Here is a 135,098-nt window from a genome sequence, read left to right as displayed (position 1 = left end):
ATATATATATATATATTCCAGAGGTTGAAACAATTCTTGAAACGTTTATACAGAATTTTAAACCACTTATAATTAAGTTCAATTTTAATATACACAACCTATCAGAAGCGCATCTCTTATCCAAATATATAAATGAAATTTTGATGAAATATCGATAACGATTAAACAATCACAATGAATTAACTTTACAAGTAAACTGATAGGTATAATAGAGCATGCGAGCGGTTCAAAGAATTCCTTTTATGATATTGGCGTGTCCAAATGACTTTGGACGTGCATCGAATAAGAAATAATCGTTTAAATAAACGATCGAATGCTAAATAACGATCGAATCACAAAAGTAACCGCTCTTATGATGTGCTTATCGTATATGGACTGCATGTGTGATGTAGCCATTATAAGAAAGGTAGTGTTTACGACTGCAATGGAATTCGACGGAACAATAGACATTACCATCGGTTTTAGCGAGGTTTCGGGACTCGTTATTGTTAATGCTTATGTTCCTTTACATATCAATACAGCACGTTGCTAAAGAATATGTTCTGTTCGCGATAATGATAATCATAATAACCTCAGAAAATGTGACAAACAGTTTTCGTTATGCCAACAAACATACTGGTAATTAAGCATAGTGAAATTAATGATTTAATATCCTGCTACTGAAATTGCACTGATAAAACGGTTCGTATCTACATACGTTTTTCAGTTTCATCCATTTAAAATACTTGCAATTACGAGATATCAAGAACGTGTATATTGATAATTAAAACATTTATTCGGTTATATCTTAAATTCTCGCAAATTCGATTATAGAAACAATAAACTTATTGGGACATAAATTTGAATTAAATCGTCCATTAATCTCTATCATTTTCGTACAATATATGCATCGACCATATCAACCGCATATATTCCATAATGTTCACATTGAATAATAATATCGTAACTACATATATCAACAATGATATAGTAACATACAGTGTAACAAGTACAGTGTGTCAATGCGCAGTTTCTGTAATTACATTGCAAGTATGAAAGTACATGCTTTATTGAATGCTGTAAAAAATAATTTGAAGAATTGAACGTTAAGATGTTCAAAAATATTTATAAAACTTGATTCTATAATAACAATTAGAAAGACGCGAAACAGATTGAAAATCTGTTTTGCAGCCAGAAGGCTCTTCCTAGTTAAAAACGTTGAACGCAGTTAAAGGTTACTTAAAATTAATAACGAAAGTGAATTGGTATCACCAAAATAAGATTGTTCAGCTAACAAGAAAAGGATCGTACGGTCGTTCCAAAAAATTGGAATAATTTTTAGGAAAGAGACACGAAAAAAGTGGAAGTAGTAATTTTAGTACAAAATATATTCCTCCATTTGTAATTGATATGTTGTTCTTTTTTAGTACGTAAAAGGTTCACTCTTATACTAAATTCATTTTAAGCAACTTTCAACTTTAGGGAATCGAGGAAAGTACCGATTGTGAAAGTGCACGAATATGTTGGATCTTGGGAAAGTATCGACAAGAAACTTAGGAACAGGTGTATTTATTTTAATCGTTAATCATTCTTCAAGCGTTAAGATTAATACGTAGATTTTGAAAAGTTGTATAATATTGAATAAAATAGGAAGGAAACGTCGAGAAAGTTGTGTAACTTTTAGGTCTGTATCTACGGCACCCATTTTGTTAGGAAAACGTTCGTCAAATCTTGAATGCGTTAACGACGAATTTTTGTGACGATACGCATGTACGTAGGTGCCTACGCACAAGAAACAGGTCTTGTGGTTCATCTCAGGTAAGTGGATCTCCCAAGAGCCAATCAACCAACTTAATTACCAAGGGCACTCTCAGCTTGCTCACAAATCACACACCTTCATAACTCTCGAGTTTGCTGCCTGTCGATAGCTCGGCGACATGATCGGCTTACGAAACTAATGTAAATATCAAGTCTTTACAAAGATTACGATAATTTGCGGTGGAGAAATCTTCCTTTTAAAATAATCGAGTTTTACCACGTACATTGGCATAGGATTACATTTATATACACACGTATACGTAAACATATTTACTTAATAACTAACTCATTATCGAAAGTAATATTTTAAACGAATGAAAGTGCTAAAGTGTAACGATCCGTAGCTTTAGAAATTGTATTTGTATGACATACTTTCATTTTTTTAACTTTTAAATACACACATGTAAGATCATATCTGCTTTAGATTTCGAGTTAAGGATTCTGAGACACCCTGTGTGGATTACATTAAATGTGTAATTTCTTTGAAACAAAGAGTAGAAAGATTAGTCGTGATCTTGTAACCTATTTTCTCTACAGTTTCATTACTTTTTTATCTACAGTTCACAATGTACCCAATTGTTGATACATTGTTCTTCATAATTACCTTCCTCGTGTAAAATCGTACGTATTCGATTAATGCTATCTGTTCCCATGATGTCGCTCTCTTAAGATTTTGTATTATCGAAGACCAAGAAAAGAATTCTTGATACGCTGATTGGCCGCGTGGAATCGCGTACAGCCCTTTGCTATAGCGTTAATTTAAACTGGCGCGAAATCAAGTTGGTTCCCCTTTTCTACGAATGTTTGCGGTTTAATGTACCTTAGGGAGAAATGAAGTCGGTTCGTTCGGTACGGGCCCCCGTATCTTCGCATGTTATTGCGTGAAATGTTTTCATCAGCTTCGCCGGCTAGTCTCTCGCGAAATGAAGAGTTACGACCTGGTAGCGTTAAGGAAATGGTGTACCTTCTTCGTTCACGCACAATCAAGGGCTACGATTTTCCATGTGTAGCACTGCGCCGTTTCATTGACATTTTTAGTACTGCAATGTACACTTATACGAATATCATATTTCTACGTCTCTTTAAAAATAACAGAATTAATATTTATAAAAGGTGGTTCGTTCGTATGTTTCGTAAATACGCGGCGTGCAGATACAATGGCACTACGATCAGGAAAGAAAAATAGCTCTACGGAAAACGAAAAATGGAAAACATGAAATAAAAGTTGTTCATAGAGAAGAAATTGCCTTAAATATGATTGATGCTTTTTGCTATGCTTCGCTCTATTTCATGTCCAGCTATAGATAAATTGTACTTTTAACGAATTACAAACATCGAACATATCGCTGTTTTGCTTTGATAGTGGCACAACTTAAAGTATTTCAAATTCTTTTTTACCGAATAGAAGGTATATATTATGTTTTTACTTTTATCATGCAAAGCGGTATGTATATGTATAATTCCATCAGCTATACGTCAGTAGGCGAAATTATTTACTTGTGCTGCTATCAACATGGCCTTAGTTTTGCAACTACAGTCGTGTTTGCAACTACGTGTTCATCTTCAGTCGTTTTCTAACGCTACAACTGAAGCGTTGTGTTGTTTTCGCGAGTAGTAGCGTATCTTGTGTTAAGTCAGCCTTATAATGTTGCTGAACCGACAGACGTTACTTCGTAAAGTTTAAAACGCCTCTCCTCCGAAGTTTCGAGTTGTGTCAATATCGAAGCAAAGCGGCGGTATCATAAGCGTTTATAGGAATCGTTGTCAATTCTAAAATCAAAGTTGTATATTAAACGGTATAGAAAATGTTCTCATTCGTTTCTAATCTGGAACAAAGTTTATCATGCCTGAATGTGTCCCATTTTGTGCTTCGTATTATCCAACGTAATAAACATAAACGTAGATAGAGAGTACATTAATCTACAGCAAGATGCTTTAAGCCGAGACGTAATTAAGTAATTAAGACGTAATATTTCGAATCAGTTTTACTCGAAAATGGAATATTATAGAAGAAAATCATATTCTACATTTTGGTTTTACATTTTCACGTAAAACCATGTACAACCTTCACTTCAACAACCAACATCGAATTACAAATATTTATGTTCGGTATTTCGATACTTATAAGAATGTATATTATATGAATATATATGCAAAGGTATAAGAATGAAATTAAAAGCAATTCACGACCGAATTTAATGATATTCTTAACATTTGTTAAGCTATTTGCAAATTAAATATGTATAGAAAAGTTACTTACTATGTATAGATATATAGCATAACAAAGAGTGTGGCTATGTTCTACGATATCAGTTTCGAAGATTTATCTAGAAAAATCATATTTCTATGTGCTAAATAGTCTAATAGAATAATATCTTCAAGTATATAAATATATAATAGGATTGTATAGTAAGAGTCATATAAACATACATATATCATGGGGACATAAAAGTATCGTAAAGTATTTTACTGCTGTTGACGAACATGCAATATCGATTGCTATTATCATATGCCAGACGTGAATACTAACTTCTATACGAAATGGTTATTTCTCGATGTTTCCAATGGACGACAGTGAAGTCCGCAAAACTAGCAAGGGAAGACCGGTAATCTACAAATTTAAAAAGTTATGAAACTTTGGAGATAGAGTAGAGGATATATAGGTATATATTATGCAATTTCTTTTGTTTTTTGCTGCACAAATTCACTCTAAGGGTGAAATTGACACCTGAAGATCCGGCTATTTTCTGCTTTTGCGTTATAACTCTTGATAAATTGTTTATCAGCTCCTAATCCAATATCTGCTAATCCGTGATCTAAAATTCAGAAGAAGTAGCTTTTGCCTGAAAACCTGTTTTCTATCTTTTACAGTTCTCGAGTTATATCGCAAAAGCGGAAAGTGGCTGGATTCTCAGGGGTCAATCTTACTCCCTTAGAGTAAATTTGGATAGTAAAAAAAAAGAAGAAGAAAAAATGCATAATACATACCTATATATTCTTTACATATACTCTAAGTTTCATAACTTTCGGAATTTGCGGGTTGGGAATCTACTGTTGTAACATTTCTTGCTATAAGCAATTTCTCGTATTCGGTTGAACTAGAAGTTAATAACTCGTAAAATCGTATTAGCTACTTACCCGAGTTTATCTATATTCTTTATTCGCGTTGTTCGATAGAACAAAGTAACACGGTTTATTTGCAATCTTTTTCGATATCTTAAAAAGCCATGAGATTAGTTTCATGGCGCCATAAATCACCTTGTCAACTATGATATCGTATCTTTTCTTTCTTTCGTTTTCTTTGCAACGCAACGTTCATGGTTGCCGGAACGATGGTATTTCATGTTCCTTGTTTGACGCAAATTTCAAGATTGATAGACACATAAAAGCGTACTATAATTTTCTATTATTCTGAGTCAACATAAGCCGAACGTTATATTTCCGTTATACATATTTCCAGATATTTTTTTATCGGACATTGCCATTTTTTATATTCTTGTGTAGAGAACGTAACATTATTTATGTTAACGAACGATGTTTCTTCGCTCGTATCAAATTGATTAAGATTTCCAAATTTTTCTAACTATAAAATCATGCGATTCGTCGAAGAACGGTATCGAATTTATATCGTATACTCCGATTTTGTTTTATGGCACATATCACGTCGTAAAAATTTATTGTACCTACGTATAATACTTGAACATGAATCGTCGAAGACACGAATCGTTGCGTTCGTAACGTCGTATTTCTGGTACTTTGCAGTTTATTTTATGTGCTTTATACGGCTGGCACAGTTAATCGTAGTAAAACAGAGCAGGATGTGATTCTACATGTAGAAAATAAAAAAAAGATTTGGTACAATATTTTGTCATTTGACAAGTATACTTAAATTTAGCTAATTTCGGATTGAACAAATGTAAATATAATCGACAAGGGTTTATTTTGGAAAACAAAGAGTTATATACTGAGATATTTTTGGGGCTGTTTTATCGTCAACTTGAAGTATGTACATACAGCCAACTGTTTCGAGATTACGCAATTCTCGCCATCTCCTTGTTAGTAAATATCTATTTCCTTTATATCTGTTCTAAATTCTGAAACTACACTCTCGCCGACTATGCATTTATCAATATGCCAATCACAAATATTTAAATGAAGCAAATAAAATATTTGAATCGTAAATTGAATTGGTTGTCAATACTTTTGTATTCACGATTCATGCATAACTAAAAAGATTCTGCACATTTACATATTTTTGAGTTATTGCCAAAACATGTGACTTGTATAATTATTAGTTACGTAATATCTTAATATTTAAGTTTCAAATAGTTGAAAAATGTTTGATATTCGTAATGTAGAATTTATCGCGTAATTTCTAATAACCTGCCGTATCTGTACTCAACATATACTTAAAATTAAAAGTGGAAATTTGAAATAATAATTTTAAATTACGAAGTGGATAGTTAGGAACCTTCACTGTATTTCAGATGTTCGTAGTAGAACATTATATTGTACTCGAAAATGTGTCATTTCAAATATCGTTTTATTTACGTCACTCTCTCATTTAGAATGTAATCAAAATAGTATAAATTTGAAAAAAAGAAAGAAAATTTCGGGAGGTTATTACAACTGACGTCACATAGAATTGTATTCAAACCTCTAGTGTATCATAATTTGTGCCTTTTTTTGTAACGGTTGTGTTGATAGCGCAGAACGTTTCAAAAGTTGAGTCAGTTGATCGTGAAATGAATATAAATTTAATCGCGACGCCATGCCGTCTCGGAATTTCCGGCATTGCTGCTGCACTACCATCTTGCAATTTATATTCCATCTTCGTTGCTCTTTCGACAATTTAACGAGGTCGTCGTATAACAAAAACTTCTGTGTGCAAATTGATATCAACGAAAGGTAGCCTAGAAGCTCTATAACGCTTTATTTTGGTTAATTAATACTTTATGCGTTTGATCTTACTTATATAGACCTACATACATACCATAGAAAATTTGTATGTGCATATTGTGCGTGTCGTATAAAACATTTTAATATTTTATTAGCATAATAGTAATATAACGAGACGCGACTGCCAGTCGTACATTGCCAAAATTTGAATCTAATCTGAAAATATATTTAGAAGTTGCAAAGTATTTACTGCAATCTTATATCCAGTAAAACAGTAGTATACAGTATTAATAGTCACCATAGTCAGCGTGTAGAGAGTGTTAAAGATGGTCTCACTGGATACCGAGACTTATTGCTTGTTTAAATACTCTTATCATCTCTGTAAAATATATTTCACTTATAATATAAAAATATTTTCGAGATCGTTAAAAATTTTACCAATATAACCGTGATAGTTAGATGTGGTTTCGATGCCAATGGAATTTTAAAATATATCGTATTCACAAAACATATCCACAAGTATACGAATACTTTCACCAGCCGTTGCAACTAATATAACGTGAATACATGACATATGTAATGACAGCATTTCTGAAGAAAAATTATTTCTTCGGACGTTTATAGAAATTCTATCAAATTCCGATTTGACTTCTAATACCTTCCAATTTTTTTGAGAATTATTAGACCAACGTAGGTTTGTCATTTGATCGTTGAAGCAGATACGAAGTACTTTTAAGCTCTCATTTATGCCATTTCCAGCTTCGCCGTCGTTCTGAAGTTTGATCGGAAGTGGAAGACATAATCACCCGTTATTTTCGTTGCGTTTTAAGTAAATTTCTGATATAATTTACTTATATGATTTACTTATATCATACTTTTATTATGGTTTTCATCTATGAGAATTACTTGTAGCCACTGGATTAAAATGGAAAATCTCGTACAAACTGCTCAAGCAGTTTCAGTTTTTATACTCAATTAACGTTTCAATTGTTCTTGTAAAAAACTGTGCTCAAAAAATAAATGCTTAGAAGGAAAGAGATATTTCGGAATAATGGTCCATTTCTTGACTCTGTCGTAACCTTTGAAACGTTATGTAACTCCGTCGTGTCTCCATACGTTGTATCGGAAACATTTTAAGAATCACGATTAAGAAGTCGTGAAAACAAGGAAGCACGTTGACACGTTTTTATTTTATTGCAACATAAAAGAGTTTTACTTTATTTGGTAGATGTTTTTTTTTTTTATACTAGCGTATAAAAATATAGTGGAATAGAAGCGTATGGAAATTAAGTTTCAAAGACGCATGAAAGCAACACAGGAAGCATATTCAAAAAGTATTCGTACGCTCCTTTTTTCTTTTTCTTTTTTAGATAGAATAACTTTTTAAAAATTGGACCAAACCACTTGAGTTTCTTCGAGAAGTTGGAAGAATTAATTTACGATGATAACTTGTAAAAGACGACGATGGATGACGTGTAAAAAGAGTTTCAAAGAAATTGCAATCGGTCGCAAAAGCGACGAAAATAGTAAAAGTCACTTTTTACGACTTTCTTATCTGAGTCTATGGAATGTAAATGAAAATTTAAAAAGTAAGTTTTGTCGTTTTATGTTGGTTATATGTATCTGCATACAGAAAATTTTATCGAAATCGGTTAACATTGCTATGAGCTATAAACGGTTAAAAATGGTGAAAGCCGCAGCTTTTCACGACTTTCAATCTACTAAATCTACACCTTACGATGCCTTTCGCTTGTTTCTACATCAATCGATTTCGATCTTTTCAGCGTGTTATAAGTGAAATATATCTACAGAACGTGCTATTTAAATTTTTTATTACAGGTTTAGATAAAAAAAAAATCTGTAAAAAGTGACCTTTACTATTTTCTCCGTAATTCCGATCGATTGCAACTTTTAACAATTTTTTTTACTCGTTGTCTAGCAAACTAATTCTTCTAGCTTCTATAAAAGAACCCTAAAGTCGTTTGATCTAATTTTAGAAAAGTTATTGCGTTTTAAGGAGTGTACGAATATTTTTTACATCCACTGTACATAATCTTGTTTTACGACAAAATGCCTATCCATGTTCATGGAAGTTTGCAACTTGCAAACTTTTAATCGTAAAAAGAACGGCATGAAAATCCTATTAAATTTTAGAAGTTTTGTCGAATTTTATCGGAAATTTTATCGACTTTCATTTATGATCTAAGTAACGTAAAATCAGATGATGAAAGGAAATACTTGTTTGTTATAAGGCATACTCTAAGGGTACTAATTGATATCTCATTAATTGCTGGAAATTAAAATACTTTATATCTATTTCTAAATATTTTTCAGGGGAAAGATGACGAATTATGTGATTTTAGTAGTTATTATAAAATCTATTCCAAGTATCTCTTATTTCTAAGATATAATAATCAACATCTCTTACGGTAAATTAAGATCGAAGTTCCTTTTTCGTTGCGTTTTGTACTTACGTTCTAAACAGCATTTAATTGCGTCGGAATCAACACGATATGACGTTACATGGTAGAAATGTAAAGAACTGAGTGACGTGATATGTTACTTGAGAGAAGAATTCTCGTATATTTTTTATTTACGAATTGGTTTCTAAGGAGGTTGTTCATTTATGATTGGTTGATTCTGTTCCAATAAAAAGTGTAATTCGCGAATAAGCTAAATAAGTCAATGTCTTATTGTTCTTTAAAAATGACTGTAGAGTAAGTCTTCAGAATCTCAATGGGAAGTTTTAGAAAGTGACCACGATGTTGTCTATAACGATGCACGATGAGTTGCATAACCTATTACAAGTGAATATCTCTTAAATAGAATAAGTTATCGACATCCTGCTTATTAGAACACCTATAATTACAAAGGATACAATATTCATAGTGCGTGAGATTTGTTCAAACTTTGTTGTCGAGACCAGTTTCTCACATCAAAATCACATAGAACATGAAAAGAAGGAGACATTTGCTTCTATGTAATTTTGAAATAACTTTGACAGATGAGATGTGTGGTGTATTCTGCATATGGATATTAACTTCGATTTAACGATCTATTTAAAAATATTTGGAAGTTCAAGACTACCTATGAGTCCTGTTACGTCGCGCGGGACATCTGCACTCGCTACCTGGCAGCCAACAGCCAACCTACAGTCTTCCCGATTCTCAATAGACCCACGGACCCACCATAAGACGTTAACTTTCAGCTTCATTGTTTCCACACATGTTCGCCAGTCAAATTGCATGTCTGGAGAATTCTCTAATTCTAGAAATATTTTCAGCTTATGGCTGGATCTTGGAAAAGTCCTTGAGTTTATTAGGCGCTCTTAAGAATCACGGAGAAAGCGGACAGTCACCAGATGGGAAAAGCTAACACATGTCCATCGGAAAAGGCTGTTTTTTCGTCAGGAGCAAAATCCACCACCGCTCTACGTTGGTGGGAGACTTCTGCATATCCTGTTCATCAGAATGGGTCATAACCAATCGGCATCGCGGATCGTTACCCTCACTTTCTGGACGAAAAGTGTGAACAACGAATCCGCGTTCTTCGGTCAAAGGGCACACCCACACCAAGCTTTCCTCCGAGACACCTTAAGGGCAGTCCAGCACTCTCGAGCAAGTGCTCAAGCAGTCATCAACAGTTCTACACTTATTCTTCACCGTTAGAATAGTCAACACGTCATAACCGAGTTTCATACCTTAAATCAGTCAGTTACTTCACTTATACATATGCATCAGTGTAACTATTTTTCTATATAAAGTTGTTGGAATAAACATTATTTTATACCTGTTAATTCAGTGTAAATTCAGTTGAACCACCCCTATTGTAAGAGAAATCAGGGGATCGATCATTTCGTGGCGTCGATTATTTAATCGTAACGGGAATTTACGACTCCCGTTGACGTGCCTTCTCGCGATCGCGTCTCTCCGCGAATGGTCGACGAAACAAGTCCTTTAAACTCCGTATCGTGACATTTTGACACCGCGAAACTAATTAGTTGGCGAGTAGTGATAACAGTTACTACGTATTATTGAATTAATTCCACCATTAGGAAGTAAATTTCGTCTGTCAAGATTTCTTAAACAGATCATTGTACTCAGCAGGTCGTGTGTGGAATTTTATTTAAAACGACTAATATTTAAGTCTGATAATTCGAAATTTATTGTGTATGAAAGAAACTCACAAACGTATACTGCGAACAATGTATCCTTTGTAAATATGTGTAAATATACCAACATATCTCAACGTTTCGTTTCTCATAAAATATATTCATTTGTGGTATGATAGTTTGCGTGGTGCACCCTGTTGCAAATCGTCCCAAGGATTTGTGGACGCTAATTGTCAGCATTAAAAAGATTTCAATCTGGTACTTACTAACTTACCTTTCTCCTTCCCTCTCTCTCTCTCTCTCCCTCCTTCTCTCTTTCTCTCTCTCTCTCTCTCTCTCTCTCTGTCTTTTCCCCCTTCTCTTTCTTATTCTATGAGTGCATACGTTCATGTTCGTAGATGTTTATATTTTGACAGAATTTTTTATCATATGCATTTGCACGTAGCAACACAGGCATTTATCATGCATAATCTTTAACATAATTCATCACGTATTTTTGTAAAATATTCATAAGTTTACATTTATTCATATTAAAATTTCGAAACTTTATCTCTCTGTTGTATCAATTAATACTTACACATGTAGAGCAACACGTTAAAGCAGAGAGGTCTATGTAACTTTAATTAATGAGTTATTGCAGTATAATGTGAAATTATAAATAATGTATTTGCCGAGAGAAAATTCTTGTAGCGCAAACTTCCAAATCGCGAGGCTTCAAGACAATCTTTTTGTACATATAAAAATGTTTTATCTTTTATTTACTCTTTGTTTATAGTACAATGTAATTGATAATTTACTATAAGCAGTGATTGTTTCACCTAAATTGTTTTCCGGATGGAATTTACACCAGAACGTTATATTATTATTTATATTATTATTTCTCACAATCCATTTTTTACACATTTAAATTTAATTTAACACGTTTTTTTTATCTCTTTATGTACTCGAAACTTTTTTTGGTACCTTTTTCTTGTATTTGCTCTTCGACTTTGGTTTAAGTTTTTTGGAACAATTCAATTACCTGCCGATTTTTTCTTTTTATTCTGTTTCTTTTTCTCTCTCCATTTATGGAAAACCTATTTGTCGCGAAATAAAGTGGCAATATCGAGTTCCGAGAGTCCTTTCAATACATCAAATTACGACGAATTTTCCCCAATTTCATCTTCAATACATACGTTAGTTTTGGTCGTCCATTTCGTGTTTAGATTACGACACATTATTTTGTCGTCTTGTATTCTTGAATTGGTGAAATTACTATTTTCCTTATGAAGGATAATTTACTTGATATATTTACATATAATGATCCTTACAAGCGTATGAAATAAAAATTGCACTACAACGAATACAAATAAAATGAAAATTTGATCGAAGATTTTTATTTGAAACCTATTTAGTATTTATTTTACATTGGATTTTTATATCGGCAATCTTCTATTCTACTTTTTCATATGCACTGTATTTTTCAACGTTTTCTTCGGTAACCTATCTACCGTATGAAAACAGAATTGCATCGTTGAATGTATGGAAACAAAATCTGAGAACCTAACCCCAACCTAACAATTTCGATACGCCATACGAAAGCTTATATTTTAATTTCATTTCTTTTTATTTCATTCATTTTGTTCACGCGTACGCATTCAACCTGCATTATTTGCCAAGAGGATGTGTCTTTCATCGATTTCTGGCAATGTTTTCCAACGAAGAAATCGCCGATAAAATAATCTGCTTTCAAAGTTTAGTTTGTTTTTTAGTTTAAGAATCGAAACGCGAAAAAGAATACGTAACGATGATAGTTGGTTTGTCAAGTAGGCCTGCACTTGCGGAGCATCGAAGAACCGAGGATGACGGCGGAGACGGCAGCTCCTTGTGTGCAGGGGATGCAAGGGGTGCAAACTGCTATGGCTGGTCAGGGTACGTTGCAACAGGTGCAAGATGGAAAGTCCGCCGGTGGTTACTATTCTTCGACTTCCGCCGTCTATGACCCGGAATATGCCCGCATGGAGGCTTGGCTCGACGAACATCCCGACTTCGTCAACGACTATTTTCTCAGGTTGTTATCAAAGTGATCATATAGTTTGAGATACGTTATTACGATATTGAATTCGGGTTGATGATCATTGCGTCTATGAAAGGTCTTTATTAAAAGATAAAGGTGACTTATTTTTATTAATATGTTTGCTAGTACAGCAGGTACATGGAGCACCATAACGTCCACCGAAGGATACGTTTTATTCCTTGTACTTTTGTACAATATACTTTTGTTATAAACAGTAACAGTACATTCCTTTTTGTTAATCAAAAAGCACCAATTGCAATGTTTATTTATTCCGCAGTATAAGTAGAATTAAATCTAAATTAATTTTGGAACACCAGGTATATCGGGTTGTAACATAAATGAGGACTTCTTGTAGGCAACCGTGTAAGTGGCAGACATCGAATTTTGTAGAACAGTGAAGTATCTTCTTTGACTTCAAATCATTCTCGAAATTTAATTTGTTCTGATGATAGTGCGGTCTTAAATGTACAACAATCCAAATTCGTCATAAAATTTTCTATTCTTTGGACTAATATAGTAGAAATTCGTCAGAAAAAGAAATGCATTTGTAGAAAAGTCTGTATGTGTTATTTATTAGTTGCAGAGAAAACCAAATGTGTCATTCATTTAAATTTTCTGACACGGTAAGTACCGATCTTCTTTCTCTCTAGATAACTTGTATAAAAACAAAAAATATATTTTTTCAAGATTTATTACAAAATCTTTATTACAAAAGTATATTTTATAATATTCCGAGTAAGAATTATAAAATTGATAGTATTTAGTATTCGATCATGTTCATCACTTAATGGCATTTATATTGTTTGGTATAGAGGCGATGTTGCTCGTATTTGTGGCATCACCATTTTTTAACACTATTAGAAATTTTTACTTTTTTAAAATTTAACATTATTATTACAAGTAGAAATTGCTCTTAAATTCTGTACCACAGTGTTCCCATTGATATGTAGGACGTTATACGATAAAAAACAATACGTTTTAATTTCTGCATTTATAGCGTTGCCTACAAGAAATCTTCAAGTAAGTTCGATCAAATAAAGAAAAGTCTTAAGTTTAACGGAACTTACTTATGTTACGACCCAATATAACGCTGGTAGCGAATGTACCAAGAATGAATGAAGAATTGTATTTGATTGTCTTCTTGCTACTGTAGTCAATTTGTCTGTACAATCTCGTTGGTATTTAATTAGACTTTGCATTTGAATAAAATAACGGGAAAAAGAACGGGTAATAAAATTAAGTATGAAAACAAATGCAAACAAATGTTGGTACGGTATTAAATACATAAATATAATAACAATAAAAATATTCAATCCTCGAATTAATAGCGACGGAAATAATTTTATTGAATATCGGGCTAATAGCAAAATTAACGAACAACATGTTTGCTCGAATCGAAGGTAAAGCTTATCATGAAGGAAGTCGCAGCGTTAGAAAATCGTGATAAAATGACGGTTACGTAGTTGTATTTAATAATTACCAGGGCGATAAATAATAATGATAAATTTTGTTAAATAATAGTAATAAGCAATGGTACCAAGTTGTTTCCGATATTTGCATATCTAATTCGTCTCGGTAATTACTGAATAGCATTTCAGTTTCGAATACTGCATGGCAAAACAACCAACGATATATCATTTTTCTTTCTATCACTTTTTTAACAATCTTCACAGCTAATACATATACTTTTTATATATCCCGTATACTATGAATTTTTCATTAGATGCAAATACATTTTCTCGCAATAAATCTACATATTTTGCTGCTATACATTTTCCTTCGATACTTGGTAACTGTCCAACTTATTTATTACTCAAGTAGCTCCATGCGATATTATCAATTCATCATCGTGTCTTACACTGACAGCTATGTATTCCAAGTAACTTTCGTTTTACCTTTTAGTTCGATATTAATCTAAATTTGGATTCGTTAGCATTGATCATAGATTTATAGAAAGTGACAGTAGTTTGTTATAATATAATCTTTAGCGAAATTTGTACGCTCGCGATCATTTGCTTTCAAGCCGTATTTTTCTAGTTGCTTATATAAGTGTAATACGTAAAATTTGTTGCTTTATCTAAATTCGAGAAGAAATGTTGCGGCATCTTATGTCAAGAACCGAAGGTGGCCGTCAGATTCCGATAGAAAAGCAAAGTAACAATAACTCGATTACAATTATCCGAATTACCTGCTTTAATCTTTTGAGAATTTACTATATTCATTATATTTTATTTTTTTCAATATAAGTTTTCATGACCATTTGTTGAGTAAAATATATGATATTATCTTAAAGCCTTAAAACACCAAATGCATAAGCCTACATAATTATTTATAACAATTTTTTTTGTAACATTAGTTCCATCTACATATTAGATACAATAGACGATACTTTGTGTTTACGAATTTTTTCCTTTTTTGTCTAACTTTAGTGTAAAATTTCTATGGAATTATTGCTCTTAATAAATATAAATAATATATAACTATATTCCTATAAAAATGTAGAATGGATGCAATTTATTTTCGGATACGTACTTAATTGTATTAATTAAATTGTCATTTTATCTGAACCTCCTGTGAAGCTAAATTGCGTATTATAAATTGCGTTTTCCGTTACCCGTATAACGTATGGACTAAATACTCAACGCATAATTACCGTCCTATTTTTTTATTTTAAGAACAGCCTTATTATTCCTAAATACTCTCTTTATCAACCAATTAAGAATAATTCGTGTAATTATATTCCAAATATGTTACTTTTAATGGAGCGATACAAATTACAGGCATCTATTATTCATTTGTTGCTTCTTAATGTTCATTGGCTGCTTTCGTAGAGATATAATTTTCACTAATCTTCTCCTAATATCTGATTCTTGTTGTACTCATTTAAAGAGCTATTAAGAATACCAGTGACAATAATTTACACGTATCTAAAGCATTCTGACCAAAAATGAAACCATAACGTATAAGTTTCGCCGCAAAGTAATGCGTTAATTTGCAAAAAAGGGAGGATAAATGTTGTCAACAACTGACGATACGATGTTTTCAAGTAGTATGAGTCTTGCAGGCCGTACGATCAGTTACCCATGTGTATAAATCTACATTTACAAGTAGCAGTTACCGACAAAAAACATCTTATCTAGATTTCAGTGTTAAGAAATAGTTTATCATTTGGAACTGGAAAGGATTACACGATAAACAGAATTTATAAAGTGAAATTGATAAAGAGAAAAAATAATATAATAATTGGTTTATACAATATTTCGCAGAAACTGTAAACATCCTAACGTTATCCTGCCGCGGGTCGATTGATACGATAAACGCGAATTTTTTTAGACTAACTAAATCGCACGATATTTTAATAATAAAATAAACAAGTAAAGGATTTAGGATTGTAACGAGAACTGTTGAACAGGAAAGTGACGAGACAGGCGCAAAATCTAAGAGTAACTGTCACACGATATTATAATGATAAAATAAACAAAGCATTTTAAGACTGCAAACATTGTAAGTGCCAAAATTGACAAATTTGACTCTTTATTGGAAAGTGTTCTATATATCAGTGAGAATACTCTACTATAGAATTCAAGTGCAATTTCCATCTCTAAATAGTTATTAATAATGCTAGAATATGGTGTTACAACGTTCACTTTTCTGCTTCTGAAAAACTCGTTTCTTGGCACTTACAATGTATTTTCTGTAAGCACTGTTCGTTTAAGATTGTAACGTGGATCGTTCGACAGGAAAGTGACGAGACAGACGGTAGATATGTGGCTGGTCTCGCACGCGACACCAACATCATCGTCGAGCAGCTGCATGGAGCTATCCAGTCCCACCCATGCAGGTGGCACGTCATCTTCCGGCCGGGGTGGTTCTGGCGGATCAGGTGCCACAACGCCTGTTCGAAAAATCTCAGCTCACGAGTTCGAACGCGGTGGTTTGCTAAAGCCGATCGTGAACACGATCGACGGGACGCCCACCTTTCTGAGTGTTTCGCCCGGAGATTCGGGCCAACCAGGAGGTCAGCAGGTTAGCTCGGGAAACGCGGGCAGACCTCAGAGACGGTCCAGACATGAATTGAGGCATCTCGATGAGAAGGATCTCATCTTTGAATTGGTACGTGCTCCAATTGCTTTCGTTGATTTTCTCTTCTTACTCGTCTTCGTTTAATGGTCTGAAACACCTTTTCCTCGCGGAACACCGACAACCTTTCAGCTTCTAAACAGTTATAATTTTATATATGTATAACGTAACGTTTTACAGTTATACAATTTTTAGCTTTTCGAATTGAAAGATTCTGTTCCCTTAATCATTAATTGCTGTCGCACGAAAAATTATTGAAACGTTATTAAGCTTCAGATCTCATACGTACGCAGTATAACTTTTTTATTTCAACCAATTAAAGCAACGTACAGTGCAAGTAAAATTAGACCAAATGATTCGTTGATAATATTCTTCTGTATTATAAGTAAAAATCCCGATAGGATTTAATTTTTTCTTCTTTCACAGTATCGCCGAAGATACCTGTTAACGGTAAATTGGAGTATAAAAATGTTGTATGTAGAATAATCCACAGAAGTGAGCCAAGCTATGATCTTGAAACAGTAGAAGATAAAAAGTGAAATGGTTTCGAACGGTGCATTACGTGATGAATATGTCTTTAACAGAGGTGCAGATCTTTTTAAGGAATTAGAGATCGTCGATATATTTGCGAAATGGAAGTATATTGTTTGTTACGTCGATCGTGTGTTTTGTTCTTTATAAAAATATATCAGTGCACCTGTGTCTGGAAATAATTAAAAGACTGGACAAGGTATCAAAGTAGTAATATGCTAAAATTCGGCAATTAAAAATTTACACTTTTGTATTAAACATTTTTATAGGAAAGGAGGACATGAGAAAATGTACCAAACGTAGTATAGAATTTAAAAGTAGCTCCTTTAAAACTAGATTTTTTGTCTTTTACAAAAGATCTTCGCTTTTAGGTACATGTGCACTATGTGATACATCATTCGAAATCATTGCTTAATGAAATTTTCGTCTACCTTTTGCCGCTTTAAAGCTGTGATTTTGACCCATTTGCAAGGACTACATTTTTCTTCGTGACTCGATACTACAAGTTTGCTTATTGATTCTTTATATTATTGACGATATGCTTAAATATTCTTAAATAAACTTCATTTTGTGTATTCTGTCTTTATTTTACTTACGTACACTACAGTTCTAATCGTCTAATTTCTAGTAAACACTGAAATGTCTACAAATAACAGCAAATTAATGATTATAATAATTGTTAGCTTTCTACGAAGTTAAAGGATAACAGATTTAAATTATTTGCTAAAAGACTTTCCAGGGGTGTATATTTTTTAATTAAATGTACGATTTGCCGATACATTAAATATCAGTCACAGAGCATTTACAAGTAATTGCCAAAGCAATTTATAAAATTAACACACGAACAAACGTTAATTTTTCATGTTGGTCTTTAAAATCAATTTTATCAAATACTCTACCCTATCTACGCAACGATAGCGGTAAAGAGTAAACTCATCGCAGACCTTTTCGTCTGTAATTCTCACTCCTGTTGCTTGAGTTTCGTACTGTTGGAAATAATCAACTGGTTGGATACTTTTAAACGAACGGTACAGTGTACAGACGTAATTACACGGCACTTCAACGATGCTTTTCTTTATCTTCGACTCATCGACAGCTTCTTCTAAAACTTGCAATTTGCTTACTGAGCAACGTTAGAAAGTTTGGTAATTGAGTTTTCCAGTAGTAGGAATTAATTGACGCCTTTGATACAAGGCTACCAAGGCGTAACTAATAGAAGGGACAGAATTCTATTTGCTTTGAAAAATTTATACGCAACAGTACGTTGGGTACAACAGTATCGTTGCAGAGAAAATGGTGTTTCGGCGTGATTTTCCTCGATGCTTGACTTCCATCGAACAATATTCTATGACAACGAATTTGCTTGTAGGTGAAGGATATCTGTAACGAGTTGGACGTGAGATCGTTGTGTCACAAGATCTTGCAGAATGTCAGCACCTTGCTACATGCCGATCGTGGTTCTCTGTTCCTTGTACAAGGCGAAAGAGGCGGCGGTTGCATGCCTTCGCAAAATTACGATTCCTCGTCGAATCATTCGACTGATAATGCAAATCCAGGGAAAACGGGAAACGCAAGCTCCGAGCAACGTGGAACAGGATACTCCAGAAGCAGATGTCTAGTGTCCAAGTTGTTTGACGTATGTTCGAGATCGACGCTGCTCGAAATGGAGAAAAAGGACGAGATCAAAATTCCGTGGGGCACGGGAATTGTCGGTTACGTCGCCGAAAGCGGAGAACCTGTTAACATACCAGACGCTTACAAGGCAAGGGGATTTACTATTTACTTTGCAAAAACCAGTATAAGTTTGTATGACGATATAAAATAGGCATTAGATAACGTAATATATTAGACTGACTATATATGATGTGTTTTTGAAAGTATTTCACAATCGGGGAAACGAAAAAATTTACTATTTACAGAAATAAAAGACAACGATAAGGGATTACAAGATTCCGTTTGAAAATTTAGTCGCAGCCTTCCTGTGCCTTTTACTAAAATTCTACAAGTATCGCCTAGAACATTTTTCTGGATCTCTCTGATATTTTTAACTGTATACAGTCAATAATAACATGATCCGTAGTTTTATTTATATAATATCATCTCTAAATTATACACTATAATTTTATTTGTCTGTTAACTACGTATAAAAGAAACAAAGAGAGGACGTATTTTATTAAATATCAATGTTCTGGAAGAAATATATTATCAGAGAATAATTTAAGCGAAACTGTGTTTCTAATTGTTATTTAAGGACGGATTACCTAATCTTTGCTTTTTTAGGTACAATGTAGGAAAACTGAGCAAACGCCAATAAATTTTGCGCAGGTTAAAGTTGCGTTGGTAGCCGACTAAATTGTGCGTTACGTCTGACGTATCCCCAATATTTTCATCAGTTGTGGCGTAATGCGGTTTTATTGTATAACGAAGCGTTCGTAATATTTTGGCAAATCCAAAACTCTGTGTTTGTAAATCCAAATGCAAACATACGATAAACGCTCGGGTTCTACTTTAGAGTCAAAATTTTTAGTCCGCCACGTAATGTTTGTCCAGTTTTTAATTTCTCACTCTTTTTTTTTGTATTTTCGATAGACGATGCGAAACATATTAATAACTACGGCAAACATATTTACGATTAGTAACATTCTTGCTTTCTAAGGTAAGGAGAAGAGAGGCATTGATTGTTCCAGTTTTGTATATTTTAGAACTTTAGAAGTTTTATTCGACATTTTCATTTCCAACACCTTGAAATATGTCGGTTTCAAATCCTATTTAGATTACATAATCGCTAGACCAATTTACCGAATATCCATATCTGGACAAATTGTAAACTCGAGGATAGAAAAAAATCAATTTAGATTTTTTAGTGTAATAAATCTATGCTCCGTAATATAATCGTGATGCAGTAATTTGAATGAAAAAGATGAAAATTATACGGAACACGTTAATACATTAAATATTTTAGATCAGCATCATTACAATATTAATACATAAAATGTCAAACTAGTGAAAATTGAAAACTAATTAGAATTCACAGAGAGCATTCGTTGTAAGGACTTCAGTCTTGAAAATTTAAAATGTTTTTATTTTTTTTTAAGTATTGTATGCTTATCAAATATTCTTTCGTCTTATATTTCGTGTACCATGAGCGTAAGACGTATACTAACATAATTAATCTATAATTAATTAGTGTAATATTACCAATACCTCAAAAATAATTGAAATAGAAGGATCAAAGATTATATGTAAATCAAGTAACCCAATATGTGTAAATATTACAAATTAATCTTTTTTTAAATATTAAATAACATAAAATACGACAGAATAATAATGTTCGTTAAAATTACATTTCGTTTATTTCCAATTGTGAATTTTATTTCATTTTATTACCTTTCTGAAGTTACGTAGTTCTATTTCTTATTCCAATGAAAACTGGTAACAGCTAAAGCACATTATTAAAGTTCTTGAAATCTTATTTCGTTACAGTTCTCCAACTTCAAACTATCGACGTTTCCATTAAATTTTTTAATAATCAATTACTCATAACGTTTTAAGACATCGTATTTCTGAAGTATCTAAGTTTAATTAAATACTTAACTTATTTTAGTTTTAATTACCGCGAAACTAATAACTATCAAGAATTACATTTGAGTTTCGTACTTATATATCAATATTTAAAAGATCTTATTTTATTTATTTATCGTTGTCCCATTGTACTTTCTTTGTATAACATTACCAACGATAAGTGATTTTACTACGGCAATTATTAGTCCCTAGACATCAGATCTACGTATTATCAGTTATAATTTATTTCTCTATGAAGAGTTGAAGATTTGTTACAGAGAATTGATTCGTCGATTTCACGTGTATTGCAAAATAAAATTTGACTGCTAGATCGATACAAAATATTAAAATTTTGGCTCTGTATCAAGCTGAGTAACAAATATTTTAATTGATATTTACATATTTAAAAGCTATTGTACGGTTTCTTAATTTTGTTCCTCTATCATCTCTAATATAATATAGTTCTAAAATTTCAAATCTGTTTATAGTTTATTATTGCGTCGATGCGATAAATTACTATACATCTAAACATGTGTTAGTGGTGACAATTGTACGAACGATATCAATAGTCGATGTACATTGTTCGAATAATTGAAATCTATGACACGTACAATTTCTAACTAATGACACAATGAAGACAGTGTTCATTGTTCCAATAAAAAATCGTATGCGTCAACAATAGCAAAGCACTCTTACGTAACTTTTATAGTAGAAGCAAAGAGAAGTATAAAAGACGTGTGTCGTTCGAATAATTCAAGTGGAGCTGTGTATATATACGTTTGCACAAGGACTGGATTTGAAAATTAGTGCTACTCCTCGCATCAAATAACTATCCAAAACATTATTTATTGTGTCCTGTAATTATTCCTTATATGTTAATAAATATAATATGTTCTTAGGACGCGAGGTTCAATCGTGAAATTGATGCATTAACGGGATACAGAACCAGAGCCCTTTTATGTATGCCAATAAAGGATTGCAACGGAGATGTTATTGGAGTTGCACAAGTTATCAACAAACTCGGTGGTGAAAGTCAATTTACTACGCAAGACGAAAAAATTTTCGCTGGATACCTGCAATTCTGTGGAATTGGATTAAGGAATGCGCAGCTGTATGAAAAAAGTCAATTAGAAGTGAAAAGAAATCAGGTCAGTTGATGAAGAAACGGAATATTCTGTAACTGGTGAAATTACACGCGTGTAACAAGTAACAAATAATGAAACGATATAAGGAATAATGCATAAATTATTCATAATCTCGTGTTTATGGTCTTTCCATCTTCTTTTGTGCCTTTGATACAAGCTGGTGATTTTAAACCCGTGTTTTATTCGCTACTGTAGGTTCTGTTGGACCTGGCTAGGATGATTTTCGAAGAGCAGAGCACGATAGAACATATGGTTTTAAGGATTCTAACGCACACGCAATCCTTGATACAGTGTCAACGAGTACAGGTAAACGCGTTCTCCTTCTCGGGTATATACGTGCTTTGTATCGTATACAGAGAAGAGAACATTTTTAATGTAAAATCCAATATTCTGTGCAGGTTCTTCTCGTGCATAAGGCATCAAAGGGCAGTTTCTCACGAGTGTTTGATTTCGAGGCGAACGACCTCACCGGCGAGGATTCAGATTCTCGCACTAGGTGAATGAAGTTTGTAATTACGTTCTCATTTCTCTTCACTCAATTACCAGCAATAATTCAATTTCCTCGGAAACCTTATATGTATTCGGTTTTGTTCACGCAGTCCATTCGAGGGCAGATTCCCTATAAATGTCGGCATCACTTGTTATGTCGCTACTACCGGCGAGGTAAATGCACTGGTTAACAGAGCAATGTATTATCATAATAGTTTGTCCGATTTCACAATTTATAACCGAAAATATTTTATTGCGTTTCCTTAGACCGTGAATATACCGAACGCCTACGAAGATCCAAGGTTCGATCCTTCAGTAGATGATGGTTCTGGTTTTAGACATCGTACTATTCTCTGCATGCCCATCAAGAACTCGTCGGGTCAGATTATCGGCGTCATTCAACTCATCAACAAGTTCGACGATCTTCTCTTTACGAAGAATGACGAGAACTTCGTCGAGGCATTTGCTATTTTCTGTGGCATGGGAATTCACAATACGCACATGTAAATATGCAAGAAATAAACTGTTGAAATCGTTTGATAGTTAATCGATTGGAACGAATGAATTCCCTAGGATTGATTTTGTTTAATCATTTCTTTAGGTATGAGAAAGCTGTAATAGCGATGGCCAAACAGAGTGTCACGTTAGAAGTGCTCAGTTACCATGCTTCCGCATCATTGGAAGATGCACAAAGATTAAGGGTAAGTCTAGCTTTATAAGCTGGATATATTAAAGATCAAACGTATTTGACTTTTCTTTTACTTCTTCTCTAAAGAATTCGAAAATTACTGTTCAATGACGTTCACGTACTTTATATAGCACAAAATAAATCTGATTCCCAATTCTAGGGTTTAAGAGTGCCTTCTGCAGCGTATTTTAAATTGCACGATTTTAAATTCGATGACATTTATATGGAAGACGATCAAACTCTAACAGCGTGTCTTCGAATGTTTTTGGATCTTGACTTCGTAGAACGTTTTCATATCGACTACGATGTTCTTTGTCGTTGGCTTCTTAGTGTAAAAAAGAATTACCGAAACGTCACATATCACAATTGGCGTCACGCGTTCAATGTGGCGCAAATGATGTTTGCCATTCTAACTGTGAGTAAACGTAATGCCATTAAGTTTAAATTGAATGGAATTATGTCAAAAATAAATTTGTATTATTTTTTAGGCCACACAATGGTGGAAAATTTTTGGAGAAATTGAATGTCTCGCGTTAATTATTGCTTGTTTGTGTCACGATCTGGACCACCGGGGTACGAATAATTCTTTCCAAATCAAGTAAGTACAAACGTTCCGAGGAGAAAACATATTTTTGCTTCAGTAAAAAATTAAGGTAATACAAACGGGGAAAATCTTTGACTAACAGAGCCTCTTCGCCATTGGCGCAGCTTTACTCAACATCAACGATGGAACATCATCACTTTGATCAGTGTCTTATGATATTAAGTAGTCAAGGAAATCAAATTTTATCAAATTTATCTCCCGAAGAATATTCTCGTGTGGTAAAAGTTCTCGAAGAAGCAATCCTCTCTACCGATTTAGCGGTTTACTTCCGAAGAAGAGGGGCTTTCCTTACCTTAGCTCAAGGTGAAAGTTACAATTGGGCTTACAGTGATCAGCGAGAACTTTTAAGAGGGATGTTGATGACCGTATGTGATTTGGCAGCCATAACTAAGCCTTGGGATGTTGAAAAGAGAGTGGCAGAATTAGTTAGCAGCGAATTTTTTGAACAAGGAGATATCGAAAGGCGGACTCTCAATATCACTCCTATTGTATGTATCGCTAAATTAAGCTTTAGTATTTAATTATAACGTAGTTATAAGTAACAGGAAACAATGTAGACATTAACCTAGTTATAAAAGACAGTAATTAAAATAACAGCATTAGATGTATTATGTATCTTTCTAAGTGAAGTTTTTGTAGAGAAATGAATTTCTCTATCGCGCATTATTAAATATAATATAATATTAAAGTACTAGAAAATCAGACCTAATGATACGTAACATTTAAAATTGAAAAGATTAATTCTTTGATTTTTGAGTAATTGTATACAAAAACAGTAAGAACAACATGTTACGGTAAACCAATAATTCTTGTTCTTACTAGTAAAAATCTGTGGTATCAACTAAAGGTATATTTAACAGAAGTCATTATTGAATTTTTATAGATAAACCATTTGCTACTTAATATATCTTGTTTTATTGTAATCCAGCATGATATAATATATTATTTTATAACTAATAATTTTCTAATTATTACTACTACTAACAGTTATAATTTATTTCTGCTTACAATATTGTACATATTACAATTACATAGTTAATTATTCATGATTCAAAAATAGCACCGTTACTCATATGATATTGCAGGACATTATGAACCGGGAAAAGGAGGACCAACTGCCAATGATGCAAGTTGGCTTCATCGATTCGATATGCCTCCCTATTTACGAGGTAACTAGCTTTCTACGCTACCGACAATAGCAAAATACCATCTAAAAAGCAATCATATTTGTTACAATTTTTAACTTATCGTTAAATCACATTATCGATCATTTATGTTAATACACTAGTAAAAGAAATATAATAATAGGGTAATCTAGACAATTGCTTCAACTTATAACTCTGTTACCGGTACAGTTGCAGAAATATATTAAAAGAAAAAGGTTATGTTTTTTTCTTTTAGAACTTAAATGGTACATGTGCAATCAACAGTTACGTTACTTTTTTAAATGGAAATGCATACATTTTTTCACGTAGATACATTCCGTTTGTCATTCTACGTAAAAAAGGCAATACTTCAGTAAGTACAGTTGTAAAGAAACTATTAATAATCGTGATATTTAAAAAAAAGTATCTTTATCGAAGGAGATTCTCAAACGCTTCATGACGATTCATCGCTTCAAATCCCATAAATTCTTCAGCGGATGCAACGCAACGGATAATATTGCAGTGTGCTGCAATAACCGGAGATCACCTTAACTCAGTTATAGAAACAATTGGAAAGTGTTGTCTGAAATGTTTACAGTGCAATGGAGAAGCATTTGAGCATCTTCTTCAATAAAGACATTTTTTAAAAATATCTCGGTAACTAATTTTTTCACCATTGTACGCCAATAGCTTTCTACGTAGAACAAATAAGAGGACTCTGTCTATGTAAAAGGATATAAATTTCCATTTAGAAAAAGAATACAGTTGTTGATTGCACATTCACCGTTGCAGTTCTAAAAGAAGAAAGAAGACATGGTCCCACGAATGTGTAGTACTCTTTTCACCTCTCCATTCGTCTCTCTCTTTTAACACTTTTCTGTAACTTCATTGGTAAGGAAGTTATAACTCGAATCAATCGTGTGGATCACCCTGTATATTAACATTAATGTAGCGTTCATAAAATCAGAAATGTTGTAAAAAATTATACTGTCTTTTCAAATAAACTAATATGTTTTAGCATTATATCCATCTGCAATATTATATACAGTTTTGTTGCTTTCACGTTACGTTATTTCACTACATTAAATATGGGGGAGAAGGTTCACGAATTTAATATTTATCTATTATAGTAAATACACAACGTTACTTAATAATGATTCGCAAAATGATATAATAATTTCACTAGAATCGAAATTGACTTGCCACTTTTCTATGATTTCTTTATCATCTCGTTTCATTAATATACGATAGTCTTCTATTTATTTCCTTTATGTTAGTTTATCGCAATGCTTTCTACTTTTCGTAATAATCTCATCTTGCCTGAATTAATTACACGCTGTTAGTTTCGATAGATTAGTATTTGGATCTTTGTTATTTCAACACGTTACAAATATTTCCTGCTATTGTTAAACCGAACGTCCTTAAATATAAAGTGACTTTTTGTAAATAGGCATTCGCTTTGTTATCGGATAAATTGGAACCGTTGGTCGAAGGTGTTAGAAAGAACAAACAACATTGGCTCGAGATCGCGGAATCCAAATGTAAAACAGACAACTGTACGAATCATGATAGGACGCTGTCAGTGTCCGATACTGAAGAAACTAGGGAACAGGCGGACCAGTAGTCATTATTTCAATGGACGCGGAAACATGAAATGGAGACAAATGTACACGGATAGTTTCTACCTGTTTTTTTAGAACGAAGAATAAACAGAACACGATGTCAAAGGGAGCAGCAGATGATGATCACTGTCATACGTTTGAAGAGCTTCACACCTTCGTCTCGATACTAGGTATTACAAACATCGTGAGTTAATTTATTCATTTATATTAATCATCGCGGCACGTTCTTTGTATCTATGGTTCATAGTATTACAAGTATAAAGAAAAAGTTCTTCAAAGCCATATGTAAAACTTCGTTTGTTTCGATGGATCGTTAATCGTATGTGTTGAGTGTTTGCCAGTTTTATTTATTTGCATGCGATTCCAAGTCGAAAATTAATGCAAATAATTCATCCTAAAAGAATAAAAATTATTTCTAGCCAGATTATCGTGTACGCTTTATACGTTGGTCGATGAAATCAGAGAAATCAAGGAGGCTGAAGGTGATTAGTTTAAGACGATCGAGAAGCTTCGTCCTCTCTAAAAACAGATCAACCCCGAGATGCTACTCTTGTACCTGATCGTATTGTACGTATACTTACTATGGCAGATCTTTGATGTCCAGAGAGGACGAAGAAGAAGAACGATAAAATATGAGAAATCCAATAGGATAGTAGAAGCTTCTTTTCTCTTCGTGTGCGAATTCTATTGCGAATTGAAGACCTGTGACTTGTGACATATTTTATGCTTTTACGTATAAATATAATATCGACGATAAATTATGGCAATGTATTTTTCAGCAGATATATATAAAATTGCGCAATTCACTAGAATTTCGTGCGAGGGATGAAATAACGGTGCTATCGAAGTAGATAAAATAGTACTGTTCGCTCATTAAACGCTTTTTTTCTTCCTTCTTTTTTCGTTCGTAGAACTGATAAAATGACAATGACATTGTTTTGTTCAAAAATCTAAACAAAACCTTTCGCGAAACGAGATGGAACGAGTAAAAGCGCGAAATTGAATTTTGAATACGTATTGAAATTAAAATGCGTATTATCAAAGTATGTATTGCTTGATCAAAGAGTGGCTTGTTGAAAATTTACTTCCATTTTTCTCATTATACGTGTAATTATAATATGTTGTAGATATGTCCGTTTGCAGTATTTTAAGCGATAAGAAAATGACGTTATTTTTATTTTTGTTAACAGGGAACATTGATAGTTATACAAATTTTATACGAGTATGGCTTATTAAATTCTTAGTAAATAAGAAATGAAACTGTAAATACAACAAAGTATGTAGAAAAATGTTTATAAGATGTTAAGCATGTGTGTATATGAATCTCGTTCTTTGACAAAATTACAGGTCTTCAATTATAGCGAGACAGATGATTCCACGATAATTACGTAAATGTGGGTAAAGAATACACAGGTCTGTCTTGAGATCGCGTTTACAGGGAACTTGTCTCCGATTTATGGACTCGTCCGACCAAGATCGAGTCTTTCGTGTAATTATATAATGTATTCATAAACCAAAGTGTACGTTTATACATAAAGATCAATCGTGATTTTTATTACTCAATACCGCAACGATTTTAAATGCTGTTGCGCGTGCTAATTATTACGATTAGTGATTAGATGTAACGGGAATTAATTTTCTCGTTGCTTATCTTGCTTATCTTGAATGTTTTGTGACATCGTTTAGATTCGAGTAATCGTTTTCCTCTTCGCGCAAAGCTATCGTTTCAGAGTATAACAATTAAAATCTAGGAAATATTTGTAAGAAACGCCACGTCTGTATAATATGTGTCTCTATAATTTCGGATAGACAAGTTCTTGTTATATCCTAAAGGCATATTAACGATTATCATAAATTATGGATCAAAAGAATGAACATATCATTGCGATTTTATTAATGTTGTTAAAAATTCTGACTTGTGTGTTATATCAGTGATCCGTACACTGGCACACACACATCGATATATCGAGGCTTGGAACTAAATAAATGACGTTAAAAGGCGAAGTTTAAACACGTTTGGCTAGGCGGTGCGTCGCAAGCATGATACTTTGGTAAATTTTTTGTTTACTAAATATCCATTTGTATCATCGAAGGATACTCATTTTTTGGGAGGCTTCTCTCGATTTCGCAGTGTTGCATATTGTCAGAGTTACATATCCAACCTCAAGGTAGAAACGTAGCTTTGCGAAGACGAAAACACTTCAGGATTCGTTCGCGTGTGATCATTACTTATATTGGTAGTCTGTATTTTATATATGTTCCTTTCATCGTTCTGATGTTCTTTTTTTCTTTTTCTAATCGTTAATGAATTGTCAATTTTAACGATTCCATAATTGGAGTAGGAATGTGTAAGAAGTGTGATAAAAATTATTCCGCGTGTCTGTTACAGTGCGAGTGAATGTTATGCCGACAGAAGCGATATAATGTACAGTTTTCGTGTAAATTATTGATACGTCAAAATGAAGTTGTTTAGCGTGTATGTTGTTTACGTTATGATTTAACATATAGTATGAGAGTCATATATTATACCGAACATTTAATATATTAAAACAAGACTAAATTATGTGATATATCTATAACTTATCTTTAGTCATTTTATTTTCCCGTTTTTCAAATCATATCCTATAGATTGAATGCACCAGTAAATATTACTATTAATACATACATACATACATATATGTACGTTTAAACCTAGTCTTATAGAAGATTATTTTCGAAAATTTACCTCTGCAATATCGATGCGATATTTTCACGCTTAAAATTTATGTAGATTCTTCAATTAATATTTACTTTATTCTACCATGTGTTTCTATTATTAAAAAATCACTGATACATTTACTTCTGAGTTTGTTCGTTAACACGTAAATTTTAATACGTGACAATAATTTACACGCTTGCGTTTCTTTTTTTTTTTTTTCTTTTCGTTATTTTGACAATCAGAAAGCGTTCTTTCTCCGTTATTTCTTTTAAACTTTCGAAGGAAATATTCGTATTGCATGGAATTACAGTATTCTTAATATATTAATGTATCATTGAGTTTCGCGAAAGTGTCTATGTTAAATAAAGAAACCATATAAATATTTTATTCAACTTGATACACGAATTGATTCAGTTTATTCCTACGGTTTACCGTATCTAATACTCTAGATAATCTAGACAGTATACCGTCGAAAATATGTTTGTTACCATATACTGTCTGGAACTAACTTGTTATATTAAAGAAAGAAAAGAAAAAAATTATCCAGATAGTAATATATAAAATTTTCGAACTACAAGTTCACCGCAAAGTTCATTGCCCCGATTTACGTATATCCCGCTTCAACTAAAAATACGGAGTCCATCACCTGTTGCCTTTCTCTTGACAAAAGGAAGATATATGTATGTATATACGATTTTACTAAATTATGACGATCTAATTATACAATGAAGATAAAAAGTCAAATGAAAGGTACAATTGTGCTAGATGTAAATATTAAAATTTATACGTATATGTATAGTCATCATTTTTCAATCTCTACATTTTAATCTTTTCAATCCGCAATATTCCGCTTGTTCTACATATTTCAACTGTCAGAAGCATTCTCGATGTCATGTAACTGGATAATATACGGCGTATATGGATTATCAATTATAAATTTGATGTTAAATAGTAAAGATATAAAAATAAAATATGCAATTGGTACCTTTTGGTATTAATTCTTCTTAAGCGCAATACAATACAAAGTCTTGATCCGTCATTTGAATAGAACGACTAATTGTACTTTAAAACGTCACCTTAACGGACTGATGACTCATAGCCAGAGAAGGTATGTACGATCATAGAGGAGGCCGGATCAATAGTTGACAAATTGTATTTTGCAATGTGGGTCAATCGGTGACACGTAACGACAACATGATGTTGCAAGCTTGTCTCGATGGACCTTGATTACCGATGCCAGAACCATCATGAAAAATAGCCAACAAATAATATTTTTGTTACAGTTTCAAATTAAAGGTAACATCGATTAATAAAATCGAAAATAAAACATTCGGTTACTCTTGAGTAGGTTGACGATTTATTTTTTCTTCGAAATTCTTTTGGAATTACCAGTTAACACCGTGGTATGGTAAAATGTATATGTCTATACAAGGTATATACAATGATAAGAATACATCGAACGAGCATTATTACCAATATACTTTAATAACAACAAAAGTTTGTAAATCGTAAAAATTGGATTTTAATATCGATCAAGGAATACCGATACGATTGTATCCTCTGGCTAACTAATATTGCGTACAACTGATTGTCAATAATAAAACGTTTATCCTCGTCGTATTGTTTACAAAAATAGAATGATTATCGGTATCTCGCAGCGAGATGCGTGTCAATGAACATTTTCGTTAAACGGCTCGTTTGAATTTCAGATTTCGCACGACCGACAACATGATTTCATTTCCGGAATTGACAAGGCGTTCACGAACTTCGCAGTGCCTCAAACGCTGTATAGCTTCGCCATTCACTTTAGTCACTATGTCGCCAGCTTTTAACCCAGCTTGATCAGCCAATCCCCCGAGAGATACCTTTTAATTAAAAGAAGACGTTTTATTTGATTAAATTTCAATGACTATTCGAACATTGCATACTTTTACTAAAACGTTACTACAGTCACATATTTTTACATGCGTTGTAGATACCGTCACAGCAACTGCTACAACTTGCAAGATTGTAATCGAATAAAAAAGCTTCAGAGAAAATGAATTATCGAAGTGATTATAGCGAAGTCGAATTTTGTTATTAGAGATCTCGCCGTGGAAACTCGAGGTAACAGCGAAATGCAAGCCAAGGACGAAACTACCGCCGACGAAAATTTGTTGAGATTCACAAATATCCAGCAGTTTCTCATCTACGATTCGATTAATGATTTCCTCTTTTCTCCGAACGATGTTCCACTGGGCCGGCCGTAGGATTCAGGCCGAAGGAAAACGAGGTCACGCGATCCGATACGAATGCAATGTCGATAAAAATCTCTAAAGCAGAAAACGTGAATATTTTCCGCGACTGTTTTTCCAAATATACGATATTATCGAGTCGTGGCGCGATCCACGCTTCCAATCGAAAAACACGATGTATTTAACACGTATGAGAATTATTAACAGGCTTACTATCGCGATTATTGTACGATTGCAATGAATATTAGTAGATTAGAGTAGAGTACATGCTATACATTACTCTGACAACAGTCATCGGAAAACTAAAGTCAGCCCCTCCGGACAATCGAAAGCCCCAAGCTTGATTGCTGCTTCTAGAGAGTTTTATATCAACGTCCATAGTAATTGAAAGATGATCGCCTGTAACAAAGACACGAGATTTAATAATATAATTGAAAACAGTTGCAAATTAATGTACAGTAATAGGAATCGTTAAAGTACAGTAACCTTTCTTCTTTGAAACTGTTGTAAAAAATAAATTACGTAAAAAGAATTTTGAAAATTTACCGTAAAGTGAAATTAGGATAAAGATAAACTGTATATTGAGAAATGTTTTTTATCACCGATAGATAATTAATTCGTTTCAGTTTTTTTTTCTATTTTAATATCGATCGTTTGGATATTACGTATCGATCTTTTTTTCACTGTGAATATCTTAGGTCTTAGAAATTTAAGCTGGAATATCTCCCTTGAGTATTTCCTCTCAGTAAAAGTAACGTTTAACTGTGTTATCAGAGAATGTTACTATACGCGCTATTGGAAAGTTTTCAAGGCACAAGGATGAAAAAGTTAACAAGAATCTTGCAATTAATCGACCGATCGTTTAACGATTTATCGGAAGTGGAGTTTGTAGGAAAGTTTCTTAGTCGATTTATGAGATACGATGTAGGAAGAAAGTCAGTCAAACATTTCCACAAATTGGACGATCGAGGCAGTACCTTCCAACGTTTTATGTGGCGTTGACGAAATTAAAAATAGAAATGTATATGTACTAGCAGTTTCAATTTATAACGAACATAAAATTGGTGACGGAGGTTCTACCCTTTAGCCTAATCGAATCCTCGTTTAATTAGAAACTTCCCTAATCACGAAAGTGAATGTTCACAAAGGCAACTCAATTTCAAATAGATCGATTTTAATTCTTCTAAACGTAAATATCACGTAACTTATTTGTGGTAGAAATAACACCGTACGTAAAAAGATACGGGATTATTAGAAGATTACGGGAAGAAATTATTATATTTGAAAAACTAAGGATCCGAGTCATCAGTTAACTCGATTAACAGATAGCAATAGATGATTATAAACAAAGTTGAACGCGTTAATTTGATATACTTAAACCCGTGACTCGTTAAGTGTCTCTTGTGAGTGCAAAATTGTGTATAATATTTTTTCGAATATCCATACGTCGTGTCAAACGCTTGTTCGATTTATCGATACTGAAAACCAATTATTAACACACCATGTCTCGTTGTTTATGATTTTTTAATCACACGTGATCTTTACTCCATTTTTTTATCGCGCTTAGCGAAGTTTGTTTATTTGAAAATCGATTTATTTGTACGTAAATGCTCGCAATTCAAGCGTTACACAGTGGCAGACAGATGGAAGAAAAGAAATCAATTTCTTTCACTCACCTCAAGTAATACGACAATACGAAAAAATCCTTCGAATTTCGATAAAAGGATACGAACTCTGAAGAAGCTCGATCAAAGAGCGAAATGTCGCGGAGACAGATATCCGTCGATAGCATGTACGATGTGTCACGAGTATGCGCACATAAATAAACGATGGCCAATGCCCGAAAGCTGATCATGACTTAATTCGCTATATCACCATTCGCACTATTCTAGAGCAAGTGCAGCGAATACAATGCCGTGGCCAGCTTCGAATTTCGTACTATAGACACATTATACCCTACATACTATTTCAGATGCAACAAGCGTTGCGAGACCGTGCTAGACATGCGGCTGAAACCAAACACACTCCACCCCTTTCTAATTGCATTTATCGGTTCTATCTATACGGGTTGTAGTTCATCGTTTAATAAATTGAATTTTTAGATGTATCGAATATCGTCAATTTAACGTAATGGAACGGTTTCGTCCTTTCAATTAATAAACTTATAATGTCAACGCGTTTGTTGGAAAAGCCGCGAAAGTCGATACAACGCGTTAAACACGCAGAGACATGAAATGAATCTCAAGTATGCCACTGGTCATAAAATTGAACAACTAAAAAAGTTCTATTTCATTCGTCGAACGCCGTGAACACACAAAGTAAACATGTCTGTTTTATCATCAAAATCGATTACACAATGTTAATTTCATGACATTAATTGGATGAATATCTTGTGATGTTAACCCGGTCGATTCATAATTATCTCGGCATAAGTGTGCAATGTTTCGAACAAAAATTAATTGCGTTTCATTAGTTTAATGTACCGTGTATGAAAGAATCGCCGCGGTGTACGGATATCTATTTTAGAAAAGCGATGCAAGATATTATTTTTATGTATATAATGTATTTATGTTAGTATATTTTGTAAAGTTTGCTTCACACGTAAGATCGGTAAAAAGGTACTGTATTACCATAATTACTAGGCCCTTATATTTCTCCGAGATAACGAAAAGCATCATTAAGTATTTCCTTCACTTCTTAAGAACAGCTTCTCATTGAAATGCTGAAGTACCGCTACGAGTACTGGGTACTTGTTTCTAAGAACGAGTCACACAGTGCAATATTGGCCGTTTCAACGGTCTAGTCGATTCAAAGGCGCACCTATTTTAAGGTTTAATTGGCCGAAATAAAATTGTTTGGTACAATAAATTTACTGCCGATTTACGTTCAACTTCGGCTTTTACTATACTATTGTATGTTTCGGAAAATGGCATTCGTTTTAAAGCGAAGGAAGCGTGATAATTCTATTCTCATGTAGACTAAAAAATAGACCTTTTTAGAAAGAAATTAAAATATTTTGAGATAGTGCAGAAATAGAACTGTATAAATTTTATATACAGGTCTATTTATTATTCGCATAAATTCTAGGTATCTTAGAATTTTGTACTGTACTTTTAACAAAAACGGAGCCAATATAGACATAAATATTGATGAATCAGTAAAAACCAATTGTAGAATTTCATTTTCTACCAAGCCATTTATAGAGGCACCTAATTTCATTCGTTAAATAACTAATTTTTCGATACAACGGAATACTGACGTACTTTGGTAGAGAAATGTCAATAATTTTTTGAACCGTGAGTATTTATTTATATATATATATTTATATAAAGTTTTCATATATCTTGCAAGTTATTCAATTTACTGCGCAATTAACTGTGCAATTAGAATTTTATAAATTCTACAAGAATCCTCCGACTATCAAGGACCAATCCAGATATAGTTAAACATTAAATTAGTGTTCAATCTGCAAGGATATCATTCGTTTATAAAATATGTATATATATCATAGTTTATAGTATAAATATACGAATAAATTACTTTCATTATTCATAACTTATTTTATCATCCATGGTTATTAGATACTACATCTATTAATTTCTTATTTATCAGATCGCACCGAAGAGGAAGTTTAGAGAGAAGACAAAAGATTTCTTATATAATTAGAATAAAAAATTATGTACGATATGAGAAATAAGAGAAAGATGATAATCGTCATCATCACACGTACCAACTTTATAGTTCCACAAAGGGATTAGTAATGTTTAATTTGCATCCTACTATAGATTTCTTTATCAACTTGAAATAGCTATAAGTAGTTTTTTATGTTAAAAAAAGAAAAAGAAAAAACAATGAAACTATGACTGTTAAAAAGAGAAGAAGAAAGAAGAATGAAACTATGAATCAAGATTAAAAGATTGGATTAAAGATAAGGTTCAAAACATCAGTTATTGGTTAAAAAATGAACTTATCAAACTTTGAACGTGCTTTGTATAAAATCATAATCTATTTTCGAACATTGTCCTTTTTCAATTTCAATTGATCAAATTTTGTCAGCGGTGCTGGTTATATAATGCGATCCTCATTATTTCTAATTAGTTTTCATATATCTTGTAAACTATTTAACTGTGCAATTAGAATTCTATAAATCCTACAAGAATCTTTCGACTGTCAAGGACCAATCTAGACATAGTTAAACATTAAATCAGCGTTCAATCTGCAAGAATATCACGCGTTTATAAAATTAGGAGTGGAGTAATTAATTATACGATACCAGTGTAAGATAAGAGTGTAGCGTAAACTTATAACTTAAGATATATCAATTAGTGGATAAGCCGTACTAGTTTGCATAAAATGGAATGTAAATATTTTAGCGTGAGAAATATCGAGAAATTACAAAATAATCATCAGTTCTGTTGTATATAAACAAATTTTAATTCATACCATACATATAAACTCAACTAAACCAGAATAGACTAGAACGAAACTGAAAGCTGTTCTTTTAATTCAAGCGTAAAACCATTAACGAATAGTTTTTCGAAATGACTATCTATAAACAAGGACGTTTATTTCGAATAATAAAAACGAACACAGAATCGATCTCCATATAGAAGAAACGAAAAAATTCTGCAATTCACCATTGTATCGAGGGGCAACGTTTTATCATAGAACGATAGAGCTTTTCAAATCGTTTCAACGTTTTCATCTAATTGCAATCAAACAAGAAATGTGCTAGTTGCTCCAAACCACCCTATAGAGAGGCGATGGGCCACGTAGCTAGGAGATCCGTGGTTATGGGCGGCGTGGCGAGGCGAAGAGAAGCGACGCAGCCCGTACCCGTGGTGAATTTCCTCGAGTGGAGGCAAAGTTTGATTTTGCGGAGGGCGCACGCCCCGCTTCCAGCTGCACAACCGACTGGCCTTTAAGCAGTCACGAACGAACCCTCGTTCGTTGCAGCCGTAGAAAACCTCTTTGTTTCTGCGCGACTTCCTCCTTTTTCTTCACTCTCGTCAGTGAAAACGAATCGCCCCGAATCTCAAGATCGCTATCCATAAATATCAGTTACGTGTGTGATATTCTCGATATTAACAGTGTGACTGTGATCCATTTTCTGTTTGGGTTTCTCTAACGTTCTGTCGCTGCAAGAGATGCTGCTGGAAATAGAGGGCAAGGGCTACTTCTCGTAAGTCTATTCCTATGCTACGACGCTCGTCGAAAGATGATAAGCTTAGCTAGTTTAGACGGATCTTGCTTCGATTCGATCCTCGCCGCGATTAATCCATTAAGAATTTCGTTAGTAGTGAAATTTGTCGTCGCTGGATGCAGACGAGCTTATTGAATTAGCTCGGTAGGACGGAGATTGGGATACCAGGATCGTGAATTAGGATGCGAATACACGGAATACTCTGACAGATAGACGTTGTAAATCAGTGTTTGAGAAATCCTCGCTAATTCGGACCGTTTGCTCGAACGATATTTACCTACTCGCTCCTTTTCTTCTTCTTTTTTTTTTTTAAGACTTTACGGATTTCTACCTTTCAATATTCGCGTGAGGGGAATAACTTTAGATCTAGTGATACGTACATTTATCGTGCATGTATATTTGTAATTTTGATGTACTTGTAATTGCTAGAAATTTGTATTTGCTTAGAACATTCTACTTGTACCGTCCTTCCGTACGACACTCGAGATTTTGTCAAGATCAAAAATTCTTTGCGTTGAAAGGAAGAAAAGGCTTTTATGTGGTTGAATGGACGAACATATTTCGTAAGCGAGAAGCAACATTTATCGACATTTAACGATAAACGAGCGATTATGTCAGCTATTAATCGTGTTGCTAAGCGCGTATCTTATTGTCGATGCAACATGTTTTCTGCTTTAAATTGCATATTGATCATTATAAAATATCCGCGTACACGCGTCGCACAAGATCATTACTTTCTGATTCTGCGTGATGTGATTGAATACCAAAAATAGGTGAATACATATTTTCTAATTATAGCGATAATTAAGAAAATCTCAACGACAACACGTAAAACATGAAATGATATTATTACAGATTATGCTAAATGAAACGTTTGTCTCTGGCAGTGTATCGTTTTCATGTATATAGAATAATATTACATTTGAAAAATCCTCAAACCATAACAATTTTATGTATTTTAGGGTGAAACAGAGAAATTCTGTTAATTCCTGTAATTAAAATTGAATATGTTCATTCTTATTCATTGAACGCATTATTATTTCAACGCTTAATTTTAATATTTAAGTAACATTTATACGCCAAGAAACCATGTTACACAGAGAAAGCTGTATTAGAGAAATTTACTATATTTCCAGCAATACAAACAAATAATTTCTAAGCTTAGAAATAAACATATTTAATAACTTTGTTTCATAATATTTTATGGTTTTATGAAATATTAAATATCACTTTTTGACATTCAATTTGCTGTTATTTACTTGAAGATAGATTTTATCTGTTCGAACATTGGCTTGATTTTAATTGGCTTGAAATCGTTTCTGTTATATTATTATAAGGTCATGGCTATTGTCATTATATAAATAAACATGATACCTACAACCCTCAGATACAATGATACGCAAACGATACATTATAGTCTTAATAAGTTTTAACGTTAGCATGCAAACAAGAACGTAAGCCGTCTAAATAAAAACATTCGCAGTGATTAGGTTCCTTTGTTTTTATACGAATTGAATTAATTCTTCATAAAGATTTATGCAAATATAATTTTCATCCCGTCTGTTGGAAATCTCTGCCTCGAACGTGAATTACAATTAATTTTTTCATAAGAAATATATGAAGATATTATACTGAAAAGATATCTGACAAAGTAGATTTTCAAATGCATTGTACATAAAATACATAGAGTGAAAATTTGATAAGGATCTTATGAATTTGCGTTGAATGTGTATATGCTTGATGTTTAAATAGCATGTGCCATAAATATCTTCTCAAACGAGATTCTTATTAAGAAGATATAATATCGTTTACACAGTTCAGTGAATATGTTAAAATTTTGTGTTAATTATCATATGTAAAACCAAACCATTGCTCACTTACCTTCAAACGTTAATTTGTTTCTTTTCTCATATATTTCTAATTTGTAAAAATTATCGCATATTGCCAGTGGTTTGTACAAATTATTTCGTACATGAAAGTATGTACTGTTGGATATTGTCAAAATCCTCTAACTGAAACAAAAAGATCAAAATCTCTAAATTAGAAATTTGAAACTAAATAAAATATTTTAAATTACTTACACGATGTTTAAGCCTAGAATCTTATAAGAACGACCACTGGTAACAGTGACTTGCATTATCAAAAATCTATTAATCACAATTAAAATACGTCCAATGAAATAAATGCTTTTTGGACAAAAATACTAGTAACTTTTTGTCAGGCGCTCTGCTTGATTGATCTACTATGATTTTCAAATATTCGGCCTAATTGATGGTTTGTTCACAAGTGGTTTTTTATATGTTTTCCTGTTATACGTATACTTCTCATTAATAATATTTAAAATAGATATATATTTCAAATGAAGATATTAGTCGTCGATATTTATGTGACATTCGTAAACTGTAGCTACCTTTAGATGTAAGTATAATATTTATAATTTATAACGTATTGTCACACATGCAACAATTAATTATAATCGATTACTGTTTAATATAAAATGACATCATCCGAAGGCTTGCAAGTTTTCTGCAAATTTGTGAATTCCGTATATTTCAAATAAATCATTTTAATAATCCATTAAATTAAAATTATTCTGTATAATTTTGTAAACGAAGGTAAACTGGATTTTGCATAATTCGAGGTTCAGTTGATGTTGCAAAACATAATTAAACAAATACGCGTAAAATGTAAAAAATTTGGACAAATAAAAGTAGATATTCCACAGTTTACTGTTATTATTATGAACGTTCACAGTCTCGAAAAATGTGGCAGCTTTAAATACGAAGCGTATACCTACGTACGTATGTACAATTATTAACATGAAGATGAATATACAATTATTATAAATAAAATATACCTGTATATGTCTTATTTCTCGCGTGTTACATAAAAAAAAATAATATCACCAATTAGAAACAAATTTTATTAACGATTGTCTCAATGACATTGATATTGTTTATCTTAAAATTATCGTATCTGTATTTTTTGTTAGAAACCCTACAGTAACATTGTGATAACGCATTATAATAATACGAAGAATGCGTTACACAGAGCCTAACTAAGCGTAGATAGAGCTAGCTAGTGGCAACTATCTACGTGTCAAGTCTAGGAATCGTTATTAATAAATTATCATTGGATCTGCTAAAACAAGAGTGAACAGCTGCTATCGCAGTTGCGGATTTTAAATGTCTGTTTGTATAAAAAGAAATTCGAAGTTTATTCAGAAGTTATTTAGAAGAGCGAGAAATTACCGTGTAAGAAGTTTAAAAACCAACCAATTCCAACTGAACTTCATTTACCTAAGGATTAAGTTCGGCTTTAATGCAACAAAGAGACTAATCCGTGTAATTGTAGAACGACTAGACGACGAAAAAGCTCGATGAAATACTGTTTAGTAGTTCAGTGCTTTTAAATATCACATATTTGCTCATCGCAGGTTCTACTTTTGACGTTGGCGATTCTTGAATTTCTGGTTCAATAAAACGTCTAAAATGTATGTTTCTTTGACGTAATAAATACATATAAAACATTGCTGCAGTTACGTTATAAAAATTTTAATCATCAAACTAATGCAATAAACATTTTAATTAGAAACTTAAGCCAACGATATACATAAAAAGATCTTCATTTTCCTTAGCTTTGTAATTATTTAACGTCTTGTGCAACGTTTATGTACATAGAGGGGAAATGATAGTCTGAAAGTTAAATCTTTACTTTTAAATCTAAAAACAAATTAAAATATACTTTATCGATCCGAATTTAATTTAATAGGAATATTAATAATTTAATTTAAAGGGAATATTTCGCCGAAAGGTAATTAAAGATTTTATTTTTTATTTCAATGATTTTAATCGCTTCGGTTACGATGTTTATCCATCTTTATCCTCCTACATTGTAAGATTTCGGTAACACTGTTTAAGTAAAACGAGATTTTCATTGCATAAAGCCTCAACTGCTTTATTGTTTTCTGGTAGCAGAGCTATTTCCAGCTTTCCCCCTTTTGTTGCTTTATTGGCTGCCAGCCACGAGCAGTTTTTGACACTTCACAGCAGGCTGATCTTGCCCGTTATACAAAAGGAATTTAAAGAAATTAGAATGAAACACCATAAAGATCAATCGTGTATAAGAAGATTATACATGACATGATTGATGTCAAATTACCAATGATATTTCGATCAATAAACGTCGGTATCTTTTAACGTGTCGTTCTAACAAATTATTTTAAGCGAATCTTAGCTCGCACGAAATCGAATGAATGTTTAACATTTCAATGAGCTGAACTGAAATCTAATTGTACACATTATTGTAATTTCATATTTTGCCGATTGTCGAGCCAATCAAACAAATATCTAACTGAATGGTTTAGAAAACTGACAGGTATCGCGAGAGACATTGCACGTTACGGTTATTCCATGCTAATCTCTAATTAAGGAAATTGGAAAACATTTGTATGATTTTTTAATAGTCTGGAACATTGCTGAGACTAAAATTGCTTGTTTCAAATGAAATAAACCTCGATTACGTTCGATTTTCGGAAGACGAAGATTGAAAAGATAGGAATTTCTAAAACAAAAACGAAAAAAGACGGTTTTTGTATTATACTTTTCTATCTGTTACCATTAAACCGCGAATTTCTACGCAAATTCTTCTGTTTTTTTTCTCGCGAATATAATTAGAGAAGCATAAGTTCGATAGAAAATTGTTTCAAATATTACAGGAAGCACTATACTTTATATATTTCATACATTTTGTTCATACTATCTGCATCCTGTGCATTTTAGAGTTTCCTATAAACGCGTAAAAATCCACCATGATCATCATGGTCTGATTATCTTACATGCGAAATGCAGTTTTAGTCTCGAAGTACGTGGTGCATAACTGAGAAAGCGTGTTTAATAAAATTACAGGTGTATAATGTTCAACAAAAAAAGAGTGTACTATCATACAGAAGATGTAAGACAATATTGGAACAATAAGAGTCCTCTGCACTTTTTTTCTTTTCCTTGCTCCTTCCGCAGCGTAACCTTAGGGGAAGATGATGAAGGGAATTAAAAAAAGGCTTACTCGCTTCTTCTATGCAGCCCTTGATTCTAAACAGGCCGATATCCATCGAGGGTCGTTCTATCCGGTCTATCGATTTTTCCTGAAATCCGTTGTTGACCTTAATAGCTGTCTGTCGTTGCTATCTCAATCCAGCTTGCCTTCGAACGACCAAGATCTCTTTAAACATATCAGCCACGAAAATTGTTCGTAAGTATAAAGTAGCCCCATTCATCGTCCTCTAAGAGATACTAAACATATTCAAACAGTATACATACAATATACATGTGAGTGTTTCGAAGCGTGTAAATATTGAATAGAATTTTTTCTTTTTCTTTTAATTTCTTTCTCTGTTGCATCCACCGATCAATTTCAGTCATTGGAAATCATGTGGATCGACGTAAGATCACAGTTAAATATAAATATCACGTTAGATTAAAAGAAAAATTCGAAGGTGTTTCGAGAATTTCAATACACTTGAGCACGAATTCGCAATTCGAATCAATTCTTTAGGACTTTCGTTGATTATTACTGATGGTACATCCTACGTTGATATTCCGGGCAAGATACAACCACGCGTTCAATCGAGTTTATTTCGTTTCATTTGTTACGCAATGGCTGGTCGTCGTTTTTAAGTAGGTAAGCATGCGTACAATTTTTAGATGATCCGCAATCTTGTTAATGCTACCAGATGTTTTCTGTCAAACGACAATGGACTGGTTTCGTAAATATCGTTTCTCATACGGTGGAAATCTGTACGTATGTTGTACGTGAAACTTTCCAAGCTTGTCCCAATGTTCTATGTATAAATCAATTTGTCTGCTCTTTAAGAGAACCTGCAGCATTGCGCGATAATATTTCTAAGTTTAGAACAGGATAGTCGGAAATAAATAAAAGACCTACCTCTTTAAACATCTCCAAGTGTCGAAGCGCTACGGCCGTTTTCGGTGCTTCCTCAAGTTTCTAAGATTCCCCCACATTTGGTTAAGCATTGGGTGGAAAATGATCTGAAGAAGTTAAGTATTTTTTTCTACGTCAGCTATCCCGAGGGTAGAGGATATAAATACATTTTTAAAGGGCTCGTACTCAAGATAAGCTTATGCCAAAGTAAAAGGCAAGTTCGTTGAGCCAGCTCGAATCAAAAGACGCAGTTTTCACGTTCCACGCTGTAAGATTTTTATATCCTTTGGTAAATCCCTTGAATGATTCAACTTGAAACAAACAATTCACATGTACCGTAAATGGTTGCAGAGATATGCGACTACATTGTTATCTTGCTATTTTTGTATTAAAGGAAGAATACAATTCTCCAAAAATATATCTGTATATTATATACACATACATACATATATATGTAATATGCAACGTCTCACGATTACATTCTTATCGAGTTTAAACGAATTTGGTAATGTCGAATCGTTTCAGATTTGTTCAAATTCTATCCGGATAATTACGACAGATACATCACGAAGTTTCACGTGTAAGATGACACACATAATATGTATATTCTTACAAGTTTTTTATAGCAAGTGCTCAAATACTTTGATAAATCATTCGACAATAAGACTCACAGATATTTATAAATATTAACGCAGAATTATTAGTATTCAATAGCGTCGAAGCGTTCAAATCTGAATATTTAGAAGCATATAAGAGCATATTCAAATATTTATTTTCAGCTTAATTTTGTATACCAGTTCATATCGTGTAAATTACGAAACTAACTGCTGTAAATAGTATTCATAGAATTTACGCAGAAATCATTTTATTATCCCGTGCTTGTAGAGAGACGGCTTAATCACGTTGGGGATAGAAGGTTTAAACTGAAACAGTAGTTAAAAGCCAGACATCCGTCTCGCGTATACGATGCTAGATAAAGCTTCTCATAATTCATTGGTATGATGAGTACCGGTACTTATCTAGAATAGGCAGTGTAACGCAAAAACATCTGACTCAGTAAGTCATGTCCAAAGCTTCAGTTTCTGCTGATTCCCCCAAAACCATAAAATCCTCTGGGCAAGGCCCCTGAGTTGGTCTGCGATTAGATTTCAGAATATCTCTCGAAACGTCTCACTGTGTGAATTGTTCTTTTTTTATTCTTCGTCGATCTGAGACTGCGTATCAACGAACTCAGAATTCATAATAAAGTGCCATAGCCACTTAAAGATAGGCGTCTTTATTATTACTTGTCGCAGGCAAATCGCTCGAAATACCTGGTCGTAGATGAAAAGCGGAACTCGTACGATTATTTCGAAAGGAGACGATGCCGGACTGAGAAACTACGTTCTTCGAAACGACGTGCAAAAGCGTGGCCCATGCACCCTCACAAGGTTCTTCTCTGTGTTTAATGGTAGCACCAGGGAATTTTGTATTTTTCGTTACGACCGAGAAATGAAACCTTTGCTTCAGATGTATATCGTACTCAGAAAAATTAAAGGAAGCCGTACCAGTGAAACGTTATTATGTCCCACGGCCATCGTGCTGCTTGAGGGTTTCCGACATTCACAATAAAAAGAAATATCGTTTTGCCAAAAGAATAAGTTTTATTGAACTAGGAAGTTATCATCAACGCTGCGAATATAGCCCGGGGAACTAAAAAGCCTTTTTGTGCCCGATGTCAAGGTGCCTTTTCTGTCCATTCTTATCTTCAATGGCTAACCCAATGTTAGTTGTCGAAAGTACTATGGCATCGTATGATAATCTCGTTTTCACATAAAACCATCCATTGCTTTAGTTTTCATATAACACCTTCCAATTGAATCGTAAAAAGAAAAATAATTTCTTAACGCGAAAACGTTAGATCACACGTGACGTAAAATTTATCTTACCGTATTGTCAGATTCACTATGTTTCTGAAACGTTGACACGTACAATTGCTATCTTACACGTTATATTATTTTTTAGCAAGAAGGAACATTGGAAATGTCAATATCTACTATCAGTGGCGTGAAAAGCGATATCGCGAAATATTCTAATAAGAAAATCAAGGATGGTATTGTCACGAAAATGGAAATAATTTGGAAAGGGACAATGATTACGTTTTATTAACAATTTCAACTCAAAAATAATAATATCTGGAAACTTGAAACGTGACTATGATAATAATAATGGTGTAATAACGTCATAGAATTTCCATCTGGAGTACCGAAATTATAAACTACGCGTAATTAAACAACAGTTTTGTGCCTCTAACATTTTTTATTAAGAAAATTCTAACTATAACAATGTAAATTGTGACATTCCTTACTTTAAGGAATTTATCTCTTTAAACTTTGAAGTTTAATACCGATAAATATGCCAAAAATATATTCTTTCGTATGAGAAAAGATTACTTATTACATACATTTTGATCCACAATGTTGATTCTACAAATTATAATAAAAATTGTTCACAAGAAAAAATTGCAGATAGTTTCTTCGCGATAAATGGTAAATAAAGAAAAGATAAAAGCAATTTCAAATTGTACAATTGTCACTATTATTAAGAATAAACATTTTTTCCTGAATTTATACAACACGCATCCATTAATTGATTATGTGTATCTTAATTAATAACATATATATCTATCAAGTGATAAGAGAAGTGACACTAATGTGCTTATTTGATATTATCAGTTAAGAAGACGAAGTAACGCGTGATTCCAAAATTTCGAATGGTATTATACAATTACTACACATATAAAATATGTAGATTAGTTTACAAGCTTTTCGAATTTACTTTCTACGTTAGTTAATCACTTTCGAATTCTCCACTAAAGACCTAAAACAAACTGGCAATTTTAATTAAAGCAATATATAGGCAAGAGATATATGCCTGTATACATATATACGAATATTATTTCTGAGAAAATATTACTCCTATTCATCTTTTCTTCCTCGTGAAACACTGTTACTCATATTTTTATATCAGGCGCAATTAAAAGCTGTTCTTTGATTTCAGTTGATTATTAATTAATTAATCCATCTTCTTTCGTGATAAATTTTTGCCGTTTATTTGTGGTAGATAGAATCGTATCATCTTGATGGATATAGTTATCCCAATCGCATTTTGAAATTAATGCCACCGTGCTATCATTTCAATCATCTATAAATTCTCGGATCAATTGCCTCTGTCACGAAAATAATAGAGAATGAGAGAAATGAAATAACAATTACTATTAATTTAGATTAAATCAATTTACTCGTATTATATGACAATTATCGTCACACTCGTTTCGAGTTATTAAGAATTATTTTCTTCCTCGCGTTAACATCCTCGTAGGCTAGTTTATGATATTAAAAAAGAAAGAGAGACTATTTTTGAATCAGAATATCAGTTAAACTTGACTATCGCTATATTAAGCCCGGATATCATTTCTGCTATTATATACAGCCTGTCTGGAAATTTAACGGGATTGTCAATATACGTATTGCTGTCGATATATTATCACAAACATTCATCGTGTCTTTAAAAAGCGTTCATATTTTATTCAAAATATGTTTGCCCAGCATCGATACAGTGTTGGACGTATAAACGTTAAACGAACGAATAGATAAGTTTTTGACGATCTGTTTTTAAAATTGTCCGGGATATTCCTGTCGCGGCTACTGCGCTCGTAATGTTTTCCTAACGAGTCTTTTATTGCAATCACCTTTTTCATTTGGTTTTTAACGTCGCATTAACTTCCCAGTTGTTAGCGACGAAGTTCGTTCTGTTTTTGAATTCCTGGGAGTAGCAAGTAGTTATAGAGCGTGAAATCGGCTGAATATGTATCAGATGAATATGAAATGAGCAAGTCATTTGCTTTGTAGCCGAGAATTCACGTAGTGTTCAACCAAGTACACCGCGCTACGATGAACAGGTTGCATTATCATCGAAACGAAGCCAGATTTACTAAGCAAGACGCTATGACTGGTATGGTATGAGCTTTACATCATGTGCGTTCGAAGCACATTAAATATTAATACTTGAATACTGAACTGAAAACATAAGTTTCAAGGCGACGATGACGATTGGTAGGTAGTATTCACAGAGCAACTTGAAGAAAACCAAGTGCGTTATTTTTCAGACAGATTGCATGGGCTTATCCAAATTGGGCTTCGCATCTTCAAATCGAAATAAAACACAAATTATTTGATATTACAGCTTTTACATCATACAGCTTTTAGCATTTCGTACGTGACATTATGTTACGCGATTAGCTTTTTAAATTAGGCTGTAAATGTCATGTTCCAGCGAATCTGCTGCTTCGTGTTTGAACATGCACGTGGATATTCTAACAAATAAGAAAATCTGTATTGGCACTTACAGTCATTTTAAGGAATATACGTAACAAACCTAAATTCTCTCTTAGAATATAAAATTCTTTTTATTATTAATTATCAGGTATTTGAAATATTCAAATAATAGATATATAAATATATATAATAATAACAAGTGTTAAAATAAGAATACATTATAATAAGAATATTTTAATAAAGTTATATAAAATAGTATGGTATGTTTAATGAATACATTTTGTATAATAAATAACATTTTAGTAAACAAAACATTGTTTTCTACAGAACTTACAGTTTTGACACTTACAGCCTTATTTACTTCCACTGTTCGATTATGGAACGCAATATTATTCAAGCGCCTCCCTCGGCTTTTTTCCACGATCCCAAAACGTTTGACTCAATTTTCCGCTACATTTTCACATAACTGGGCTCAATTTCATCAATGGCGGCAGTAACATTGTTTTTCAGCTCGTCAATCGTCTTTGGATCATTGGCGTAGGCTTTACTTTCAAAAATTCCCACAGAAAAAATTCTAACGGTGTAGAATCGCATAATCTTGCTGGTCAATTGATGTTTCCTCTTCGTGAAATTAAGCGCCCATTGAATAACAATAAATTTAACAATAATAAATGTAGTATCGCGGACATAAGGCCTAGGAGTTAGCGGGTGAACCATATACAATGTCCCGAGAGCCGAGACGCCGATGGGCCCATCAATGTGTTTCATAGAAGAGGTCTACGTGGCTTTGAGAAGTCAAAGACGGTGAATCGAGAAGTCAGAGAATGCGAGTTGCGTTGTCGATATAGTGCTGCTAGCTTTGTCGAGAGAGTGTGGTCCGCGTGAGAGAGAACGTTGGATCCGTTGTGTCGAGAGTTGTCTAGATTGTAGTGTGGTATTGCGATTAGTTCATATTAAACTACCATCGTTTTTCTGTCTATATTCGTACAATCCATTCATTGTAAATAAATTACAAATATTAGGATATAATAACAATATATTCCATTGAAGATACTACATAAATCAATTCAAAAAATAAATTAATTGAAGAAGATTGGTCATTCAGCAAAGTCGGCAAAGTTCAGTCAGGAGTCTCATTGTCAGACAAGTTTAGTTAAAATCGTTCACTCGTTGTTAGTCGAAAGTATCGATATTCAGATACTCAAGGAGATTCTGGCAACTTAGACATAAATTTCAATTTGCAAGCATGTAGTGCCACGATAACTGATAACTTTACTTCGTTAACCTTCGTCTTTCGAGCATACCTCGAGCTTTGCATAATGTACGATATCTAAGGTTGCTAGTTACCGAAGTTCGAGTACACCTTATGACATCAGCGCTCTTTATCGCTATTAGTTGCCGTAACTGTTACTAATAAATATAATAAATTACGTTATTTATTACTGCAATGCTTTCAGAATGTTGTCAACAGAATTAGTTAATTCACTTCGTTCTATCGATCATATTCTGAATTCGTTTATTTGAATTTGCGTGTATACAGAAAAAGAAAAAAAGAGGAATAGAATAAGAATAGAATGTTTCATTTGTGCATGTAATAGCTCTAATAATAGAAATAGGAGGTGATATTTCAGCTTATCAACGCTATTGTTTTGAATAGTCGCAGTGACCAAATAACGTTACCATTACATTGACCTAATTAAACATTGCACTTTGTATTAACGTTGGTGGATCTTGGTGAATATGTAATACCTTTACGAGCCAATGTATGCACATTTTTGCCCTGTTTCGTTTAATGTCTATCGTAGATAATTATCTATCATAAACAAAAGTATCCTACGGAAGAAACTCCTACAATTTCGTTGGTTACAGAAAGCCAGGAAAGTCGTACGACATATCACGATGTAATAGTAAAATTGCACGAACGAACGATTTTTATTCGAATACTATTACTGATTCTGATATCGATACAACGCAACGATCTCTTCGTACGAGACATGTTAAATTAACGAAGAGCGACTGGTTATTACGTAGTATTGTACTGAAGTGAGAAGATGGTTAACAGGATGGCACGGAAGCAGGAGAAGCACTCCCCTATCACGCTCATTGTCACGCGATACTATATAATCCTATTTGCAGTTTAGGAACTTTCGTTTAATATGCGTGCATGTATTTATGACTGTATTCGAAGTTATCGGAACAATCGATCGGAAGTTCTAGAGATCCTCTCTATCTTGAGAAACTTTATAGAACAATAATCGCTCAAAGATAATCGATCAAATTGTCATGCCTTTACACATACCTAGCTAGCTTCGTTTCTGCATGATCGGTAGAACAAAGATAACTGCGAGTCGATCGGATTTCAAGATAATCGCAAGTTTAATATTGGATAGATAATGTGGAAAGTTCACGTCTGAGAAACTGTGTATGTCTTTGGAAACGATTCAGTTAAATTGCTTGCAATCGTCAAGTTTCAATAAAATGAATAATCCGCAATAAAATTATATCGCTGTGCGAAGATAATTAAAATAAATTGAAATATAATTGCGAATTATCTATACTAAAAGCTTCCTGATTACGATTTGCACTCCTAGAGTAACTAAGGTGTGCATATGTATAGGATTGGATCTAATGAATTTTGAAAATGTGATTGGACTATTGGACATTGAATATTTAAGACCGACTTCGGACGAGCAGTTTGCGGCAAATCGCCTTAGCGACGGTAGGTTGGAAGAACGAGGAAATGCATATGTATGTCTTCTTCTTTTGTGACATAGAAGAATTTTACATCTCTGCTCTACCAGCGCTACCAACGTTAATCATGTCTTGTTAATCTCATTACAACGACTATATTAATGGGTCCATTCCGTTAATTTTAAGTAAATAAATGAAAAATTAAATGAAAATTAAAAACTAAATTAAACTCGAGCGATATAATGCCGCATCCACGTTGCTATTCGCGAACAGCTCGCGAATCATATTCGCTGACGGTGTGGACACTTTTGTAAATTGCGAGCAGGTTACTGCAAACACTCTTCTTCCTTTTTCCAAAAGAAAGACTATTCGAGAAATATTTTCTTCTCTCCGAACACTATCTATGCGTGTAAAGTCAGCAACAATTTTTCCTTAAAAACTTCTCACGTCTACGATAATGACCATAAAAAATCTTATATAATTTCTTCGATGTTTACGATAATATGAATAGTCAAAATTTCTCTGGATGGTGTTTTCATCCCTAACACCGTTTCCTAGCAGGAAGAAGAAATTGCTTCGTTACAAGCACCACATGAACTACATTTGCGTAGCAAAGTGACCAATTTTTGGAATTTTCGAGTTGCCGAACTTCCCTTGTTAGTAGCGCTTGAAAATACTGGTTTTACGAATCCTGATTCATGGTCAAACGTGGCGCATACACGTATACGTACAAAGTTTGCGCCGAGCGAGGCGGGATTACGGTTGAATGTTAAACAGAATGGAAATGAGAAAAAATTATTGGCATGGAGGTGCTTCTAGTGAACGTAGCGTCGTAATTGGAGCGCTAGCAACTAGCTAGTGGTTTTGCAAGTATACCTCAGACTTGAAGAATTGCGGTTGAAAAATAGCTGTGACTTCCTCAACCTTACAGCCGCTGTTCATATGGACGCAGCACTTGTACTTTGTGCATTTTTATTGTTTGCTGCTTGCTATTGTTTGCTAATGTTAGGGAGTGATAGATGGTCATTCTATGCAATACTGCAGAAGAAGTTTAATTATTGTTGATATTTACACATGCATGTAAGGGGAACCATCTAAATAGAATCACCTAAAATTGACCTAAATATTTCGTCTGATATTTATGACTCTATAAGAAAACTGTTTATAGTAATACCTATCACTGATGACGACAGCGTATCACTGATACGTTTGAAATTCAGTAATATTTGAGCAGATATACAGAAACTGGATTTTACCAAACAACAGATATTAAATTATATTAAATATGCAATTTTGTGCAATTATTCAATTTTCTTTATTAAAAACGTGACAGAAATATACAACAGCAAGTTGTTATATATAAGACATCTTTCTTGGCGATACCGACAATTTCTAATTTTAGCTTTGTGACTGCGGAATTTGTGAAAAATTTCGGTTTACATTTATATATTTATAGCGATCTGTTCGAAACAGCAAACAGAATCACAAAGAAGAAATTCCTTTGAAAACTTTTTTAAAAATATGTCAAGGTTAATTCTGTTCTTGCATATGATAAGAAATTGCAGAGTAGTTAGAGTTAGATTGTAACCATCATCTCACTGCTATTAGATTCTTCTCTGTGAAATAAATTAAACATATGGCTTATCACGATAAGCCAACAACGTCGCAGAATATGAAAAGGATTGTAGTTTCAAATTCAACACAAAATGGAAAATTGTATAGAGTATTGATTAAAACTTTGGAAAGTTATCAATAAAGTGTAACTGTAAATATCTTCTAAATAAATAAAATCTTGATAAAATTCTTATGCTTGTCTTCTCATTCCAATCACAGAGTAAAATATAAAAATATGTGAAACATATATTTTTCTATAACTTTGAAAAATAAGTAAATGATAGGCTTGATAGACAAAATTTTATTTTTCGTTGAAAGAAATCAATTTAAAACATTTATAAAAATTCAACGGATTAAGATATCGAAACAGTTTTACGTTAAATTGTAGATAATATATTTTTGTACAAGTTCCCACAAAATTTGTTTACTTTTAACATTCCACTCACATTTGTTTGCTAGATACAAGCAAACGATGTTCCGCTGGATGTGGAGTTGAATAATGTTATAGCACTCAGGCATTTTGTAATTTTATGTAATCAAAAAAATATGAATACAGAGTTACGATGCTGCCTAAGGTTCCCTATAAAAATCTTGATCCTTTGCCAAATATTTAGTTTAATAAATATTAGTTACCTAAATTAGTTCTTTTTCCAAACTTCGCATGCCTTCGTAATTTGGTTATCAATATCAGTGACGAATTTATTATCTGAACAATCTACGTTTCATAGTAACTACTATGGAGTTAGTGCATCATTGATCAATCCACAATAATTTTCTGCTTATTAATTCACAGTTATATCAAGGAAGGGACGGTGAAAAATATAACCTATCAAGGTAAAGGTTTTCATGATTCATTACATCCTTGTACATGCATACCAAGTGTCGTTGGTTCGTCCCGTTCTAATATCATCATACACTAGCGGAAGTTGTACTTTACGTGAAGTGCCATGCGATGCGCATGATACTTCTTCTCAAGACACTTCACGTACAACCCTCGCTGCCACCCTTTTAGATTAGTGCGGTCTGAATGAACAACACTTGCTGCACATTGCCTTACACAAATTCGTGTGTAATCCACAATATAGCAAAGGGAGAATGATCGAAAAAATCTAAAAAGTAAATAGAATATTTACAGTTAGTATAATGTCTACCGTTCGAAGCTTCATTTTCCAGAATAACGATTTAGAAAATTTATCTAATACTTACACAGCAATTCTCAAACATTCGTTTTGGCCACTGACATTATCACTGATTTTTGTTATTTGGTTTGTTAATATTAACAATAAGACGAATGAAATTATACAATAGGTTTGGATATTCTTTGAAGGTTCAGTCGCTATAGAATCCAGTAATAAATAATTATTATATTACACAGAATATCATTTCCTTTAAAATCACTGAAATTTTATTAAAATAATCACACGCAGTTTCTGGCTTATCGTGTGTGGATATTTCTTCTTTTTATCTTCAATAATTTGTACAATTTGTCCTAGGGGATATTCGGGGTAAATCTCTGTAGCAGGTTTCGAAGTCGTATCATGTAGATGCCTTCCCAGCAGAAAGCACCCGTGCAGAAAATTTATACCAATGTTCTATCATCGCAGAAGAAGGTCTTCTGGATGTTTCCTTGGAGTCTTCTGGATACATTAACCGTCTAAACATCCTTGTCTGAGTTATTCCGATGATTCGGTAGATTTATATTTCCCTATTAGGTGGGTTATTTTCATTTCGTAGTGCTTAGTTTACTTCTACTTACTTTACTTAGTCTTTGCTAGAGTTTAGCAATGTGACGTTTTACAGGCATGTCGTAGAGCTCGACTCCACACGTCCAAATTAATTTGGTAATTATTTCATAAATTAAGAGCTTGTTTTTTTCATAATTAATTCAGTGTCTGCCAGTGAATCAGTATAAACTTTTTCTTTCGATCCGGATTTCGTCCAATTTTTTACGTATATTGTGTTTCCATGTTAAGCGAGTCTAGACTCATTGCCAGATAGGTAATTCTCGTAACTTCTGGTATCGTATCGTTGTTGAGTGATACTGAAGGGAAATACTTTTTCTTAATTGGTGTTTACTTTAATTTTCCATTGATCTTGCCGTAATTCAATCTTTTGGGTATGCTGCTGCGATATAAGAAACTGAAGAAACTGTGTTAAGATCCTCGTGTAAGGCTGACATGGGAACATGTTTCAAAATAAGAACTGTAGAGAATATCTGTAAAGAAATTGATGGGATTTATCATAATTAAAATCGAATTACCAACATATACTAGAAACGTTAGCGACTCTATCCATTCAATATTTTTAAACACCAAATATATATTTATTTAATGAACTCTTATTATGACTTTCTTATACCTTTATGCAAAATTTATATTAATATAAAAAAGAAATTATGCGTTTATCTTAGAGTGCATCTATTCCGTAAGCATATGAATTCATACTTGCGTGTAAAGAAAATGTTGTCACGAACAATTTACGCTGTGATAGAAGAAAAATTTTTCGGCTTGTGGCTAATGAAAAGACATATAATGCATACGTACATATAAGGCAATATTTTCACGTATTGTTTATTCATGGCAATCACATTTTCTCTTCATCGATCTTACCTTAAATTTACGTTAAACCTGCATTAATTTTATAACAAATACATATTTGTTTTTCTGATCCAAGAATACCTGTCTTTAATCTGCAGTTATCTTCATCGACACAATCGAACAAGGAAATTGCAGACGAAGTTGTAGGTACCTCGATGTAATTAAATAGATAAAAAGGTGTAAATCGTTGATAATTAATCAGTAATCTTTTAATATCACGGAGGAATATGTCTTACTATGTTATTGCTTATCAATAAAATTGCGTGATCGTGCTACGTTTCGTCTAATCGTAGCGTAATCAAGAAAAGTAATAGAAGCAGCATTATATAGCTTGCTTGCACTCAATTTCTACCACCTACGGATCTTTTGCTCTCCGTCTCTTTCTCAAGAGCCGGCCGTTGTATATGACGAGCTTGCTTGCACACACACCACCTGTCGCGAATAAAAGCACGAAACGAGGCAGGAAAGCAACGTATAATATATAGTTTCAACATATATAGCAACGTATACAAAATGTTCGTAGAACAAACGGTAAGCAAGCGTAACTTTTACACGAAAAGAAAAGTATCTCATGAAATATAAGCAAAATAAAACACCTAATAAGGAGTTACATGTAATAATAACCATAATATACGCTTGCGTCTCCTGCTACAAGAGATACACAAGGTGTATAAATCAATGCTATTCCATGCCGTAATCTTGTGAACATAATACTATTTCATTTAAAATGCGCAAGGTTATTTTACGTTACACGATATTGCTTTCGGCATGTAGCCTAATAATTTAAAGTAAAAGACGAATTCGATGTATTCTTTTCGGGAAATTGGAACACGTTATTTTCTTTGTTTATTTCAAAAATGGTATTTTTCTTCTTCTTGCTTTTAATAGTAAGTAAGTATAAAGCGAGCGTTACCGTAAACTGAGAAAACATTAGCAAGTTTTTGTAATATTTTGCCGTGCGCTACAAAAACCTACAAAAAAAAAAATACTTATATTTACTTTATATACCTTACCGTGACATTACATCTTCTGCCATTTTTAATTGCCTTTAACTTATTCAAGTATGCAAAAGCGGAAGATTTTTCTCCTTTGCGACTTTTAATCTATGTTAATTGCCCGCAAGTTGCCTTCAAATTAGATTGCAAGTTATAGGATATAAGCATACACACATAGCAGAATCTACGGTAGAATCACTCGAGTCTCACGGGAAGAGTTTAAATCTTCGAGTTATGGAGATATTGGCTTATCGACGTTACCGAGCAAGAGAGATTCAACGAACGAAAATTCGTCTTATAGAGGCTGTATACATGGGTTAAGTTTCTCAGATCAGAGATATTCAAAGGTGTAGAGAGACGCGTAACAAATATAACGATAGAAATCATAAATACATGCTTTCGACTTGACTGACAAAAAATAATCAGTTTGTGTGGGAACAGTAAGGGCACGAAGAAAGGCGATACATAGTTTAGCGTGCAAGAAAACAAGGCCACGGTACTTCGAGTTCTAGAGGCAGCGGTGATAAAACTAACTTATAGGGGTGAACTTCGATTTGCAGAGGTCGAGCTTCTCTGAATTCGAGTTACAGAGATAAAATGACGCATATAAACGCGGAGAGAATAATTCGAGTTAGAGGTAGTTTATATTTCGATTTGCAAAACTTTTTAGAGCAGAGCGGAAGGGAACGAACAAAATTCTACTCTTACAGATATTTTTGAATTGTAGAGATCCGAGTTACCGAGGTTCTACCGTATTACGTAATTTTTAATAACACGAAAGCATTGTGATAGTAACGGCTCTAATTTATGTCGTATGGTTTAAACTAAACAAGAGAAGAATATTTTTTTCGAGTTTCCATTGTTCTTCATTTTTTCCATTATCTTTCTGAGTTACCATTGTTCCAACAATTATTTTTTTTTCATTTTCTCTTTCTCTATTTTTCTTCGTATTTTCAGATCTTTCCTTATCCATAGAGCCGATTTTGTATTATATTATTATATATTGTTTATTATATTATTGTATTACTTCTGTTACATTATGTATAGGTATATACAGTACTCTCGGTTATATTCGTGAATTTTAATTACAAATTTTTTCCAACAAATTATTCGAAAATGCCAGCATACCACTATTATAAATGGTATGAATATACCACGATCACTATTGTAGATAAACAGATTAGACGAATAATAACGTAAAATAGAAAGCACATATTTGCATAGATATAGTATCAAAAAGTTATTTTGTCTATCTTATTTATTTAAGTCAGACTACTGTTACATATAAAGGTTGCTTTTTCTCTGCTGCTCCTTCCTCAAGTTCGCTTATACAATTCGCAGTTAATTTAACTGAATAAAAGTCATTACCTAATTTCGTGAAAAAAACGTATGTTTAACGTATTACTTCGTGTCTAAACGATAAGAAATCATGAAAATTTACTCTTAGAGTTTCCTCTAAAGTTTCCCTTATCTAGAAGAACTATATAGTATACGAAACAGTACTTTCCAGTAAGTTAGGTAGAACGTTTCTTCTAAGAGCTAACAAACTACAACTGCAAACAAATGCTACAGACACATTACCACGAACAAATGCTATTAAATTAACTTGTGAAATCAGCGTGTTTTATCTTAAATTTAAAATGTGCAACAAAGATTTACAAGAATAGCACATAGTATCATTTATGTTAATTGAAAATTACCTTGAATTCAGTTTGCAACACAGAATAGAGGAAAATTTTCATTGAATAGGTATCAACGAATGGTTCACGTTCCCACTATGGGAATGAATTTAAAATGTAATTGGAAATTTAAATTGAAATTTCTGAATAACATTTATCAATAAAAAAATTGGACGCAGTAACAAACGACATTATCGGCGATGCTATGTAAGAGACTAGATACATAAAAAACTGATCGATTATATTCGTTGAAAACTTTTTGTTTCGCGTGTCGATATATGGGCACCAACTATAACAGAAACTAATTCTTTTAAAACATTCTACTACAATTTTAATTTCTATTCAGAAAAAGACGGTAGATAAATATTTGAAAAATATAAGGATAAGGCAAAATTGTTTGCAATCGATGAATTATTACAAAAATATGTTGTTCGTTTGTATCATGTTTGTTAAGAGTCGGGTAATGTACAATAATATAATATCCTATAAAATTTGTAAATCCACATTCCTGAGAGACCAATCGACATTTATACAACCACGTATATTCGTCTATAGTTATCTGCCATATCAGGTTTTACTAATAGCTCCTGAGATTTTCTGTTTTTTTTTTTCTTATCATTTCATTATAACACGAATTTCACATCTAACCATTTTTATATTTTCATGGTTCCTTGCTTTGATATCAAGTATGCTGGAACAAACTTTGTTCGTATTCTACACCCTCTGATTTCACATCAGATTCATCTGTAACTTTCTCAACCTTGCACGCTCTCTCCTTAATGATTTTCTGATTTCGCATTGCGTTCGTTCACGAAACTTCAAACTTCATTCGAAAATCCTGACTTCATGCCAGGTTTGCGTACCATACTAACATACTGACAATCGTATTTCATTCAGAATACTTTTCGCCTGTCTCATTCATCGTTCGCAATCTTAGATAATATCTAGACTAGAATATCGACATTTATATTCCAATTATAATTGTTTCATATAGCTAAAATTCGGGATATTCAAAGAATTCGTTAAAATAAATGAGGAAAGTTTATTAAATATTTATGTAGAAGAAAAAATTGGTAAAAATTCACCCATTATTTTTCCCTATATACGAATTCTCAAGATATTCATCCTTCATTTTGAATATATACAATTGTGCGTATCTTATCTATGAAAATTCTGTGCCATTCTCTCACTTTTTGACACTTCTACGTTTACTGCTTTAATCATCGTACACTATAAATTAGCGCATTGCATGCTCAACTTTCTCAAGACGAAAGAGTTTACAGTTTCGACATAATAGATATTTCAATTCACATTCCGCACACATCTTCTCTTTATTCTACGATCATATTGCATTATTTATACGTATTATTTCTAAAGATAGAAGATCCGCCGTTGCGAAGTGTAGATGTAACGAAAGTACATAGTACAGAATGAAAGGAAAATAACATAAAAAAACAAATAAATGTGTGAAAAAATGTTCGTAACTTTAAGCTCACAATAATTTTAAGAAAAAAGAGAAGATTGTTGATTGCTTATTTATGGTATTGCGATAAAGAAGGGAAAATAGGAAGTTGGATGGTAAGGAGAAAATGGTGGCGAAGCAATGCAATGGGGAGACAGAGATAGAGAGAGAGAGAGAGAGAGAGAGAGAGGGTGAGACGGGGTCGTGAGATCTGGGGGCAGCTGGTTGTGCCGGTGGCTGCATCGATCGTCCCTACTGCGCGCGGCAAAGCTCTCCTCGTGCGGACGATACGGTCTCAGTTCCCTGAAAAATATCATAAATCTTGTTAACGATTCATTATGTGAAGCGGTCAATCGTCTATTTTTACCGTTCCGCTTTTAAAATAGGGACCACGTAGCACATATGTATCGTTTCAATCAATGAAAGAGTAAACGAAAAGGAGCGTTACTTAAAAAGTCGGGAATTTATGGCTGACTATAATCTCCCTTAATTTCTTCCCTCCCAGGAATTACCTGTTGACTTTATCGGATCAAAGCATAATATTTGTTCGCGTGTTTTATGGCTGCAAACCGTTAATTAAAATGATAGAAAATGAGTGCGAATTGAATGAAAGTTGTGAAATATTAGTGCGTGATAAATTAAGGAAAATAATATATTTTGCTTTCTGTATATTGACTTTTGTATATTTATAAATACACGACGAATCTATAAACAGGCGAGAAAAATATGTAAGCTGTGATAAGGGTCAACTTAAATTTAAGAATAAATTAATTTGACCTTATAGTACATGTTTTTGGCTTTGCAAGCGATAGGAATGTTATTAACAATGTACATGCAGTTGTTATGAACGATGATTTTAGTAAAAATATTGATGTGTCTGTTCGTGCTAGTGTCTTGAATGAAACAAAGACTATATTCACTAAGCTGTATACTCCTGTGTAAATAATCTGGCGTAATGCTCTTTAAAAATACCGCTCACATATGTTTTAAATTTACGAAATTTACGAAAACAGCCACTACACAAATTATGATTTACTATTAAACTATTTTTTATTTTTCTCTTATTTATATATCAGTAGATAAAATATTCGAATTGTAAATACACAAAGGCTGTGCTAAGTGTCTTTTAATTTTATAGATACAAAAACATGAAGTGACATGAATACGCAAAATCTGTGTGAAGACATACATTATGTATAGTTTATTAAGGAATTATTCAAACTGTAATTAGATTTTTAACGATATGCAAGCATTGTGAAACACACTGAACTGTTATCAAACATTAGTTTTAACAAAATTATAATAAAATCTTTTCGAAGTGTAAATCGAATTCTAATCAGAACGAATTACAAAAGATATCATGACACATGTAGTGGGTAAATAATATACTATACAACTATATATGTTATGTAAGTTTTTTTATTATTTAATTTGTAGTTTACAATTTGTCTAGTTGGACATTTGGTAAATATGTTATATAAGTGCAATAAAAAAGTAGTGCGTTTAAAAAATTGCTACTTAATTTCACAGTGATCTCACTATGACAAAATACCTTCAGACGTTCGTTTAATCGTTACATTAAATGATAATGTTACATAGAGTTAGAGTAATCTTATTGTAGGAAATTTTGTATCTTTTTTCCTATTATAGGAAGTATCTTGACAATATGCCACGAACTTTTAATGAATTTATTAAAATCCCGATAATTCCTCGTTTCTGGTCATTCAACTATCATATAAATGCGATTATATGTACGTATTTTTATTCGCTATGTTGCGTATTCCATATATGAATTATTAACATCATTTTTCATATGTATAATACTTTATTTTCAATATGAATTAATTGCAGAAATCGTACAATAATATTCTTTCAGATTCGTTAACGTTGGATGTATGTAAATGTTAACTAAGTTTATAAGTTATCACGTTTGTTAATTTAAATTTTTATTAGACTCTTCGTAAATTATATCATGTTGTCAATGGAACTGCATTGAATATTTATTTGTTATTAACCATGTAAAAAGAAGCGTTTGCATCATCTCAAATTTCCTTAATTGTTTAATTAAATAGTCAAATTAAATTTTTACGGCTTACAATCAATAAATTGATTGAGTTGAAAAAAGAATGTATTTGTAATAAAACATAATGTATGATGAAAATGAAATATTTCTTTTATCAAGAAATGATATCTATCTATATTTTCTATGTACTCCAATAAGGTAATGTTTAAAGACTACTACTGATACTAAAAACGAGATTAATAATATAGTTGCTTGACTTTTTAAACTTACTGAATTTTAGCAACTTTAATTTTTAAATGAATCTTATATAAAAATTCTATTATTTCTGGCAATTGTCGATCCTAGAACTAAAGTGAGGTCAGCAGAGCCGTTGTACCTAAGCGCCTCATAAATGGTAAATCATTCGAATCATTCGAGAAGTCGATAGATGGAACAAAAGCGCAGCGATTCGAACATAGTGAAATCTTCCATTTTCGACTTACTAAGGTCAGAGCACACGGAGTATTTCTCTGGGACCTTTTGCGAGAGGCTTCTCGCAGCGCATTATTATATAAAGAGGAGTTTTTCTTCCACATTGCACCTTGGATATCCATATTCTTGTTCTAAAACTTGTTTGTTCGTTGTCTAATATGCGCTGAACGAAGAATCGAATGATTGTCGAGTACACGAAGAGTCTGAGGCTCTTTCGAAGATAGATTATATCAATTGGGCTTTTGTATGAGACGCAGAGTTTAGGTACAGAGCTCGACGAACTGCCGCTTGAACCGGTTCTTTACCAACTTTTTCACAGTCTTATATATATGTATATGGGATACTAAAATGCCCTAGAACTCGTTGCAGACTTACGTCATTGCACAAAGTCTAGGCCACATTATACTGTCAAATACTATGACCTGAAGAAACGCGAGTGCAGCGCAATTCTCGCTGTAAACGTAGATTTGTTGAGTACTGTGGTATTTCCGTGGCTAAAGTACAACCAGCTTAGAAGCACTTACACCTGAAAGACGGAGACACGAGTGCTCCAACTATACGCGAAGCTTACTCTAGGGCAAATCCTACCTTACACCAGCCATAATAGCACTTTGATGCTGGAATCCGTCTGTGTAGAAACAAGTCCGTTTGGAGTGAGAAGATTCTCTTAATTTAATCATAAACTGTTTGTCGTTAGTCCTATCTATCTAAAGGTAGAACTTTAAATTTCTGATGTTAATGGAACGTCACGTAGGTTTAAAGCTATCTTCTCTTCAGCGCAGGTTCTCCGAGGAGACTCCTGCTGTTTGGAGAATCGATGCGTAACCCAGTTGGGCGTGTCTTCGAATGTCTGCCAGGTGAAATTTCATTGTCGTACCTTACGCATCATGGTATCAAAGAAAATACTATCAAAAGCACGTTCAACGTTAAAAAAGGTGCGCAGGACAAATTCTCCAGATGTCAAGATGTCCCCCATCGTACTACAGAATTATGACGTGTCGTCTCTACAGATTTCCCGATCGATGTGCATGCTTGTGTATCAACGAGCCTTCATTTATGAATGTACGAATCAATTTCTTCAGAATTTTCAACAAAAAGTGTGAGAAATTGATAGGCCTGAAGAATTTGGACAAGTCATAACTATTATCACCCGATTTGGATATAAAGACTACCCTGAGTTGTTTTTTCTTTCAAACGTACACTCTAAAGTCAAGGAGATGTATGGCTCTTATATTTTAAGAGTTTATCTTCCATCTCCTGTAGGATGGCGGGAAGATTCCGTCGACGCTTGTGTTTTTATATCCTTTAGAGGACATAATAGTCTTTGAGATTACTACTTTGTTCTCTAAAATCTCTCACACCGATCGTTTACGTCTATGGCAGTCCCAAAGAGGTCAATTAATCCGACGAAATATGCCTTCATTTGGCAGAGTTTACTTAGATTTCTCAATGAGCCTACTGTTTGAGAACTGAATATCTAATTTTGCTAGAGAACTCATGCTGAATATTCTCCCGAGCCTAACCGTAAATTGAAGGATCCAACTATCCTATAGTCTTCGTCAGGTTTTCTGTTTCGAAACATTATTATAAGCTTTCATGCGAGCTTTGAGTTAGCTTTTATTGCCCGTTTAGTAGCTTACGGATACCGATGGTAGGTAGCTTCTTCAGCTCTCACCAGGGTATCTTATTCCTGCACTTTCTTTTTCTGTTCAGACAATTCGCCTTCTACGAGGTGTCGATGGCGTTATATTTATGGTCATCATCTGACAATGAGTTTCATATACGGTTTTCAGTGACTTCTATATCTTCCTTGGCTCCTCGCTCTAATTCTTTTTGTACTCTAGTTTTTTGTGTAGTTAGTCGCTATTGAGTTTCTATAAGTTGGCCCAGACGCACACGTGACATTGTCGTTAAATAAAAATGTGATTAACAATAGTCCTTCACTTGCCAGCTGCTGATCTGTTAAGTTATCTTTTTAAAATCTAGCATCACTTTCCATCTTCTAAAAGTGACAAAAGTGGATCTGGTTCTTCTATCGCGGATTTAGAGTTGGTAGGAGCATAGTTGAAAGGTGCTCTTAAGACTGCAAGGGTGCTCTTATCTGCAAATATCAAACCTCCAGCTCCACTACTCCAAGCAACGTAACGCACATTTACGTCGTATCCGACAATTGGGTTACGGTTAGGTTAGGGTTAGAGTTAGGGTTTGCTGTCTTTTCGGTAGATATCGTTTATTAATCAGCTATGTCCGATATATAAACCTTGAACTAAAGGTTTCGCTTACCTTCATTGCCGTTGGGGCGCATTGCGGCTGTACCGACGTCTTGTGTCGAGGAAAGCTTCAGTTTCAAGGATCTACGACTTCTACCTCTACGTCTTCTACCTCGTTAGAACTTTAGCCATCGAAGATCGGCAATTTATTTCTCAGGAGGCCACGTGCTATCCCTCGGAAGGATCTCTTGCTTATTGGTTCCTTCCTTACTAACATCCGCTTTTCTTAAGACGGAGGTACCTAAAACTTTTTGTTGTTTGGTTTGGCCAAGGACCTCATCGATCACTTCCGGACACGACCGGACTTTCATGAAGGTGGTCTGAACACATCGCGACACAAGTTACAGTCACGTCGCCTCCGCCTCGAATCTTCCAAAAGATATACAGGGTGTCCCACGCAATTGGAACAAGTCCTACAGTGTTAAAACGATAGAAGAGAGCAATTAATTTCATCAGGAAAAGTTAGATGTTTTCGAGTAACGCATGACGCGGTACACCTATCTCCTTCGAAAGTGAAGGCGTTTCGATAATTTCAAGTTCAACTTTTTAAAATGGAATTATACATTTCTTTTTATACACCATTCTCTGCATTTTTAACTCTTAAACTCTTACTTAATTTTTGCTACTGAAATTTCATTCTGTCTCCTACCGTTCTAACGCTATGGCTTGTTCCAGTTGCGTGGCATACCAGGTACAATGCTCATCTTACAATCAATGGTCTTTGAGAGGAACTCCTTTCTTAAGATTCCAGGAATCGTCGACCAGCATGTTAGTGCGCGGATGGTGCACTGATTTTGGTCATATATTATCTCTGCACACATTTCATAGGACACCTCTATCGAGTTAAATCTTCCCTAAACCTATCCCTGTTTGAACAATCTATTCCGGTATCAGTCGGTTTTTGGGGCAAGACCCCGGCATAGTTCCGATCCTCTTATTTTCAAGCGTCACAGTTCTCAGCTAGTGGATCTGGGATCGCGTTGGGCTCGATTCTGTTATTCTATACTGTTCTATACCATTCTATATTATTCTATACTATTCTATTATTGGATGGTATTTTAGCAACATTCCTAGGGTGCGTGTAGTTGGATGGCGAAGTCTCTTTGGTTTCCTGGCGTCCTTCTCTCGTCCCATTTCTTCAAGGAGCGAATACTTGGAAATGTTCTCTCTTATGATTTTTCTATGCTATGACAGATGTCGACGGAATACCAAATATGTTTCAAGCAATGCATCTGTGTTTCTGTGAGTCTTCCTCTTCGCTACTTTATGTTGTCTGCTTCTTTTTAGAAGGTGACGTTCTTTTAGATTCTATTGGTATAGACTCAATAGGCTGAAAGTTCCATTTCAGGATGGAAGGGAGCAAATATTTCTACTCTGTATCTCCCTAGGTTAGTCGCAGATGAGTTTCTACATTCGTAATGTACAGACTCACAATTTTTTCAAGATTCTCCATACAATTTTCATGCAGCCACAAGTACTAAAGGTCAATCCTACAAAGGACTCGCTGTGCAGAAGGGATGGTTGCAATTACAACGAGAGGACGTTGAACACCCTAGGGCCATCGTTCGCAACTCAATTAACTCACGAGCTATTTAGCCGTCGGTACGATCGCTTACGTACACTTGATGATTGAGGTAAGTTTACGAAAGGGTCTTGATATCCTTTGAAGGTTCTTGCATCTTAGTTTTACTGGCCAGAAATCTCGGCGGACAGCTCAGGTTGATCCGAGTTGATTGCAGAGTTGACCTGGCTCTTGCTCAGCTTGCAGTCATCCTTCTATTGGCCATCTAGAGATGCGTTTTGTTGGAATTCAACGAAAGCGTCGTACAAGATAAATTAATTTGCTATGAAGAAATTCCGAGGTTACAATGCGTCTTAAAAATAAATGTTTAGAAAAGTAAACATAAAGAAAGATTAATATGCAAGCTTTTTAAAAATTCTCTGCTTCAGACATGATCATCTTAGAAAGCCTGAAATCCATTGAATGGCATAGTTATATAAATATCTGTACAGTTAGTATTATCCGAGATAGAAATTCAATTAAATCATCGAAACACGTTAAAATTTAAGGAAATTTGCTGGTATAGTCATTAATCATTCTTCTTAACTACTGATATTTTAGAACTATGACATTTTCTATTGAGGATCATACCCGAAATTAAATGGTAAATTTTTGTTCATTGGTAACCCCTAAATACTTCGTATTTAGAGTGAATCAATAACAGCTACGATTTAAAATAGCTCTAAAATAAAACACTTCCTGACACACTTTCAACGATTCATTGATATGATATATTTGTTTGATATGAATATTCTATTTGGTGAGATACAAATAGAAACATTTTATAGTTTATATTTTATATTTTCTTCTCTATTCTATATTTCTCTATTTTTCACAAGAGAAACACCAAATTTATACATACAATAACGACGATGATGATTGTGTAATTTAAAAAGTTATGATCTTAAGAAAAATGATTTATCAAAATATTTTCCCTCGTAAACTTTCTTACTACTTTCCATTTCTTCTTATCAATGAAAATTTATTGCCTCCTGTAAAGATACTCTGTACGTAAACTTAATTCCCAATGCACAAACACTTATAATTTTAATAAATTGTATAGTTTTCTTTGTCCCCTAACTTTTGGAGTATTTTATTATCCATATAAATAAAGATTTTCTTCTTTAGATAAAAACAAATGAATTTTCAATAATCATACCTTCGTTAGATTTAAAAATGCGATAAAAAACAAGACGTTTAACGCGACTTCGTAATACGTTTGGCCCTGAACAGGATTCCCGAGGGTAACGGAACTAGTTCGAGGTCTCACGTGGAGGAATGTTCATCAAGTAGACCTTTATCGCAAGAACCTTGACAGTCTTTTATATTAGTACACTTTAGAATCATGTCAATTGAAATAGACTAAATGCACAGTGATTACGAGAAACAATGAAAAAGTTTTTTAATTAATAAATAGAGTTTCGAACATAAATTTAACATAGGTAGTGTTATTCCCGTAGGTAATGATAACCCAGCAATTTGAATTGTTACGTATAGTGATTCATGGAAGTAGGTATACTATAGAACTTACTATAGAAAACTTTTACGAGATACAGTTCGAAATATCTTGAAATTTCATAAGCGTGTAGACTTTTGCAACTGATTGTAACTGTGAAAAGATTTACGTGGAATCGTATCGGTTTGAAAGCGTCATTTTTTTAAGTATTTGCGGAATTTCAATTTTGCACTTATTTGAAAAATTTACACGTTTCATAGGAAAAATTGTCGTCTGTAAGTTACTATCTGTTTGTGCCAAACGACATCGAAAAGCGTCATTGTTCAAATGGAAAGACTGAGAGAATCAGTGTTCTCTTCAAAGCCGTGTACAGCCAACAAACGATATTTCCGATACAGTGACTGAGCGTTGGAATCGACATGTAGCTCTCTTAATTCTTTTGTTGGAAACGCCAGTTCTAACCACCTAGACAAAAACTTATTAAAACTTGAATGAAACGTACCGATGGGAAAAAGAACGTAACGAGGAATGTTTTAATCTGTTCGTTGAATCTATTACTCTTATCCATTGTTATAGTTTTTGAGATAAAACATCAATTTATAGTACTATTATTTCTCTCCGTTTTTTATGAATAAAATTAAAAGAGCAAAAATACAGAGGCGAATTGTCAAACTTGAGATCTAATGTGATATTGTCGAAAAATAAGATTTCTATTTTATGAAATAGTGACATTTAATTATATGATTAAAGTTTGTAATTAATTGTATTAATTTATATTTCAAAGACTATATAGTAAGTATCACCACTTTCTTCGAAATTAATTCGAAAGTGTATAGTTTCTTTAGTCGTTGAAGTATTAGAAATTTTGCAGTGCGATGATAATATAATTATTTTCTAATTGTTTTAAAGTGATAGCTAAAGTGGACGTAAAACGAGCATATAATTATTACTGTTGTAAAAATATCGAATAAATACTTAACGACAATGTAACTGTACAAATTAAATTACAAACAAATCTATTTTCGATAATATTGTAGGTTTTGTAATAAATACACAAAGTTGCCTTATACGTATTTTTGTTACTTTGAAATAATGTTATACCTACGACAAACATTTTATCGTTTCAGTAGTTTAAACTATCATTAAATTATTATCTATTGCATTAAACTGTATTCAAAGTATATTTCGTTAAGATTAATTTAAATTCCTGATTTCTCTTTATTCACTTCACTATGATTATCGATTTAACGTTATCCAGACTTTGTTCCTTCCACTCGATTTCCGTTCTTTTCAGTACCAAGAAACTATGATTTAACCGTTCAATGAGTTGCTAATTCATTCTTAGCTCATACATTCAGTGAACACGTGTATTACACATACATATATACAATCATTTTCTTGTTTCCTGATGCCACCTGTAACAAGCAATATACCATAAAATGAAATAAATATATAACAATATATAAATAAAAATCTACTGTCGATAGAAAATGTTCAAATTGGAAAATATATGAAATATCACAGAAAAACTTGGAAAGTATGAGCTCTTACTAAAACTTTTCCCTGACGAAAAGCGTTCCTCTTCCAAAAGCATAACTTGTACATTCGTCAAACAGTGTAGTTTAATTTGAAGCATACCTAAACTTAGTTTTAATTTCACCATATTTCACGATAAAAGCTGTATCATAATTTCATTTTCCACCAAGTTATCCACTCGTCTTTGACAAGTGAAACGTGAGGATTTACTCAGCCTTCAACATATTCTGTGTATCCCTCTCAATAACCTGATACATATCAATACGCACGTGGCTATAAATTCACATAGGTGTATGTGCAATATACTAGGTAAAATATAAATTTAAAAAAAAATTTCGGCTAACAGCCAAAACATGGCAGAATTTGGTTATTGCAATAAAGTTAGCTTTTTTAGTTTCTATACAGAATGAAAAATTCTGTGACGTATAGAGAAACTAATTTTCTTTTGGTATTATAAGAAGTTAATCAGACAAAGAGATCAAACAAAAAACTCGGAAATTCATCACAGATTATTGATTAAAGATATTAATCGCCAGTGGTGAATTGTTAGTTCTTGATCGAAGTTTAATTCGACTCGATGTAAATAATTTTATAAAAAATGCGTATCATGTTAAGCGAATACAATCAACAACTAAAATTAATCGATACTTAATTCCAAGTTAGATTCAAATCTCAATTTTACGACGAAAAAGATTTTAATAGCTATAATTGCTAATTTAATTCACGATTAAGCAACTAATTCAATCCTTAATCCATTTAACAATTAAATATTCGCTCCAATCTTAAATTACGATTATACATTGATCGAATAAAAATTTCAATTAGGTTTGATAATAAAATATTTTACTTGAAATCTATAATTGCTAACTACATTAAACATCGCCTAATTGATTCAGAAAACATACATCTTTGTTGACTTCACTTTCGAGAAATTGTTGCGTATCCGATTATGTTAGCGTTTATAAATGAAGGATTATTATATTATCATATCTGTAACGCAAGATATTCGAGTTTTTGTCGTCGCGTGGAAGAAAAATCTATATCCAAATTATTATAACGTATAAAATTATTAATATAATTTAAAGTGTTCGTTGAACCCTTATCTTAAAAATGTTGAAAAATGTGGGATCGAGAAGAAAACATTGTAAGTTAGAGATTTTTTTACATCGATGATTTCTCGAACTAATCGCTTACAATCTTATAAAAATTCAATTGAAAAGTTTTCTTTACTCCAACAGCTGTAAGAATTATAGTTGTATATTTGGATTTGATTCTCAAATAACGAGATAAAGAAAAGACGGCTTCCTCCAGGCACTACATCTCGAGAGCAGACAAGAGGCAAAAAACATTTTCAATTACGTGCAATCAACTATAAGGGTGGGAAGACTATACTTACAATTAGATGAATAGGGAAGGGACAGAATTATAACGATAAACCTCGACATATAAAAGAAGATATTTTTATACAGAGACACAAATATAAATATACATATAATATACAAATATAATTGCATATACATACATATATCATTGTATTAATATAGTCATATAGTACTATGATATAGTACTATGATGATATGTAGCTAAATAAATGATATTTAGCGTAAATCTATTATTTCAATCGCATCATACGTGCCTTATAGTATAAAATATTTAACCTGCTGTATGATTTACAGAAAGAGAACGCTAAATATTTTGAATAATTTAAGCTCTCATGAGAACATGCTGGAAATCTCCCACGTGTATCTTATCTCTTGTAATTACAGTAGCAGTTTATCTATCAGTAAATGATTTATTATTTTATACAAAGAAAACAGACGTGCGAGTAAGAACGTCTCAAGTTATTCTGAGAGGCACGTTAAATAAGCTACAAATTTGGGCAAATAAATCAGGTTTTAGTTTCCTCTAAAATGAAATACATTGAATACGAAATCATTTCTCGGAATAAGTTTGATTAATAAACGGATTAAGTGAATTCAAATTTTGGGTATGCCAATCGTTAAGAAATTATGAATTTTAGAGAAGAACGTAATATTCGTTTAAACCTTTTCAGAATAATAGTAGATATAATTTGAATTAATAAATACGTATACAGCTATTGTTAGATCTAAGATCGAACAATAACAAGAACAATTACTTACGAATCAGCAAATAAATTTGTTTTTAGGAAACTAGAATCTACACACAATTCCGTCTTAGGAATAATAACCAGAACACTCAAAATTAGCTTTACTTCGCTATTCTATCCACTTCATTAAACAATTATGTATATAGATTTTTATAAATTTGTATAAACGTATATACTGCAGTCTTCGGATGTTTCATCCACCATAACTTATCCAAAAATATTATACTTCGAGTCATCGGAGAGTACGTATTATTTTGTTTCAAAATGTATTATATCAACTTCAAATAAATTCATAGAGTCATTTTTAAACCAAAAGTTCGTCTATTGCGAAAACTAATATGCAGCAAAGTAAAGTTTAGAATTAGAAGTAAAAGTTTAAACGATTGAGAGTTCGAAATTCGTAAAATATAAGTTTTAGTACGTTCTAAGGCGAACAAGCTTGTAAAACGATCCGAAGGCTATAAAATTCTAAAATTATCCGAAGTGGTACGAAAGTCTAAAATACAAACAAACTGTGAAATGTTCTAATCTTCCGTTTCTGATTCTGAAGGCTTCACACCCTTCAAAAACTTCCCTCCAAGATTACTTTGGAGGATCGCGTCTCTTTGTTGGAACGTAGTATTAGATTAGTCAATTATATCTTGCAAGTCAGTCTCCTGATAATACGATACTTCCGAGTATACGGAAAATTGCTGCGCTTATGTTCACTGTTCTCAAGAAAATCGACGGGTGTTTACGATAAATTATATAAGAGTTTACGATGATATCAAATGCCGTTGAGAGTGACGTGACTGGGAAATATCATTTTGACTTTTACGATCGTGTTCACATTTCAACCAGCCAAAGTGTTCGAAAAAATATATCTATCGGCGTACTGAGTTCGCGAAAATGTCAATTCGTCCAAGATGCCCGAGTATGCATCGCAATACGCGTATGATATAGTGATACCGAATATAAAATATTCAAATTTTCCAAAACATTAGATATCCGACGGTGTCGAATATTTTTAATAAAATTGACTATTATGGATAAGAATTAGACATTAAAATTTTGTGAATTTCTAAAACTTTTCTACAATAATTAGTATATTTAAATGCACGTGCATATTCCTTTATTAAAAAGTGTTCTCGCGAGCAAAATGGGTTATTTGTTCTCCATATTTTTAGTAGTAAATATTTCATTGTATATACCGTTAACGAGTAAATAATTACTTTTGTCACAAAAACCAATTCATTCTTCAATTTATATATGAATAGTTGTATAATATTTATATATCGATAATTTTAACACCAAATTTAATCATCAAACTGTTTGGACAAACAGCCGTCAAATAATTTGGAGATCCATTATAGATGTATAATAAATGGTAAACTTATTTTGTAAATGTAGGAGCTAGAAGTAGAAAGAGAAATTTATAACGGCGGGCAATCATATCATTGGGCGAATTGTAGGAAGACCCTCGAGGAACCCTATCATGGACTACTTTATTTAAATTAGCGCCTGTTCTAGCACGAAACACGACACTGAAATAATTTTCACCGCGAGCACGATGTTGATATTACAACCATGTTTCAGAAGGGAAAACTGTTCTGCTACAACATAAAGTATGTCACGCAAAAAATAATGTCCTTCCCTAAGGGAAGAATTATATTTTCAATTTGTTTGTTTCGGCTACATTATTAAACCACCGAAACACTTTGAACGGCGTATTACGCGGAAATATTAAAAATCTACTAAATTCGAGATTATCGCATATATTATTATTAGTGCAAAAATGACTAAATATGCATCGATAATTTAAACAAATATTTTTCTCTGCAAAATAAAATATATTGCACTTTTATATATTCCAGACATTTTATATTGCAAATTACATTCATACGAAATGTAAAACAAATGTCTTATCAAAGAATACTTGGTTTCATCCGATAACATGAATGATAATTATTTTCAATGGTTTTTATATCACAATAACTTCGCAGAAGACGGTACTTTTGATATTTTTAAACAAATTTCTAAATCGATATGAAATTTTTGTCAATTTGAATGACGTCCGTTCTCGTGTGTATACGTAAAATAGTCAGTGATTTTATATACATATGATCTAAAGTAATCTGGGTTATGGAAATTCGATGTAAACGGTGGAACTTTATATCTTCAAGCTCTCACTGAGCAAATTCGAATTTGGTTGATTCCATCCGAAAGTCACAAATCATAAATAGCGTAATCAATTAGCTAAATTACTAAATTCTGTTACCTAAGCATTAACGTATTCTCTAATATTTGTAATATTTTAATGAATGTAATATTTATATATTCTGTAATATTTTAACTTATGTTTTAATAAATGTAAACAATGTATAGACTTGTCTTAAATATCGCTGTATCGTGTTCGTTAAACAAATGTTACAATGCATAAAACGAGTAATTTCTGTTTAACAGAACCACCTCTTCGTGATGAACAATCGATGAAAGTGGCAGGTAATCAAAGAAGATTAAGAAAATCATCGAGAAGAATGTCGAGGAAATCAGAGGGGGTGGATGAACGCCCCATGGATCCGGGGCTCAAACTTGGTACCACTTGAATGCAAAAGAAAAAGGTTTGTTTTTATACGAAACAGAAATTTCCATATTTTTAGTTAATTCGGTAGATATTAGTTTCTGTATCGCAATACTTAAATGTGCTAACAATAAGCGAACGATTTAGTTTTACGATCAGACATCGTGAAAAGTGTCAGATTTTAATCTATTGTATTATATTATCGCCATTATTTTGAGTAATATGTTTGAGTAATATGTTTAGTTACAAAGTTTGTTTATTTACGCAGGACGTATTTACAAATATGTTTAATTAAGAAGGGCAAGAAAAGTAAATTGCCAGATACAAAAATTAGAGTCAGGCGAAAGTTACTTATATTTTTTGAAATTGTATCAAATGCTTTTTATGCGTAAAAAAGAGCTTGAATCTACAGTTACTTGGATGACTGATTAGGCATCTTATGATTGATTTAAAACAGGGTAATTGTTTTGAAATTGGATCAAACGACGAGTTTTTTTTTTTTAGAAGTTGAAAGGATTAGAGTTGACTTGGTGAGCTATATAGAGTTGTATTAATATCTATAATTAATTTCTATTAATATCTATAAGTAATTAAAAAGCTTCGTGAAGCTTTCTCTCACAGAGATGTAAATATGCTTCAAAATACTTTGGATTCATAGAAGAGCTATAATTACGATCAAGCAACTGGAAATTACTAACATCCAAAGAAATTGCCAGAAGTTCTGAATCAAACATACGAGTAAATACTTAAAAGTTCGTTTCTGTAACATGTACTTAAATTACGTATGTATGTATAATTGTACAACACGTATCACTTAAAATATTATTTTTATCGTTAGATTTGTTACAGTTCCAAATCATCAGCACGTTACTATATTACTACATACCTTACTCTGTATGCACAATTAACAATTTTACTATTTTATTCCAGGAGTTAATTTATTATACTGTAACGAATTTAATAAATGTAGTCGTCTTAATCAAATAAAATCGACAGATTTCTAGTAATAGAAAGTTTAAATTTCGTTAATATAAATTTTACCGATATCTGCAAAGTGAATTCTATATGTTCTCTTATGTTGGAAAATAATTGTATTCCTATTCAGTATATGAGCTGGGAAACTTTTTTGCTTACGTAATCCATATCAATATGTCTGAAATTGTGTCATAGTTTGCTATGATTAAGTTCAATGGTAAACTGAAAATATTCTTTGTTTACCAATTTACATCTCTTTTACTGTTTTAAGTTAATACCCTCATACGTTTGTTTACAAGTCGAAGAATTTCCAATCAAGCTCTTTTTGAGTATTTCGATGTCGAAGAAGAAGAGTTATCGTTACATTTGTGAGCTCAAATTAGTAACATTATTATCAATACGTTTTCTTCAATTCAGAAATTCTACATTATTTTCTCGATCATCGAATACGTGCCACTTATACAGAAATTATTATTAGTTTAATTGAAATATATATAATATTGATTCACTAAATTATGTTAGTGAAATCTACTTGTAGTATCTCCATAGTTATAAAGCCCTAAATTGCTTCCAAAGTCTACTTATAGTCTATCTTAACATTGTTCAACGTTGTGTATGGTTATGTCTTGCTACTAAGCATCAAGATTATAAATATTGATTTTCTGTTCATCAGTTGTCCTTCGTTCCATCATATATGTAACTATTTCCAAACAACGACAAAGAATAAATTGACGAGCACTTATTTTAAAGTACAAATGAGCAGTACGCGGGATGGGCAAATCTTGGCTTTGGGCCCTGTTTCCTGCGACGATGACGACGATGACAATGATGGCGTACGTTACTGTAACGACGGCTACCTCGACCTCGGTACCGTCTCTTCCTACAACTACCAGCAGCGAAATTTTCGATACGAAAAGGGTAAAGTAGTTATCTTTCAATTTCTCCTTCAGTGTTCTTGTTTAACTTGGACAAACTTTCTTATGTTTCATAAGGTAATTAATTAACAGGCCATTGAAATATTACGTCATTCTATATATTAACATTTTCTCATAGGCTGCATGTTCTTTGTTCTTCTGTATATTTTAAACAACGAATACTTCTATTTCACGATCCTTTGCTCAAAGCATTACCGATTGGCTCATTCGAATCTGAATACATCGTTAAATAATATCGGACCGGCACTGTACTAAGTGAGATATAACATTGACCTAATATCTAGTGAGTTGTTAATTCACACAAGTCTTTTAGTTCTCGAATCTTTCTATTATTTTCGCGTTATTTCTAAGCAAATCGATTCAACGTATAATAAGGCTCATAATACTGAAAAGTGTTTTCTTATTTTAATATATATTTGGTTCTATTATATTTGATAATTTAGAACAACGTGAATGCGATGACAAAATGTCACAATAGTTTTGTAGAACCGCCTTTAGAAGGCTACAATATAAAACACATGATGCTTTATTCTTTCATAAAATACTGTTCGCTGAATACGAACGTTACAACAAATAGAGATCTATTGTAACAGCACTCAATAATTGATATTGTATATTCGTAATTTTCTTTATGCTCTACGTTGTTAAGGCATTCAACGTTAAAACTACGAAACGAACGCTTGTACAATAGAATTAACTTCTCTTTGTTCCTGATTCCACTGACGCAAAATACAAAAAAGAACTTCCGTAATTTACAATGAATTGCAAACTGCTTAAATTTAATATATAGTGTTTAATTTGATACCAAGTTCCAAGAAATAATCTTCAGAGAACAACAGCAATTACCAGATCTCACTACAGAGGGGAGAATGCGTTCGATAGGTTCTATTTCCCAACGATCTACCATTCCATTGGTTTGGGCATTCAAGCTGTCACTAACAAGATTACTGACTTCTAACTCCACTTAGCACGCAGGTCTGTATAAAAAGGAATTTGCGGAACGTCAATCTCCCTACAATGCGAAAGATGCGGCAACTTTTCACAATAATTGCAGAATTCTGCTCTACTATCACAGCGATTCAACAGTATAGAATAGCAATCATGCTTTTATTTCAGCTGGAAAATATGACTTTCGTCGAATAGTTGTATCATGTACATCGGTCCTGGCAATTATATTGAAATTGGAAATGAATTCTATCATCTTAAGACTCGCGATTAGATTCAAAATTCGTGTTGTCTCGTCGTGTCTGTCTCGGTTAATTTTTACTTTGATTGCGACACGAGCTTACAACGAATATTAAGTAATTAATTATTTAATCGAGATATCATTTCTACTTGAAATATGCTGCTGACGAATGGATTCGAGTTTGAATAAAATAAAACAGTTTGACTTTAAAGAGATTATTGTTATACACGCTTGCGTCGTACATACATATGGGCAACGTATGATCGTGTAAGTGAATTTTGGTTGCAATGGTGCGCTTGCATCAGGAGAATGAATGCACTTTCGCTTCTCGCTCTAGCAAAAATAAAAAATAAAAGTGGAAACGTGTATCCGTTGCAGGATTCAGTTTCGTGGATCCAATCGAGCATTCTCGAATGCTCTACGGACGCTTCAGGAACGCTCCGACTGTTTTCATTGCGTAAATATCGAGCGAATGCTTTCATGGCGTGTTCTTGCAAATATTTGATTAACTTTAAGTGACAAAAAGAAAGCGACGATATGAGGTTTCCCGACTATTTTGTACAATAAATATCATCCGTACGCGCGTACAGAAAGTTCAATTCACTTTATTTTCACCGGTTATACGTACGATTTGTTCGTTCGTGTTTTCGGCCAGTGTTTATACCAACTTGCTTATTTCCCTTCTGCAGAATTAAAATCTTCCGCTGTTCGCTAAAAAAGTTTGTAATTTGTAATAACAAAAGAAGTGCGTACATTTTATATGTCGAAATAAACCCTCGAAATTTGTTACTATATATCGATAGAAGTAGAAGTTAACAAATAGATGTTGCATCGCGACCTAAGTTATAGGAATTGGAGTGTTGAAATTTATTAAAAATAGAGAGTCAAGAAAAATAACACAAATGTGGAGAAGAGATTGAGCTAAAATTACGGCGCGAAAACGAATGAATTTGCAGTCGTCTGAAAGAACCGATTATATTACACAATTCTGCACTCAAAGTAAACGTAATTTTATTTGAACGTCCTTTTCCATAGCTCGAATCGACTATGACTACACGAAAGGAAGCCGATGCCCCCGAATCGATGTGTTTGCGTTAATTAGTCTAGGGTCAAACATGGCCTAGTAGGAGCAAAGGTTCTTTCCATGTAACATATCCTAGTTGACTTCCTAGATGTTCCAATTGATTAGGGCTGCACATCCTCGACCGAACAGCGAAACCAATATTCATCTGACAACATTTCAACAAGCTTATGGCGCTTCGGCTAAGTTTCAAATTAACTCACAATGCGCGCAAGTTGTGCCTTGTGTCGGTTGGAGAGGAATCGATAATCGTGAAAATGAAAATATTGCAAGTGACTGCGTTAATCAATTGTTCATTTAATAATAGCGTGTAAAATTAAAAACTAACGTTCGTTAGAAATAAATTTCGTTAGAAAAGTCATGATCTTATTAGAATTCAGAATTATTCAGTTCAATGCGTTCAACTAAACATTCATTTTCTTGAAATTCAGAGAGATATATGCGATAATGATATAAGTAAAGTCTGTTAGTAGTTACATTACAAGTCATTGAAATTATACTAGCATCAGACAAATGCTTTTTAACATTCAGAAATTTTGTAGAGATAAAATAATAATTTAATCAAATATTATACAAATATTCAATATTCGTTAAGAGTTAGAGCTATAAAAAATTATTAAAGATATATTATCTTCTTTTAAACTATAGAGTAACTGCAAGTACTATTACGATATTAAATTTTTATTTGTGGAAAGTTTACCAAATAAAAATTGGTAATGCATACATTGAAATGAAAGAAAGAACAAGCAAGAAGTTCGTAATATGATAGATTAATTTTTTGGAATACAATGTTTCATCGAATAAAAACTAAATTTTATTGTTTCTTATTTTTGTTGTAGGTGTTTTTAAGTAAAGTATACTTCTACAGACTTTTTTTCTCATTTTTACTTTTAGAATATAGTTCTACCTCTTGATGGAATAAACCAAAAGCTCTCCCTGTAAGGAATGGTACAATAGAGATAGGGTAGACAAGAGCTATCACCTAACACCCTCGGCTAACTAATAACCCTCATCCATCCTGTTCACATCGCACAAGGGAAAACCACGATCTACATAAAATTGGCTTTTAAATTTTTAAGCTAGTTAGCATAATCAAATTCTAAAGTACTACAATTTTTTCTAACAATAGATTAATTTTTGTTGTAAATTTACACCGCATTTTTATTTGAATCGAAAGAAAAGGGCTATTTTTAGTGTCTTTCGTAGGGAAGAGATACGTATAGCGGTTAATATTTAGTATTTGCAATTCGAATTTAAATCCAAGTGAACAGATTTCAATTTTACGAATCAACATTGAATTATCATATTTAATATATTGCAATTTATGTTTGCTAATTTTATTTACCTAAATTTTCTGCCATATACAAAAAAGTTAAACGATTATTCTGAATCATAATATCTGATGTGACAATATTTTCTTTCTATTATAAATCTAGCTAGCATTTTGTACGCGTATGTTGCAACTTGCAATAAATTTATTCTTCCGCAATGCGATTGATAACAGTTGACGACAAGGCATGGTTGGTTCGTTAAATGTAAATTCTGGAAAAAAAGATATTTTACATGCATCGATCTAATACTTTAATTAGACATACACGCACACACATATAATAACAAAAATGTACATATGTATTAGCTACTGGTGTTCTAAGATTTGCATAAATATGAAAGCAGTTTCGTATTCGCGTATATCCGTTTGTAAAGGCAAATTTTAGAATAGGTGAAATAGAAATCTCTGTAGCAGAGGTAAGGAAAATTATGTACTGATAAATGAACAAATCGAGGTATACCTATTACAAGATGTTCAGTTTCCTCCTTGCTAGAATCATATTTTCTTACGTTCTCTGGCATAAACACTCCACTCGTTCTCAGAAGTACCACTTTATCGCTGATCTTTCTTTCTCTCTTTCTCTCTCTCTCTCTCTCTCTGTCTGACCTTTTCTCTTTCGTTTTTCGTTCTTTATTACCAAGTGCAACTTCAATCCTTTCGATGCGTTCGGTGTGGATTACTTCAACGTATTTCTCCGCCGAGATGTACCTCTCAGGGAATTCGTAAATGTAACAAACGCTGTGTACGTATATGGGATGTATATTCCTAATATTTATCGAAGTCTGTAATCTCTAGACTACGGAACTTGCTCAGGTTCAGCTATATCTCGCGCAAAGCGGTTTTGCTGAGTAGGTAGCTAAGCCGAATCGCTGGCATAACCTTCAGCTCTGCTCAGATAGTTTGTAAATTACAAGTTGTAACGACCGTCGATGAGAGGAATAGTTGTTTTCTCTCATTTAACGAGACGCGACAGAAATCTCAAGACGGTTCTAGCTCGCGTGGTTCCGCCTGCATGCTTGCATAATAACACGACTTGCTGACAAGCAACAACTGGAAATAACTATCGCTGTCGCGACACCGGATGCCACATTCCATGCTGTAGGGAATGTCTTTCCTGTTGGTAGAGAACGAGGTATTACCATTGGCCACCCATCAGAGTTAGAGATACGAAACTTAGCTTTTGCACGTCTTTACAGAAGTGTACGGCGGTTATCGCTTGGCTCATTCTCTGGAGGAGAAAATGACTGGGTAGCGATCGCCTACCTAAGAGGAGAGTACGGAGAATCACCTGAACCCCTAAGAATGCACAGAGACGACTACCTGGCTCAACCCTTGGAATGGAAACAGCGGCTGAATTATTCGGTAGTCGCCTTCCAGGGAAAGAGCACCATCGGATTGTCTGAACATACGCGAAATACATAATATTGTGATAAGAGTGGAAAGACTGAAGAGTGGAAAACGACTGGTCGGTAGTCGCCTAGTAAACCCAATAAAGAGAGTACAAGGGTTCACCTGGACGCTTGAGAATGTACAGAGAGAACTGCTTCATCCCCTGGAATAAAGAGAACAACTGGATTATCCAGGAGGAGGAGTACTAGTAGATTCTGGACGTACGCGAGACACATAATATTGTGACAAATGAGTATTATCATTTGGGTCGCACTCTGGAGGAGAGAGCGGCTGGAGTATCTACCGGTCAGCTACCAAAGAGGAGAATATAGAGTCTCCTGGACGCCTCGTCGCAATAATTACAATACGAGGTTCGGTTGCTTAAAATCGGAAATCCAAAAGCGAAGCATTTGCCGATTTTGTTGAATTTAATTGTATTTGAATCGGGCTTGTAACATTCGTAAAAATAATCTTCTATGCGTGTCCTACTACACAGAGAAATATGAAGGTAGTATGTGAGTCACGTGTTACCGTGTGAACGGAGACGATATGGGAATAGAAATGAGAACAGGAAAAGTAGATAAAGAGTCTTTCTACGTAGAGACCTCTTCTATCGTTGTCTTTGTGTGTTACGCTTACTTAAGTATTAAGGATTATAAAATATTAATTAGGAGCCTTAAGAATGTGAAGAATTTTAGCTATCCGAAAAGATGTAGAAGCCCTAATCAAAGAAAGTTTGTTCTGTCTCATAGATAGAACAGGATGTGCCTTTTCTTTCTTATTTTAATCAAATAGATTTGGACTTTTTAGTTTACAAAACTACAAACCATGTTATTATTATCAGTGTTTGATTCATTGCGAAATTAAGAACACGATGGAATATTAATGTATCGAGTCTAATAAACTGAGATTAAGTCTGTGTTATATCTCATTAATCGCAATTTACTTCTGCGTAGAAAAAAATTCTCGATAAGAACCTATTAACATACTTTCGGATCATTAATTTCAGAATTTTCACTCATTTCGTTTATTTCTTTCAAACCCATTTATTACTGAAACAATTACGCTCCTAGTTATTTTTTCAACTTGTGTACGCATACTACGGATTTGCTTAAATATTAGTATATGATTATGTATTATATTTTTATTCATGCATGAATATATATGATACAATTACAGGGATACAATTGCAGGCTAAGGGAACAACGAAAATCATTTACATTTTAAAAAAAGAGAATTCCTCGTACTTAATTTCGCGTAATACATCTGCCTAATATATAGTATCGAAATTATTTGCATTAGATAAAAAAAGACCGTTATTGGACGACACCATTAAATAATCATTCAATTTGAAATGCAGGTTATATTCTAAAACAAATATCTGTACTGTACTCATTATGTTACTGTACACAATTTCATATGAAATGTACGTATATATTTATAAATAATTTACTTGCTTGTGTATTGAAAAATACTCGTAAAATTAATTTATCACCGATTGTATTAAATTTATGAAAACACATCGTGTGAAAGTTGTTCATATTTATGTGAATCAATTTATTAAAGAGTGAAAATATACAATAATTATAATGTTGAAGGAGGAAAAGAAAAATATTTAAGTTCGAAGCAAGATGTCACTTTGTTTTAAATTCTGATTAATTAATTAATGCGATCCATAAATTGTGTTAATTGAAAGGCGGGTATCGAAGAAGCTCTGGACGTGATAGAGGCGGCATCGACTGGATCGCTGGGTGAAGATTGTGCCACGACAGCTGGTTTTAAATCCTTGCCAGCTATCGTAGCACTTGATCCTCGACGTTACGATACAGCACGTCAAAAAGCTGACATGACAGCCCTGATGCTCCAAAATCTTGGCACTACCGGAGTATCAAGGCACAATGGTGAGTTACTAATAATAATTGCTAGAAACTTACAGTGAAACATCCTATGTAAGGTTTAAGCTACAATCACTATAAAAATATTGAAGCAACAAGGATAAGTTACAATTACAGGGTACATAATATTACTATCTTTTTAGTTACAAGCTTAGTTAAACTTTTAATGTATAATACTAAACGCTATCAACTTTATCTAATATTTACATCGAATATTATCAATTGAATCAAGTAAAAGAATATTATCATCTAATGATAGTGTTACTGATAAACCAAGATTTCTTATTGTCCGGTGAAATCAAAATAGAATAAGTTATATGATTGTAACGATCATACAGCGAATTGATTATTTTATATAAAAACATAGTGATCATAATGCAAACAATTTATTACAGTCACTTAAAACTCACCTATCGCCAATAATGTCCTGGAGACGTTAATGACCGACAATCTCAGGATCAACTGAATCATCTAAGTCAAATAAACAATAATCGTTGTAAAATTCAATTTCAATGACATAAGAAGAATGTAAAGTGTCATGGACTCATAGAATATTCAATACATTCTCTGTTCTGTTATTTTGGTGAAACTTATCACGATTAGATATTTTCTCTATAATTTACACTTTCTGAGAAAAACATTGAAAGAAATATTATTAACAAACATAATCGGCCAATGAATAAAATAAATTATGTTGCAACAGATTATCTTTGAAATATTCGTTAACCTTTCAACTGTGTGTGTATTTTGAAGAAGTATATAATATTGTAGAAATTTTACCAATGTCAATTATAACGAACAAACTTATCGAGCAGAAGACTGTCGGAGTCTTAAATAGCAGATAACACACCGCTTCCTGACTATGCTCCAGTATAAATGAAGACAGCAAACAACTGGCATTTTGTATCTAAAATATTAAAACAATTCCCAAAGAATACATCTTTTATGTCACTTTAACCACTCGTACAGACAGTGACGGCTACAGTAAAATTCCATTTATCCTAACTCCATTTAGTGGAATGAAATTTGAAATTTTAGTTAATGTCCGATCAAATGAACTCCTGTCCATTCAACTCACTTATCTGAACACGAACCCTTACTATATGTACCTGAATTCTTTGTTTCCCGATCGATTCAGACAAATGGAGTTTTATCGTAACATTTCACAATAGATTTTCAAGTACTGTACGCGTTGTTACGACAGGCGGTCAATTTTTCGTGATATTTCAACTTTGGAAGTATTTGCATGCAAGTTGATATCAAATCTATCTTTTGGAACAATCATCCTGAAGATGTTAAGGCGAAAAAGTTGTAACAAGAGTACATACATGTTGAATAGTGATAAACAATTTACCGATAGATAATTGATACATTAGAAGACACGTACGCAACAAGTTTTTGATATTACTAGTTAACTATGATTTGTTAAATCGAAAGAAATTTCCTACGTCTTCGTTCATGTGCAAAAGTTTAACTAACTTGGCCAGGAATTAGTGGTTGACAATCTATGTGTTGCTGTCTCAAAAGAGAGTTACTAATTCGAATGTCTGATATCTAATCGCCTGTAGCACGTTTTCACTTGTGAAGGGATAGAGACGATGCTCGTATTTATGCGAGTTGAACGCGAGCAACGATGCGGAATATCCTCTAGGTCTGACACTTCTATCATTGTACTGTTACAACCGGATGTATGCTTCGAAAATTCTTGCATTACGTCTCTATTGCTATTTGTAGACGAAAGAAGCGCATATCCTATACAAATATTTAATCCTTCCCCTTAAGACGAACTCAACGTTTTACGCGTTGAGCTTAAACCGAAAATTGTTCTTCAAAAGTAGCAATTTTTTAAATTAACTCGTAAATAGCATAATATAAACGAAGTGCTAATACGTATGTGCTTTAGAGATAAACAGAACACCATAGCGATGTTTTTGTTAAATCGTAAATCTCGTAAGAAGCACTGAAAGCGAATTCACATCCAACAATGTGATAACTATACCGATATACTTGTCTATTTTGTATAATTTCTAGTGCATCATTATAGAAAATCATGTAGAAATCTTAAAACAGCATAAGTTTTGAGTCCATTTCTTCAAATAAATGTCTTTAAATTAGTTTAAATAATATTATACTAGATGTTAATAATATAGATTAAATATTAGTCGTCAAGTCTCTACTTTTGATGCTGCATCGCTTATCCAAAAATTTGTGAAATTCTTAGATTCTCAAATTTGGAAAAATTGTTTTACATGTGCGTTTTACATATTTGTATAGATTATATATAAAAGTATAAAAACATTTTTCGTTTCATATTCTAAAGGCTTTAGAATGTAACTCTCTTAACATGAAATAACTATAATACTTAATGAATAATATTTGCATGTGTAATATGTCTCAGTATTATGAAACAAACTCTGACAAACCAAGGAAACTAAACAATAAAAATTCCTCCCTTTATTTTATAACGCATGAAACATCTTTCTCTAAAATTTCTTCTCGTACATAAGAATTAGAAGGAAAAAGGACATAATGGTTTGACATTTCAAAATATGGGAACACTTCCTTGTCGTTATTGAATTTTGAATCGACAATCTACGAGAGAAACGTAAAATCGATTTGCCCAATAAACCGAGCACGATGACGGGCCGCATTGTCAACAGTTCAATTTGTACGGAGCCTGGTATATCAGCACCTAATCGAATTCCATCGGCTGAAATGGTAACGAGAATATGCATACCATCGAAATACATCGACTACCCTCTATATGGCTGGACTGAGTTTAACTCTGGACATGGATTGATTTCAAAACGAATCCATAGTTTTTAATAAATCCACAGCTACAGTTACAAAAATACACTTTCTCGAAATTTTATAGATTTATTCTTCGTAGTTAAATTTTGTAACGATATTATTCGTGTCTCTGTCGCAATTCTACTTACGATCGTTTCAATGGCGATAGAATTAAAAAGCCCTGCTCGAACTATATGAATACAGAGATGTTTTCTATAATACTTGTTTTTATTTCCTGTTCGTGTAACAACTTTCGTGCTACAAGCTAATAAAATTTATCATTTTTTTTTATATTTTTTGAAGGAAGTCCGTAATTACACGTTTGTCTCATAATCTTAAAGTTTATCACATCATTGATATTTCAATTAAGCGAATTCTTAAGGCGAAGGAGTTATGAGGAATAAATTACATGACGTGCTGTACCCACTTTTTTTTCTTTTTTTATGAATGAAGGAATTTTGGATACTTGAAGATCAACTTCGCTTTATGTCGTATTTAAGGATTTGTTAAACGGATAGTTACATTTTTCGAAAGCTTTCGAAAGTAGCTTGCATAAAATGCGTCACAATTAATGCGTCGGTTTCTCTAAACCAAACTATTGCACAAATAATGTAGAAGTTAATGGCTTATAGCAATTAAAGCAATCGATATATACCTGACTTTCCTGTCTTATAATTCGTTGTGGTGTCAGTGCTTTTAGATGTGTTAGCAAAATCATTGCTGATGTCAGTGAACGACGCCGTAGAAACGAGGGTGATCGCACTAAATACGTCCACGGGTGCGGTGATTAGCGCAGTCTGGTTGGAAAGAAGCCCAGGAAGCGTCGGAGAACCGTTCAAGGTAGAGAATCACGGACTTCAGCCAGGATCTATACCGGATCCAAATTTGCCATGGTTTGAAAACGCGGGTGCCACCACAGAACTGAGGTTCGATTTGCCTACTGTACGAATTTCAAATCCTCACGCACTTCGATAAAAATGCATGTTTTGCATGTATCAATTACGCTATCATTGCTTCTATATTTCCAATCGTTTATGAAATTTTCGATTCTTTTAGATCGAAACTACTCGGAGAAATTTAGACAATTTTGAACAGTATAGCCAGCGTACGATTAGTTTCTCCTAGCGTTTATATCTCTCACCATTTATACCCTTAAATGTATCAAAATAAATCGATTCCATGTCTTTTACGAAGCAACATTAATTAAAATACGTTGTTTCAAATAAAATATCGCTTATTCATAAGGATCATAAATTTTTTATACATTTGGTAAGAATACGCTTCCTAGCCCGCAATTGTGTTCAGAATATCACAATTATAAAAATCTCAGATCGCGAAATAAAGCTTCAATACGTATATAATATGTACATACGTTGTGCATAGGTTTTTTTATCGAGGAACAAACTTTGATCAACAATGGATACAGGCGTGGCTAATGAAACAGAATAGATATAGAAATATGATATTACGAAATTGCTAAAATACCCTATCCGAAAGATTTTAATCCCTTGTTCTTTACAATAGCTATAATTTGTCGCTTTATACGAATTTTACGACATGATAAATTTGATATATTTTATTTCGCAGATAATTACAAATATTCTTCAGTTATGTCTTTTGCACTGATAACAGCAGCTCAGTAACGAGAACACTTTAATTCAGAAATAAAGTTTGACAGATGTGTACTGCGTTTCTCACGTACGACTTTGAATAATCCTACGTTGTTCGAACGTTTGAACTTGTTCACACGAGCTCATAAATCATCAAGTTCGCTCGATAAATTTCCAATCGAATTAATTTTCCAAGATTAAACTGCTAAGCTTAAAAGTTTTTCATTTTTATATTATGATTATTTCTCGATCACTTTTATTAGAGGGTATCGTTGAAATGGCCAGCATTCTCGCCGTTTTTCTTTCTGCCTGTTATACAACCTGAACTGGTACTCAGCAACTGGATAACCAGGTCGTCGTATAATAGGAGTCCACCTATTTTTCCCCACCACCTATGATTTTTTATTCAACTATAATAGGAGTTCATGTTTGCTCGTGACACATTTGCTCTTAAATACATAATAACGTTGCAAACTTGTATCGAAGCGTGAGAATATGTCATATAATGCGCGACCATTACTGTTTACTATTTTATTGTTAGACGTTCATATAAATAAATCGACACTTGGCAGCGGTTCAGATAATAGCTCAGATAAAGTTCAGTGAATTGGGAGCTAGTAAAATTTCGTTCGTATTTACTTTATGTCAAATAAAATTTATATAAATGGAATTCTATCGTAGAAAATCTTGGCCTAAAATGTTCTTTGTATCAAATTATTTGTAATTCCAGAAATTACCACGATTGAACTTTTCAAATAGAGAAGGTTCGTCACGATAACAAGAACGTTTTCATTGAACCTGAAGATGAAAGATTGGAAGAGTAGTACTTTCACGAACGAGTTGAAGTTCAATTGTTTCGAAAATTAAGGGCGAAGATATATACAGTTGGTAGAAGAAACGATGTATTAGAAAGTAAAACACGGTGTGAAAGAAGCTGGTGAAGTCAGTTTAATAAGTTCGCTAAGATTAAGGAAACCGTGTATGATTTAATATATGGAATTATTTCAGATAATATTTTACTGTATATATAGGAAGACTGACGACAAAAGATTGCGTCTTTCAACATAGTAACGATAATAATTGTCGATATAAATATGATTATCTGCTAACAGTATTATACACTTAAGCGTTTTAAACTCGATGTTGGTTTAATTTCAGATTTAAATAAGATTGAGAGCATATACTTTGTTTTAAGATTAATCGATGATTAGTCATTCTGTTGTCAATGCACAGAATACGGCTATAGAATATTAATAATAATTTGGGAAATAAAATATGTCAAATTTATGTCATAAGATAAAGTACAGATTTCTGCTGTGAAATGAAATGGATCGAAATTTTCGAACAATACAATTTAACAACCTCATAAGTAAGTGGAAATAATATTTTTTGTTTGACATTTGTATTGGCATATGTTCTTTAGGTTTCGACAATGTTTTTAGTAGAATACTGCGCTCTGTTCCAATTTGCAGACATGAAACTGACGATTAACCTAAACCGAGTTTCAGGTCTGCCCTGAAGAAATAAACTGAAATGTACACGAAACGTCGAAACACAGGGCGACGTGCTACAGTGTATTAAAACACAATCGAAACCCGAAGAATCACAAATATGTAATTTGATAAACGTGAAAGTTTAAAATCTAGAATAATATCCCTTTCTTTTCTTTTTTTTTTTTTTTTTTGGTAATATCCAATAATATCTACTATTTACTTTAGAAATCATTTTCAAGAAATGTGAAATGAGAAATTCATATAACTGGAAACTTTTGCTGCACACTGTACCTCCCAGTTTCATCTCCAGTCGAGAAATTTACTCTCAAACTCTGTCATAAAATTGTTGTCATAAAACTGTGTTCTAAAAATCTCCATTGAAATGTAAATTCTTCACTCTGCTTTCTCTATATACCGCTTCTATCATTGATTTTTTCATCACTTGAAACTTAATATGAAAAACTGGCAGAATATGTGCAAAAGACCGCGTACATTTTTCCACAACTTTTTATTTGTAATTCGATAATTTATAACAAAATTAAGGGAAAGTAATCGTATAACGGGAACTCTATCAGAAATATTAATTCAATCGTTTATTTATACCAATTTAGTTTAACCAAACGTTATTTCCTCTAACAACATGTTTTTTATGTTTCATTATTTAAAATAAATTCTGCTATATAGTGTGCCCGGTTTATCTCGAACCGCTCAAATATTTCGAAAAACATGAATCACACGAAAGAATATTTCAGATAAAAATTGCACTATATCGACGGCGATATACATACGTATCTACTACACTCTTGTGTATTTGATCTTGTGATCACCTTGAAATCTCCTATGAAAGACTATTGAGATTATAACAGTAATATTTGAAACCAATCCGAAAATCTATATGGAGGTTACAAGATATTTATTACAAACATGCTGTTAGTGAAAAATTAGTATACAGCATAAATTGTATACTGTCTAAATATCCAATTGATGTTAAAAATAGCTATATTATAGTTTATAAATATAGTGGATAATTCACTGTAATGAAATACTTTGGCGACTCTTTACTCTCTCTCTCTCTCTCTCTCTCCTTTTTTGCGAAATGTACAAATAATAAATACATATCTTATAACTTCTATATAATTTTCCAGATCTATTTTAAATTTTACTAGTATATATAATCACATGTCTTGTTACGATGCCAATGAATTTTCAAAATATTTTGTATCATATACATTACATTCTAGAAATGTTCGAATATTTTCCTGAGCCACTGTATATCGAGATAATATTGTCATTCTCGTTCCTTCTTGTAACAATCAGGTCCGTTTCGTTATTGGTATAAAATATTTCTAGTGATCAGTATTCATCTGAACGATGAATTAAGCATCGTTTTTTTCTATGACACTAACATTTATCTTCTTCTTGTTCCTAAACGTAATAATAATTATTCATAATTAAACATAATAATCGCAAACAAGATGTCAATGGAACGTTAGTGTATCAAAATATTGTGTGTGTAGGAAATTTTGCAAAGCATAATATACATTCTTCCTTATTTATCACTGTTAAATATGATGATTTTTAAATAACAAATTATGACGTAAATTATAGGTTATTCTATTGTTCGAAAGTATACAGTTTGTACAGAAAAGAACCGATTGTAACTGAAAATAAATATTTTGTCTCTCTTTTAAGTAAATATTACAGCAGATTATTGGGATGGGTTTATTCTTCTTTAATTATTCTTCATGTTGTTCGTATAAAAATTTGTCTTATGTTATTAAGTCGAACAGATGCGATCTGACTTTATGCGATGCTTATTTATTAGATATTAAGTATTCGTCGAAAACATAATATAAAAATAATGTATTCACATTTGCACATAGCTTTTTAAGAAGCATCAACCTGCACGCACGCACACGCACAAGCACAAAACATTTTTGTTTTGCACTTCGCCCTTCATACTTGATTTTTGTTACCTCTTCTCGGTGAAGTAACCGATTTCTACATGTAAGAACGGATAAAAAGATGATTATAAATGACGAACAGTATTGCCAATGCAGTATTGTTACATACATCGTGTTTTGGTTGTAAAATTTAGACAAGAAACAAGTATACATATGCAATATGTTTTAATTTGTAAACAGTTCTGCCGAGAAGAAAATAAGCATTTCATAGGCGCTCCACGATCATTCATCATCCTTCATCATCTTGTACGAGCGTCAAGTCATAGAAACTCGATACGCAACAATGAGATACGTTTTGAAAAATTTTACGTCTTGTCAAAGTGACTATCACAGTGCTTGTCCAAATCGTATATTGTCTGAATGTTTCAAAGTTCATGATTTTACAATTTACATGCTATTTGTTACATACATGGAGTATATCGAGTTAAATTATAAAAATATTCTATCCAGTTATCATCAAGCATAAGTAAAATACATCTATAGCCACGATGAAATTATAAATAAGAGCATAAAATATGCATGAAAGAAACTTTATAAAAAATCAATCATTTATGTTTGTTAAGAGACTCGAAGTTACGTAAAAAACTATAAATTGAACATTTCGTGGAAGTTTCTTCGTTATTTACTACGACAAATCCATTGACAATTACCCTGCTATTCTTAATTCTGTTAATTAATTGATTTAAGCAACGATTTAATCAAATTTATTGAATATATAGTAAAAAATATAATGTTTTCCAAACAGAATTAAACGATTAACACCGTGTACCATCTCTTATATCACTACATAAATTTGATAAAAGAAACATTTTTCATAATGTTTTCGATGTACAAGAAATATATTTCAAGTTGTATAAATTCTAATTTTTTTTGATAAAATACGTACTACCAGTAGCTGTGCCGTCAAAATGTTTAGATTAAAATTAAATCTAGTCATAGGATTAAATAAAACACTTTCTTCGATAAGTATCATGCAACTTTGTTCGAACTTCTATACACACGATAGCAAAAAAGGAAACGAAATACCATATCGTAAAATTAAAATGTTTTTATGGAATAAATAGCTTATTAACCCCTTGGTATCGAATCGTATTAAATGGTAAATCGTTATATATTTGCATGAGAAACGCATTTAGCTGCAAGAGGTTAAGTTTTTATCCTCTTTACGTCTACGATTAGTACTTTCGTCTAATTTACTATTAGATATTCTCCAGATTTATAAATATTTTATATAATGCACATATGTTGACTTTATTTTGAATTGAATTACGAAAAACATCTTTTTTTTTATAATGCAAAATCTATATCTACACATTTTTAATTAAATTGTAATCTATTTATCTCTTTCTTTTAAAGCGGTGTAAAATACTTTTTATACTATTTCTTTCTTTTTCGCCCTAATCATAATAATCGAGTTTTCGTACAACTTTTGATATATTTTGTCGCTGAAATTTCTTGTCGTATTATTTCGCGACACCTGCAGCAAGTTTTTAGGCAAACTTTTAAATCTATTTTTATGTGAACTATAACATGTCTCTCATCAAGATCAATTAATGACCTTATTGCCTTATTACTTCCTTTTAATCTCTTAATTATAAAGAAGGCTTTCAGTTTTGTTTATACCGTTTTATTTATAAGTTCTATTCACATCATCTGTATCTCTTCGGGTGCGATTTCCTTTGCTCTCGAATGAAAGACCACAAAATTCTGATCCTTCTGTTTATTTCTAATGATCTTTCATTTCACTAAAAATATCTTCAACGTAATACAGTGTAAAAAGAATAATACGAAGTCAACGAATAATAATATATATAAATAATAATGAAATAAATAATATATAAATAATAATTTTTAAGAAGCGATTGAATCGCGAATTTTATTATTGCGCGATATTGGTCTTACGATACGAATAATGCAAATAACATGAGTATAGTTGAACAAGTAACTTTAATACGTTATATTTATACTATTCGATGTGTTACGAGATCTGTCAATTGACACTTCTGCTGCGTCCTACTTCGTTCTTTACACATTAAGTAACAATTTTACTTTTTCTTTTATTTCGCTCATTGCGCGTTACAGATATCGTGTGCATTGTATTCAAGGGTCTTTATTTTGAAGGGGAACATAAACTCTAAAACAGAACTCTACGATAATCAATACGCTACCGGTATATCGTTAAAGGCTTTTTATTACATACACCCATATACGGCGCCGTGGTATTAATAGCTTGTATCGTAAAACTAACCGTCGAATATAATAAAACAAAGCAATTGTTGCAAATACACTTATGAAAAATGTGTAAATACACGTACAGTTTCCTTTTCCCTGATGCTCAATTACGAAGAATTTTATGTAATTTAGTTACTAATTAAACGATTACTAATGAAACAGCTTTTATCTTGAGAAAAACATTAAAACCGACAAGACTATAAAAGTTGTTTATCGCAGGTTACACGTATAAAACTTATACAGGTACACATTTTCAGTCTCCTCTTAGGCTATGCGGGTCCAATTTCTTCTTTTAATAACGGAAAAGCTGTGCCTGATGCAATCGCGTCGTCAAATTCGCGTCGTCTTCGTAAATGATAAATTGTCGCTGATGCACGCATAATCGTAACGACTGTAATTTTACGCACAAGCAATGCTTCTACGTAGCATATAGAACATCGATAACTTCGAAAATTCGCTAAGAAGTAGCCTTAAAGATATATGAAGCAATCATAACGCATAACTTGAATAAAGTAACGCTGCCTATATGACTTTACCTTTATCGCGTACCGGCGAATCTCTTCGAGCAATTGCTTCCCAATGCTTTCCGAGACGATTACCATTCTCTTAAAAGCACATTTTGGTCGAACTTGTCGTTCTTAGGACGAGAGACTAGGAGCTGCGATGAGGATCAGGAAACGTTGTACGAACCATTCTTTACACACGTGAGACATACATATGTATAGGTATGGGACATAGTGTGCCAATCTCGTGCAACTCGTACTTTCTCGCTTGTCTTGCAAAGATCAATTACCGTGGAAATACACGCGGTAGTTCCTATTTATAGAGGACTTCCTGTAGAAGGCACTTCCAATTTACTATCGTTTACGAACTTCACATGACAAAGCTATTCGCCTGCGAAAATGCTCGGCAGTAATTACGGCAAGCGTATGGACGATTAAAAAATGAAACACTTCTCGTAAAATTATTTATAAGCTTGTCTTGCAACGAGGCATACTTTCATCAGCTTCTGCATTCCAGTTTCATGGCCACAAATTTTCTTAATCGTATGAAGGTACTAGCGAACGATGAAGTTAATCGATTAGTATATAAATACAATAATAAACGCACACAAACAAATATCTGTACATCACTGTATGTGTACAGATGTGTTCCCAAATTATCTCGTGAAAAGTCACTGGACTATTCCCTAAATTATTATTATAAATTCGTAGACGATCGACAAATCAAAATCCCAATATGAAAATAACAAGAACGGTCACATCCAGTTGATTTTGAGAAATTGATACGTAATATGTATGCACAAATCCACGAAGAAAAATATACTCGCAACGCGGATATAACGCTGTGTTTTTTTAAAAGCAGCACTTAGATACGATATTTTATATGATAAGCATAATACTCACTCGGTGGAATTCTTTATAGATATTTTTGTATTCTCTGTAAATATTGAAAATATTGGAACCATTATGCTGTTGAATGTGAGTATTTCTTCTACCAATTCGAAAAATTCTTCTCGCTCAAATTTTGTTAATACTTTCTATTGGAAAGATCAAGAAAAGATTTTATGTACGTACACATTACCTTACATGAAGCTTCGGTAAAAGATTATGGAAAACGAATAAAAATCGAAGGGAATAATCTTTTTGATTTGGCTGCTGGACTTTCGTGTGTGGGAAACTAAAGAGAAAAGCATGCGAAAATATATTACTATAGGATCTTTTTATTTATTTGGAAATATTAGAAATTAGGGTTTCCAGTGATTTCTATCCTATATAATAAGTTTATTGATCGATAAATCTATGTACAATGAGTTAAACAGGAAACGATGATTATTTAACGTGAACTAAATACAGTAATGTGCTATAACTAAGGCAACTAAATAGTTAATTCACAATTTACAACTAATAGTTTACAACTCACAACAACTCGGCAACTCAACTCTCCACTCCTCACAACTCAACTGTCAACTCACAGCTATTCCATTCGACTCTCAACTCACGACTACTCCACTCGACTGTCAACTCAGGACTATTCCACTCGACTGTCAACTCAGGTCTACTCCACTCGACTCTGAACTCACGACTTGACTGTCAACTCACGACTACTCAACTCGACTATGAACTCACGACTTGACTCCCCACAACTCGACTCTCCACTCACAACTACTCCACTCAACTCTCAACTCACGACTATTCCAGGTGACGACCACACGGTAAAACTATCAGGCCCTTTTGGCCTAACGGCACTTAGACCTTCTCGCAATATTGTTTATGGTTCACCCGATATTTCTTAGGCAATTTGTTCACGATACTACATTACAATTAACACGTGTGATTAAACTGATAAGAATCGATCACTGACCGACTGAGATTAAGCAAAATGAACTTCGTGGAATGATAAATTCAAATTTTTCATGCTCTCGGTCCTATACTTTTTAACAGGACGAGCAATCTTTTGAAATGGACCATTAATACCTGGTAACGTAATTCGTTAACAACTAACTTATGTCATAACTACAAGTCTGTTACGTCCGTGTTTTATATTCAATTTCTTAATTATTTAATAAAATTTCGAGCAATGTAATATACGTTTATATAAAATTATTTTCCTGTTTACGCTTATAGAACGTATTGGTAAAGGCTGACAGAAAAAAAACTGCAACACCTTGTATATGTTGTTGTATAAGTTCGTTAATTTATTTTACTTTCAAATTATTACAATCCAAGTACTTGCATACGCTTGGTTGCAATAGAATGTTGATACATTCAGACAATTATTTCGAGATTAGGCCGCAATTTAATGTTCGTATATACCGGATGACCGTGAAGTGCCAAGACTACGGGATGAAGGAAAGAATAAGATGTATATACAATAATGGGGTCGTTGCACAAAATACGTGTGCGTAAAAAGATCGAAGTTTCTATGGCGGTTTGTGGCGTTTGCGTGTTATCCCAGGTCACCGAAATTCATGCAGTCACCGGCGATTGAATCCTACAGGGGTTGGTGGACCATCCCGTATTTCTCCTGCAAAAGTCATCGCTGGTTGATTTCGTACAGTGTTAACATACGGCCACCAGACGCTCGTCATGGGTTCGTATCCAGTCATTTATCTTAACTTTTAATCCTTCACGTTAATAATTTAGATTTTTATCAAACTTCGTTTCATTATTCGCAATTAAATTGAATTCTGTCGTTCGATTAAAGACCGTATTAATTTCTAACGACTACGTGCGAATGTATTATTATTTTTTGAATTATCGTTATTAAAATTGAATCCTGTTTATTTCGAGTTAAATTTGTATACTTCATTACATTTACGTCGCAAAATTAATTGTAATTAATTCATTCATTCTAACTGATTTCAAGTACATTTTTAGACAATTAAAACTTGCGGTCGACATCGGTGTTACCGTTATGTAGCAGTGTTAGTACGTCTATTTTTAAAAACTTATTTTAAACCAACATAAATATAACGTCGTTCGTAAATAATTGCAACTTCATTGATCGTACATTTGTACAAGCGACTAACAACTAACAAGAGTATGAATTATAACGTAAGGAAGATAGTATAAATATGTTGCATGTATGATTTAATGTCGTCAATATTCTATTGAAAATGCTCGATAAAAAAATTATCTTCGATCGACAGCTCTTCAGACTGACCTTTAATCCTCTTTACTCAATAAGTGGATCAGCTATGTTGATAAATATTAATGAGATTATATCTTGTTTAAGGATTCGAGAATTTTTAAGCGTAGATATCGATATCAGTGGGCTAGAAGTAAATCAATGTGATGCATCGTCGTTAAATAATGAGAACGAAGTTCTAAGTAATCAAATAGCATCTTTTAAAGGCACGCACAAATGTCATACCGACACGACACAGGTAAGTCTTCCCTACATCTAATTAGCGTCTCTTAGAACTTAGAACTCTCTGTGTCAAGACATTCCCCGTTTCATTTATTGCCTTTATCCGTTATCGTGATTCATTCTCTGAATATAAACATTATCATATAGTCGGAGACGTTACAACGGAAATTTTCGAAGTGCTTAATAGATATCGCATTATCAGAATAGCATCGAAGCTTCTTTAAGGTTGTGGTTTAAGTCGCTCGAGTTTAAACTGATTTCGTTGCAACTGATGCCTCGTATGGTTTACAGTGTGAGTATCAGAGTCCAAATAATCGTATAAATGAAAACGGTGTCGGTGCTGGTTGGGCGAAAGGTGCATATGTATGCAAATGTCGGAAAGGTTATTACAGCACGAGCCAACATCAATCCGTTTTTGATGGAATTCTCGTCGAAGGTTGGTAGATAATTTGACTCTCGCCTACGAGAAACGCGTTATCAGACTTATAGCTCAGCTAAACCATTAATTTTATAGCTGCTTGGAAAGAAATGCAAGAGAACATAAGCGACGCGTATGTAACAGTGTTCCGCTGCTTACGTTGTGCACCAGGCTGTGCTAAGTGCAAGGGACCCGAACCTTGTTTAGCCACCTACAACTGGCCCTTCCGGTATGAACGTAACCGTAAACTTCTATTTGTCGTTCGACTATCTGTCTCAAACATTTTGTAATTATCAGCCTAATCGATCTTATTCTCGGATACATAGGTATAATTGAAATATGAAAATGATACACATTCTCGTGTTATACTTTAATTATTTATTAAAGCAGGGAATGGTACATTTTCAGACCAAGTAAATGAATTTTACGATTCTTTAAGATGTTTGTTTATCAGATAATAACATATTTGCACGTGTGTATGTGTTTTCAGAATCTCTCTTCTATCGTTCTCTATTTTCTGTGTGTTTGGTACCATCATCCTAGTGGTCTATATGTATCAACACCGTAAGCTCAAAGTGTTCAAGGTCGCTTCGCCGATATTTTTGTCTATTACGCTTTTGGGTTGTGCTATTATGTATCTCGAAGTACGCATACACTTTCTCGTAAATGCATAAACGTATTTGACGCATCGTTCGTATGTAATATTTTTCATATTCTTTCATGTATTTAGATGGCCGCAATATTTCCCGTTTTGGACATGTATTCTTGTATCGCCACGAAATGGACGAGACATCTCGGCTTTTGCATTTCATACACTGCACTGCTGATGAAAACTTGGAGGTAAGATGTACGAACTTCGAAATTACTGCGATATTTATGTAGAATATTTTCAACCTTACCCACATAATAACACGTTTATGCAGCTATACTGTATACATATTGCGAAGGATATTCGAACTAATTGTATGTTTAATATATAATCTACGTAGAATAATCCATAATAGTACAAAACTAATTAATCCAATTTTTCTCGAAGCGCAGTGTCTTTATTCGCCAAAATAAAATATTATTTTGATAAGATCAAAAACTGTTTTCATGAAGATAATAGAAGGATGACAACTGCTTTAGAGGATAGAATTAAAATGCCTTCGTTGAGAAATCTGTCGATTTCATAAGCCATGTTCGGAACCATTATCAGATTTTATTAGAATTATTATTATTATTATTAGAGTAACATTATTATTTATCTTTTTCGTGAACTTCAAACAGAGAACGTTAAGTATTATTTTTGACTAATAAAACGAAGAGACTGGAATTTAAAATCCATATGTGACAATAGAGAAGTAGAAGGAGAAAAGAGTAGTAATAATATTTGCGACGTAAGAAAAGATAACTAATATGCAAAAATATTATATATAATTATCAGACGTTAAACGATATGGAAGTAACCAGTAGTAAAATGAAACGATACTGTTTCACTTCTTTTACAAACAGAATCAATCTCCTTATTACTTTGTGAATGTTAATTTAATTCAAATTTATCTTCTGTTTGCCATTTGTTTCTTTCCTCGAGTGTTTTACAGAAGCTTGATGCCTTGATCATACCAACACAAATATAAAAACCGTTCTCTTTCTCAGGCAACAAGTAGATTTTTTTAATTCAATGGACGTTTTATTATAGTTGTATAGTGTTATTACCTTTTTATTTCTATGTACATTACCTTCATTGCAAGATGTCGTAATCAGCTACTATGATTATGTGTCATTACGATGTATGTATAAAACGAAGTGTCCTTTTTCATAGAGTGTCTCTCACATATCGCGTGAAAAGCGCGCATAAGGTGAAGCTTACGGATAAGCAGCTGCTGCAGTGGATGGTCCCGATATTGTTAGTAATGTTAATTTATCTTGGCACGTGGACACTCAGCGCACCGCCGTATGCCGAAGTGATAGCTGACAATTATGGTCTGAAATTCTACCAATGTTCTTTCAACTGGTGGGACCATAGTTTAGCAATCGGTAATAACAAATGTTGAAGCACATTATTGATAAAACATATTTTAACGATCTTCGAGACAGCTCGCTAGTCGCTTGTTTTAGGTTTGGATAATAAATGTCTAGTATTCGTTAGAAACTTCTGCTGCTGTATCAAATAGAAATATATCGCTAGACGTAACCTATTAAATGAACTTTTCCTTTCAGGAGAAATTCTGTTCCTCGCGTGGGGTATTAAAGTGTGTTACAACGTTCGCAATGCAGAGAGTCTCTTCAACGAGGCCCGTTTAATAAGCTACGCTATTTACAATATAGCAGCTGTGAATATAACCATGATCGCTATTCAGTATGACTTTCCATCTTTTTTCTATTACCTGTCCGATGTTACTGTAATTTAAAATTGAAATTCTACGACGTCTTTTGCAGTCTTTTCATTTTCCCTCATGCTGGCCCGGATATCAAGTATTTGTTAGGCTTCTTGCGTACACAGCTGTCTACTTCTGTCACCATATTTCTTGTATTTGCGCCCAAGGTAATCCAATTATTCTTTCGCTTTCCCTCCTATGCGGTAAAATTGTAAAATTCAGCTTTTTAAACGATTAAATAATCATCGTTTAATTCGATCATAAATTTCTAATCTCATATAACTACAGGTGATCCGAGTTTTACGAGGCCAAGGAGATCAATGGGATAGCCGTGCTAGAGCCCGCGGTGTTACGGCCAGTTTCTCTTTAAATGGAATCGGCTTAGTGCCCGAAGAAGCGACAGATTTACACCAAGAGAACGAGGAATTGAAGGTATATTGTCTGTTTTAATAAGCACACAGTGGTGTGAGCAAAGGAAAAAGCATAATCTTAGAAAATGAGTTTATGCTTAATATGAGTAATTTTGAGTATAAGAATTGCTAGAATTCGTAGTCGTATCGATTTTAAACTTTCTTTTACCACCATTGCACCATAGATGAATTGGAAACAGAATACGTTATACGTCTAATTAATCAAATATATGTAATCCGATTTGAAAAATGAATGGTGGACATCAAATCATATTATGAATATACATATAATACGAATATACATATGTAGTAGCTCTACCTAATCTACAGAGTGATCCATATAAACTGTTAATGACGTTTTTCCAGAAATCGTAGCAGATATCGGCTTTTTTTCTTAATTTTAATGGTACAAGAAGACTGATTACGTGAGGGACAAATGATTTTTCTGAGATGATTGCTAGGAAGGCAGCGCCCTTATTTTTTTAAATGAAATTTACGTAGACTGTTCGTTTGATTAGCTATTGTAAAACTAAATAACATTTACTTGAACCATCTTTCGTTATTCTGCGTAATTAAAGAGTTATGACAAAGGGATATCTGAAGGGAAACTACGTGGAGGCGTCGAAGGGTAATTAAAATAGACTTATTCTGAAGGAAAATTTCATTAAGCGGTTAAAATCGTAGCGCTTCGACGCCTCCGCGTAGTTCGCCTTTAAATATCTTTTTCGTCATAATTCTTTAACTATGCGGAATAAATGATTCAAGCAAAATTCAGATGTTCTAGATGAACAGAAACCAATATGGTATTCATAGAATTCAATTCATAGAAAAGTCTCAACTATTCTTCGAGTAATCAGTTCTCTTGTATTATAATTAAAATAAAAAAAAAGAAATTGGTAGATACCTGCTATAGTTTCCGAGAAGACAGCTTGTAACATTTTTTCTGAACACCCTATATAATAAGACGTTCCTCGAAACAAAGTAAACATAACGTGCAACATTCTATTTAATAGCGAACAGCTTGGGAGGTAATTACACGAAAAAGATGAATATTAATGAATATTCCTCACCTTTGGGTAATCCTTTCCAATTCTTGAATTGCTACAGTTGCCTCGATATCCAGATATTTTCTGTATAAATTCTCTACCTCTATGTACATTCTTTTTACGCTGACAATACAGCAACAAAATATCAACCTGTCCCGTGACTTTGAAAAATCATTCGCTTTTATGACAGAGAAACTTTCTGATATTCGTCTATTTGTTGATACTGTAAATTCAAAATGCAGTTATTACAGTCCAAAGTAACACAACTTCTGCGCTTCTTCAGATTGTATTGCAATATAATAAAAAAATATATATAACCTAATATATAGACCGTTTATTTTGAAAGTGGTGCAAGTCCATTTACAGCTCGTAAATATACATTATTTTAGTTAAATTCAGCTAAAAGAAATTTATGTAATCAAATTACATATTGACAAATTAGTAGAAACATTGCCAGACTTGACATAATTAATTTATATTTTTGAATTGACTAATATGCTAATCTTTAATTTTCTCGAAACAACATAAAAAGGTACTTTTAAAATAAACGGTCCATATAATATTAGGATGTCCGAAAAACGTGTTTTTTACAACAGTACACCTTCATACAAACGTGAAACAAAGTCTGTGAAATGTCGCGCTGTTTATCTCAACAGAACAAAATGGATCGTACGTAATTCGACAAAATAATATAAAACAAAAAACGTTGTCTATTATTACCTCATAAAACGAAAGAAACTTTTCGGACAACCTAATAAAACATGATATAAAACTATTATTACATTATACACATACAGGGTGTCGCAAAATATATTGGGAATATATGTACACTTTATGGTCGATTGTAGGTGCCGAAACGATGAAAAAAGTTTGTATTCTTAGTTAAAAACGATTAAGTTATAGGCAATACTATCTTACGTCAGTCGAATGATAGCGTCAATGAATTATTGTGTTGATGAAGCTTTCTCTCTGTCTTGCTCACACCACTTCGTGTTACGTCGGAGACGATGATTATCATTGATTATGTATGTTGCAGGAAGAAATACAGAAATTGGCAGCGCAGATCGAATTTATGAAAATCGTGCACATGGAGATGTACAATCGCCACATAAAACCGAAAGCAGGCGGATATTTTACTACTCATGGGCCCGGTCATAGTCATCCGTCCTCGGCGCAGAGTCCCATCGCCAAAAGTTCGACGGCCAGTTTCATATTGAAAGTATGTACCTAACTCATCTTATTTGTCCTGGACGCGCGTGCCTCTTCGATGTATAGAGATTAGATACAGAGAACATATTGAAAAATACAGTCAAGTAAATTATTGAGCAGACTGCCGTGGAGCGAGGGGCGAGTGCGGCCGCGGCTGCCGCGGTCGAAGATTCCACTTTCCCTTCAGGAAGTTTGCATCGGGCACGTCGGATGGAAATTCTCAGAGAACGCAAAGCTGAGAGGGAGAGAGAACGGGAGAAAGAGCGTGAGAAGGAGAGAGAAAAGGAGAAGGAAAAATATAAGGAGAAGGAAAAGGAAAGAGAGAAAGAAAGGGAGAAAGAGAAAGAGAAGGAAGAAGAAGCGAAAGGGAAAGGGGCGGAAATGGAGAAAGAGAAGAACAAAGAGAAACAAGCAGAGAAAGAGAATGAAAAGCAAGACAGAAAACAAGAAGGAAATGTTGAAACCAGCGGACAGGTTTGACTAGTACTAAATAGCGAAGAGGTAAGATTCGTTCGTTTATTTTTATAATAATTTTATTATCATTTAACGATACGCTGAATACGCTATTGTAAATGATCCGCAAAATTATAATCTTTCGATGTTAACATATGCTAGATTGCTGACGTAATATTATGCTTTTTTATAGATCAATTATCAATGACCCTAAGCAAAGAAGAAGTTTTTATGTTTGTTTAAATTAAAGCGATACAAGCTATGATGCATATTCGAAAGCAAAGTTATCAAATTTTTGCCCTTGCCCTAATTGCAGAAACTGTCGGTCTTCTACTTTAGGATTTCTGTAAAGTTATCGGCCACGAACGTGTTAGAAGAATAATCTCCTCGCGGAGGTTAAAACTGCGTTAATACACAAACCAAGAAAAAAGAAAGAGAAACGTGTTAAGTATTCGGTATTAATGCTATTTTCGTCTACAATGCGTTGTTTTTGAATTCAAAATAACATATAGAGTAATAAACATTCCTTCGAAGAATTGAAAATTCCCCTTATAAAGTAATAAACACAGATATATCGAGCGAACGAGTTATTACTACCATTTTACATTTTTTATTACGTATTACTTTAAGTCTGTTTATTACGTATTTTAAACAAGTATCCAATAAATAGCATACGCTGAAGAATTTTTCCAAAGTTCTCGGATTAAAGAGTACATATAAAATCGACATTTAAAGACGTATTGAGAATAGCCTAAACCCCTTATTTAAAAAAGCACAATGGCTCTGGTAAATGAATCATTATGGTAATTAGACCGCGGATTTTTCTCCATTTATGGGAAATTGAAAAGTGGAAAAATGCAAGGGATGCGCATAGCATGCAAATGCGTAGCGCGGATAAGCAAAGCTTACCATCTATTATAAAGTTTAACGAGGAAAACAAATTTCCGCTTAGGTTCCATTGCTTTATTTGCCTTGAGAAAAATACGAGTTTGCATAGATATCCGCAGTCAGATAGTAACTACACATATGTAGAATATAGAGTAAAAGTTAGAGTTAAGTATAAAAATGAAGAAATAATGATTATAGTCGGTATATAGTCTCTGTATAGTATAATACCATTAAAAGAGAAAATGTGTTCCAATCCATCGCCTGCATCTTTTGCTTCTTTTGTTTCTTTATTATTAACATTTTAATATCTAATTACTATCCGTAGATATGGTTATGACAAATGCGAAGCATTAAGAAGAATAGAAAGACGAAAACAGAATATGACCGAGGGAATGAAAAGCGAAAGAAAAAGGGGAAACTTAAATGGTACCCTTTAACGGACATAAGGCGTTCATGGTTTGTATAAATCAAAGAACTGTGTAATCAATAAATAGTGAATACCAAATCCGTATAACGTGTATAACATGTCATTTGCTTGTGGTGGCAATGTCTCCTTGTTAGCTTTATTGTAAATTATGTACGTTACCACCAAATGACACCTCGTTGTACGTAAAACAAGAAGCATACTATGTATAATGGTGATGAGAAGTATTGTTAACGATATAGTTATACAAGATTTTTATTAATTTCGTTACTAACCGATGAACGTAACGAAATTCTCATTATTTAAATAACTATGATCGCGACTGTAGTAATATTACTCCTAGGTAAATATTATCCTGAGATACCTGTGAAGTAGAAGAGCGAAAACTGTATTTCTTGTTACCAAAACGATCACCTTTGTGATTCATATTAACAAAATCGTAAGTTGTGTAGATCTACCCGATTAGCTCACGAACAGTTTAACAATCGGTTATTTTACACCGTAACGTTACATTTACGTCTAACGTTAGTTATCTTGTTTTAGAATAATATATGGTTTCTTAAAAAGGCAATTAAGAGAATGAACAGAAAGGAAAGAGTCGTTCAATATAATTGTAATGTTTAATGTGACAGAATGTATGGATGTGTTACTTCCGTAGCTAGAACAACAAACGGCGGCAGATATAGAAACTTTGTAATAACCATTCGACAATTATTTTCAGTTTACGTCTACAAAGCGGTCGAGTATGTGTTCCTCTGTGAAAATAAAGAGAAATAAGTGGGAACGCTTTTAAAAGATTCGATTTCTTACAAAAAAGAGAAGTAATCTCTCTCTTAAGTTATAAATATCACATACATATACGTAATTCTAATCGTAGTTTTAATTTTCCACACTGTTACCTGTGTATGTGAGAGACGCACACGGGTTTATGTCAACAAATGCAATCATATCATAATTCATACCGAGTAAAAAGAATTGAAATTATCAATTGTTCGCTTTAATCAATAGCGTTATCTAAACATTCACTCGATATAAATTTCTAAAGCATAACAGCTATTGCAAGTTATAGTAATATACAGATAAGAAGCGTAAATAGTGTTTACATACATACATTCGTACATACATACATACATACATACATACATACATACATACATTCATACATATATACATACATACATACATACATAGTTCGGTACAACTCAAAAACAGGTATATTGACACGTTTACTTCTTTATAACTACACGCGAGTAAGATAATTGTACATCAAACGTTTACTTTTCGTGTCACGAATTAAAATTAAGAGAATTTTCATAACGTACCAAAGTTACGAAATCTTCGAAATAAATTTGAAAGTATGAATTGCACATGATGAATCGACGAATTGCAAATGTCCAGGTGTAAAATTCACGTTGTTTAAAAGGAAGCAATATTACCAGCCGAAAGATTAATTATTCGAACGCAAATTAGCAGAGTCTGCAAATGATATTATCGGCGAATTTGTCGATATATCGACATATTCACACACTCGTGAGCGTGTACGTTTATGTGCGTATACATGAGTATGTGTATGCATGCGTTCGTGTGTTCATGTTGAGAGCGTGAAAATTGCCTCGAGCGTACTAAGGCGCATTCCAGGTTAACGAAACCCTTCACTTTTATAAGAACGATGCGTTCCAACTAAATTGAAAATTACGATAATCACGATTATTCGCATCGATTACGATTTTCTAATTCCACTTTTATTTCATTCTAGTTACGATATCACATATTATTCGTACACTGTACAAGGACTGTGCGAATAATAATCGAGTCGCCTCATAAGGATATCCTATTAGACATAAATCGCGAGAAATGCAAGAGGCGTATGATAGTTGAAAGTAAATACAGAATAAAAACATCGTTGTATCGCACAAAGTATCGATAAGTATCGAGCACATAAAGCATTTTATTATATGATTGGGGTGTAAAATTCACTTGAAGATATGTCAAAAGATATATGCATTTTATACGACAATAAGATTTAAAATTTAAGGCATGTTCTTGTTACTAGTAACACACAAGCAGCTCGCAATTTCTAATTACTCGAACCATTTCTGTTTCATACATATGATTTCGATTCTGATCATTCAAGAATCCGAATACTACTAAAGTACGCATTTCATAGCTGTCCCTGTACGTGGCAATCTCGTACTTTGAACTGTGCACCTGCTGTTACAAACGAATATAATCGAAATGCGATTTAATTTACGATACATAGATTTTACGTATTTCCATTATTTTAATTAATTGATGAACGATTAATTGATTCCACGAATTCTATAGCATGCTATTTATTATGAAAAGGCGAAGAGATCGCGGTATAAAATGTGCAATGTTAGTACTATTATTAGTAGTATTCAACGGAACTGTCACGTACAGGAATTGATGGTCAAATTACAATTGTACGTCAGCAGCACATTAATGTGTTGTAACGTTATTCGCAAGAGCCTGCCCAGCTTATGATCATATGTATAAATAAAACAAGTAATGGAAAGAATGGTTGTATTGTAAGTCAACTTAAACAGTGATTGATTTGTTTGGAAAATTTCAGTTCTCGCGATAGGCATTATTGCGTTATATAGTTGATAACCGATAAATATCACTGTTTATGTCTAAGATATTTATCGTACACGTAACCATTAATGAACTTGTATGTTTGCTTGCCTGTCCGAATGACACGCATAAAGCATTATAACCAAGACGTTTTTATTGCAGCCTTAACGTGTGTAATATACACAGAGCGGGCAAATTGGTTTTTTATTTTCCTTTGGTGAATTCTAATTTACGTGAAATCCAAACTTCATAGAGTGCATGTAATTATAAAAAAAGAGAGTTTTATTATTTTGGAGATTACCATGTTCCGCATATCTACGTAAATATCTCGTCATTTTGACAAATTCTATTCGACCATCTTACATGAGATTTTACATTCAATTTCGTGTTTTATCAATTTTCTAAACCTTTCGTTTCCGACAAATATTCGCATCTTCGAAAATCTTCTCTTTCATATATTATTGAAGTTTGCCAATTTTTTAATCATTGGACGTTTCGTGTGTTAGGACCTAATATATATTACACTAATTTGTCGAAGGAAAATAGCTTTGAGGATAATAACGCCGATGCAAGGCAACTTTACCAATCGACCGATTTCGATGATAAAGATGCGCGAAGTTGCGAAGAATGGAAAGCAAGAGAAGCTAATACTAGGGATCGTCCAGATCGAATTTGTCTCGAGAAACAGAAATAGCCTGTCACATACGTTTGTGTGTACAAGTGAAATGGACGTAGTCTAATAGTAAAACGGTGTTAACTAAAAATAGCTGGTAACTTGTTATCGCTTAAAAGATTTAGAATAATTTTAAAGATAAAGGATCGAATTGGTTGAGTCGATGAAAAGATACGAGCAAAAAACATATAATCGTTCCGAAATTGTCGTATAACGTATTAAGATTTTTATTTATTCAATTATATTAGTGAAAGAGTACTCATCGAATCATTAAAACATGGAACGTTTCAGTAACAATAGAAACAACATATGTCGAAAGTACGAGCTTTATGAATTTTCCTCAACACGAAATAAGTGTTATTATTTATTTTAATAATATTTTAATAATATAATTTTGTTCGGGACTGTGTCATCGAAAGATGTCGAAATTATATATACACTATTGCGGATAATTTTCATCGGTTCCACCTTGGAGAATGTAGTATGGATGTAAAATAGATAACATTCAGAGGATAATAATAAGGACAAAGTGATCGCGATAATAAAATTTAGCTAAGCGAAATGTGACGTAAATAATGTCTGCAGAAAATTTATAATCGTCTTTTTTTTTTTTTTTTTACTAAAGAGGAGCGTTTCCCGGAAACGTCGCGCGTTTCCTCTTCGACGCAGTTACATGAATGCAATCAATAGAAATAAGAAATAGGGTGAAAGAAAGAAAGACAAAGAGTATTATGCTTTCGATGTCGTCGTTGTAACTTAATGTAAGGCTAGTTAAAGAAAGAAAGAAAACCACTTTAAAGTAAATCGATGTTAGAAAAATGCTAATTCACTAAGATTGCGTTCAGCGATTGAACATTATAGCTGCAATATCTCTCGAGGCCGATCTCGAACTTAGACGATTCATCGTCATAACACTGTTTTTCTCTTTTTTGTTTGTTGCGTCGGATATAAAGACATTAATATGCAGTTTGACACTATGTAACGAGAGATGTAATGTAACACTATGTAATGAGAAGGTATATGATTATGCTAAACGGAAAGATATATCCGTAATTTTCCCACCCGATCCTTGAAAAAGTCTGTGTATAAACGAGAAAACGTATTTGTAAAAATATATTGTATGTCCGGGAATATAATGATACTTGCGAGTAACAAGAGGAATAATGCTCTTTTGATGCTAGTTTCTACCTAATTTCCAACCACGTCGAATATCCCACGTTCTTTTTTCTATATAATAGTATCGGAATATTCCACGAGTAATAATAGAAGGAAAATATCCCATAAATAAAGATTCATTAATTTATGATTTATCAAAAAGTTACACGCAGTAAGTTACAAAGTAACACTGGATTAGTTTTTAGTCCTATAGAGTATTTTCGAGTATTGCCCGTTATTAAATTTTATTATTAAGTAGGATTCACATTTGTAACAAATTGAATCTATCACGATACGAATTTCCTTTAATTTCAGCGAATGCATTACGAATCTTTTATCTTAATTCTTGTTGGATACGCGTTTGCTCCACGAGTTAAAATCCGATAACGTGGTATCTGATAATCTTGGCATCAAAAAGTCTGGTGACTTTAATCTGCTCGTTGTTGAGATTAGTTTCACTATTATATCAACCCAGAAATTATTTTCTTGTCATTTCGTGTTTTTGTTATAGCTTTCAGTAATAAAGTATTTATGAGCCTGTGTTTATAGAACATCTTTCGTCTTATTTTTATTCATAAGGTATGCTAGTACTTTACCCCTGTCTATTTATACATTTATAGTTCTTCGAAGAAAATTTACTAAAGTTACGCTCGTATTACGTGTACACGTCGCATAAAATATAATTATCGTATGAGAAATTAAATATGTATAGCTTGCATACGCTATAGTCTTGGGAGTGTGTCAGTGTAACAAAATGTTTAGTTTCGTTAGTTTAGTTTAGTTAGTTTAGTTATTTACAAAGTGTAATGATACGTGAGTGCATCTAATCAAACGAATTAAGAAATATTCCTACAAAAATGATTTCAGCGATTTCTCTAATTGTTCTTACATTTAAGAACTGGTAATATTTTATTACGACCTTAAAAAATTATTTTACAAAACACATATCCTTCAATTTAAATAGTATTTATGGTGAGATATCGGAAATATTTTTATGTACAGTAAGAGGATCTTGCTGCAATGGATCATGACAAACTCCACGTGTTTTCAGTTTCAAGTCGATCGCAACATACGTAATTACAGAGTATGTAACATATTTGATATGAAGATTTCTTACTAATTAATATAAATTACAACATATTGCATTTAGCTAAAAAGAAAGTTCTAACTTTCATCTGTTCTGCCCTCTACAAATATTTGTATTTTCCATGTAGGTACACACATGTGTATGTGAAACTAATTTAAAGAGACAATGAAAGATATTAACATGCAGCTGCAAGTGAGTACAAATAGTTCTAGAACACATAATCGTAGGATATACGAAAGAAAAAAGTATGCCAGGTTGATGATAATCGTTCGCTATTGTAACTGGTTCAGCTGTCTTACTTGTTATTATATATATATATGTGTGTGTGTGTGTGTGTGTGTGTGTGTGTGTGTGTGTGTGTGTGTGTGTGTGTCTTTAAACCATAACAGAAATTCTCTTCAGAAATTGACAAAACAAGTAAGTATTAATAGTATTTCAAAAATTAAAACAAACTAGAAGGAGAAGATATCAATTGGAATAAATATTGGCTTTAAAATTTATTTACACATGCTACACAATATACACTGTAAGATATGAAGACTCGCGTACGACCTTCTGGACGCTGTAATTGCACCAAGTACACTCGTAATTTGCCGCGTCAGACCAAACAGTCATATCGCTGAAATAATTGCACATCGCCGTAATAAAAATTATAATGCAGGAGGTGTAACACTGGTAGGTCGAGCAACAAGAATTTAACGAAACAAAATACAATTCGTACAACAACAACAACTGATATTAGAGGAAGATACAATTCGGATGGCATCACGTACGCTACGTGATACATTGTTCTATATCGTAGATAGAACTCGAGCGAAACCGGCTTTCGTGAAATCGATGAAAATAAATAATTCGATTCAATTTTCATAACTGTTTGATTCTTCCTTTATCTATTTTACGCTTAAAACATGGAATCGATAATTTGCCATTTCTTATTGATTTATAAGAAGAGAGGAGATGAGTGAAATGATACTTTGCTAACATAAAATTGGATAAACAAATGGCAAATCGATGCGGATAAATAACAGTACCGCTACACATAAACGCATATTCTTCCATATTTTAAGCATCGAATTATTTCATCCAGAACTACCGAATGTAAGCGCAATTATATATCTACTTATAAAATTACGAAAACAAAAACACAAAAAATGTTAATCAATCGAGAATTCCTTAAGAAGCTAAACTTTTGGTCGGAGAAAGGAACAGAAACGGATTAACAAGTATTCGATTGAACACAAAAAAAGGAGATTGCACTCGCCAATAATTCTTGAACCCTATACACATACTGGTATTTCTTTCTTCTTTTATAGTACGACAGGCACGCACACTTACGCACACGTATATTCTAATATTTGGACATTTGTACTTGACGTATTTATAATCGCATGTATAACAAAATATTCAAAGCTACATTTCTTTCTCGGCTCTGAGAATCGTTGAGCCTCATCTACACAGATGTAAGTAGTTTGCACTGTCGTACATTTAACTGTCTACTTCTCATAATTATAAATTCAGAGAAATATATCTTTCCGAATTAATTTCAACGACAATTTTATCGGCGTTTCATATTTGCACGAAAATTTAACAAAAAAGAAAAAAAAATGTTGCTTTACTCTTCATAATATGATGAACATTTAAGAGCTTTTTTTTTTCTTTTTTAGGCATTTAAATAGATCCAACCATTGTTAGGCCTACATTTAAAGGCAAATGTTCAAAATACAAATATATTAACTTGGCTAACGCGATGATCGAAATAATATAAGCTCAATAAAATTTCTGTCGGGCCCCTTTAAATGTTGTAAAATTATTTCAATGATCAATGTCGCACGTATACATATATAGTAGAATACCGAAAAATATATCAGAAATACCGAAACGATCTATGCATATCAGAAAATACATAGATAAGATGATATATATCTACATACATATTCCCCTAAATTAATAATTATCCTCGTATCCTAAGAAGGTGAACAAATTCTGTAACTTAGGCTTCAATCAGTTAAACAGTTTCACAATGCAAACCATACCACAGTCTCGCAGCTTAAGTAATTTGGTCGAGTTTTCAACATAAATTTCTTCTCCTAATCTTACGATAGAAATATTGTGTATACGACAGTAAATCGTCGTAGAATTCGACTTATCAGTACCTAAACAACCATCTCGGAAAATGAGAGATAAGGATTGTTTATTATTTTCCTACATGGCCTGTGTCCACCATCAGTTAGTCTCGAATCTAACATAGGTGTTTCAGGTACTCTTTCGAACAAATTTCTATTTAATCTATAACAAGAATACCGCGAACCTTAATAAATAAATACGTAAGTTGTGGCAAAATTATTTGGTAAGATTCGTTATAAGGTTGATTCGCATCTACGACGAGATTCAAGGGGGACACGTAAGATGTACAAAACGTGGTACTCGAATTTAATATGACAAAATTACATCGTATTTTTGTGGAGAAAAATTAATCGTAAATTTTAGTAATTAAATCATTCGTATGATCCTGCACGTTGTTTCTGATGTTAGTTATAAATGTTGTCCCTTCAAAAAGTATATTTTAATGTGCTCAGTATTGAGTCGAATGTACATTTATTACATATACTATTTATTGAATGCCTATTTATAGAAATTATCTTCATATGCTCGTCTGTTAACCGTCACACAAATTTTAAATGACTCGTCATACGTGTAATAATCTAATTCTCTTATACGTTCAACCAGTAATTCAAATAAACGTGTTGTACACGTTTCATTTATACGAATTGCGTAAATCTCGATATCGTCTCAGCTACTTTCACAGCAGCGTAATATTAACGAATATATAAAAACGAAATAAGTATGTTGAATTCCCGTATAAGAGTAACAATAGTCTCACAACAATCAGTTTCATTCCATTAGCGTTTCATTTTGAAACCATAGTTTCTAATTAGCGTTGTATATAGTGAAAATGTCTCTAATACATATCGTTGCGTATTTATCTTATGTATATAAATATGAAATATAACTTGTAACCAATTTACAACCTTACTAATTTACTTCGCTAGTTCAAAGAATGCAAATTTTCTTTGCAGAAGAACGAACATCGAGAATCAAGAATTATTGCACTTAAAATTTTGTTGAACTAGAAATCAAATAAAAAAGATTACTAATCATAGTATCTAAAAGTATACTAATAAATTTCTAGCTTTTATGTTTATTCTCACGCTAGTGAACGTTTGATAAAGAGAAATCAAGAAAAGTACCTGTTTCGAATCGTTGATCGAAAATGCTCGGTAATTTCCGTCACTCCGTAGCCGTATGATTTCTTACCCATAGAAAAATACTTTTTGTAAAAGTACGGGAGAAAGTAGAGAAAAAATTATTTAAACTATATCTTGACCGTTTTCGACCTGACAACCATAATTGTCTTTATCTCTGTTAGCATCTTTGTCTTTATCTTCGTTCCCTTCTTCCGCGATATACTCTTCCTGTTCCTTCATTTTTCTTTCGTTTTCAACGGATGCGAAATCTTCATTTTTGCTCGTCGCATTCGCGGAATGGGATTTGTTTAGTAGAGAACTGAATTCGCCAAATTTCAGAATTTCTTCCATGGCGGACTGTTCTAAATTTACCTGCAACATATTTATAGTATTAGTATCTGGATTTATACCGTTGCCTATTCGCTTAAACTCTGGCTGGTTAAAATATTTCTGAATGAATTTCCACGAAAATAGGATCTGTAAGGATGGAAAAATGATGAAAATGCAAAAAATAATAAATATATGCTATCGTAAATAAAGAGAACTCTGAAATATTTAGGCTAAGGAAAGGAATTCGTTGTAAAAAGAAAAAATTATTATTCGACATTAAGATAAAAAGAAATCCAAATGTTAAAGGAAGGAAGAAAGTTGAAATGAAAATAAGAGAAATAAAGGTCATCTGCGAGAGCATTTAGAAATCGAAATTGATTACAACGTGATTACGATATTATGTAAACACGTCTAACCTTTCTCGGTCTACCCCTTTTCCCTTTAACCACCGCCGACGGTGCTGATTGACAACTCGAACTTGACAAGCTATTCTTCCTTTTTGGCCATTGTAAGTGCGAGTCCAAATGCTGCTTCAATTTGTCCTGTCTGGCAAACATTCGGGGACAAATGCTACAGGCAAATGGTCGTTCACCCGTATGAACTCTTCTGTGTCTGGCCAAATGAGAAGCTCTCGTAAAGGCTAAAGTACAGAGGTCGCAAGGGAAAGGTTTATGTTGCGCTTTTTCAGACTTGGGCTGTATCGGTTTGGCTTCTTTTCCTTCGTTCAATCCTGACTTCTTCGTAAGATTATCGCCCTTCTTCTTGATAGTTAATCTTGGACTGTCATCCATGTTCTTTGACGATTCCTAAAAATAGAATGACGGTGTAATGAAAATAATTGCCAGCAATGGAGACGATTCCTAACTTACAAGAACGGTAGTAATAATTAGATCTAAGTTCAACAAATTGATATGTATTACCAGAATGCATATTTGCGAAATCGTAGTGCCAATTCTGCCTAATTCTTATGAATTTCGTGATCATACGTTAACAGATACCGAAATACCAAATACAAATACCAATGATCTTGAACATAAAAGCAATTTCAATTGTGATCATCTTCTCATACCAGACTTTCATCTCGTTCTTGTAAGTCGTCGTTCATCTGTATATCCGGTACCGTAGGATCTGCAGATGTGTTGTTAAAAGTTGGTTCGGACTTAACCGTGTTCGACGAGTCTTCATAGCACTCCCTCGTAGACTCTTCCTTCGAAGCTATACGCTCCTTTGATCTAAATTCTAATACATCATTGTTTCTCATTGAACGTCCCACCGAGACCCTTTTCTGACCTTTAAATCTTGTCTCTCGCTTGTACATTGGCGGTGGCATACGTCTCTATGTCATGCAAAGAAATTACAAAAAATTAAGATGCCAGTCATAAGTATTCTACGCTCGTAAGAGCGTGAATGTATTAGGTTAAACGTAAAGGTCACTTTCTGCTGCTGTATGCATTTCAAAGAATCTTATGAAAGCGTTGCTCGTGCTAGCTATAACGAGCGAATATTGTAAAGGAGAAATTGCAAAAATTTCAAGTTAGCTGACAGCATTCAATTCGCCTGTAGATTTTCTATGAACAAATGGCATACATTTCACGTAGGTCGATCGTTAAAAGAATGAAGACAAATTTTTTCAGGTAGACGAAATTTGTTTCTGCATATTTCAAAGAAAAATTCAATCTGAACAATAAGCTATGTATTGCGACAGTCGATTTGTGCTCGAAGGCGACACTTTCATCTCTCTGGAAGAAAGTTAACAGTATATATATTTTATTAGAAATTCTTATCGAATTATCAGATATATGACGATGATAAACGTTGCCTATAATACATGGTTCCGTCACTTGCGTCTAGGAGAGGATATTTTTTTTAATTAAATACTTCTTTTAGGACATAACAGAATTATAGTATGACACCATCTATACAAGAAATTAGTAGAATACGTATTGAGCCTTTCTTTACCTAACCCGTATTTGGTAATCCAACTGTGAATAATTAATTATTAAACAAATAGCAGAATGCAGAAACAAATCTGCTAGATTTCTTTAGATAAGAAACCAAAGAATTTTAGACAGACCAGATAAATAATATATTTGACTCAATTGCTAGAGGTAATAGGCTCGATTATGTACATATATAAATAGATCTTATATAAAACTAGTGAACTTACCATGCTATATTTAAAAAAAACGGAAATTTATTGCTCAATCTGTTCTTACTCATGAATATTCTTAATTCTTAACATTAGAAATCCTTGACAGTTCCTCATATAAATATACAGAGCTGACGCGTTCAAACTTGAAGCGCGTGTAGCATTCATTAAAATACGCAAGAAAGTCTTAACAAATATCCATGGAAATATCACTAGTCTGAAAATTACAAGATTTCCTGTTTCCTCATTGCTTATCGCTCGGTTATTATCTATAAATCCAACTTTGGTTGCAAAACTTTTTCCTCTGCGAATGAGCTACTATCACTATTTATATATAATTACTAACAGATCTCAATCTTCCACATTCTTAGAAACAGTTAATATAGTAATTATTTTTCAACGTTTCAGTCTCGGTTAAAAGTAAATACATGTAAGTACAATAATATCTCGCTCGATATTATCCTATCTATGTACCTGCAATTGGAAAAGTTTTCCTGATACAAGTTGTTTGTGTCTAATGTTACTACTCACTTTATCATGCATAAAAGAAACGTCTGTTATTTCGAAATTTCGTGCAAGAATACACTGTAACCTGAGAAATAACTATACAAACGTACATAAACGCTGCAACGTTAAAACAACAAAATTCTGTTTTCTGCTAATAAATGGCGTCTTGTGTTTATCTATGATTACACAGGGTAAATCACCCAAAAGTTTAAGTTGAAATATTTTCGATACTAATAATTAGGTATATCGAAAAATGTTTCAAGTAAAAATTGAATTGTTTGAAGGCGGGCATATTTTGACGTTATTAATTCTTCCGTAGGTAGGCGCGTAAAGGTCATGTAGAGGTCAACTTTGACTTTTTAAACGGACTCGTATATTTTTTAATACATTAGTCGACGCAGCTCGAGATTCTCTGTAAAAAATTATTAACCTATTTTTATGGAAAAAGTGTTAGTTGGTAGATGTTTTGACTTTCATCTTGTAAAACTTATCATATGAAATATAAGAAAAACAAATAAAAAAATAGTATAGTGGCTTGCGTTTTCCCTACGACAAATTCTACAAGATAAAAGTTAATTGAATTATTGAATTGATAGTTTTTCGATATAAGTAAGTAAGTATGTAATTTTATAAAGAATCCTTGAAACATTTTTCGATTTATTACGTACTTAAAATAGTATCGACACCAAGCTAAAAAAAACTTAAACACTTAAATGACTCACCCTATATAATGCTAGTACTGCGTTTATTTTGTGTCACTTGGTAACAACTAAAAAATTTAAATGATTCGGTTGATAAGTTTAAGGTAGCACGCAATAGTTACTTGACTATCGGTTAATGCACTGTATTTAGAATATCCAGAAACTAATAGTGATTTTTGTATCTATGTTTTCTAAAACCTTTTGTATACATTAAACGTTCCACATATAAAACCTATAGCGACAAGATTAATCATGTTAAAAACGTACACAATTTAAAATAAACAGCTTCTGAAGTTTTTATATAAATGTCATTAATTTGTCAGTGGAACGAATATAGCATTCGCTATTTTTAATCATTGGAACAGGTAAAATGAAATTTCGGCTTTTCTCCTTTTACGGATAGTAGTCCATTTAATCTTAATTAGATGACATTGAAATGTATTGATAAAGAGCAAAGAATAAAGAATATATTCTATTTGAAAGTTGTACTGTCCAGATTTCTTTTTAATTATAATAAATCGCCTATCGTTAAAATCTCTTGCCATGGAATGGCATTTTGTTTGCGCAATTGTTAATATATTCGCAATTAATCTTACACGTGTTTCAGGGATAATGCAACATTTAGTTGACATTAACATTTAAAAAGAATCTTCTTTCTCTTTCTCATAGTAATTCATTTACATTTATACATGCACGGTGTCTCCGAAATCATAGCACAAGCGGTCGAATGATTCTACAAAAATGAGTCGAAGAAAAAAAGAATAACATTTCTTTGTCCAAGACTTTGTTCCCAAGGAAAATAAGTTCGAAGATCCGTCAGATGTACGTGTACTAATTGTAAGCTTCGAGGTATCCGACTTCTCTTTCTGCTCGTGTTTACATTTATAAACATGAACAATGTTATGATTTGCTTTCTATTATTGCTGCTATCTTATTTCTACGGTCTCCGTATTTGCGATGGTTTCGAAAATAAGGATAAGAGTATTAATTTTTAAAAATCATTTTATTGACGTAACAAGCGTTCAAAATGTTGACGCGTTGCTGCATGTATAAGTCTGCTTGTCTAATTAAATTATTACCAACGCGAGCAGAAAGACAAGTTGAATGCCTGGAAATTTACAATTGGCACGCGTGCATCTAACGGATTTTCGAGCTCATTTTCCTCGAAAACGAGGTCTTAAACGCAAAAACGTTATTCTTTCTTCATCGATTTATTTTTGCATGTAGAATCACAACCCGAGTGCACCGCTTGTGCAACGATTTCGGAGACACCTTATGTATAAATAATACAAGGTGGGACAATAACTTTAATCACCGTAGATATTTCTTTTCTTTTTAGAGATATGGAAAAATATTGTTCACGAAAGTCCTATGGTATTGAAAGACTCGTAATATGACAGTAATAATTTTTTTGCACGTGAAGGTTTTTCGAAGATTTCGACGTCACCTCCATTTTTTTTTTTTTTTTTTTTTTTTTTGTATGGCGCCTTAATTTCTTATTCCTGATAAAATAGGGAATGTTTGAAACAATTGAGATGATTTTAACGAGGTCATTCGACAAAGAGAAAAGAGTAAGCAACAAATCTTACATCACAGCAATTGTTGGAAGTGATACCCGTTTGCATCGATTCCCCCACCCTCATCAATAATGTCCCGCTATCTTCTTCTTGGCATTGATAAAATTAAAAGTTTTGTAATCTCTGGTGTAATTTTATCTCACGGTATTTGTAAGTTAATGTTCTAGTTTTTTACATTCTTTTTACAGATACATTAATATAGTGATTGAATTCAAGGTAACTTCTTATCGATATACTTGTATAAGTATAAATAGTTTCTTGTGATAAAATATATTTCAATAACTAACATAGTTCGATTAAGGTATATATAGATTTGCGTGACTAATTTACATATGTGCACGTACATTTTATGCACTACGATAATTTGACTGTTTCATATTTTTTCTATTATTTTAATTATATCATTCGGACTTACAATTTGCGTTTCCGACGATCGCAAAGGTTCATCGAATGTATCCTCGTGCCCATCGATCACCATCGGATCGTCTTCCACCTCAATTTCTTCCACCTTGATGTGATCCTCTAATGACTCTATGGAAGACTGTTTTGGTAAAAATGGAATCACGGACGGTTCCTTCATGTACTCCGTTGTATGAACTCTCGCCTCTATGTGACACCGTTGCATCCGCGTTTCCACTCTCGTATAAGGGCTACGACTATTTTCTTGATTTCTCTGGTCACCGGAAAGACCACGGATCTCTAGATCTGTGGCAGTTTTAATCAAAGATGGCAAATGTTCTTCAGCGACATCGATCGAACCACGGTACATAAAATCCAAAAGACATTCCATTTCTTCAACTGCAACACCTACGGAATACGGTGTAAATAAGTAGAAGCCGCATCAATATCTACTGCATCTACATAAATTTAAATAAATTTGCACACCTATAGTCGTGCTAAGCTCACACAATATTTACATACTCGCATCTAGTATGAATATATATTGTTTACTAGACATCGATTTCTTCGTCTACTTTACGCGATTGAAGTAAAACCACTGTACAGTATCTTAAATTTTATGTACGAAATCAATTTATTAGGAAAACCGTTTATATATATCGATAGAAATATTTTTCAAAGTACTTCGTTACGCAAGAATTGTTCAATTACTTCGTTTTGTTGTTCAATCTTTGCGTTGAATTTTTCTTCAACGTTCAATATTATTCTATGTTACGCTATGTTATTTACAGCGTTAAAGGAAATGAAAGAATACAACCCTGATATACTTAACCATACTTCAAAACAAACATTATTGCACGTTTCATAGAATTTTAATCAGAAATCATAGCGATCAGTCTCGTCATTATTGAATCGAATAATCATAACGCTATAATTCAGCATTAAATTTTGTTGTTCGACGCTACTACGTTAAAAGTGAATTGACTGATATCAATACGTAAGAGAAGGTCATATATTTTAGAGAATTGCGATTGTTAAGCTGACTTTTACCTTTTAAGCTTACCTTTTAAAATAAGAATTGGCTGTTCACCATAGTGTTCTTTGAAAACTCTTTCAAAATAAGGACTGCATGCTGCCAAGACCAGTCTATGTGCCCTTAACATTCCACCTTGACAAGCTAACGTTGTATCAGTTAAGGAACCACTCTTATAGAGTCCTTCAAACAATCCAGACAAGTTCGCTAGGTGATTGTTCCAAGTTAGGTTGAATGTTTTCTCACCCATTGTTATGACGCGTTCAGTGTTCACTGCCAAACATACCACAGTCACACATTTATTCGTTAGATAAATATAAATCACCTTTTGAAACTTTTGCATTCTTTTCTACTACAAAATGTGCCGTTCATTAATAATAATTAAATAAATAGGATTTTTTAAACAGATTTCATAACAATTTTGCCCAGAATATTTCTAGGATGAAATGATGCAAACGTTAATTACATTAATTTTCATAAATCGTAAATACATTATCAAATGCACTGCACATTACGATTTTAATTAGACCAATTACAATCTACTCAGTGTTTGCAAAATTATTGCAAAGTTGGAGAAACCTATTATTTAACGTAACGATCACGTTATTTTATGATATTTGTGCAAGAAGTTTCTATAAATTCGAATATGATATTCCGTACATCGCGCGAACAAATTTCTTCATATTTACCCTTTATAATAATCTAACAATAGAGATTAACAAATTTCTTAACAGTTTTCTATAATTCCCGAGTGAATATTTATATTATTCCACTTTTCTTGAACTTGCATTTCCAATTCTTAAAGAAAAATTAGACACACAAATATCACGTTGTGGGTAATTATCGTTCTTCATTGTGCAACGTTTGTACAAATTAATTTGATATGCGGTGTCAAACTTTCCAGCATTATTATTATATCTTATAATTCTGTAAACAAAATAGCAAAGAATCTTGGCTTTGAGTACTTCTATAGTTAAGAAATTAGGTCTACAGATAAAGCAGATGTTGGCTAACAGTTATTGCTCAAATGTGATGTATAAATTCTTTCTGTTGAAACATCAAAATAATACAATTTTCTTATGTAATAAGCAACTGTACTGAATTTATCAAGTATATACAATAAATCGAGGACATTTCGAATCATACATTTCTTACAATCTTATTTACAACGCTTGCATTCAAATTCAGACATGTTCTATCCAATTATCAAGCATTAATTTTACTGTACAAATATTCATTCTGTACAAAAACAAAGAGAATCTCAAGAGATTCTATTTTATGACACATTAAGAAATGAAAACAGAAGTAACATTTATTTATATTCTATACAACGTGAATCTAAATTCATGTACAAATGAAATTATGGAACATTCTGTGGCTCAAAATAAGATGAAAATTAGGAATAACAAAATTGCGCTGGGGATTTCGTTTTCAAGAAAATCAGTTTTAAATTATTCTACACGCAAAAATAATTCGAAAATATAAAATAAAATTTGTGTTGGAAAAAGTAATTTGGATATACGTGTATTTAATTCAGAATTATTTACTCAGCCCACGCGTATTAGACAAATTTTCAAACTTCACTTTTCTCGACAACGAGGTTTCTAACAAGAAGATGTTGTTCTACATTTTTCACTTATTTTTGCACGTAGTATAACCCTCTGCTAATTGTCCACTCGTAATCGTCTAATCGGAAATTAATTAAATGCACAAGTATTTGACAAGTTTTCAAACTCGATTTTCTCAGAAATAAAGCTTCCAACGCAAACTTTGTTATTCCTGATTTTCGTCTTATTTTGAGCCATGGAATCTCCCTGACTTCACTTGTATCACGAATTAAGACCCACGCCCGGTGCGCGTCTATGCCAAATATTGTATCGAAATATAAAAATTTAAATTATTTCAAGCACACCTTGAAATTTTGTTAAAACGTTGAATTATCTTCTAATTCTAAGGCTTTGTACTATTTTGTTTTTTAGCGAATTTATTATATTCTTATTGCAAATTGTTTTCTCGATTACCTTTTTATTAATAATATATACAATTATATATAAAATCTTTGTGTAGCTTGATGCATACGCTGTAATGCTGTCACTATAATAAATGTACTGTCAGAAATGACAACTTCTTCAATTTTTTTAAATATCCAAAAATTATTGGCTTTAGCATACTTAAAATTTCGAATATTTCCTTAATGAAAACATTTCTGCTTTTCTTGCTGAATAAAGGTTACAAACCTTATGAATCTTTAATCATTTAAAGGAAATTTTAGTATTGAAGATATTGAAATCCTATGTCATGGACAAAGAATAGCATGATTTCTTTTTTGTAGAGTGCACAAGTGTTTCTTACAGCATTTTTCGATACATTTTTAAAATGCATACATCAAACATTAAAGAGAAATACGTATTTCTGCTCATAATGCTTCACTATGCAGAAGTATTCGCTATACGAAGGGCTCTTTGCTTACATAAATATCAAACAAATAAACTAAGAAAAATGTGCTACATTTATAAAAGAAATTCGTAGATTAAGATAGATAAAGGTATGGCGGCACAAATTTATGGCATAATCTGTCTATCACTAACATCATTCAGTGTAATTGAACATTTAATAAATTAGGAAATTGACTGAATTAGAAAGAAACATTCTTCGCTTTTATTGCAATATCTAGAGCACGCCTAGCAAAACCAAATGGTTTCGCTGTCCTGGAGAAACTACAAATTCTTCAAAAATCATGCATTAGATAAAACAATATTTATAGAATAAAAACTATCAAAAAAATGTCATAATGATCTAGTAATTTATTTATTAATAATAGTTTTTACCCCTGTGTAAAAAAGAGATGCTTGTGTTTCCTTGTGCAATCATACAATTTTAATTCAATCTTAAATTTGCTTCAGGATTATTAATGATAGAAACTACTTTTTGCACAAATGTATAATTTGCTAAATGTTTATTATATCTAATAGAATAATTAATATAGAATTGTTGTGTAACATTAAATTACCCAAACATTGTCGTATATAAAAGCAATACAAATATTACTAGATTATTACTAAATATAAAGTAAACATTTATCTTTTTCTTGTAACATGTTACTTTAGAGAATAGATAACTTGCAAATTAATTATAAGATCTATTTGCTATTATAATTTTTTCCTAGCATACTGTTTCATTATATAATCTCTGCAAACATCATTTCCAATAAATTTTTTCTCCTATTCTTCTCTATGACTACACTCTACTACTGCACATATTTATTTGTCTTTATATTAATACTCCTTCGGAAATCCTCCAAGAACGAAAGTATAAATATAAACCGAATGACACGCAATTAGCAATCAATAGAAGCAAGATATCTCGGCGTATTTGAAACGCGCAATGATTCTCATGATGTATTAATTTCACTAAGATGTTTTACAGAATCACTTTAATTGTTTCTATCAATGTAATATTTACGTAATAATTGTTATGTTATAGGTGTACCTGCAACGAAGTAGTGTTGATGTTTAAACATCTAACCACTTCAGAATGTTCGTGCAGTTAACGAGTTTACGAAATCGGAAGTCCACCTACAATGATCAACGCCGAGAATAATTTGTTGGCACTATCATGGTCGATTTAGAATAATGTTCGAGTAGCAATGTACTGGGCTTAAGAGAAACAGGCTTTTTAATAGATTTTATGAAATAATAATTTAAGAGCAAATTTATTGATTTTGTGTGAATTCGAATTGATTCACAGAATTTTAAAAATGAAATGCATCTGATAAAATCTGATAAAGTTTTATATAGTAACAAGAATGACGTAAAAGGTTTCTGACGCCCATCTTGGCACTCTTCTGTACACATGTATTTATTTCATACATTAGAAGACATGAATTTAATTTTAATACTAATTATACATATAATGTGAACGTAAAACAAAATATGTGTAATAACTAATGAAAACATCTATGCATTAAAATAATTTGGAAGATAAGTTTGTATCTTAAATTATATATTATTATTATCATATGCATTGAATTTGTTTATCCAATTGTAAATATTGTTGTAAATATTATTTCATAATAAAATATTAACTTAAAAATAGGTGATCATAAACAATTTTTTGATTGTAATGGTTACTTAATTCTGTAAAATATATTTATTATAATATAAAGTATAATATAAATATAACGATTTAATAAAAATCTGATTTGATAAATATTTACAGCTAATATTTAAATTATAAGTCCAGTGAATTATTGAAATAGTTTGCACTTTTTACTAACTAATTTAAGCGATCTATTATATTACAGAACAAATTTAATTTGTTTACTAGTAATTAGAATATAATGCGATACATTCAAGTCAATGCAAAACTTGTTGTCCAAATATTTTCATTATTGTTAATATGCTCATTAATGCTTGTAGTGAATATATATGTTGCACAAGTAGTTATCTTTCTCTCGTGAAATACAAACCAGTAGCTATGAGAAATTTAAAATATAAAATTAATACAAGAGTAAAAGTAATATTTAAATTATTTTAATTGAAATAATCGTATAAAAGCTAATTAGAAAAGCAATTGTATTAATTTAATCGAATTGTACAAATTAAGATTTGCTTTCAGTTTAATGAAGTGGAAAAAGTTTGTTTCGTTATTTTTCTTATTAAAGTAATTGAAATACGAAAATACCTGGGTGGAGTGATACGGTCATTAGCCGATACAACTTAAGCGACGATTTAAAATATACGTACTTTCACGGACGTACGTATAACGTACATACATGAATAGAAAAATAGAAGGTGGATCATCAAAGATAGAAAATCAAAATGAATATTTGAATGAATATTTAACGTCGAGATCATGAAATAAATCAAAGACGTCTGGCCCGAAGAGAAAAGGTATTGAGAGTAATATTCAAAAACTCAAAAAATTCTGGAAAATAATCGTCAAAAATCAGTTAAAGGATACCGTATGCAAATCTTCAAAAAAGTGTACATACAATGAATCTAATGCAACAGTCGTCGAAAAACACGAAGAATTTTTATCTAAATTACGATAACGCTTAACACAGTACCTGCAGTAAGAAAATTCATGCATTATGTAGAACGGAGAAAATATGGATTAGACAAGGAGAAAAAACGAGAACGACCACGGGAAATGATCGAATTACCTAGCTTGAAAATTATGCAATTATATTAAATAGAGAAATCACAAATTGGACACAAAGATACCCAGTTTAACGTATAATGCAATGTTATATTTCATGTAACAGAATGAAAGCACGAAGAAGGCAAGCAAGAGTAAGTGAAATACGTATCTATAAGCAGAATGCATGGCTAGGTGTTCATGTTCAACATTCATACATGGCAAGGGAGTAGAAAGTGGGCTGAAGGGCAGAGTGATCTAGCGATGGTCATGCGCAGGCGTGGTACCTAGGCCCGATCCATAATTTCGTTGGTGGACCCCGTCACGCATTTGCAAGGGGCTAGGCCGTGTGTCGTCCGAATGCACCCTTTTTTCCTCTCGTTTCTAACCATGTACATACATAACTACGTCACCGCACAGCAGACGCGGGGGCCACAAAAATCGTCGACCATTGGGAGAGAGAACGGCCCCCTGCGCGACCAAGGGAGCCGTCATCACAGATCGTTGTTCATCACAGCATGGAAAAATATCTAAACGTCTGTTCATGGAAAAAAGCACACGTCTGGTTCTGACCGCGTAGAGAATTTAGAATACGTTAACTAACGATACGAAAACATAGACATTTCTCCAAATTACAGCTGCTTCTATTTATGAAACGACAAATTTGAAATTTCAATCTTTCAGTTAAACGATGGAACGTTGGAACGTAATGAAATTATGGGACAAGAACGTGATAAATGTAGAATTTGCTGTTCGAAATTGCATTTGAAGATATTTGGATTTTCGTTCCAATCGCTTATTTTAACAAAATCGAGTTTGAGATGGTCCTGAGGTATTATAAAATTAATTAAATTCGATATATCTTTCCCGTAGATTAAATTTCTGTGCTCGTTACAATTTACGTAAGACGAAGATTATCTTTTATATCTTTATCATAAAAATTGTTGTCAATATTCGATTGTAATTTTCACCTTTCTAATAAAAAATAAAAAATTGCTTTATTTCGGGATAACTATCTGAGCATGGAGAAATATTTTTTATTTAATGCTAGCTTATAGCATAAACCTTATGATAAACCGATGTATAAAATAAAAGCAATTTGGTATAATGATTTAGAACAAAAGGTATTTTGTAAATGTACCCATCATCTTTATCAATTGTATATATATATATATATATATATATATATATATAACAATTTCATAGTTGTAGAAGAAAAATGGCAAAGATATATTATTGAAAATATTGAAACAATTAACAATGAAATAATTGAACTGAAGTAACTATTTATCATACTATTCGTCTAGTGTGAATATTTGAAAAATATTATATAATTATGTAATGCAAAATAAAATAAATGTAATCCGTAGTTTATCATTAAACATACCGTACAGATTAATTTATTAATACAAAACTAAATTTAATGTACAGTTTCTCATTTTTTCAAAAATAGATGTAAATGGAAAGCTAAACGTTGTTTGGTATTACCATTTTATCGCAAAAGTTAATGTCTAGATATTTTAATATTTTTCAGAAATAGAAAAATCATTTGTAGAATAGAAACATACAACAATACGTTCGATGTTTATAAACATCGAAGACTATTAATCATCTGTTAAACACATCAATCTATCTCAATCTTACACGGTAAAAATTTCAATATAAGTGTGAGACATTAATGATATATGTTTGATTTCTGAAAATCAATTTTTTTACCATATAATAATTATAAATTATATATGATAATATAAAATAAGAAATATGCTACAAGCAAAGATAATCACTTTCATATTCGAATATTGGTATAACAGTCCAATAGTGCAATATGTATACCTAAATAAGGTAAGAATCAATGCGTAAACAGAACAAGATAAATATTCGTAGCCGAAATGACGTTAACGTAGTATTACGACTGGAAAACATATTCAACAATATGCACCGATTACGTAGTGAACAGGTGTACGCAATGGGAGAAGAAGATAACTTAACAACAAAGTTCAACCTGTGTTTTTATAAGTTTTATAAGTAGGTATATTTGCTTTTTTATCGAGTACTAGAATACGTGACTGGTAAGCTTTTCCCTCTTTCTAATTGCAGTTTTAAGAATCTCTTCATTTACCGATGTTGATTTTTTTTATTGTGCAGACATTGTTTTAAATTATATAACTACGTAAATATACTACTTGGATAATTTAAAACAGGTTTCGTTACGAAGAGCCCAATGTTAACAATTTGATGTTATAACACTGTGATAAAGGAACGATTGATATCAGGCGTGTGTAATCATCATTATAGGTACACATTGTGAAGATAAAGTTATCGAGACAATGTTTTACGTACAGAAGCGGATGTTCCTTGCTTAAAAATTTCATTACTTTGAATTTAATCCTGAAATTTACCGTTGAAATAAAATACAACACTGTATAACTTTTTCCCTTAGATTTCGGCTTAAATTACTGTAATTACAAGGATTAAACCTGTACTCCTTTTTCGTTTCCTTATGTCTGATTTTTACATTTTTACAACGAAAGAATCTTAATCACAAAAATAATTTGCTGATCTTCTGTTGTGTTATTTATGTAAAATTACTCGCAACACAGCTTATTAAATAAAATTACTAACGACAACGATTACTACGATATTTAAAGGAAAATTTTATTCACGTTCGAATAACTGCGACCTATGTTCAATATACGCACACACTATCTGCATCCTCATACAAGTATAATAAACATACCAAAACTATCCACTCAACAGACTACCAAAATAACAGCGCGAACAGAAGCAGAAATTTTCACTGGCATTGAATTCTTTTCGCGTTACATTTGTTCAGTCTACTAATACAGTAAAGTACACATAGAATATTTTAATTCAAATCATTTATCGCTGAAAATCTGTTAAGCAATTTTTCTTCTTCTTTTCTATCTTCCAATGATACATGATACGTTTAGTATCTAGCGCGTTTTGGCTCGATCAAACAAAAGAGCTTTTATGCGAATAACTCTAAATTTTGAATCAATAAATATCATTTACTTAAGTTGAAGCGAAAAAATTGAAATTAAATACACTTATTATATGCTTTAACTGTTGTTTCCAGACGTCCTTGTGATAATTGATACTTAATTACCTATCTAATATTCTATATTTCATCCACATATGATGCAGCATATGATGAGCTTTTCATTCAGTTAAACAATCGTGAATACCTGATTTTGTAAAATTCAGAGTAAATAATGCACATTTCAGTAATGCCTATTCATTATGATTTATTTGAAATTACGTATCGAGGTCACTGATTCCCGTGACTAAGGTATCCAAGAATGCATAAGATCTCCCGTGGCTGGTTAGAGCGCTCTAGAACGCTGAAGATCAAGAGAGCAAAGAGTCGGTTTAAACCGTGTGCCCCGTCCCAACGTCGACTCTATTAATACCCGCGCCTTGTCGTCGCGTCTCGAGAACGTGTGCACCGATATAGAGGCATTAATACGATGAGACTGTCCTTTTATTAAAAAATCTTCTGGTCTTAAGAACGAATAAACTGAACAAAAATTGTATTCGTGTTGATCTCGATATGAGCAATATACGAAAAAAAAGAAAAAGAAATAACAAATCGTAACAGTAAGATTGCTAAAAAGAATCGAGGCGATTTTTATATGTTAAATGTGAAAATATTGAAACATATTAAAAGAAGGTTTATCGTTCCATCAAAATGGAAACATCAACAGTCTACTGTTACAAGTAATTAAACGAATTTACACATTTGATAGAATTATGCGTTTGATTGTGACAAAGATGCTTTTACTTTCTATAAACTGCGTTATTCCATGAAAAAATTATAAACGAGAAGGTGCGATCAGGTTATCGACTTGAGTACGAGACACGACAAGGAAGGAAGGAAAGGAGTTGCAGCTTTAACAGGACATATCGTAGATGTCGTACAAGTGCATTCGCAGTCAATTATGTGATCAGCTACAACCATTCGCTTCATGAAGCTATTAGGAACAAGTTAATAGAATCATCGCATCGTTCCGATGTGCGATGAGTTATCATAAACAGTACGAGTAAAGGTATAAACTGCAATTTTAATGGAGTAGCCTACAGATGTCGTACGAAGACTTAAGCCCGATCGGAGTCAGCGCAAATATCTAATCGACAGTTTCGCAATGTCATTTCACCCTTGTAAAAGTTCTATCGTCGGTTCGACTCGATAATTGATTCAGATCATTAAACAAGCTGGCGTTGCTCAGCCATTTGCCAAACGTGTCTTAAATTAAACAAGGGATAGTCGGGAGTGAGCGAAAGACAAACGTAAAAAATTATTTCACGTAGGTAGACGGATGCACCCTAACCAAAGGCCATTTTCTTCGGATTCACTCACCTTTGATTGTATAAGAGGAATGAAGTTACGGGAAGCCTTGTGAGATTAAAATATCACCAACGAAATCAATCGACGAGTACAATCCAAGAAGAGGAGGTAGGTTAAAATACACCGTGGCAAATTTTCACTTTTTCCTTTTCCACAACCACCGTACACCCTTACGTGTTCCCCGAAATAACCAGTTTCGAGCGAAAACGCGCACCGCGAAAAAAAGCGTACGCGAAGAACGTACACCAAGTAAAGAATCGAGCAAGCTATTGAGCTCACTCTGCGAGGGGCACGGCACGTGCTGGGGCTCCCTCGACCGAGTCGCGACTGATATCATTTCCAGCGGGGGACTGTGGGGTCGCCAGCCAGAACCCCACCAGGGGGTCTTCGTGCAACCCCCACGCGGTGTCGTAGTAGTCGTGTTCGCCGTCGTGGTTGTAGCTCGTTGTCGTGGCTCCACCGTTGCTAGCCTCTCGAAACCCCCTTTGCACGTACAGGGAATAAGGGACCAGGATGTATACGTACATCATGGGGAGAGAGACCTCTCTCTTCTTCTCGCACACTACGATCCTGACCGCGTCTTTCTCTCTTGCACTCTCACTCCCTTGCTCCCACGTACCATTCATTTCCGTCTCGTTTCTACGCGCACTTTTATCGTATATGTTTCTCTTTGTTTCTCAACGAGCTTCTCTCTCGTTCTCAACTTCTATCCTTGTTTCGCGTAACGTGCTAGGTCGAAGCGTTTGTTTCTCTTTCGTCGTTCTCCTAGCTTCGCCAGTTCCGTGTAAAGCACACGCAATACCACACCAACACAGCTATGGATCTTCCTCCCCCGCCCTTCACCGATGGTCCCCTCCCTTCGCGCGAATCCCTTACCCCCTACGTATCCAGCAGCTTTATCCACCCTGAACCCTCCTATGTACGAGGGTTGCTTCTCGGCAGCCTGATCGGACGTTCGCGAGAAGGGACTTTCCCCTCTACCTCTCTACACCGCCCTAACCATGCTTTCTTCGTATTTCAGATTTGAGGTTGTTTTATTCTCGAGAAAAATTCCATCGTCCTATGTTTTATCTCCTACAGTCTACTTTTGAGATTTTACCTTTAATGTTCTGTGAAATTCTAAAATATCGCATGATCAGAAATTGCCGTGCATCTCGTTCAGAGGAGATTAATTATGTACTTGATAATTAAAATTTTTAACATCACTTCAGTTACATCGTTGTATTTATTTTTATTTATATATTAATCGAATTCCCGTTTTCGCGTTCTTGCTCGTTTCATATGAGGTAAGATTTGTTCCATTCTCACTTTACGACTAACACTACTTTCAGCTATCTTTAAGAGTACGATAACGATTGCGATAGCATTATAAAGAAATTTGGCTTTGAATCAAGAAAGTCGATTTTTAAATGGAAGGTAAAGGAAATTCCTAGTATACGAATGTCGCTTTCACCAACACCATTGAGGGCAATATTATCAGTGCATTATTCGATTCGAAAATTGAACTCGCATAAAAGACCTTGGAACATGAAACTGCTCGTTGAAGAGAATCGCAATACGATGAGCACAGACTGCAATGGGTACTGACGTAATCATGACATGGATACATATGTACTCGTGCTCAATGTATGCATAAAATATACAATATACATATGTTCACGTAAAATGTAATAGATTGCACAATTTGTAACATGATCAATAAAATTTTTAAAAATTTTTCTTGCAAAATAAAAATCTTTTACAGTATAGTTGAAATATTAGATAAAATATAAATTTAAATATTATATTTCTAAATAGTCGAAAAAATATTTCTATCTTTATTAAACTAAATATTTACCGAAGAAAAATAAGCAAAACAATACCTTATTACAATAAATTGATTGTTCACGCTCGAGGTGACCGGGCGACCAATTCGGGGGCAGCGAGCGAATATCGATTCGTTATTTTTAGGGGTAGTCCATCCGCGAACCCCACCTTCGTCGCGCCCCCGTTTGAAAATTTGTCTGTAATGAATTATTGTTACGTATATTTTGGCAGGACCAATATATTCTGTGAGTAGTTAAACAAAAAACACCAAAAGTGAAGAATATCAAATAAAAATATAGCAACACTATTTTTATACAATTTTTATTAACAATATTTTTTTGTAAATTTAATACAATTTTTAGATATTACAAAACATTTTTACCGATAAAAATCAATTTTATTTGTATTAAAATTATATAAGTTATAATAGTTTATTTATTTATTATTTTCTGCACATGTTTTATATAAAAACTAACTTGCATCTTCTGTACATCTACAGTGTATCTACAGTGCATCTACTGTAATTAATTAACAAATATAATTAGATTGAAACAACGGTAAGATAGAATATAGTTTTAAGTATTTAAATTTTATAGCGACTTTGTTTTGAAGCGGATCGAATAAACGATTATCATTTATTGTTAAATATTTATTACACAGTAAAATAACTGTTTCATTAAAAAATGTTCACAAAGTATGGTTATTCTACTGATTTTAATATAGTGCCAATTTTGTAAATGATCTGTTATACATTTAATCATTATTATAGTCAATGTATAGATTTCAATAGCAATGATAATAATTATTACTGCCCTAATTAATATTATGTTAGCATCGGATGATCTTTATATTTAATAATTTAATTTGATGTTCACTGGCCCAATGAATTTTAAATCTCCAAATAACTTCGATCAATTGATTTCATTGATTAGTTTTGAGAATAAATCATATTATCTTAATATCTAAATTCTTTTTCTCAAACTAATTAATAAATATAATCAATTAAAACTTTGCTATAATCTCCTATATTATTACAATTATTTGTCAAGACCATGTATACGAATTATTTGAAAATTTAATATTTTCTATAATTTGAATATTTGTTGGGTCAGGACTACAAAAATCCTTTAATAATTCGCTATTGAATCCACAATCGCTCAAATTCTCTTTACCAAAAACATTTTCTGGAATTTTTGGTATATTTCCTAATTCCATTTGTTCTGTGAAAATACAAACATTATATATTGTTCATATGAATTTTATATAAACAATCATAATTTTATGGAAGAAAACATTTACCAAAATTATTTTTCATTGCTGAAAATGAAGTTGTTGAGTGTAACCGTGCACAACTCGCAGAATATTGTTCTAACTGACTAGATTTCATTAAAGAACAGAGTGAAGGTAAGACATGTGGTAGGAGGGGTCCTTTTAATTCCAGGGAAAAATATTTTTCACTGTCAACACGAACTATGCTTTCTTTAACCTGTAAAAAATGAAAATAATTTATAATTATATTATGTATCACAACTGTAGATATAAAAATATTTTACCCTAATTGGCTTTAATGTTGCACCGTGAAAAGCCACTGGTGATAAAAGAGTTGGAGGTACTCCTGCTAAAGGACCAGTTGTTGTAATGGCAGATTTACAATTAATTAAGAAGTTAAATAAAGCTTGTGACTCTACACCTTTTACAAAAATTAAGGATTGTTTCATATTGTCCAGTTCAGTTTCTTTTTCTAATGTCATTCTTGCCTAGAGAAAAATCCAAAAAAATTAGTATTGGTATAGAAATAAAAAAAAATTGTACATACTGTAAAATTACTTGAGAATTATTAATTTTACGAATTTCAGAATTTTCAACTCCTAAGCTCTGCAGCCATTCATCTTGTGTTTCATCTTCCTCATCATCAAGATTTTGATTCTCTGTATAGCTCAATGATGTAGCTGAATCTGCTGTATCACATCCTGAATCAGTTACATCTGATTGCCGTTTACAATCTTTTCTCAAAGGCATTGTATATTCAATTTCTACGAAACATGTGTAAATGAAAAATAAAATGATGTCAAAAATTTTCATTACACATTATAATTTGTTCATACCTTCCTGTTTTAAAGACTGTCGAAAACCACGTGTTGTAGGTGTCAAAAGTGCATGAGCTTCAGAAATTCCACAAATTCCAGCAGCACGGAATAATACAGTAAAATTGGTCGCACAAACATAAAAATATGGACATTGTCGTGCTCTCAATAAATGAAAAAGTGACCTAAAGCTTTCACTCCATTCTTTGTATAAAGCTTCTTTAATGAGCATGTTGTTTACTATCATAGAATTACTTGTTAAATTTGCACTTACTTTCCCAGTAGAACGAGGAAATAACTCCAACCATGGTAATGAAGGGTGCTGCCATATTAAGCAGCATTGGTGTAACCTGTTTAACAAATATTTTAATTGATATATATATTTTTTAAATTAAATAAATATTTAATATATATATATTTTTTTTACTAAATTATAATATACAAAACATAAAAATTACCTTGCATTTGGACTAGTATCTAAAGTTGAATGTTGTTCACTAATATCCAAACATCTTACAAAACCAGTAGTACCAGAAGCTTCTTCGCTAGTTTTCAATTTACAATTCCAAGGAAATGGTTTTGGAGACATAAATCTCATTTTAGTTTTTAAAGTCCAATCTATTGGAATATATTTTTCACCTTTCGGTATTTCTAAATCCAAAATATTCTTATTTGCTTCCAATTGTAAAAATGCATTGCTAAATGTTAAAGAACAATCATTTATTGAGTTTTCTGTTTCACTCACTTTTGGGACTTTTATTTTTAATAATTCAAATAGTGTATTATCATTACTAGCTTCCATGTCTGGAGGTGTTATATTAAACTTTTTATCTGTTTCATCTTTAATGAAAGGATTCTTTCGCTTTTGACCTACACAATGATTAGACACAATATTTTGATTATTGGATTTTTGTGTAGGCTCTGATTCTAAATTCTTTTTATTAATGCGTGTATTGTTTATACGTGCTTGTAGGGCACGCTTTTTTATTTTTAAACGATGCAACTGCATTACTTCGTCTGGTCTTTTCCATTCTGATTGCAATTTATTTCGATCCTCCATTAGTAATGGAAATGAATTTTGTCATGCTATCATACAAAAAAAAATATAAATGGCAATTAATAATAATGGTAATAATAACGTTTAATATTAAAAGATATAAATATAAAAAAGATATAACATTAATGTCCTTCTATATATTCTTAATATAATGCTGTAGAATTTAGCTTTTGCTATGTTCTGCACATTATCTATGGTTTTACTTGATAGGTTAAAGCAATAAATGTTTTATATTTCTGTTTATTTATGATGTTTTAAATGATTCTTGACAATACTGAAAGAAGAATTATATGATTGAATATACACACCGTTTCTTAAAACCTTTTTATCAATCTGAAGATACTGTCAATTGAATAAAGATTCCCTCACTTGACACTATAAACAAGGCGGCCCCACGCACATTAGAAGAGTTTCAAACTTACTATAACCTGTTATAACGTACTAACAGCCAGTACTTAAATAGCACATACATATGTACTACATATGTGTCAGAAAATGTCACACGTATCGGAATATAACGTATAATTACGATTGTAGAATAGATTAAAAAAATCACAAATTATAATACAGACATATTTACAACTTTACTGTACTTTAAACGATATTTGAAGTAGTAAGCTGCATTTGATCCGTCCAGGGATAAGAAATAAGCAGTTATTATATATACATACATATGTATACTTACGTACGTACGTTGTGTACGTTATAGAAGTTCATCGACTCCTTCAATCGCTACTTATCATTTCTCATTCAAATAATAAAAGTTTACTTAATTGGATATAAATTAAATTATCATTCCATTTTTTTCAAGAAATGTCCTATATAAATAAGTACAGTAATGTTCAGCTATGTAGACAATAATCGAGATCAGGAGTAACGAAATGGCCATATATCTGGAGAGATGACTTTCCAACAATTAGACCAAATTATGTGTGTATGTGTTAATTATACTGTGCTGCACCGTGTATGAATCGAAGGTAAGGATGAGAAGCAGGTAGTGCGAGTGAGACAGAATAACTAGAGTGTAATATGACGCAGTCGACGTGCAGTTTAGAATGAGGCTTGAAGTCTTTTACCACTTCTACTTACATACGTATATTTCTTTAGTTTAAAAAATTGTTCAATAAATAAAATTATAAAAAAATTAAATCTATTAGCAACCAAACGTGGACATTATTGAAATAAAGTATTTATAAATGATTATTTAAATATTTTTGTAAGCTTATTATAATCAGTTCCACATTGGGAGTTGCGAGTAACACAATATAAATAACATTATTTAAACTTAACACAACATATCTTTAATATATTTAACTTAATTCTCTTGGCAAAAGATTGATCACTTTTTACACTTTGTTGTCAGATTTTTCCAGAGCACCCTTATCATCATCCACAGAATTCGTCATCTGAAACCATAACATCTGTGACGTAATATTCGTTGCCAATGCTATGGTACCTTTAAAAATATTTATCAATACATTGTAAAGAGTTCTTTGTGCCAGTAAACAATTTTTATGACTTTCAAATATTGTCAAAGTGAAAAAAGATTTCATAACGGCATCTTCAGGGAAGAGATACGCAGTGACTATGGGAAAATGTTTAGAAATTCTGAAGAAGTTAGAAGAGTGTTTAAGTATCGATGATTTTGCTATAGAATATGGTATAAGTCAAAGAACCATAAGAAGATACAAGCAGCAATCGACATCTATTCGTGAATTGAGCGAAAATCCGATGCGTGCACAATCTAAGAGGCAACGGGCATCTTCGTATGAAGATATGGAAGCCCGATTATACGAATAGTTCTTAGCAAGGCGAGCGTTAGGAGATATCGTACCAAATGCATTACTACGGAAAAAGGCGAAGGAGCTTGAAAATGAATTTGGCAGTTCATCAAATTTTACAGCCAGTCAAGAATGAATAGCATTTTAAAGCCAGATACGGAATACGTCAAGTATCCAAATATGAAGAGAGAGCTGATCCTGATGAATTAGCGACACAAAACTTCACTGAACAATTAACAGAAATTTTGCATAACGAAGATCTTAAGGAAGACAATATCTATGACATGGACGAAACAAGCTTAATGTGGGAAACTCTTGCACAGAAAACGTTAACCCATCGAGATGGACGAAGGGTGGATGGCAATAAAGTGGGAAAGGATCATGTAACTGTGGCATTTTGTGCCAATTTCACAGGTACACATAAATTACCGCTGCTTTTTTTCATAGATATGCCAGTCCGAGGGCATTATATTTGAATTTTTTCTCATCTGTGATATTAAAGATTGTATAGATTTTATTGCAAAATCACGGAGCGATGTGATACCGAGAAATATTAAAAATGCGTAGAGGAAACTTTTGAAACGTCAATCTTCGTGTGAAAATTTCGAAGCGGATCCAAGGATCGAAACTCAAGACCAAATTTGTAAAAATGAAATATTGAATCCAAAAGAGATAGCAGAGTAGATTACGGAATGCGAAAAAGAAGAGTCTATTGTACAGAATACAATAGAATCATCAAAAGAAATGATAAACACAGAACTAGAAAGTGATATAGAGGACAAAGAAATAGTCCACATGTTTTATAATCTGGAAAAATAGTTCCTAATAAAGAACTTGATTATATTGCACTCCATACGAAGATTTTAATAGATATTTATAATAATAAAAGATAATTTAAATATTTTCAATTTATTTACAATTGCTTATCTTTATTTCTTTATATTTATTGTCATTATTATTATTAGACGCTACAAATACAGTCTGATTACATATATATATGTGTGTGTATATTATGTCAATTTTTCAAAATCTTCCACTTCATCAATTAAACATTGCCCATTTAACTTACAGTTAATACAAAAATTAGCACACATGTGAACGTGTTTGGTATTATTTTAATCGTACGACTCTCAATGATTCGTCTAAGATCATTTCGCAACAATATCTTTTCTTTATTTATTATTTGTTTACATTTTACAATTTGTCCAGTAGGACATTTGGTAAAATATTATAGTTTAATATTTGATAAAATATAGCATGTGGATGGTTACCCCCAGCGGGACTCCATCTT

General features: G+C 32.8%; 5 protein-coding genes, 1 long non-coding RNA gene and 1 pseudogene across 31 annotated transcripts in view; 4 read left to right on the top strand and 3 right to left on the bottom strand.

Moving 5' to 3' along the window:
• The window catches only part of LOC122571844 (dual 3',5'-cyclic-AMP and -GMP phosphodiesterase 11-like), a 151,091-nt gene extending 121,784 nt beyond the window's left edge, over positions 1–29,307 (top strand). For 4 of the 12 annotated variants that reach the window (XM_043736075.1, XM_043736074.1, XM_043736071.1 and 1 more), the window contains 14 exons: positions 12,617–12,857; positions 16,604–16,976; positions 18,844–19,236; positions 21,935–22,183; positions 22,376–22,486; positions 22,579–22,676; positions 22,780–22,843; positions 22,937–23,172; positions 23,271–23,370; positions 23,518–23,772; positions 23,846–23,955; positions 24,044–24,449; positions 25,047–25,130; positions 26,557–29,307. In XM_043736075.1, the coding sequence (XP_043592010.1) occupies positions 12,649–12,857; positions 16,604–16,976; positions 18,844–19,236; positions 21,935–22,183; positions 22,376–22,486; positions 22,579–22,676; positions 22,780–22,843; positions 22,937–23,172; positions 23,271–23,370; positions 23,518–23,772; positions 23,846–23,955; positions 24,044–24,449; positions 25,047–25,130; positions 26,557–26,730 (2,862 nt within the window). In that variant the 5' untranslated portion in view covers positions 12,617–12,648 and the 3' untranslated portion in view covers positions 26,731–29,307. Of the gene's footprint in view, positions 1–12,613; positions 12,858–16,603; positions 16,977–18,843; positions 19,237–21,934; positions 22,184–22,375; positions 22,487–22,578; positions 22,677–22,779; positions 22,844–22,936; positions 23,173–23,270; positions 23,371–23,517; positions 23,773–23,845; positions 23,956–24,043; positions 24,450–25,046; positions 25,131–26,556 lie in introns of all 12 variants that reach the window. The other 8 variants (XM_043736077.1, XM_043736076.1, XM_043736070.1 and 5 more) reach the window with 5 other exon arrangements.
• Positions 29,308–30,760: 1,453 nt separating this feature from the next.
• LOC122571848 (PDZ and LIM domain protein 4-like) lies at positions 30,761–33,488 on the bottom strand. The gene is made up of 3 exons (XM_043736083.1): positions 33,337–33,488; positions 31,941–32,059; positions 30,761–31,291 (listed from the first exon to the last, which is right to left on the bottom strand). Exons 2-3 carry the CDS (start codon positions 32,037–32,039, stop codon positions 31,112–31,114), a joined length of 279 nt encoding a protein of 92 aa, XP_043592018.1. The 5' UTR covers positions 32,040–32,059; positions 33,337–33,488; the 3' UTR covers positions 30,761–31,111.
• A 3,046-nt stretch (positions 33,489–36,534) lies between these two features.
• Positions 36,535–121,196, top strand: LOC122572000 (probable G-protein coupled receptor CG31760). Of its 8 annotated transcripts, XM_043736440.1 has the most exons (22): positions 36,539–36,842; positions 72,045–72,202; positions 73,888–74,055; positions 80,755–80,959; positions 84,435–84,669; positions 94,001–94,135; positions 94,781–94,931; positions 95,207–95,351; positions 95,430–95,562; positions 95,824–95,977; positions 96,064–96,173; positions 97,138–97,352; positions 97,536–97,674; positions 97,755–97,860; positions 97,982–98,125; positions 100,186–100,368; positions 100,476–100,859; positions 101,005–101,266; positions 102,025–107,447; positions 107,549–107,630; positions 107,761–107,825; positions 121,058–121,196. In XM_043736440.1, exons 3-17 carry the CDS (start codon positions 73,909–73,911, stop codon positions 100,836–100,838), a joined length of 2,565 nt encoding a protein of 854 aa, XP_043592375.1. In that variant the 5' UTR covers positions 36,539–36,842; positions 72,045–72,202; positions 73,888–73,908; the 3' UTR covers positions 100,839–100,859; positions 101,005–101,266; positions 102,025–107,447; positions 107,549–107,630; positions 107,761–107,825; positions 121,058–121,196. The 8 variants fall into 8 exon arrangements, with proteins under 8 accessions (XP_043592379.1, XP_043592377.1, XP_043592375.1 ...); XM_043736444.1 differs by having other exon boundaries at positions 36,535–36,842; positions 100,479–100,859; positions 101,005–107,447; XM_043736442.1 differs by having other exon boundaries at positions 36,536–36,842; positions 73,811–74,055; positions 101,005–107,447.
• LOC122572003 (zinc finger protein 148-like) lies at positions 108,118–128,060 on the bottom strand. 6 transcript variants are annotated; one of them, XR_006318330.1, is made up of 7 exons: positions 121,064–121,147; positions 117,605–117,847; positions 116,558–116,949; positions 112,278–112,544; positions 111,625–112,014; positions 110,882–111,250; positions 108,118–110,760 (listed from the first exon to the last, which is right to left on the bottom strand). XR_006318330.1 is itself a non-coding variant. In XM_043736449.1 (6 exons), exons 2-6 carry the CDS (start codon positions 117,822–117,824, stop codon positions 111,002–111,004), a joined length of 1,518 nt encoding a protein of 505 aa, XP_043592384.1. In that variant the 5' UTR covers positions 117,825–117,847; positions 127,092–128,058; the 3' UTR covers positions 108,118–111,001. The 6 variants fall into 6 exon arrangements, 5 of the variants coding, with proteins under 5 accessions (XP_043592384.1, XP_043592382.1, XP_043592383.1 ...); XM_043736449.1 differs by lacking the exon at positions 121,064–121,147 and adding an exon at positions 127,092–128,058 and having other exon boundaries at positions 108,118–111,250; XM_043736447.1 differs by having other exon boundaries at positions 108,118–111,250.
• Positions 126,789–128,807, top strand: LOC122572005. 3 transcript variants are annotated; one of them, XR_006318331.1, is made up of 3 exons: positions 126,795–127,187; positions 128,101–128,365; positions 128,444–128,807. It is a non-coding gene; the product is annotated as an uncharacterized LOC122572005 (long non-coding RNA). The 3 variants fall into 3 exon arrangements; XR_006318333.1 differs by having other exon boundaries at positions 126,798–127,187; positions 128,101–128,255; positions 128,411–128,807; XR_006318332.1 differs by lacking the exon at positions 128,101–128,365 and having other exon boundaries at positions 126,789–127,187; positions 128,411–128,807.
• A 127-nt stretch (positions 128,808–128,934) lies between these two features.
• Positions 128,935–132,945, bottom strand: LOC122572002 (protein downstream neighbor of son homolog). Its single transcript, XM_043736446.1, has 7 exons — positions 132,335–132,945; positions 131,428–132,055; positions 130,991–131,319; positions 130,713–130,918; positions 130,439–130,642; positions 130,185–130,371; positions 128,935–130,105 (listed from the first exon to the last, which is right to left on the bottom strand). The coding sequence occupies exons 2-7, from the start codon at positions 132,027–132,029 to the stop codon at positions 129,930–129,932; spliced, it is 1,704 nt and encodes a 567-aa protein (XP_043592381.1). The 5' UTR covers positions 132,030–132,055; positions 132,335–132,945; the 3' UTR covers positions 128,935–129,929.
• LOC122571718 lies at positions 132,840–134,632 on the top strand (annotated as a pseudogene).
• Positions 134,633–135,098: the final 466 nt, after the last annotated feature.

This window comes from Bombus pyrosoma, linkage group LG10, assembly GCF_014825855.1.
Source record: "Bombus pyrosoma isolate SC7728 linkage group LG10, ASM1482585v1, whole genome shotgun sequence".
Classification (NCBI taxonomy): Eukaryota; Metazoa; Arthropoda; class Insecta; order Hymenoptera; family Apidae; genus Bombus; species Bombus pyrosoma.
The sequence above is the reverse complement of the archived record's forward strand: the minus strand, read 5'-3'. Positions and strand labels throughout refer to the sequence as shown.

What these genes read in the sequence shown, in the direction of transcription:
- LOC122571848 (XM_043736083.1), bottom strand. Translation starts at nt 32,039, where the DNA reads ATGGACGTTGATATAAAACTCTCTAGAAGCAGCAATCAAGCTTGGGGC. An exon ending in TTCCGATGACTGTTGTCAGA is followed by an intron (nt 31,292 to 31,940) that starts GTAATGTATAGC and finishes TTTAATTAAAAG; the next exon opens with GTATCTCTCGGGGGATTGGC.
- LOC122572002 (XM_043736446.1), bottom strand. Translation starts at nt 132,029, where the DNA reads ATGGAGGATCGAAATAAATTGCAATCAGAATGGAAAAGACCAGACGAA. An exon ending in GATACTAGTCCAAATGCAAG is followed by an intron (nt 131,320 to 131,427) that starts GTAATTTTTATG and finishes TTTGTTAAACAG; the next exon opens with GTTACACCAATGCTGCTTAA. An exon ending in CAACATTAAAGCCAATTAGG is followed by an intron (nt 130,372 to 130,438) that starts GTAAAATATTTT and finishes CATTTTTTACAG; the next exon opens with GTTAAAGAAAGCATAGTTCG.
- LOC122572000 (XM_043736442.1), top strand. Translation starts at nt 73,909, where the DNA reads ATGGGCAAATCTTGGCTTTGGGCCCTGTTTCCTGCGACGATGACGACG. An exon ending in AAATTTTCGATACGAAAAGG is followed by an intron (nt 74,056 to 80,754) that starts GTAAAGTAGTTA and finishes GTTAATTGAAAG; the next exon opens with GCGGGTATCGAAGAAGCTCT. An exon ending in TTCTTGTATTTGCGCCCAAG is followed by an intron (nt 97,861 to 97,981) that starts GTAATCCAATTA and finishes ATATAACTACAG; the next exon opens with GTGATCCGAGTTTTACGAGG.
- LOC122572003 (XM_043736447.1), bottom strand. Translation starts at nt 121,094, where the DNA reads ATGTTTAAACATCAACACTACTTCGTTGCAG. An exon ending in AAGAACGAGATGAAAGTCTG is followed by an intron (nt 112,015 to 112,277) that starts GTATGAGAAGAT and finishes TTCTATTTTTAG; the next exon opens with GAATCGTCAAAGAACATGGA. An exon ending in AAAGGGGTAGACCGAGAAAG is followed by an intron (nt 111,251 to 111,624) that starts GTTAGACGTGTT and finishes AATATGTTGCAG; the next exon opens with GTAAATTTAGAACAGTCCGC.